Source organism: Lissotriton helveticus, chromosome 9 (genome assembly GCF_964261635.1).
Source record: "Lissotriton helveticus chromosome 9, aLisHel1.1, whole genome shotgun sequence".
NCBI lineage: Eukaryota > Metazoa > Chordata > Amphibia > Caudata > Salamandridae > Lissotriton > Lissotriton helveticus.
In genome coordinates, this window is record NC_136070.1 from 862,851,568 (window position 1) to 862,995,746 (window position 144,179).

The 144,179-nt window shown below is 42.7% G+C and overlaps 1 non-coding gene across 1 annotated transcript; it reads right to left on the reverse strand.

Annotated features, from left to right (window-relative positions):
- Positions 1-110,728: 110,728 nt before the first annotated feature.
- Positions 110,729-110,803, reverse strand: LOC144783543 (small nucleolar RNA SNORD83). The gene has a single exon (XR_013601500.1). It is a non-coding gene; the product is annotated as a small nucleolar RNA SNORD83 (small nucleolar RNA).
- Between the last annotated feature and the right edge of the window lie 33,376 nt (positions 110,804-144,179).

Here is a 144,179-nt window from a genome sequence, read left to right on the forward strand (position 1 = left end):
TATATTTTAAAAAAATGTGGATTGGTGGGCAAGTTAATTTAATGTAATTTCCCAAAAAGTCTAGACTTCTGGGAAATTTCCAGAGAGTTGGAAAGGGGCAATATTCAGACCAATATAAAAGAAGTATGATGCCACACAGCCCAATAATTATTGCCTAATTAGTATATTGGATGTGGGGGAAAAAGTATTTTCAAAAATAGTGTTAGGCACAATGAAGGCCTGGGTAGATCAAAACAACCTAATTACAATAGAGCAAGGAGGCTTTAAGGCTGCCCCCTGAACAATAGAGCATTGCCTTAGTCTTTGGGCAATGGCAAAAAAAGGAAGTGACCTTCGAGGCAGATTGTTTTGCTGGTTTGTTGATTTCCAGGCCACCTTTGATATGGTTTATCGTAAGCTATTGTGGGGGTTGCTGGGGTGGCTAGCAATCAGCAAAGGGTTACTCTCACTAATCCAGGAACTGCATGCGTAGAATTAGGCCCTGGTAACCTCAAATACCCATGGGACCCTGTCAAAGATAGTGCAGATAAAGAATGGTCTACAACAGGGCTGTGTCCTGGCTCCCCTAGTGTTCTCAATATTCCTTTCGGACTTACCCAGTGCATTACATACAACTGATGGTCTATGCCTTAAGCATGTCTGCTATATGCCGATCATCTGGTGATAGTGGACATGATAGAATTGGGTCTACAAAATAAGTGGTTTAAAGAAATGTTTTACGGATAATTGAACAAGACCAAGGGCCAGATGTAGGTCGCCAAATACCGGTCGGTAACGGGCAATTTCGGCCGTTACCGACCGGTATTGGAGATGGAGATGTAGGGGGCCTTAGAATTACCGATTCGGTAAATTTACCGAATCGGTAAATCGAGATGTAGATGGCACTGAAAACAGTGCCACAGGCCCTTAAGGATTCGTTATTTACCACCAAATAATATTTGGTGGTCAATAACGAATTCCTGTGTAAATGCTAATATGTGCATTTACACCTGTGCTGACACAATATTTAAAAAATCACAATACACAACACATTAACTGATTTAAGACATGAACAACTGAAAGTGCACCTTTTACATGTCAAACGTCGAAACTGATGAAAGTGAACGTGTAGTAGAAGTACAGTAAAAGTGTTCTTTAAAATAAAAGATGAATAAACCTATATACAAAACAATGCTACTACTTATAAATGAGTTGCAATAATGTGATTACTTATAAAAAGTTGTTTATTGACATTTACTGATAAAATAACATGCTAATATTAAAATTGCCTAGTGGTTCTAATGCTATAAATAGAATACATTCTGCAGCAAAAGTGGTGCAAAACTGTGAAAATACTAGATATGAACTTGAAATGAACACAATTAAGGTTGGGGTAGAAATAGACCTGCATTTCTCATTCCATTAGGGGGCATACATGCCTCCTAAGGGCATGTATGTGTGCCACATGGCACACAACCACTAATCTGGGGTGCAACAGGGTGTCAAAGTGCCACCCTGCCACCCTTGATTATTCGGTAATTTTACCGAATCGGTATTTACCGATTTGGTAATTGGCATTGATTCCTATGAGCCTCAAGGCCCATGGGAATCAATGGCAATTATAAATACCGATTCGGTATTTACCGAATCATACCGATTCGGTAAAAATTACCGAATAATTACCTACATCTCATTTACCGAATCTAGAATACCGAATCGGTAAAATTCGGTATTTTAGAGTCGGTAAATGATATTTACCTACATCTGGCCCCAAATGATCGTTGCTGGGCAAAGGAAAGGGCTTTTGTAAGTAGCATCTGGGAGAGGTCAAAGTTAAGGTTAAGGCAAATATAAATATTTGGGTATGTGGTTCCATACCAAATTAAAGTGGCGGGACCACATAGAATCATTAAAATCATCAGCACTATCTTCAGAATGGGGCCTAAAATTGTTCAAGCGGAAAGGTGGAGGGCCATCTTTACCCCCCATTTTGTCAGCCTTTAATGCAATGGTCGGCCCACAGTTCCAGTACGGGTGGAGGTATTATCCTCCACTTCCTCCTTCCACTTCCAGCATTAGCCATTTTCCAGGCTGTAAGGACAAAATGCCAACTTACTGCTTGGAGTTACCAGGGGCTGCAAGCCACATTGAATTTTTGGAAGATATTGAGTAAATAAGGGATCCTTAAAATACCACATCTTTGTAAAAAGGAAATAGTGGAAAGTGAATTCAATTGAGCATCCCAAGGTAGACTCATGCTATCTGATATCTGTGTCAAACTATCACTAGTGCCTGAACAGTTGAAGTCAGGGCAGCAGATCCCCAAGCGGGAGCCACATTCTTTTATAAGTAAAAGCGCTAGAGAGGAGGATTTGCTCTATCTTGGGAGTAAAATGTCCACCCAGTTCTTGGTAAAAGGATGGAGCAATGATGATATGTTCCCTTATATTCAGTCCCTGCCAAGCCCTAAGCTTTTGTATGCCGTATTGAAATTTAGGGTTGGACTTAATCCATGTAATGCAGATATGAAGATAAAAGCTGCAATGAGAAATGAACAGGGCTTGTGCACATGTGAGTTGAAATTAAAATGCAGCTGCCCACATATTGTATTAGATTGTTTGTGGTTTCTAGATGAACTGAAGGAGTTCTTAAAACCTGTTTTTATTACTTATAAGATTATTAATAGGGAACAAGTCTTCAGCCTGTTGATAATTATGAGATTTTTCAATGTTGTATGTGCAATAGGTAGATCTTTATTTGCAAAACAGGAGTCATTAAAAGAGCTGCTAATATAACTTGAAAGTGCCCAGGGGGGTGGAATGAGACTGTTTATTACTTGATGTTTCTTTGATGTTCTTGTATGTATGCAGAAATGTGTATTTTACCTTTATTTAATCACTTCAGTCATGATTTTAGAATATCTTTATGGATTGTTTTTATAATAATGTTTATAGACTATGGCCGAACTAATCAAGTTACCATTACTCCCATAGAATTAGGAGAGACTTAAAGGTCTAGGTAAATCTTAAGCGCTGTCAGGGGTTTATTGCAGCTTTTTGCACCATAGATGTATTGTTACACCGCTCGTATATAAATTGTATGTTTTTGCTGGGTTCCACTGTGCTTTTGTCTTATCTTAATGATGCACAATTTGTACTGCTCGCGTTTTGACAGCATGTTTTTACTGTGTTGTTGTCTTTTATGGCTATGTCAGCCAAATAAAGTATACTGAACAAACAAACTTGAAATTTAAACTGTTAATACTAAAGATTCTATAGTTTATAAAAAGATAATAACAATCTTTGTTACATGAATTTAGAAAATGATATACTCATGTGAAAGTTGTGAAGAAATTTTGGTAGTCATTGTTCCCTCAAAATCCATGCGTCTGAGCGCGTGCTCACACTTACATTTCTCTCCGTGCAGAGACCTTCCAACACCGAGCCCCACAAAGAATTACTCTGCACTTGTAAAGTGCCTAATTCAAGCCTTTGAAATGCGGACGTAGTGATTAAGTTGCGCTGCTGAATGCATTTTTAAAGACATGTTTTTGTCTTTAAAAATGCTAATAGAGAAGTTTCAACACCTGCAATGAGGTGCAGTCCAGAAGCAGTAGGAGAGCTGTCACTAAGGGCCATATGTATGAAGCTCAAATGGGTTTGCAAACTTCTACGTTTGCGAACTCATTTTCGCAAAATGGTATGTATGTAGCAAATTTGAGTGCAAAATAAGGAATCGCAAATTTGCGATTCCTTATTTTGCGATTGCATTGAAGGAATCGCAAATTTTGTGATTCCTAAAATGCAATGTATGAAGCACCCAAGTTGTGCGATTTCTCATTAAGAAATCGCAAATTACCACCAACTTGAAGTTGGTGGTATTTTGCGATTTATTTCACAAAAGCACTTTTTTGCATTTGTGAAGGTGCCATATGGCCCACATACATGCCCTCAGGGCATGTATGTGCGCCATATGCCAACACATGTGAATTTCAGGGGTGCATCAGGGTGTCCTTATGACACCCTTGCACCCTTGAAATTATTCTCAACTTGCGATTCTCAGATTGCGAATCGCAAATTGAGAATAACTTCACATTCATTCCTATTGGCCTCCTGGCCCATAGAAATGAATGGGAAATTATTCCTTAATTGCGATTCGCAATTTGCGAATCGCAATTAAGGAATTTTAAGAAATCGCAAAAAAAATCGATTTTCTACATACATACCAATTTGCAAATCTCAAATAGCGATTTCTAAAAAATCGCTATTTGAGATTCGCACATCTCGATGTTGATGGATCTGCCCCCAAGTCTTCAGTGCAGCCCAAGATTTCAATCTGAATCATACATTGGGAATTGTGGAAGTAAGATAATAACATTCTCTGGAAGTTGGGGCACACATTCACCTTTCAGGTGCCAGCCACTAGTACAGCTGAAACTTCATAACTTGTTAACAGCCATCAGTTTTGGATGGTTATAGTTTTAAACCTCACTAGCTGACAGAACTGTGTTTTTTAACTGCTCAAACTTCTCTTGTTTTAAAGAGCAACATTGATAAACATTGTGCAGCAGGTGCAGTGGCGCAGATACCAAGTCTGCAAAGTACCATCTGATAGCTCCTCAGTTATTGTGTGAATTAAAACTCCTCCGATTTTCACTGCTGTAGATTTTCATAGTTTAAAAAATAATCAGTACATTAATCCTCACAGTCCTATTGCTTAGGTAATTCTGTTTTCATGGCCTTCTATCCAAACTAACAAATAGGTAACAGAGAGGAGTACCACATTACTGTTTTCTTATAGTTAGGCCCACTGGAATTGTGGCCAAGGAAGACCAAATGATGTGTCAGGGTTGACTAAATTATGTGGTGATAAAAGGCAAATTACGCTGCACAATGCAGCACATTTCGTGATAGTATTGCTTCCTTATTTTGGCATTTTTGCACAGTTTAACACTGTCTTGAAGAAGGGATCACCTTATCAGTACCAGTTCAACACCCAAATACAGCAATAAACAACAGAAGAGGACCAGTCAACCTTTGCAAAGGTCCCTCTGCTGTGTGACAATGTGAGTAGTCGCATTTTTAGTATCTTATCATCTGTTTGCGCTAGAAACTATTTCTTTTGCTAAACTCTGTGGATTAGGCAGGAGATGATGGATTATGTGGCAAATGCGAAAAGTCCATAAATATTCAGGAAATGCTACAACTGTAAAATCGCATAATTCCAGTGGCCCTGCTTGTAGTCTGCAAATGCTTAGGAAAACTCCAAGTACCAGAATCCTTTGCAGTAGTCTTTCTGATTTCCAATGAAATTAACTACTCTGAGAGAGAATCAGACATTTAAATCATATTTGTAATTCTATAACTTTATGCACACTGGTTATGAGATTTTGTGCACTGTACCGGTTATGGTGTGAAGCCAAGTGAAATGACTATAGACCTGATTCATTTAATGGGAAAAGTTATGTCTAATCTGCTTAGTATAAAAAGATATGAAAAAGGCAGTAAGCCTAGATTGAATATTATGAAAAGCATTTTTTAAAGCCAATAGGCCTATACTGGGGATTTTTATAGTACTTAAATGGAATTTCACAGAATACTGTAGTAGGCAAGGGGGTTGGTATTCATGACTTACTCGAATAAACTGTGGGCATAGAAGATTTGCACTAACATAATGCATGTTGGGCCATTTTAGGGGGGAATTAACAACATTTCTAGACAACTTTAACTTTGCATATATTTTCAATTTGACTGATGTTTGGGTTTGGCTTGTAGTAAATGTCAGGGACAGTACAGTTAGCCTGCCTCATTTAAAGTGATGAGCCAATCACAAATGCTATGGACCTGATTGGTTCAATGGGAAAAGTTATTTCATATGCCATAAGTCTGATCTATCTCTTATGAAAAGTTCTGACATAGATTATAGGCCTGATTTATTTATTATTAAACACACCTGGGAAAGCTAATAGGCCTTTAAGGATGAAATGTTATTGCACCCTGTTAAAGCCTGCAGAAGTAATTTGTTACATAATATCTCCAGATTCATTTGTAGGCAATACTTTATGGGGGATTTTCTCAACAATGTGTGATAATTACCGCAAAATTAGCTTAAAGCAACTCTTCACATTGCAGTCTATTGCAGGAAAATAACTCTATCTTAACGTCGTGTTCTCAACACAGCTGCACCATGTGATAGGCTCACGATAATGCATCAAATGTCAGCGATAAAGTCAACGTGACGCCCCAAAAATGCGAAACACAAACGCAAAAAAATTTGCAATGAGGCCAATCGCGATACAAAATTCATCGATAACCAGCGACAGGCCTGCAATTCCCACGCGTCATGCAGGAAAATGCACCAGAAAAGCAGAGCTGAAAAACGGTGAGATAACAATGTACATGCACAACCCCACACCATTGAACAAATTACCATTGTCCTGCATGAAATAGGCATCTCCTCACTAACAGACACAAAGCACATTGACATGCAGTCTGCGAGGCACAGACATAATATCGACTCCAAAATAACGTTTGGACAGAATATCGAGTTTTAAATATCGTTTGGACAAAATATCGACAGGACAGAATATCGACAGTCAAAATATCGTTTTTAAGGTAAGTGAAGTAATATCGACTGTAAATAATAAAGAAAGTGAAAATATCCAAGTATATAATCTAGATAGTAAAAAATATCGGTTTTTAAATAATATTTAATTATTTATAGAGTTTTTATGTTATAATATGTGTGAAAAGTGTAATTTTAAGTTATAATTATTTTTAATTAATGATTTTTTTTTAATTATTGTGTAATTTTATTCTGTAGCGGGTTGTGGGTTGATAGGGGAATAGGGTGGGAAGTAATTTAATTATAATTAATTAAATATGTAAATTTATTAATTGGTAGTAATAATTGATTAATTGGTAATTAAATAATATTTGTTAATTATTTAAAATGTAATTGGTAATTAATTTAATTTAATTGATTAATTGCTAATTATGTAAATTAAAATAATTTATTTCCTGTAGCGGGTTGTGGGTTTATAGGGGAATAGGGTGGGAAGTAATTTAATTATAATTAATTAAATATGTAAATGTATTAATTGGTAGTAATATTTAATTAATTGGTAATTAAATAATATTTGTTAATTATTTAAAATGTAATTGGTAATTAATTTAATTTAATTGATTAATTGCTAATTATGTTAAATTAAAGGGGTATTTTTAGGGTTCAGGGTCAGTTTTTGGTTTTTGGGTAAAGGGGTATTTTTAGGGTTCAGGGTCAGTTTTTAGTTTTTGGGTAAAGGGGTATTTTTTGGGTTCAGGGTCAGTTTTTAGTTTTTGGGTAAAGGGGTATTTTTAGGGTTGAGGGTCAGTTTTTAGTTTTTGGGTAAAGGGGTATTTTTAGGGTTCAGGGTCAGTTTTTAGTTTTTGGGTAAAGGGGTATTTTTAGGGTTCAGGGTCAGTTTTTAGTTTTTGGGTAAAGGGGTATTTTTAGGGTTCAGGGTCAGTTTTTAGTTTTTGGGTTAAGGGGTATTTTTAGGGTTCAGGGTCAGTTTTGGGTTTTTGGGTAAAGGGGTATTTTTAGGGTTCAGGGTCCGTTTTTAGTTTTTGGGTAAAGGGGTATTTTTAGGGTTCAGGGTCAGTTTTGGGGTTTTGGGTAAAGGGTTTTTTTTAGGGTTCAGGGTCAGTTTGGGGTTTTTGGGGTACAGGGGTACAGCGTAAAAATAAAGTAAAATTAAATTTACATTAATTTAATTTAATGAAATTAAATTAAATTAAATTATATTAAATTAATTTTAAATAATTTAAATTATAAAAAATATTATATACTTACCAATACTTACGTTGTAATTGTAGTGCGTTGTAAAAGTTGCGTTACTATATATATATATATGTTTTAAGAAATATGATTAAAAAAATATTATTGTTTTACTTTCATTAATTATTTAATTATTAAAAGTTATTTTAAGTATTGTTAAGTATATTTTAGTAATTAATTTTTTATATTAATGTAATTAAACATTGTTTTTATTAAAGTCGATATTTTTTACAACTATATTTTTGTAAAAGATATTTTTAACTCGATATTTTTGTACTTACCTCTTTGTAGATAGAAACTCGATATTTTGTCTCTCGATATTTTGTCAACGATATTTTTGTTGGTCGATATTCTGTCCCTCGATATTATTTCAGTGATCCGCAGTCTGCATGCATGTAAACTACTGTCATATAGATATACTTTGCCCTACACACTGTGTTAAGTTAGCATGAGCTTATGAGGAGTTTAAACACCATTTTACCTTTCTGCTGCTTCTGCACACGACACATATTGTTATTGGAGCTCTGGCTTAGTAGAATATTTTGCTTCACATGAGAATAATATGTTTTGCTATTGTATCAGCTTTGCTTGGTAAGCTATGTCTGTACAGTGAGTGCCGAGGCCTTCAAGGTTAATTCAACACAGTGGTTGTTGTGAGGTCTGATCTTCGCACGTTCTAGACATAACATATATGCAGCTGCGGCCAACTCTGGCTTTAGGCGCATTTGATATTGCACTGCACAGTGCATACACACACACTTGATGATGCTTCGCATGCAGAGAGCTGGGGGAATTTGAAGTGATCCCTTACCACTAGGATCAGAGGTATGGGGCCGCCCTGCTAAAACCCAAAGAGACCTTCTTTAGATATAATATAATACACTAGCAAGGGAGGAAAAGATTTAGGTGCTATTTAGCCTTCTTCCCTCTAGCATTTTAACGTGCTTTCTCCTTTTGTATTCTATGGACTAGTAACTATGCTGATTACTTTGTTTCTTATAATATGTTTGCTTGCATTAGCTAAGATACTGCGCTTGAGAACACTGCATTAGAAATAAACATTTCAAACGTGCACGTGTCTTCATTGACTCCTCGTTCTGGATTGGTATGTTAGTATACCGAAAGAGTGTTCATGTGTTCCACGTTACCTGAGGTGTTCTAAGTCCATGTTCTGGGTTGTCTAAACATTGGGAGTTTGTAAGAACCAATGAGAGACTGATTGCTAGTCTGGTAGGGGATTTTGGGTACTAAGGTGAGTTTTGGCACACCCTAATTCACTGAGGTTCCAAGTCTCTATGCACAGTTCTGTGTAGAAGCAGAATCCCTGCAACATGCCGCCCAATCGTTGGTGGTCTTATTACATGACGCTTGAGTAGTGCTATGTTCAGTCCTTAACACCTTCACTATTGTTTCCAGTTAACAGTTGTGTCGGACAAACCTACCTATACTTACATAGGTCTTTTCAAGCTTGATTCTTTCAAAACGGTTTCCTTGAATTACTACCCAGTTGTGCTACAAAGTTTACTTTGTACCTATTCCTTTCTGTGTCACTATGGCCGCGGTTGACATTCCGCAACATAGTCACATTGTGGTGCGCAATCATTTGTAGACTTATAATGTCCCCGTGGATGGCATGGCTGTGATTATGGTTATGAGTGCGGAAGTAGCTTACCCATTTGAGATTTTTTATTCGTGGGTGACCTTCCCAGCTGTGAATGCAAATACTAATGTGTTCGATACGTACACTGCAACTGTCGTGCCACAGGACTACACTCCGTATAGGACACAGGAAGTTCCGATTAACGCTTGGCAGCACTCCGTTTGGTTTATTGGCGTCCTACCCTACTCTTTGACAGCCCAGAGGTTAGGTCCGTTGTCCATTCCAGGCGCAACTTGGCCTGTTTTGGCTGGATTTACACCTCATCCTCAACACGGGGGTTGTCCGATTGCAGATATAAGACTACTACATGTAGTCGCAATTAGGGTAATTAGGTTGTTGGTGCAGTACATTACCCGCAATCTCCCGGGCGGGGCCCCAGGTGGTGCGGTGCTTCCAGCCGGGCAGGGCGGCATGAAACTCAGTCCTGTGATAGTGAACGCTGTAATGGGCAAGGGCCCCAAGAATAGGGATGATTTTCCTTTCTGGCTTGACAAGAAGTTTGACCAGCTGGAAGCAGTATTTCCTAACACGACTCCTGGTGAAAAACACAGGATTCTGACAATTAGCATGCCAAAAGACTTAGTCCCGGAACCTGGTGACTGTGAGACATGGGGTAAGACCTTTGCAGCAGTATACACGAGGTGCTTCGGCACTTCGTCAATGACTGTCCTTCCTACGGTCCTTAAGAGTGTTCAAGATGAGCACGGACCCGAGGCGGCGGTTGAATTGGATATGCGCCTATGCGGTGCTTTTGATTGCTAGTTTCCAATCTCGTACTTGCGAATGTCAAGGGAGATGCTGTGAACTTTCAGGTGTCTAATGCTTTGCAGGCTGTACCCGATATCGACAAACCCCGACAGTTAGCAAGAATTATTGTGGCGGCTTATACCGTAGGCCGTAATAGTTTGGGACTAAAGCCTTTCTCCACTACAGAGACAAAAACAACCCCAAGGGCAGAAGTCAGAAACTGACGAACAGCCCAAAGCTAAGAAGCAAAATTGGCCGAAAAAGCAACAAAAACAGGGTAAACAGCAACAACAAAAACAGGAGTCTCGTCCTGCATCTCCAGTGCCTGCACCTACAGAACGTAATGATGACTTGCGCGATCGTGCAGCAATAAAATCTCCTGATCATTTTCAGGCTTCTGAACAGCGCTCTCCTCGTTCATTTCAGGAATCATCGGCCTCGTCGACCAGTGGTGGAGGAGGCGGCAGAGGTCGGGGCGGCCAGCAGGGACGCGAACAACCCCGCCCGAAACACGGTAAAGGCAAGCAGGAAGATTTAACACCGAAAAGAGCCCAGTTTCAGAAAAAGAAAGTTGCCGCTTTAACCGCGAGATATGCCACAGATAGTGAGAACGCATCTTCGGAATCAGACATGGGCTCTGACCTTGCTGGACAACGCGGCGGAGATTACCATAGTGCGAGAGGCCCTGCTTCCACTACTGAAGGTGACAACTACTGACCGTTATGTTGTTGTGGGGACAGCTGACAATAGAGTAGCTCTCCCTGATAGACTTTATGAAATAGTCCTTTTAGTTGAAGGTGACATACAACGTACCATAAAAGGGGTATTTTGGGAAAATCTTACGAATACCTATGACATTTTGTTGGCGGAGGCTGACTGTCCCACACCTTTTGTGCTCGCAGCTTCGAGAGGGGAGGAGGTAATCCTCCCTAGTTTCGAGCACACTGACTCGAAAGAGCTTGCGCTGAATTTTTCAGAAGAGTGGGCTAAAGCCCCTGCGCCGGCTCTGTACCGTACACACTGTGGTTGGGATACATTTTTTCACACTACGAAATTCCTTTACGGTCTATGCCACAGCCTCAACCTCAATATCCCATTAGACGCGAAGCTAAGGCTTCAGTTGCGGAAATCCTTGAACAATTGGTATATCAAGGTGAATTGAAACAAGTGTGTCACCAATGAATAACCTTCTTTTTACTCTGACCAAGCCTGACAGATCATATCGCTTGGTTTTGGATTACCGGCATTTGAACTCGCATTGCCGTACCTGTGCAGTACAGAATACTCACGGCTCTGCCTTAGTGGATAGTCTTGTGTGTAAGCGGTTTAAAACCACGCTTGACATATCCAACGTTTTTTTTGCCCACCATTGGGATGGTCTAAGTTCCCAATGGACCAGTTTTACAAGCGGCGGCAAATAAAAACAGTTCAAACGTTTACCAATGGGCTATAAGAATAGTCCAGGCGTGTTTGCTGGCCGCATAGTCTCTCTCTTGGAGACAGTAGACCCAGATGTGTGTTCGTATGTGGATGACATTTATCTCACAGACGACGAACTTTGGGCGCATCTATGTCGCGTTGACCGCATAATTTGTAGCTTTGCGGACTTCGGCTACAAATTTAACTTTGCAAAATCTCACATTGCAGAGTACACAGTGTTGTTCCTGGGCTACGAGCTCAATAATGAAGGTCGAGGATTGTCTCCTCACTTCTTGGAGAAATGTGCACAACTGCGCGCTCCGTCAACTCTGAAAAAATTACAGTCCTTGCTGGGATTTTTGAATTTCGGGCGAACATACATTCCTGAATATGCCCAGCGTATCAAGCCTTTGTATGCTTTGATACAACCTACTTTTACCAAATCGTGCTGGCTGCCAGAACACTCAGCTGTTTTGCAATCATTGCAGGGTGATCTTTTAGAATCTAAATTCTTACTGACTCGTGATAACCACACCAACCTGGTGATAAGAATCATCCCTGGGGCGGTGGGTTTCACTTACCTTACTTTTAACGAAGGAGACACAGTACCTATTGTTTACAAGTCACCCTTGTACACATCGGCTGAAATGCGATTTTCCTCTGTGGAAAAGGTTTTAACAGCAGTGCAGATGGCGATTCTTAAGGAACGTGCACTGTCACAGGGAAAACGCATGTTGGTTGTTACCCCGTATCCTGCACTAAAGGCAGTGACGAAAGTCAGTGTACCAAATTCTAAAGCTTTGCACCCTCGGTGGATACAATGGGCGGCATCATTGACATCTTCGGATTTCATTGGCTCCCGAGGTGGCGACGTGTGTGTGGTAGGGCTCTGCCAGCACGGTTGCCTGCCTTTCTCACTAGCGGCAATATTGCTCTCTTCAAATTGATTTTAAAAAGTGAATTACTACTTTTACTGTGTTTACTGTGTTTTTAACATTGCTGGAACAAGAGCAACCCCGCTCCTTCGTTCTACTCACTTGGCCAGGTTCGTCCGTGCGAGCGGACCCGCCATTTTGAAGGTAGCCCTCACTCGCGGTCTAGTGGTTGGGGAGCAGGCTCCATAAAATGACACTGTGGCGAGCGCGCAAGTGATTTCATTGGCTCCCGAGGTGGCGACGTGTGTGTGGTAGGGCTCTGCCAGCACGGTTGCCTGCCTTTCTCACTAGCGGCGATATTGCTCTCTTCAAATTGATTTTAAAAAGTGAATTACTACTTTTACTGTGTTTACTGTGTTTTTAACAATGCTGGAACAAGAGCAACCCCGCTCCTTCGTTCTACTCACTTGGCCAGGTTCGTCCGTGCGGACCCGCCATTTTGAAGGTAGCCCTCACTCGCGGTCTAGTGGTTGGGGAGCAGGCTCCATAAAATGACTCTGTGGCTAGCACGCAAGTGATTTCATTGGCTCCCGAGGTGGCGACGTGTGTGTGGTAGGGCTCTGCCAGCACGGTTGCCTGCCTTTCTCACTAGCGGCGATATTGCTCTCTTCAAATTGATTTTAAAAAGTGAATTACTACTTTTACTGTGTTTACTGTGTTTACTGTGTTTTTAACATTGCTGGAACAAGAGCAACCCCGCTCCTTTGTTCTACTCACTTGGCCAGGTTCGTCCGTGCGAGCGGGCCCGCCATTTTGAAGGTAGCCCTCACTCGTAGTGGTTGGGGAGCAGGCTCCATAAAATGACACTGTGGCGAGCGCGCAAGTGATTTCATTGGCTCCCGAGGTGGCGACGTGTGTGTGGTAGGGCTCTGCCAGCACGGTTGCCTGCCTTTCTCACTAGCGGTGATATTGCTCTCTTCAAATTGATTTTAAAAAGTGAATTACTACTTTTACTGTGTTTACTGTGTTTTTAACATTGCTGGAACAAGAGCAACCCCGCTCCTTCGTTCTACTCACTTGGCCAGGTTCGTCCGTGCGAGCGGACCCGCCATTTTGAAGGTAGCCCTCACTCGCGGTCTAGTGGTTGGGGAGCAGGCTCCATAAAATGACACTGTGGCGAACGCGCAGCGGACGCGCGCAGTGGGCGCGACGATGGCGCGCCGAAGGCGCGCCAAAGGCAAGCCCGTCTGCGCCTGTCCGTGCTAAAGCCGCGCCCAGTGCCAGTTATGCTGCTCTGCACACCCGCGTAAGTACCCCTCTCTCGGGTGCGGCCCCACAATACTCTCTCGAGAGACCCTGCTTAACCTGGGTGATCAAGCGCATGAAGGACAACTCTCTTTCTTGGAATTGGCGCTGCCTCTGAGTGATTTTGTGATTGGGGGTCTTCTATCCTGTGGGCTTCTCAACGTAAGATCTCTGCCTAAGCATGCAGAGGAAATCCAATTACTGGTGGAATTACACCAGTTAGACGCCCTGTTTATCACTGAGACCTAGACTCACCTTGATTGTGAGGTTGAGCTGGGTTGGGCCTGCCCTCAGGATTACAAAATCCTTCACCTTCCCAGACCTAAAGGACGAGGTGGTGGGGGTGATTTACAGGGCTTCCTGGCATATCGAGACCATTGACCTGGATCCGGTCGTTGGTGTTGAGTTGCTCGGCCTTTCTATAAATAGTCGCACCGGGGCTATGTTCACGGGAATCATCTGTTACAGACCGCCCGGGACTTTCAGTATCCAGCAACAGCAGTCATTGCTTACCACCTTTACTAATATGGCTGCCTCCCACAATAAACTGTTAGTCTTCGGAGATTTTAACCTGTGGCTGAATGGTTCCTTAGATACAGGGCTACTTAACCTTCTCCACTCCTGTGAAAGTATTGGTCTCCATCAACATGTTATGGGAGTCACTCACAGGGCTGGACACCGGCTTGACCTGATCTTTTTGGTCCCTCAACTAGCACACATGAGTGAAATTCTGCCCATGACTTGGACTGATCACTTCCTTCTTACATTCTTTGTTAATAGTACTAAGGCCTGTACACAGGCACAAGACACTACCACTGAATTTATGTGCAGGGACTGGAGAGCTCTGGGGAGGTTGAGAACACCTGGTGCAGTATTTAGGGTTGAGGATAGTTTCTCCTCAGACTGTCAAGTCGATGAAAACTATGCTTCTTTGTGTCTCACAATTACAACAAGGGTAGATTCTCTTGCCCCGCTAAAAAAACGCAGCCACAAGGGTAGAGCTTCAGCTCCCTGATTCAATGATTCTCTAAAGGCTTTAAAACTAGCCTGTAAACAGGCTGAAAGGAAATGGAGGCAAGGGTACACAAACGCTAGCAGATTGCTCTGGAAAGCTAAACTTGCCGAATATAAAGCCCTGATTCACAAATCCAAAGCCGACTATTTCTGCTCTACTATCTGTACTGCGGCTAATAGCTCTAAAAGCATTTTTCAGATTTTGAACGGTCTTACTAACCCTGAATGCACTAAAACATCGACTCCCCCTACGCAGACTCTCTGCGATAACCTTGCTCTGTTTTTCAAAGAAAAAATTGACACCATTATCCAAAATCTCAGCACCTCTCCCACTATGACTTGCTCCATTAGTCTAGGGGAAGGTGATGCAGGGGATGGAGAGGGGAACCCTGGCTGGCTGTCTACTGATCTCTTCTCGGAGTTTCCTCCCATTACGGAGGAGGACCTAGGTAGACTGGCTCGGGGGATTTCACCAGGATCACCTCTGGACCCTATCCCTCATAAAATTTGGAAAGACTATGGAGAGGAATTATTTCGTACCCTTTGTAGGATTTGCAATCAATCACTGGCGAGTGGCACTGTCCCGGCATCCTGGAAACAGGCCCTTGTATCCCCGCTGTTAAAAAAACCCTCCCTTAACCCAGAATGTCTACAAAATTATAGACCAATCTCCTTGTTACCGTTCCCTGCAAAAATTACTGAACGTTGGGTGAGCTCGCTCCTTTCTCAACATCTGGAGCAACATCAATTTCTGGATGAAATCCAATTTGGTTTTCGCCCAGCCCATGGGACCGAAACGGCCTTGCTCACTGCCATGGAGGATCTTCGAATGCGTGCAGACAGAGGTCAGGCAGTGGCTCTGATTCTGCTTGACATGTCTGCCGCATTCGATACGGTAAATCATGTGATCCTCCTGGAAAGATTGAGTGAGGCCGGGGTAGGGGGTGTTGCCCTGCGTTGGTTTCGCTCCTTCCTACTCAATAGGAAGCAGGTGGTGTCCCTCCCCCTTTTCAATCTGCGTTCTCCCCGGTGTCCCAAGGGGTGCCTCAGGGTTCGGCAGTTAGTCCGATTTCATTTAACGTGTATCTGAAACCCCTGATCACGTTGATAAAATCTCATCAGATTAATGCTATTAACTACGCAGATGATACCCAAATCATCTTGTCGTGGGAGGGTGAGGAATCGATCCCGCTGGAGACATTTCATGACTGTATGCGAGATACGGCGAGCTGGTTACATAATAACTCACTGCAGTTCAATGCCAGCAAGACTGAGGTGTTGTTCTGTGCTGGAAGTCGGATTCCTCGTCCTTTTCCGGACAATTTCTGGCCTCCGTAAACAGTGACAAAAACTCAACCGATCACCACTGTTCGCAACCTGGGCGTCATGTTGGACAATAAACTGAGCATGGAAGCTCAGGTGGCGAAAACGGTGTCCACCTGCTTTGCTCTCCTTAGGCCTCTTCGAAAGATCCTACCTTTACTTCCCTTACAGGCCTGGGCTTTGGTAGTCAGATGCACCATATTGAGCAGACTCGACTACTGTAATGCTCTCCTGCTTGAGTCACCGGGAATGCTGCTAGATAGACTTCAAAGATTGCAGTCTGCTGCCGCCAAGCTGGCTCTTGGCTGGCCTAGAAGATCCTCTGCATTGGCGGCGCTGGCTGAGCTCCATTGGCTTCCGCTGAGGCAGAGAATATCCTTCAAATCCCTCTGCCTTGTTTTCAAGGCCCTGCATGGACTTGGGCCGAGCTCTCTGCAAGCCAAATTTGTCTGGTATACCCCTACCAGAGCACTCCGCTCAGCAACTGCATGTTTGGTGAAAGTACCCAGGTTTAAGAGGGTCAGAGCTGGGGCAGATCTTTCGGAGTTGCTGCTGCTAAACTCTGGAACAGTCTGCCCTTTGAGCTCCGTCAAACTGAGGAACTTCTCTTCAGGAAACGTGTTAAAACTTGGCTGTTTCCGAAGGTCTAACCTGCTAGACTCCTTCCCCTGCTACATTCTTGTCTGCCAATTTGTGAAGCCTAAGCACCAGGATACCTGTAAGGTGATAGCTGCGCTCTATAAATTCCTTAAATAAATAATAAATAAATAAATAAAAAATGTCACGTTTATTTTTGACGCCTCCTTACAGTCGCAGGAGTTTTTGCAATATGAATTTGTTCATCCTGCACCTTTGGCCATGCGGCCTTTGGAGGATTTCCATTGTATCATTTACACTGATGGTTCAGCGCAGGTTGCGCATGGGCCTAAACATGCATACATTTCCGCTTGCGCCATTGTGGTAGGTGCCATGGTGAATGATGAGTTCAAGTCCAGAATCGTGCACACGCAGACTTGTGGTAAATAAAATATTACCCTGGCATAATTTCTAGGCATTAACAATTAGCATGTATCAAATGAGAGGCAGAGAGTCCGTGGTGTCCAAGTTAAAAAGGCTTTATTCCAATAACTCGAGTTAAGGGAGAATATGTTCCATCACCACTGAGGTTCAGGAAGGGTCTTCTAACATTATTTACAGAGAACAACACATATATACATTTTTCCTTGTACATAGGGAGGAGCGCTCCAGGCAGAGCATGAAAGAAAGAGATAAGAGCATGTGGGCGTGCATGAGGGTGTACACTTGATGAGTCACAGGTGGGTGATAGGTGGGTGGCTACATAGAGGAGGAGTTATATGGCAAGCTGGAACTTTGCCCTACTTGTGCACGCAATTTGAGCATGACGTGCAATTGACGTGTAACTGGGAGGAGAGCTGACTTTCAGTCTAGTAGAGAGATCTTTAGTGTCAAGGCGACCAGCACGTCTGCTCCTAACTGATATCTTAAGTCAGGGGATGTATTATCTGAAGCAAAGGTTGCAAAGGTTGCTCGTCACTAGGAATCAGAAAAAGCATATATTTCTCCGTTCATTGCGTGGGGCTGTGAGCTTTCTATGGATGCAAGCACTGTGATTTACTTCAATGGAGACAGAGAGGCTAGGCCCTATCTTCCGCGGACGTGTTCCGGTTACCTTCCTCACTGGGCAGGAATGTGACTCTGTACAGCAGGCAGATAACTGTTATTCATAATACTATCTTGGCAGCCCTTGCTGGGTCTCTTTCGGCTGTGCTAGAAGTATGCGAGGTCAGAGATACGTAACTGCAGCTTTCAGTGTGTCAGGAGTCATGAAAATCCTAATTCAGAAAGTGGCTCAGACTGAACCACAAAAAGGGTTTATTACGATATTTATTTAAAAGTGCACAATGCAAATACATGGGCCTTCATGTTAGCTTAACGTTTGGGAAACTTGATGACAGGCACCTTAATGCAGGACGTGATTGCAGAGGCCTTGTGATTCAAGCCACTAAGAGAAATATGCATGGGTGACATGCACATACATGTAACATAGGGTACACGTAGGGGGCATCTTGGTCAGGCAAAATTTCATTTTCCTCATTCCCTCCTTGTCCCCTACTTAACCCTTTAGGATACATCTATATTCATGAGACCGTATAGTTGATCATACAGCATAATTTGTTCGTCCTTAACCCTTTGTATACTTGGATGTGGAACACATGCAGTTGCACACAGGCCGCAAATGGCCGGGCCACACTGCAGACAAAGACAGCAACCAAATATCATAAGTAGGACCATTCCTAGGAAGGACAACACTTTCCATCCCCAAGCAGATATCACACCCCAGAGCCAACTGGACCAAGTCCATGTGCCTGGGTCTTGATGTATGACATGAGCAATCTTGTGGAGCCTTGTTATCGCTGCATACACAGATGGCGCGTTATTTTGGATGAAAACGCAACAACTAGATCGGATCACGCTACAAGCTCCGCCCCTATCCGCCAAGATGACGTCTAGAACGAGGCGATGTTGAAGAACAACAAGTCTCATAGCAGACTGTTCCTGGGTCAAGTACGCCAGGGCAGATGCAGTCACATTCACTACTGCCTCAAGAGTCCTTGTTAACTTGCGTATCAGTTTACTGTTTTGGAGGGGACCTATGAAGAAGAAGAATCCTTTGTTGAAATCTGTATATTGCTCCCAAGCTGTTTCAGTCTGATCAATCCCTGAGGCATCTGTCTCTCTCCTTACTCTAACATGTTCTAGTCGTGAATCTCTATGATAATGGGATGGGGCCAAGAATACAGGTGGCAATAAGAATGCTATATAACAAGTCCCACCCCAGTCTAAGGGCAGATGTACATAGGCTGTCTGACCGCAAATGAAATAGGTATGGCGTGATGTTTTGAAAGAAGAAAGTCCTTTATCATTAAACTCTACTACAACTTTACACTCGCTGTGTCCCATATGTACTGAGCCTTTCTTATTAACACATAAATCACCTTTTGCTGGTAGAACTGAAATAAACGGTGGACCTGTATTTTGCTTGGGCTGAACATTTAACATTATAAAATTAACAGATGCATTTCCCTGCTCGTACTCTTCATTCTCTAGATCGGTTCCCTTCCTTTGGGGAAATCCGTCTTTGTCTGGAAAACATGCTTCATTCATTACTTTATTCAGGTTTCCATATATCCAGCCACCTGGATAAGCTATGTACTTTCTATCTATTGAGGTCATTAAGGCAAACCATGCTCCACATGAACCATTGTGTGAGAACGGTAGAGGATAGAAGGGCAGAACTCCCTTCGCCTTTTGATAAGGTGGCAGTTGGCCACATACCCAGCAATCAGTCGCATTGCTGGTCTGATGAGAATGGTGTAACATTCGAATAAAAGTATTGTTACGCAATGCAAGTCGATATGACAATTCATGAGGTGGCAGTTCAATAAATGTATGCTCTATGGTGCTGTTACTGGAAGAGTGTATATGTGAGGAAATAGGAAAGAAAACATGTAGTAATAAACTGACACAGATTATAACAATGCACAGAATAAAAAGAATGATCAAAGTAACTATACATCTACTGTGTACTAACTTGCAGTATTTTGCTTTCATGTTTTTTTTCTTACTATTCTCGTATGTGATCTTATAAATGTCAGAAATCTAGTCTAACCGATTCACCACCGAGTGGACTTAGACAATTAAACTACGTCTGACTTACTAGATCTTAACTTAGATTTAAACTCCTGCTGTGGAGTCTTTTCTAGTAAAGGCGGCGCAAGCGGCGCAAAGTCTGTATTGTCTTTTACTGAAGTACCAGATTGTCCAAAGCGTCTTTTACAATGCTGAGCGTGGATCCATCCTTTGCGTCCCTCGACTTTTATTGCGGTCCTCGTGGTCAGTAGCACCAACTTCGGCGTCTTCCAACGTGGCTCAACGATCAAAATTCCGGACACAAATGTAATCCCCAGGGACAATGGCGTGTTCCTTGACCTGGGTGTTGTCAGGGAAGGCGGCAGCAACCTGTGAACGACAAGAAAGTAGTGCAGACATCAAGGAAGCCAGGTAATCTGTCAGCATGTTACTGTCAACATCAGTTATTCTTTTAGGCATAGGCGTACCCCACATATTTGGCGGTCTACCGAAGACTACTTCATACAGGGATAGGCCTGTTCTGGAATGAGCTACCATATGCATGTAAAAGAGGGCAACCGGTAAAGCTACCATCCAATCCACGCCTTTTTCTGCACATATCTTAGCAAGTTTTGTTTTGATTGTCTGATTATGTCTTTCTACAAGGCCTGCTGCTTCAGGGTGTCTTACACAATGGAATTTCCAAGTATATCCTAACAGAAGAGACACTTGTTTCATTAATTCAGAGGAGAATGGCTGACCGTTATCGGAATATACGACCCGAGGCAATCCATACCTGGGGAAGTACTCGCGCACTAATTGCCTGGCTGTTGTCACAGCAGTATAATATGGAACTGGATATGCTTCTGTCCATCTAGATAGTGCACACACAACTACCAAGACAAACTTGTAACCTCTACATCTGTTCATTTGGATATAATCCATCTGGAGGACCTCAAAAGGGTGGTCAGGAGGATGAAATCCGCCTTGTTCCACCGGAATGCCTTTACCTGGATTGAACTGGCAACAGATCATACATGTTCGTACTTTCTGCTTCGCTGCTGCACGCATGTGCTTGTTAAACCAGATATTCTGTAAGCTGTCTATCATTGCCTTTTCTCCCAAGTGTGCTGGACTATGTGCTGTGTTTATGATTACTTGTACCATAGAATCTGGAAGAAACCATGTACCTTTTCCCTTAGTCATCCAACCTTGTTCAGTCTGGACCCCTCCTTGTTCAGTCCATTTATTTATCTCATCTGCAGTGGCATGTGTCTGTATGTCGAGTACATCTTGAGTGGGATCCCTGACTGTCATACATGTTATCAGTAATGGGACCTCTGTCCTTGTCGTGTCTGTTGGTGTCTGAGCTGTCTGGGCTGTAAGTTTAGCTGTTCGGTCTGCCAGGTCATTACCCTGGGAAATGGTGTCTGTAACTTTGGTGTGAGCTTTGCACTTCAGGATAGAAATGGCTGTAGGTAAATGTATTGCTTCCAACAGGGCATGAATGAGCTGCCCGTGCTGGATCTTGGTCCCATGGGAGGTCAAGAAACCTCTCTCCCTCCAAAGTACCCCGAAATCATGAACTACGCCAAAGGCATATTGTGAATCTGTATAAATGTTCACTCTTAAGTGCTTAGCTCTTATGCAGGCTTGTGTCAGAGCGATGAGCTCTGCTGCTTGTGCTGATAGTGTGTCTATTTTCTGTGTCTCTATGACATTAGTAGCAGTGGTCACAGCATATGCTGCTACTAATTCTCCTGCACTCGTTCCCATGCAGGATCCATCTACATAGAGCGTTAAGTCTGGGTCTGGAAGTGCAATATCTGTCAGGTCTTGTCTTGGTTTCGTCACTATATTCATTACTTCCACACAGTCGTGTGGCGGTGCATTTACTGTACTTGAGGGCAAAAGTGTTGCAGGATTCAGAATATTACAACGTCTGATCTCTATGTGTGGTTGAAATAATGTCAGTTCATATCCTGTCAGTCTTGCTACAGTCAAATGTTGTGTCTGTGTCCTGTTTAAGAGAACCTCCACTGCATGTGGAACCTGTACTGTCAGAGGGTGACCCAACACTATCAAGTCACTTTGTCTTATGGCTAGGGCTGTTGCTGCAACTGACTTCAGGCACGCAGGCAGAGCCTGGGCCACTGGATCTAGTGTACTAGAAATATAAGCGCAAGGCTTGTGTTTTCCTGCTTGATCTTGTGTGAGGACAGATAACGCTGTTCCATCTCGTTCAGTTACGAAAAGCATAAAAGGTTTGCTGTAACATGGAGTCGCTAAAACTGGTGCTTCACATAATGCTCTTTTTAATTCTTCAAATGCCAAGGTATGTTCTTGTGTCCAAGGGAGGACAGTCGAAGTGGCTGCCTCCTGTGTTGTCGATTGTATGAGTGGTTTGGCTAGATAGGCATACTGGGGAATCCATTGCCTACAGTATGAGGTGAGGCCAATAAATGCACGTACTTCTTTCTGTGTCTTGGGCTGTGAAATGTTAGAAATGAGCTGTATGCGTTCTCGTGTTAGTTGTCTGCCCTCCTTGGAAAGTAAGTGTCCAAGGTACACCACTTGCTTTTCACAGAATTGCAACTTGGAAGGGGACACCTTGTGCCCCCTGTCAGCCAGAAAATGTAAAACAGTCAGTGATGCATTCTCGCATTCTGGTTCTGATCGTGCTGTAATTAGGATGTCATCTACGTACTGGAGTAGCGCAGTGTTGGCAGGCATGTGAACACTGTCTAGCTGTCTTTTTAGTGCCTGACTGTAAATACTAGGGCTTTCTGTAAAGCCTTGTGGAGCTCTTGTAAATACAAAGCTACGACCTTTTAATGAAAATCCGAACAGGTACTGGCTGTCGGGATGAATGGGTACACTAAAGAAAGCATTCTTCAAGTCTATGACAGTGAAGAACGTGGCCTCAGAATCAATGGCAGTCAGTAATGAAGAAATGTCTGGAACCACTGGATATTGTGGCTCTACACATTTATTCAATTCTCGTAGGTCAACAACTAGTCGGTACACTGGCAGTACACTAGGGTCAGATCGTTTAAGGATAGGAATGACAGGTGAGTTACATACATTCGAGTCGGTCTCTACCACTACCCCTCGTGAAATGAGCTCGTCAACTATTTTCATTAAGGCTGTTTCGGCGTCAGGTGGTAACTTGTATTGTCTAATACGTGGAAGTACTACTCCTGCTTTGAGTGTGACATGGTGTGGCGTTATGTCCATGTAACCTACGTCAGTTGGTCCTTGTGCCCATAGGTGCTGTGGCACATTCTGGAGTCTGTGGTCAAAATCAGTCAGCACATAATGTCCCTTAAAATCACGTAAGAACAGGCGTACTCCTTCTGGAGAGCAGCAGATAACTGCTCCTAGGTCTTTTAATGTCTTCATACCAAGTAAGTTTTCTGGACATGACTTAGTAAGTAGCAAGTCTGTGGTCCGTGACAGTGGACCAACCCCTAGGGAAACTGGTTTCGATACTTCATTAACAATAGGCTTTCCTGAAAATCCCAGGGAAACATTCTGTGAGCCTGAGAGAGGTGCCCCTGGAACCTCGTCATGACTGATGGTAGTCCTGCTCGCCCCTGTGTCAATCAGAAATTTTCGGTCTTGTCCTAATACACGACTATGTACATACGGACCCTCTTGATCTACAGGAACCTCAATAAGGGGCAAGCCTACTTCCCTCTCAAGGCTGTTTCATGAGAACTGTTGATACTCAGGATAGTCAGACTGTGTGTACTGATACATTTGTGGTGTGCCCTGTACAGGCGGTGGTGGAGGAAAATTCGCTACTGTTTGTTGTGTGTTCTGTTGCGTGCTATTCTGTCTAGGAGTGTACTGTCGTTCTTTTGTCTTGCCTGTAGCTATATTGTGTTTCAGAATAGTGCAGTCCTTTACAAAGTGACCTGGTTGTTTGCAATAATTACAGTTCCCCTTGACAGGTGTCGTGCTATGTTTGTTTGAATTTGCCGGTACCGTCTGGGCAACCAGCACTTTCATTTTTGTCTCTTTCATGCGTCTCTTTTCATGATCCTGCTCTTCTCTAATCCTGTTCTGGTGATACTATAACATCTGTAACATTTGTGAAGGGCTGTTTGCTTGCCAAGTACTCTCAACCTTCAGTACTCTATTCTTGATCTGGGGCAAGGAATTCTCAACTAATTTGCTCACAAAAAGATGTGGAATTGACTCGCTACCTGGCTTAAGGCCACTATTAATAGTAAAGATGTGAAGAAGTACATCCCAAAAGCAATGTAGATAAAAAGGATTTGCTTTATTTAAATCTCAAGAAGGAAAGGATCTCATCCACAGGATACACAGGCTGGCAGCAACTGACTGTTCCAGCATCCTTTGGAATCTTCACATGACTACATCATACATTCTAAGAATAACATTCTTAACTACTCACAACACATTAAAGAAGGATACCACACATCTTCCCCTGAAACATAAACATTACTTTAAAACAAAGTCACTAAGAGCTGCAGGAATACAGGTTCGACGTGTACTTTTCCTGACGGGAACATCAGGCTCGACATTTACCTTTATATTAACTAACTTACAGTTTGATGGAGAGTTGTCAGCAGAAACAGAAACATCACCCCAAACCTTTGAGGGAGTACCTGAACACGAAGCAACACGATTCAGATTCCAAATCCTCCCATCATTTAGCTTAACAGCATTGCGAAAGACTTTAGAAACATAAAAGGGGGAAGAGTATTTCGGTCCCTAGGATCTAAGTGGAAGACGTATCCTCACTCGATCCCCTACACATACATTGGAATGAGCAACAGCATGCCTGCAATCAAAGTTCTTCTTCCTCAACTTGGATTTCATCTCCTGTCTCAATGAACTTAGACCCCTGTTGCGATTTACTGTTTCCACACCTAAATTTCTCATCCAAGTTTGAAATATCGGGGTGTTTGGAGTGCGACCACGGAAGAGTTCGAAAGGAATCTCCCCCGTGGTGGAATGCGGCGTAATTCTATATACCGCAACTCTTTCCATCACGTTATCCTTCCAATCCGAACCCTGATCCTTAGAAATCTGAATAGATTCCTTAAGTACGCGGTTGAACCTCTCCACCATACCGTTACTTTCCGGATGATAAAGAGAACAACGCTTATGTTTGATACTTTTTTTACTAAGAAATCTTCCATCTCTTTTGACACTAGCTGTACACCATTGTCAGTAAGAATCGTCTCTGGGAAACCTTCCCTGGCAAAAATATCACGCAAAAATTTGACCACGTCCTTGGTTTCAATATTTTTGGTGATTTTTATTTCAGGCCAACGTGAGAACATGTCAATAAGGACCAACACATACCTCTGACCAGCCCCAGAAGAAATCGGACCTAGAATGTCCATAGCTACATCCTGCCAACACCGCACGGGTACCTCTCTAATGATCATTGGTTGCGTCCTTGTCTTGCAAACTTTATCAGAAGAGCAACATTCAACGCAATCACGAATCAATCGTTCCACAAAAATATCTATACCTGGCCACCAGAAATGCAAACGTATTCTCTCTTTAGTTTTTGATATGCCTTGGTGACCCTGGTGAGCTAAAAGAAGAATTTTTTCCCTCATCAGGGAAGGCGGGACTAGTCTAGTGCCTCTCCATAACAAGCCATCCTTTAAAGATAACTCGTCCCTAACATTCCAGTATCTTTTGGCAGCAATGCTCACACTCTTAAGACAAGGCCATCCTTTAGTCACTAAATCACCCATTTCTTGCAATTCAGAATCTGTACCCATGGCATCTCTCCAATCACTCTCCTGAACAATTCCTTCCACAATCTCGCATACCTTAAACTCATCTACTTCCCATGAATCCTCTGAAGATAAAGAAGTCTGATCATTCTGTTCCACAACCAATCTAGACAAGCAATCAGCAACTTTGTTATTCACCCCTGGTAAATACCTCACGTCGAATTCAAAGTCTTGGAGTGCAATAACCCATTTGCAAATACGTGAAGAAACAGCATCCAGACCCTTTTTGTGAAAGATTTCCTTCAACGGTTTATGATCAGTGTGAACCACAAACGAATTACCCCAGAGAAACTTCTTCAATTTCCTAATTGCCCAATAAATACAAAGAGCCTCCTTTTCAATTACGGAGTACAATAACTCAGGGCCCACTAAAGATCTAGACAGAAACAAGATAGTGATCTCCTTCCCATCCCTCATCTGCTTGAGCACAGCTCCCAGGCCCTTAGAACTAGCATCAGTGACCAAAATAGAATCATTACATACATCAAAACTCTGTAAGGAAGGAGCTAGACTTAAATCACGTTTGACACTTTCATACTCCTTCTGACACGCCTGAGACCAGGAAAATTTTACTCCCTTCTTTAATAGCTCTCTCATGTTAGATGTCTTGTTAGCAAAATGGGGCACAAACTTGTTATAATATTCCGCCATACCCAAAAAGGTAACCAATTCCTCCCTAGACTTTGGCGTAGGCAAACTGTGTATGGTCTTTACTAATTTGTCCTTTGATTTCACACCGTCAGGAGTCAAGCGGTGACCTAAATAGTCAATCTCAGTCAAGTTAAATCTGCACTTATTTTCCCGCAAAGTCAATCCTCTGCACTCAAAACGTTCCAGAACGGCTCTAACTCTAAAATCATGTTCACCTTGTGATGAGCCAAAAACAAGTACGTCATCCTGATAAATTTTGACTCCAGTAATACCCCTCAAAACATCTTCTATCACTCTCTGAAAAACCGAGGCTGCAGAGACTAGGCCAAAAGGTAGACGAGTAAACTTATAAGTGCCAAAGGGCGTGATAAATGTTGTGAGACCCATGGAAATGTCACTAATCTTGACCTGATGGTACGCAGCCCTAAGGTCCAGTGTGGAAAACAAGCAAGCATCCCCAAGTTGGGTTAACATGGTATTGATATTGGGAAGAGGGTATCTATCTGCTACAACCTCTCTATTGAGACCCCTCAGGTCCACACAGAACCGGATTTCACCTGAGGGTTTGCGTGCTAAAACCACAGGCTAAACTCACTCACTTGCTTCAGATTTGACAATGATCCCATCACTCAAGAGTTTCTCCAATTCCTGTCGCATTGGTTCTTGCATAGCTAATGGAACATTACGTACTTTACATGCTACAGGAACTGCATTTTCCCTTAAAATAATATCATGAACGTACTCAGAAAGGCAACCTAACTTGTCACTAAAAACATTTTTAAATTGACTTCGCCAGTCAGGATGAGATATATCATTTGCATACAAATCAGTGCCTTTTCCCACACTCACGACGTTGCAGTTAGTTGGACAAAGGGACACATCCTTTGAAGCCCCATCAATCCCTCCGGAGTGTGGTACTATGTCCCTTAGGACAATACAGGGGTTCTCACCAGGAACCAAAGCTATATGCAAGTCTGCCTGATGGAACCAACTCAGAATGCTGTCGCTCCTGCAGGAGATGTAGATTTTGCCCGCAGCGAGTCGTCCCTTGTAATCAATTTGACCATTAAAATAACCAACAAGTTTAATGGGTTTCCTCCCATAGGCTAGTGGTCTTATGTCGGGCTTAAACACTTCCACTTTTCCAAAAACCTTTTCTTCAAAGAACACTTCAGGTATTAGAGTGATTTTTGCACCAGAATCAAATAGCATTTTGACTTCGCAATCATCAATGCGTACAATGTCAACAGCACCTTTGCATTTTTTTTTACCGGATAAGGACATTTCTCAAACCTAGAATAGAAATCACTTGTGTCCTCGTCTTGCTTTTGTTTACATGCTGAAATAGCATCCCAGTCTTCCTTTTTAGTAATCAATAATCTCGGTAAAACTTGTATCAGGAGTTCAGGCAGTTCTCTAGCTTTTTCCCCAAGACCAACCCCTGGGAGCCTACCTTTTTCTTCCGTTTCCAGTGCATCCCAGCTTAACTTTTTCTCGCCTACCTCCCAGTCTTTTTCCTTAAGCTTTTCATAAATACCAGCAGGCAACAGTACTTTCAGTAACTTCAGAATGTCATCGTACGTATAATCTCCTATGCGGAGGATGTCTTTTAATTCTCGGTGAAACCCCCCTGGGTCTTTATCATGACAAGGCAACATCTTTTTCATTTCTAGGATTTCTAATTTCGTTAAGGGGGTGTAAACATACACCCATTGTAACTCATTGGCCGCATTCCTGACGGGATGAACCTCTCATAGGGGGTTCTGTCTGTCTATGTGTACGTTATGTCTACCGTGGTGTGAGACTGGGGGCATGCATGTAGTCAGAGAATCTATGTACTTATGTCGTTGATCCAGAATAACATTAATTAATTTGGTACCTAAACCTGTCCATCTGTCTAGTAAAATGTCGTCTAGTAATTTATGCAAGTGACCAGGATCAGAATATTGACTCTCATACAACGTTATCAAGTGTTGGACCATGTAAATACCAGCCAAACGCTGTTCGTTCGGTGGAAGGCTTAAGAAAGTCTGAGCCACTATATCACTGCTATATATATTAGAATTAGACACCCACTGGGTGGCTGACCGGGCCAATTCAATTTCGTGTGAGGTGGGAGGTCTCTCACTCCCTATCCGCTTTTTCAGGGCTTGTTCAGTAGCTTGGAACAGATTTTCGAGGGAATATCTTTCTTTTATAGCTGGCCCTTGTTTACGGTAATCAAGGCACTTGGGTCTGTCAAACTGTCGCGCTTTTCCTACATAATTAATCTTGCCTTTCGGATCCTGATGATCCTCTACCTCTTCCGCTGATGACTCGCCCTTCTCGTCAGACTCTTTTCTGTGTCTTTCTATTATTTCCTTTCGTATTTTCTTGTACGTGGCATCTATCTGTCCCTGTTTATCATGTCTACCGGCATCTATGTGCTCGCTCCATTCTATCAAACCTTGTTTTACATCTCCGTCTCCTTCGTCTTGTTCCCTGATCAGGCAGTTAATAATAAAACGTAGGATATGGTTCTTAACCCCTACCTTTCTTTGTGCCATGGCTTGTGCTATACTATCTGGTCCCTCCCCCGTTCTAATAAAACGGTACATTTTATCTAGGTGTTCTTTCATGTCTGGTAATGTCTCTAGATATGCAACGGCTTGTCTTAGCCTAAGTGAAATCACGATCATTGAACCTTTTCCTGGTTCTGGATCATATACACAAAATGGAATGGCTACATCTACAGTAGGCACCCCTCCCACTGCCCCGGGACCTACGTCATCTTTTACTAGCTGCTGCTGAAGTTGCTGGAGCTGATCTGCTGGTGGGGGTGGAGGGAAACCTGCATTAACGTAGTCCGGAAGGGAATCGTCTAGATACGAGGAAATGAACGCCTCTGATGCTGTCTGCTTTACTCTACGTTCTCTATATGGTACAGGTGGTGGCGTTCGCGACCTACTGGGTCTCTCTGAGGTGGTCACTCTAGCTAGTTCTTCAGCCAGGACGGGATAAATACCAGTAACGACGGCGTTTCTTTCTCTATCAGTCTGTTCTGTTTTGACCCGTTCCCCCTCCTCCCGTAGTTCTTTTTCTTCGGCTTTTTCCTCTGCTTGTTTAGTTCTCTCTGCTTTATTGAATTCTTTCTCTGTTCTCCTGTGTGACTCTTTGCGCCACAATTCAATGGCATCTTTCTGAGAGGGTCTTGATTTCTTTTTCCATAGCGCTTCCTCTACTCTCATAATGCATTCTGAATCCCATGTTCCTGAGATAGGCCATCTATACTTTTCCTCCAGGTCCTTTGTATAGTCTACCCATAAATCTAAAAACAAGATGGCGTCTAATCCATGCTTATTATACATAAAATGACCAGGTGTGTCTCTAGGCGGGATGTTAACTGACTCTTCTAGTATACCTTTTCTGGTCCCTATCTGACGCAATTTTGAAAACAGTGGCATGTTGAAACCAACACAATGGAAATACAATACACAAAAAATAGACTGAAAAAATCAACAATCATTCATACTAAAACATCATAACATTAAAACAAACATGATCTAAACCAATACAGAGAACTAAACATGTACTTGAAAAACTATATGCACTGGAATACAGTACAACCATACCGGTCTCAAAAATGAGACACGTCTTGACCGTGCTCGTGTGAACAAACCCGTCTTTACCGTTTTCACGAATAACGTGAACCCGTCTTTACCGTTTCCACGAATAACGTGGACCCGTCTTGACCGTGTTCATATAAAATGAACCCGTCTTGAAACTTTATGCATTCCCCATAGTGGTACTCACCGAGAAGCAAAACTTGAAACTTGAAGGCCTCGGACTTCTACGCATCTACGTCTACGTCTACGCATGCGCCTCGGAACGGGTGGACCTCTGGAAACCTCGGACCTTGCTCTCTCACAAGTCGGGCTCTGGTTGAGACGATCCGCAATCCTCACCGCCTCGTATGGATGCCTGGTCACAGTCCGTCCTCCTCCTGGGCCTGAGGGAGTAGCGGGAAATCCCGATGGCGTGTACACTTTAAAGTCCGTCACGGCTGTAGAAGGGGGCAAAGCTGGACCTACAACTCCGGCGCGTGGGGAAAAGGATATGTTCCTATTCGGGCGCCAAATTAATGTGGTAAATAAAATATTGCCCTGGCATAATTTCTAGGCATTAACAATTAGCATGTATCAAATGAGAGGCAGAGAGTCCGTGGTGTCCAAGTTAAAAGGGCTTTATACCAATAACTCGAGTTAAGGGAGAATCTGTTCCATCACCACTGAGGTTCAGGAAGGGTCTTCTAACATTATTTACAGAGAACAACACATATATACATTCTTCCTTGTACATAGGGAGGAGCGCTCCAGGCAGAGCATGAAAGAAAGAGATAAGAGCATGTGGGCGTGCATGAGGGTGTACACTTGATGAGTCACAGGTGGGTGATAGGTGGGTGGCTACATAGAGGAGGAGTTATATGGCAAGCTGGAACTTTGCCCTACTTGTGCACGCAATTTGAGCATGACGTGCAATTGACGTGTAACTGGGAGGAGAGCTGACTTTCATTCTAGTAGAGAGATCTTTAGTGTCAAGGCGACCAGCACGTCTGGTACTAACTGATATCTTAAGTCAGGGGATGTATTATCTGAAGCAAAGGTTGCAAAGGTTGCAAAGGTTGCTCGTCACTAGGAATCAGAAAAAGCATATATTTCTCCGTTCATTGCGTGGGGCTGTGAGCTTTCTATGGATGCAAGCACTGTGATTTACTTCAATGGAGACAGAGAGGCTAGGCCCTATCTTCTGCTGACGGGTTCTGTTTACCTTCCTCACTGGGCAGGAATGTGACTTTGTACAGCAGGCAGATAACTGTTATTCATAATACTATCTTGGCAGCCCTTGCTGGGTCTCTTTCGGCTGAGCTAGAAGTATGCGAGGTCAGAGATACGTAACTGCAGCTTTCAGTGTGTCAGGAGTCATGAAAACCCTAATTCAGAAAGTGGCTCAGACTGAACCACAAAAAGGGTTTATTACGATATTTATTTAAAAGTGCACAATGCAAATACATGGGCCTTCATGTTAGCTTAACGTTTGGGAAACTTGATGACAGGCACCTTAATGCAGGACGTGATTGCAGAGGCCTTGTGATTCAAGCCACTAAGAGAAATATGCATGGGTGACATGCACATACATGTAACATAGGGTACACGTAGGGGGCATCTTGGTCAGGCAAAATTTCATTTTCCTCAGACTCTAGGGGACTGCACCGCACAATTGGCAGAGCTTCGTGCTCTGATGCTTGCATTGGAGTACGCTGATCCTAGTATGACGACTCTTATTGTGAGTGGTTCTTACTACTGTGTCCAGTCTTACAATGAAAACCTGTTCTTTTGGATTCAGAATGATTTTCGTGATTCCAAAGGTAGCACAATAAAACATAAAATGATCTGGGTCCGAGTGGCTGAGCTTAAAGAGCAGTTGCCACTCGTGTTTGTAATTCACACTTTAGGTCATCAGCGCGTAGGAGTCCACGCTGTTGGCAATTTGTTCGCAGATGAGGCTGCAAAATCAGCAGTATCGTCATATTTGGTTGCAACAGTTACAAGGTCCAAAAGTAAGGTTGATAATGACAACTTGGCAGCTATTGCTGCGACTGAGAAAAGAAGTAAATATCCTAAGGGGTTCCCTTTGAAGTATTCATACCACTTAAGTCCAGATAAAGTACCTTATGTGAAAATACCTGACGTTGGTGAGAGATTGATTCCCAATGCAGATCACAGACACGCATTGCTCACAGCGGCCCATGAAGGAGTTGCGTCTGCGCATGCGGACGTTTCAACTGCTGTGGCTCAGTTACAACAGTGTTTCTGGTGGCGGGGACTGTACAAACAGACGCGTGAATATGTCCTTCAATGTGACATTTGCCAGCAGATTAAGCTTTCAACTGCTGCGCATCCGCCCCAGACACAGTTGTACATATCTAATAAACCACTTGGTTGTGTTTATTTAGATCACTGCGGTCCTTTTTCTTCTGATTTTGCATATAAGTACATCTTAGTAGCAGTTGATTCATGTACATGCTTTGTGTGGGTATGGCCACACCGCAGCGCTGATTCACGAACTGTCATAAGAGTCTTGCGTGTCTTTGTAGGGATATTTGCCTGTTGTACCTTCCATTCGGATCAGGGTCCGGCTTTCGCCTCTAAGGCGTATAAGGATGCCATGACTTTGTTGGGGGTCCAAGTCAAGTTTTCCTCTCCATACAGACTTGAGGGATAATAGTCTTGTGGAACGAATGAACCGTGATTTAAAGCAGTCTTTGGCAGCTCGAGTTATAGGCACTGGCAGGAACTGGCTAGCCCAACTCAATAGCATGCTGCATGCCCTAAATAATCTCCCTAGAAGGTCTCTGGGTGGGCGGACCCCATACGAAATGCTCTTTGGTATCAAGATGTATGTACTGGTCCTTGACGGTCTAGACTCAGCGGCTGTTGCTGCCTCCTTTGACGTAGATGAGCATTGCAATGTTTTACAGAATCTACAAGAGATGAGAAACAGTCTTGCAAAGGAACATTTGCCCTCCACCTCGGATGATGCGTTGCAGATCCCGATAGTTGGCTGGCTGCCCCAAGTTGGAGAACTGGTTCAGGAGAAGATAAAAAACAAGAAAGAATTTGGTCCCTTTTATCGAGCTCCAGTTCCAGTGCTTGGAGTGAAGGGCACAAGAACAGTAATTTTACCACCACTTCCAGGTCGTAAGGAAAACAGGTATATCTCCATTGACAATGTCAAGATACACAGAGTGACCGATTCTTCTTAGTATGACACCGGCAGTCTCATGTCCTTCGGTTGTGAGAAATTCTGTTTTGGTCCCAGCTTCTTATCCAGTGCCTGAGGTTGCCTTCGAGATGCCTGGAATTTCTAGCCCTTTATTGAGTACACTGCCTGGTACTCAACTTGATGAAACTGACTACACTTACCCAACTGACTTATCGATGCCTGATTTACAAACTCGCTTGGCCACAGAATCCAGATTTTCATTTGACACTGTTTCACACACATCAAGAAAGCCTTCAAGAATTACTGTTTATGCAAGACTGTTTAAAAAAAAATTTTTGATTCCACCTTGGACCTATATTTGGCTGGTGCTTTTTTCAATTTACCTTTTTATGTCAATTGCTTTTGTGTTTTATTTTTTCCGTCTCGTCAATGGACACTATGTCGAGGATAGAACATGCATTCGACATATCAATGGAACATTGGCACCCCATTCCTCATCACACAGATTGAAGAGAGACTTGGCTTTTGTTAACATCACTGCCTATCCTGTCCTGCATGGGATTGAATGGGATGCTGTAAAATTTCAAATCCATGGCCCCGCTGAAGGTATAAATGTCCCTAATGTACTTAGAGTTAACATGGGGGATGTAGTTAAACAAAAAATACGTTCTGATGATTGGGATGTTCAGGCCGTAGAAGCGTTGTTTTCTGATTTGAAGTATTATGCTGCGTTTGATGCTGAAGATTTGTATTTAGAATCTGCTTATTACGGTGATTTATATTGTTACCAACATTTTGGCAATCACTACCTGCATAAAACTAATACCAGGAGGAACACTGTAAATCATACACAATGTGAGCATTGTCCAGCTCCTATACAAGGCAGTTCTGCTTCTTTTTTGAAAAAGTACACTTATTTTACTGATTTTAATCAGTCAAATCCCAATGCATTTTATTTTAAAATGACTGATAAGTCCACATCCAAAGTTAGACTTACCGATACTAAATTATTGTACTCGAAGTCCTTTCTAGACCAGTTAGCTGTTGGAGGCTACGAGTTGTGGAAGGAAACAGTTGACCTTAAATCTGTTTGGGGTTCTAAAAGTTGGCAGGTGCAAGGCACCGAGGCTTTGCACCATGCATGTCTCATCCCGAATCATATGTTGTTTTTGAATTTTACGATTTCACAGACAACATGCTTTTGGATTGGATACCTCTAAAAAATTAAATGCTCCTTCTATCCCTGATTCAGAAGAATATTCAGGTTGGGATAATACTACAACATTTTTGATCAGAGAGTTGCAAACTCTGTTGCAAAATTCTTCTTTTAACATATACAGTTTGGATTCCAATGGCTGGTTGCTCCGGCATAGAAGTGCTAACTCGTGCCAGCATCGTTTTATTGGTTTAGCTCAAGGCTTTAGACAGGTCAGGGTGGATCCCCATTTTGAAAGTGACCATTCTATGACTACCTATTCTGTAGGCAAATTATGTCAGAATTGGCTCAAACATTCTACCTTGGCGTCAGTTAAACAGCATTTATCTAAACTGGCTGACGATGTTGATTTGAATTATTTCATAAAAGGCCAGGCTAATGGTAGATCTAAAAGATGGATATATGCTGTTTATAATGAATTCTGGAAAACATCCCAGATTGAGGCGGCTACCCGCCTTAGGGCTATAGATCAAGCTAATTTAGAAAAAGTGCTAGCAGTTGTAGATAATAGCATTAACACGCTTTCTTCCCGCATATACACATTGGATAATAGTGTGTCATCTGTTGTTGATATTGTGCAAGATGAAGTGTCTGTATTGTACCATGGTCAGAATCAATTGCGTTCTATTATGCAGTTTGCTTGGACCCAGCAGACGCTTAAGGCAGGAAAAGTGCCATGACATTACATGATTACCTCTTCCCTGTTTGCCCCGTTTAATTTGACTGACAAGCAGCGTTTACTTTCAATGAAGGATGCCTCTTTTTCCATGTTACACATTGAGCGGTTAGAGTCCTTACCCTTTTCTGTGGCAGAGGCCACTACTGCAATGTGACTTATCCACAGACTGATAACTCTCCCGTTTCCTCTGTTCGAGTTTAAAAACTGTTTGAAATACTTTGCCATTGGTAGTTACGAGCCTCTTGGTAGTTCCTATCCACATGACGCCTGGTCACTTCCTTTTACATATAGATGCTTTAGGGAGGGCAAGGAAGTTTATTTGAATGGTGAAGAATGCACCGAAACACCGGATCACTCATTAATGTGTAGACATATCCAATTACACGGCTCCTGTAATCAAGACGAGCCGAATTTAGCCTGTGTTTTGAAAGGTATCCCCGTGCCTGCTATCGTTCCCACATTCACATTACTGGCAAATGGGAGTTATTTACTATTAAACAATGAGGATTGCTGTGAGTTAATAAAAGGAATAGCTTATGTCGTTACCGTCAGTGAGCGTGTGGTTTGCTGTAAGAATGTAATGTATCCACCCACGCATGGGAAACTGGATGTTTCCATCTGGCCCAAAATTCCGACCTTGAAAGCAGAGTTCAATAAGATGAGTCGCATAAGAGCTCTATTGTCCCAAAAAGAAGTTGCCCTCACATCTGCTCATGAAACATTTGTCCTTCACGTAGCTAACACCCGCACAGAGGTGCATGCCTTATTAAATACTGACTTGCCATTGCATTTCGGGGAGTTAATTCACAAAATCTTTAATGCATCCTCCACAACTGGGCTGGCGCACTTTTTTAAAGTGGTTAGCAGCGGCCTTGTGACTTCATTCCAAAGTATATTTGGGGTCTTTCCTGCTTTCTTTCATTCGATCTTTTCCAGCCTATTTGGTGGATTTCCCAATCTACTGGCGCTGGCTGCAGGCGTTCTTTTGCTGTTTTGTTTCATTCAAAATGGATGCACGTCCTGTGTTTCAAGACGAGCTGTCACAACTGGCACAGTTTCGCAACAGAATGCTTGAGTACTATGGAGCGCTGCCACTTGCCACCTTAAGTGCAGCTTCTGGATTATCGTTTCGATTTTCCTATTTTACATGTGTCCAGCCTGTCTTTCATTGCCTGAGCTGCGATTTCGACTGGGCCCTGGATTTGTGTCTCTGCAATATGGTGTCTCCTGATGTGGATTATAACCAGCTCATGAGCCCCTTAGTTGCTCGTGAATTGCTTTGTTCTGATGGAGGGATTATGGCCTTTGCAGCGATGCATGGAATACTGGGTCGTTGGAATATATTCGTGGTGGCACAAGATTTCTTGGCACACAGCTTCATTGAGAACCCACAGATTTTCCCTCTGATGGTGCTAGAGGCTCCGGTAATTGAAGAGCATGTATGTTCTTTCCCAGTATTGAATTGGATGGCTGAACTATTTTCGGATGAGAACAGTGACTTCCTATTGGAAGCTGTTGCTGCATATTTTGCATATTCACTGTTGGGATGAAGTATTTCATCACCATTTATTGGGCACTGGACTTTTTTTTGTTGTTGATTATTATTTTTTCTGGCATGTGACAATTTTCTCTGCCCCAGGCCTATTGACTTTACCCACGCCAATGGCTAAACTTTCTTGCTTATGAGATTTTGTTTTTAAGTGAAAAATCTTTTTATTTTTTCACTTGGACAAATTTGAGCTGACTGTGGTTCTTGAACTCTGCATTTCAAAATGTGCCCCTTATCTCATCTTTTCTTATCTTATCCTATCCGTGCTCGGATCAAAGAAGGGTATCATATAGATATGCTTTGCCCTACACACTGTGTTAAGTTAGCATGAGCTTATGAGGAGTTTAAACGCCATTTTACCTTTCTGCTGCTTCTGCACACGGCACATATTGTTATTGGAGCCTTGGCCTAGTAGAATATTTTGCTTCACACGAGAATAATATGTTTTGCTATTGTATCAGCTTTGCTTAGTAAGCTATGTCTGTACAGTGAGTGCCGAGGCCTTCAAGGTTATTTCAACACAGTGGTTGTTGTGAGGTCTGATCTTCACACGTTCTAGACATAACATATATGCAGCTGCGGCCAACTCTGGCTTTAGGCGCGTTTGATGTTGCACTGCACAGAGCATACACACACACTTGATGATGCTTCCCATGCAGAGAGCTGGTGGAAGATGATGTGATCCCCTACCACTGGGATCAGAGGTATGGGGCCGCCCTGCTAAAACCCAAAGAGACCTTCTTTAGATATAATATAATACACTAGCAAGGGATGGAAAGATTTAGGTGCTATTTAGCCTTCTTCCCTCTAGCATTTTAACATGCTTTCTCCTTTTGTATTCTATGGACTAGTAACTATGCTGATTACTTTGTTTCTTAAAATATGTTTGCTTGTATTAGCTAATATACTGTGCTTGAGAACACTGCATTAGAAATAAACATTTCAAAAGTGCACGTGTCTTCATTGACTCCTCGTTCTGGATTGATATGTTGGTATACCGAAAGAGTGTTCATGTGTTCCACGTTGCCTGAGGTGTTCTAAGTCCATGTTCTGGGTTATCTAAACATTGGGAGTTTGTAAGAACCAATGAGACACTGATTGATAGTCTGGTAGGGGATTTTGGGTACTAAGGTGAGTTTTGGCACTCCCTAATTCACTGAGGTTCCAAGTCTCTATGCACAGTTCTGTGTAGGAGCAGAATCCCTGCGACACTGCGGCAATGCGGAAACATATGTGGAACACTCTGTGAATCCGCATCTCGCCTTCACATTGCAGAGGGACAATCAACGGCCCATGCACACAGACGTCTCATGTCCATGACCAATCAATAATGAAAGCATGGATGAATGTAGGGGCAGTGACTCCCACATACGTACATGTTGCTCATGTTGTGGGACTCGAGTCACAGGGTGCATCCCTGCATCATGGTGGGGCATATCTGACCCCAAAAGAAGCCCTGTTGTCACGTGTAGGTCACAAATGACAGCCAAAATGGAATGATTTGGGACACATGTGAAATGCCGAAGAGTGGGATTCTGTACAAACTGTGATACACAGAACTGGCAGGTTGAATATGTGACACCCTAAACAACCTCTCTGCACAGAGGTGACACACCCACCATCCATTAACAAATCATAAAATTGCTAGCACTACATGTCGCACTCACACCTGTCTGAGTGATGTGCTTGTACAGAGGAGTGACATGCACTCAGGGAATGTGTCTTGGAATGCATGTATTTGCACATGCTCTGCCTGTGGTTATTTTGTACTGTCCCATGACTACTAAGGAATGCCACAATGTGACATGCTCATGTGAAGAAATTATCAATGATGGTGTTCCTACAGGCTATTCCTGCTGCGGCTGCAGTGGGGTGTGGTCCACCTGCCTCATCTTCCTTGTCATTGTCCGGTGCATCTGGCACTTGTATCCATGGGGCATTGCTGCATACACATATGTTGTGCAACACACAACATGCAAGGGTCATCTTGCACACAATGTCTGGGCTGTAGAGGAGCCTTCCACCTGTGATGTCCAGGCACCTGAAACAAGACTTCAACATGCCAAATGTGCGTTCCATGATACCCCTGGTGCGTTTGTGGGCTGCAGTGTACTGCCTCTGGGCCTGTGTGTTCGGGGTTAGGAGAGGTGTCATCATCCAAGCGTAAAGTGCATATCCTTGATCACCTGCGACAGTGCAGAGATACATGAGTCAATAGTTGGTTCTGCATGATGTGTTGGCAGGCTCACTGGTACATTGGTCTGTGATATGTGTGACTCAGTGATTCCTGTATGACATGTACTGCTTGTTGCAAATGAGCGGCCTCAATGTGTACTACGTAGCCTCACTGCTGCTCCCCCTCCCCCAAGCCTATTCACTGGTGTGCGCCACGCGGTTGCATCACTTGCACCCCTACGGCACACCATTGTCATGCCTGTCTGCGCATGTCCACAAGCCTGACAACGACACAGTGATGTTGTGCGCTGAAGGTGGGCAGCCTTGTGTGTGCAGGCCTATGGCAAGGACAGGGCGGGCACAGATTTAGACTTCATGCCTGGCTGAACTCACCCTGCAGTTGAGGGTAGACCTTTGGCTTATTGTGCAGCAATAGCGCCACACACAACAGTTGGCATGTATGATCCCTGACCCCGAGCGGGCTTGCGCTCCCTCATTCACCCCTCAGCCGAGCCCGCACTCTGAGGGCATGCTACATGGCAACATTGAATTTAGCGCGACGGGTGGCGCCAACACTACAACAGAGACACACGCATTAGTTACATCCTTGGAAAGGCCTAAACTTAACCACGCCCAGAGCCACGTGTTGAATTACCACACGCCTATGCTGTATTGCTGTACACCCGTCCACTCTGCTCATGCTCACAAGGGGGTATGACACAACTACATGTTCCAGGTCTACCCCACTGGCTGAGGTGACAAGTTTGCGCCCGTTGTACACAGCACACTGTAATGTGGTATGGCCCGGGGCCCTCATGCATACATAATGGCAACACGGACACACTGAGATGATTTGTGGAACTGGCTACGGACACGTAAGCCCGGCACCTTTTATTGCCAAGGTCACAGGTCCAGTGACGCCTGTGCTGGATGGGTGTTGGGTAGTGTAAGCCACCCCTCAGGGCTTGGTTGGTGCTGGCAACAACTACAACAGTGATCAGACAATCAGAAGTTTAAAGTTCAAACAAAAAGGGCCCATGGCTTGAGCTGCACAGAGTTAGTGGCCCCGGATGAACTGCGGCCGGCACAGGCACACCGCTACGAGACGGTGACTTGCGATACACTAAGGTAGGGCCACGAGAGCTGAGTGGGTCCTCGTTTATGTCCAAGAAGAATGTTGCGTAGTGTTACAGGGGACAGTGGAAGCTGTCCATCCAGGGCATGATGCAGAGGGCAGAAGCAAGCAGAAACAGGCAACATGGAGGAGTTGAATGCTACAGTCTCCTGTGTACCACCATGTCAGTATCAGCTACATGATGATGAAGGCAACCCCCAGGCCATAGTCTCAGACGCCACCAAAGTTCAACCACAGGCTCCCATTACTTCTGTGGCACAGAGTCAGTGACACCAGAGCTGGAAGGGGATGTAGACTCTGATGAGGCCTGTACAATGATATGAACTCTGCCATAAAAAGATCAAGACTCAGTTCCAATTATGTGACCTACTCGACCGCAAACTGTGCCAACCAGCAGTGGTCAGCAGTGGCCCACAGCCACCTGTCGTTGGCTTGCGATGCACAGAGTTAGTGGCACCAGTGCAGTTGTTGGTTGTGTTTGATCACCTCCGTAATGGAGATCCTTTTTCCCTCCGGACAGAACAACATCTTCCTCTTATCCTCTCCTTGCATTCTGTGATATAAACTCTGCCATGACGAAATCAAGACCAGTTCCAAATGTGTGACGTACATGACCGCAGTGTAGGCCGGAGGCTGAACTCAGCAAGACCCCACAGACACGTGTGGTTGGAATGCTATGCACAGAGTTGGTGGCACCACATTGAAGGGAGTATAGTGACATAAAATCAGCCATAAATATGTACTCTGCCATTGTGTAATCAAGACTCAGTTCCAAATGTGTGACCAACTTGTCAGCTGTGTATGCCGGTGGAGTATGTCAACGAGAAAGGAGTACTGCAGGCTTTGCTCGCAGAAGCCTTGATGGTCTGAGGAGGCTGCCAAGGTAGCAGGCCTCGGACTTGGAGCTTGCATCGGCACGTGATGGGCCCTCCGTGACACAGCCCGGTGTCGGCAGGTGAGCAGTGAGGCCTGGGTGCATAGGGGCGGGCAAGACGGGTTCGGGGACCTGCAGCCCAGGGTGCAGCAGGTGCACAGGATCGCAGACAACACCGCTCACGGCAAAGGCGACAACGCCGGCCTTGTGGTGGGGTGAGATGCACCACCCTGCCAGAGACGATGGGCATTCTGGAAGAGAACCACACCCAGAGCTACGTGCTTTTTATTCACACCCCTACGCTAGCCTGGCGTACGACGGGCCGACCCACTCCACTCATGCTTACAGGGGGACATGACAAGCTACATTTCCTCGGTCTTCCCCACTGGCTGGGGTGACATGGTTGTGTCCACTGTCCGCTACACTCCATACACCAGCGGTGTATGTCGACATAGATATGCGTGTGGTCTGCATTCTGCAGTCTGTCCAGCACATCTACGCCACACTTGGCATTGTGTACCTTCTCATTCATGGGTCACTTGCCTCCTTCGCACATGCCTGGTTCCCACCTCTATCCATGGTCTGCTATTGTGTGGCTGAGGTGCCATGCCGTTGATGGCTCATGTACATGGCTAGCCCAGGGTACTGCAGTAAGTTGTGCTGTCGTGTCTGGTGTGTGAGCATGTTGTTTGGCATGTTGTATGTGTGTGTTGTAACATGTGCATTCCCAGAGTTGTGAGTTGCATTATTGTGGAGTTGGGGTGTGTGGTGTGTTCATTTGGTACTTACAAAGGAGCAGTGCATTGCCGTAGGTGGCATTCTGGAAGCGCTGTTTGATGATGAACACACAGAAGGTGTAGGAATCATGCACACTGTCTGGGTACTTGGCGATGACGGTGAAGATTCAACGGTGGTCCACTATTGCCTGCACATTGATGGATTGCATGTGCTATCTGTTGTGGTAATTGTGTGCAGTGTAGGCAGGGGGCACAAGTAGGACATGTGGGCAGTCATGCCCCCAAGACGTGCTGGAAGCCAGCTATGGTGTAGAAGCCTTGCTTGGTCTCCAGCTGTTCCTGCGCAGTGTGGGGGAAGTATAGGTACTGGGGTACCAAGCTGATGATGGCATCCAGGACAGGTGTGAGGAACCTGGATAGGGCTGGCTGTGAGACTCCTCCGACCCTGGTGGTTGTTTGTTGGAAGGTACCAGAGGCCAACAGGTACACCACGGCCAGCAGCTTTGTCTGCGGAGGGATGTTGGTTTTGGCCTGTGTTTGTACCGTCGGCCTGTGGGCAATGATTTTCAGGATGCAGAGGGTGGTTGTCCTTTTGAGCCTGTAGTGGGCAATGACATTCTCTTGTGTTAAGTCTGTGAGGCTTGTGCATTTCCTGAAGGTCCGCTGTCTTTGTCTGCACTGCATCTGTGGTGGTGCAGGAGGGGCAGAGGGGTCCGGTGGGGGTGGCTGGCCTGGTGGTGGTAGCGGTCGGTGTTGTGGCCCAGTTGGGGCTCCAAACTGCATGATCAGTAGCTCCATGGCATCTGTTGGCCTTCACTAGATAAGAAGGTGTGTCATGCTCAAATCAAAGGACAGAGAGAAAGCTAAAAATAGAGAGATACAGAGAGAGAGATAGAGAGGGAGAAAGAAAGATGGAAATAGAGGGAGAGAGAGAAAGATGTAACGAGAGGGAGAGAGAGAGAGACGGAAAGAGAGGGAGAGAGAGAAAGACAGAAAGAGAGGTAGAGAGAGAGCGAAAGACGGAAAGAGAGAGAGAGGGAGAGAAACGGAAAGAGAGGGAAAGAGAGGGAGAGAGAGAGAGAGAGAGACGGAAAGAAAGGGAGAGAGGGAGAGAGAGAAAGACGGAAAGAGAGGGAGAGAGAGAAAGACAGAAAGAGAGGTATAGAGAGAGTGAAAGACGAAAAGAGAGGGAAAGAGAGACAAAGTGAAAAGAAGAGAGTTATAGGGAGAGAGAGTGCTGACACTGCTCACCTGCTGGTACCAGTGTGTCTCCAACCACGTGCCGGTATGCACTGCGGTTCACCAGGCCATCATCTGAAACAGATCCCTTATCTGAAACAGAGTCCAGATACATGAATGGCAGAGTACATACAATTGCACACTCAAGCATTGCCTGTCCGCCCCTGCGCACCCAGGCTGCTCCATCCCAGCCCCTCCCCCCGCCCAGTGGTGCATGCCCGGCCCTGCGCACCCAGGCCTCACTGCCCACCTTCTGCCACTGGTGTGTCTCCAAGAAGGCCCACCACATGCTGGTGCAAGCCCCAAGCCTGAAGCCCTCGAACAAGGTGTAGTGCAAGCCTCAGCCGGGCCTACCAGTGCAAGGGATTCGCCCTTCTCTACACAGAGTCCTTAGACCAATAGCAAGAATTTGGCACAGAAACTGGAATAGAAAAGACAAAGTTTATTAAACCTCATGAGGTGGAACTACATTCCCCCAACACCCTTCGGTAGAGTATGAGGAAGCACACTGAATGGAAGGAGCTTGGGGCTCAAATGAAGGCGGTACAAGGTACAGAATGCTGGTTTAAAATACATATAAGGTCATACAGAGAGTGTGCGAGCAACAAGTGGGAGGGACTGACAGTTAGCTAATTCTGGTGGACACATCTTGACAGTTACGAGTTGGGGACAGCTGTATGCTCAACTGAGCATTTGCGAAGCAGAGGAGACTAAATATATCTTGTCTCTAGGCAGATTTCAAGAGCAGTTGACAGGAAGGTAGGACAGAGCACATGTAGAGCACATGGCAAACAAAATGGCCGATAGAAATACAAAATGGAGTCCGTAAATGGACAAGATAGTGTCTAAATACAAGATGTCTTCTGGTAATGTTTAACCTAATCATTGCTAAATTACAACAGTTGACCCTTTCAGCATTAGCTGAAGACATTTGTCTATCTGGGTAATCTAGATCTGCATCCTGTACATTGATGTTCATCATCTCAGTAATTTCATAGTTTAACATTTGTAATATTTCTTTTGGTAGGTGTACAAGCAGTGATGCACATGGAGCAAAACATAGGACCCCATTGTATACAAGTACAGCATGTAAATAGTAACACCAGTATAAAACAGAGAATAGTCAGTAGCTTCCAGCCCCAAGTAACGAAGAGTGTCCATATCCAGTCTGAAAATGTCCATGTACCAGTCTCTGGATGAATGTCTGCAGCAATCTTATGTAGTTTAGAGATTGCATCATAAACTGAAGGTGAGTGTTCAGGTATAAAGACGCAGCAACTGCTACCGAAGATGCGACATGCATCAACTCGATCAGCCAAAATCATGTCTAATACCATCCTATTTTGGAGTGCTACAATTCTTGCAATTTGCAGTTCTTCTGCAATGTTCCCAAGTGCCATGGCTTTCTGATTGGTGACAGCTTCTACAACACGAGTCAATGGTCTGATTTTTCTGCTATTCAATGCAGCACACACAAAGAAGAACAAACCCAAATTGAAATCGACATATTGTTGCAAAGTGGTATCTGTCTGGTCGACCTCATCTGTACTTATTGTTCGTTTGTATCTATTCTTAGAAATATCATTGTACAACTTCAGGTCAAGATGATATGATGCAGGTGCTAAAAACACAGGGGGTAACAAAAATGATATGTAACATACCCCGGACCACCCAACAGGTCATTGATAGAATCCTTTATTACCACACACGAAGTATGTGTTGTGCAACGATGTAAGACTACTGTTAATAGCACCTTCAATATTTAATGTAGGAATACATTCACTTTGTCCTACAGGAATTCTCCCAGCACTGCCAATACATGAATCTGCTTTAGCTCTGGTTACAGAAATCACAAAGGGTCCAGTATTTTTGATGGTTCTCACATTTGTGAAGACAGATGGTGTCGAAATATTGTCCGGTTGGTACTCTTCCCATTCCCATTTAGTCCCTTTAGCTTGAGGATAACCATCTTCATCTTGGTAGCATTCTTTATTCAACCGAAAAATGATTCCACCTACCGAGGGCTTTCCGAAACTAAACAAAAGGGCATTCCAAGCTTGACATGAACCATTACGGGAAAACGGTAGAGGAATAAAAGGCGTTCCTCCTTTCTTTTGGTGTGCAGGTATCATCCCACATAGCCAGCAATTGGTAGTATTTGTAGCATTGTGTGTATGATGCAACATCTGGATGAATGTGTTATTAAGATAGAAATGTCGATGTTTCTGCTCATGATAGGAAAGTGTATAGTAGAGGTGCTCCAGTGGAGCTGGAGTAGTGGCAACAAAAAGCTGTCGAGCAGGAGCTGCTTTCTCAACAAACCAAGTGGTTATTGCCATAATCATCAGGGCAACAACAAACCCTACAGCACAAATGATTATTTTGTTATTCATTTCAATGACAGCGATGATCGATCATTCTAAGAACCTGTTGAAAACAATCGTTGGAGCTCTTCTCCCTGGGTAGCCGTTGATTTCTTCACCACGGGCCAAGACGGGTGTCACTACACTTATGCAAGGCTGATCCCCCCCTTGCCACATTGGCTCTCCGTTTCACAAACCCAGGGCGGTAGCTCAACCAGTCTCGTTCAACACTGGAGATTCTTTCCTCGGTTTCAAGTGGTATCGCGATGCTCCAGGAATCGTGTGGTCCGGGAAGACTTCCGTAGATTCGTCAGGTGAGACAGCTTGACCTTTCTCCATCTCCAGAATTTCTCAATGGTCTGTCAGCGCAGCAGGTTCCACCAAGGCGGGCGACACGCGTTTTCAATGCGTGCTGTGCACCCAATTCTTTTTGTTCGTCACTCGAACTGCTGTCCTTGTAGCCAACAGCACCTGCTCCGGACCTCGCCACCTCGGTTCCAAGCTGTTCAATCTGTCGAAGACCTTGACCATCACATAGTCGCCGGGACGGAGTTTATGGCTCTCACCTGTAGATTTGTCAGGAAGAGCTTCTTGAACCTGTTGATGAATAGAGGTCAAACTGTCGGTTAACTGTGGCAAATAATCATTCGTCAGTCAGAGGGAGATCCCTGGGTAAACACAGTCTTAGAGATTTATTATCATTTCATGCACTATCAGTCCATGCATTCATACGTTCCTACTTATGCTAACCAATCACTCACGGTACCAGTAAGTAGTTAAATTCCACACTAAAAATTGAACTTTCACAATCTTTTAATTGAAGTAAAAAAAATTGTTTTCATAAAGATGACTTAAAAGTTTTCAAAGAATAATCCTTGAAAATGTATCATAAAAACCAACAAATATTCATAAAAATTCATTAAACATTTTCATCATAAACATTAAGACAAATACAAATTCCATTATCTAACTAAATACATGTGAGACAAAAGATATTTTAAAATGAATATCACAATCAAAAATATAACACAAGAAAAACCCCTATCTATGGCATTTGAATTCCTCTGCCACAATCATTAATAGATCCAATGGTCCTCTCTATATAGACAAAGGTACAGTCAATAGTGTCATATATATATGAACATCTACCGCTCCTCAGACCCTGTTTGGATTCTACACAAAAAACATGAGTGCGTCGACGCGTTTCGGTGCTGTTGACATTAGATATTGTAGCACCTTCTTCAGGACTGCCGTTTCATTGGGGTCACCGGCATCAAAGACTATTGTTTGTCACCCTCGCTATTGATAGTTGAATACACGCACACTGATGTTTTCTTTAGGTTATCCCCTAGATACGTTATTTATCACTCGGGTGGAGTTCTTCCTTTTTGTTAGGGTGAGTCATAGGAAATAGTAGTCTTTTCACTTTCCACTTGTCTGTGGTAGTTTTTCGGAGCAATTCCACTATTCTTAATTATTTCTCTATGTAACTTAAAAACAATGAGATAAATTTCAATGGACGGGCATAAATCTGCTTGGTTACATGAGACACCTTGATACGTTCTCGTTTTATCCGTAACCGCGCCTCTGCCTCGTCCTGTTTGAACAAACAGGACGAGGACGAGGCAGAGGCGCGGTTGATACGTTCTCGTTTTATCCGTAACCGCGCCTCTGCCTCGTCCTCGTCCTGTTTGAACAAACAGGACGAGGACGAGGCAGAGGCGCGGTTACGGATAAAACGAGAACGTATCAAGGTGTCTCATGGAACCAAGCAGATTTATGCCCGTCTATTGAAATTTATCTCATTGTTTTTAAGTTACATAGAGAAATAATTAAGAAGAGTGGAATTGCTCCGAAAAACTACCACAGACAAGTGGAAAGTGAAAAGACTACTATTTCCTATGACTCACCCTAACAAAAAGGAAGAACTCCACCCCGAGTGATAAATAACGTATCTAGGGGATACACTAAAGAAAACATCAGTGTGCGTGTATTCAACTATCAATAGCGAGGGTGACAAACAATAGTCTTTGATGCCGGTGACCCCAATGAAACGGCAGTCCTGAAGAAGGTGCTACAATATCTAATGTCAACAGCACCGAAACGCGTCGACGCACTCATGTTTTTTGTGTAGAATCCAAACAGGGTCTGAGGAGCGGTAGATGTTCATATATATATGACACTATTGACTATACCTTTGTCTATATAGAGAGGACCATTGGATCTATTAATGAATGTGGCAGAGGAATTCAAATGCCATAGACAGGGGTTTTTCTTGTGTTATATTTTTGATTGTGATATTCATTTTAAAATATCTTTTGTCTCACATGTATTTAGTTAGATAATGGAATTTGTATTTGTCTTAATGTTTATGATGAAAATGTTTAATGAATTTTTATGAATATTTGTTGGATTTTATGATACATTTTCAAGGATTATTCTTTGAAAACTTTTAAGTCATCTTTATGAAAACAATTTTTTTTACTTCAATTAAAAGATTGTGAACGTTCAATTTTTAGTGTGGAATTTAACTATTTACTGGTACCGTGAGTGATTGGTTAGCATAAGTAGGAACGTATGAATGCATGGACTGATAGTGCATGAAATGATAATAAATCTCTAAGACTGTGTTTACACAGGGATCTCCCTCTGACTGACATCACTGTACCCTGTTCCCTGGAGATAGTGGGGTACTCTCTCTCTTGATATTTGCAAATAATCATTCAACAGAACACAAGGTACATCATGTATAGGGTGTGGCTTAGGAACTCCCCAAATGTTCATCGGTCTCCCAAATACCACCTCGTATGGTGTAAGACCTGATCGTGAGTGTGGCACCGATCGTATGGATAACAGTGCCAAAGGTAGTGCATCTGGCCACTTAAGAGATGTGGAAGCCAGTATTTTTGCCAGCTTCAATTTTAAATTATCATTATACCTTACCACCAATCCTGCTGATTGCGGGTGGAAGACTGTATGGAATTTCTGTTTGATCCCTAACCCTTTCAGGACATACTCTACAACTTGCCCAATAAAATGAGGTCTGTTGTCACTCCACAAAAGCTTACAAACACCATATCTTGGAAAACATTCCTTCAGAAGCACATTTGCTATGGTAAGAGCAGTATTATCCTTTGTAGGGTATGCCTCTATCCATTTACTAAAGGCACATACCACCACTAGGACGTATTTTAGATTATTGCAGCGTTCAAGTTGGATGTAATCCATCTGCAAAACTTCGAAAGGTGAGGTTGGTGTAGCAAACCCTCCTGTAGGAGTTTGTGTCCCTATTCCAGGATTGTACTGCCAACAGATCAAACAGGACTGTACTATTCTTTTAGCTGTGCTGGCAATTTCAGGATGCTCCCAGACTTGTGTAAGCAATTTAGTGATTGCTAGAGGTCTAACATGTGCCAGCCCATGTGCCATTTGAACCATAGGTTGTAAATAGGCTGCAGGCAATTTGCATTTATTCATTTCTTTATTACGCCAACAACCCTCATCATCTAACATTCCTTCTTTGGACCATTGCTCAAGTTCTTCCACAGAGGCAGATCTCTGTATATCCAATACGTCCTCTCTAGCATTATGCCAATACTCAGCTTGTGATTTTACTACGTACATAGATGTAGTGCTTCACTGCATTGCAGTTTCATGGGCTACGCGGTCTGCGAAAGCATTGCCTGTCAATGATTTTCTTGTGTGCGCTACACTTCATAATGGCAACTTTCTTCGGACATGTAAGTGCAGTCAAGAGATTATGTACTAATTCTCCATGCATTATCTGCATCCCATGGGATGTAAGCAAGCCTCTTTCCTTCTAGAGTAGGCCCACATCATGAACCACTCCAAAAGCATAGCGGCTATCCGTGTAAATGTTCACACATAAGTCAGTACTAAGCTCACACGCTCATGTCAAAGCTATTAGATCAGCTGCTTGAGCCGACTTCTGTGGTATACGAGCTGTTTCCACTACTGTCTCGAGTGTGGTGATTGCATATGCAGCAGAGGTTGTGCCATCTGGTAACTTCAAACAGGACCCATCAACCCACAGCTCCCCATCTACATCTGGAAGGGGCGTATCTTGCAAATCGATGCAACCCTTTGTCTATTCCTCAGTAAGGAATATACAATTGTGAGGCTCCTTTGATTGAGACTGAGTCGCAGGATGTGGCAACAAAGTGGCTGGGTTTAGTGTCGCGCATCTCTTCAATGTAATATGAGGTGCTAACAATGTCAATTCGTATCCTGTCAGGCGAGCACTAGTTAAATGCTGTGTCTTGGTCTGAATCAAAAGGGCATCTACTGCATGGGGTACTAGCACCAACAGTTTGTGTGACAAAACTATCCCTTCGCTCTGACGTATAGACACAGCTGTCGTTGCAACTGAACAAAAACATCCAGGCAACGCACGAGCAACAGGATCAAGAACTGCAGAAAAATATGCACAGAGACGCTGCTTGTCACTGTGTGTTTGTACTAAAACTGACAATGCACATCCATCTTTCTTGTGTACATAGAGTATAAAGGCCTTCGTGTAATCTGGTGTGCCTAACACTGGTGCAGAGCAAAGAGCTTGTCTTAACTGGCGAAAAGCATTTTGACATTCATCTGTCCAAGGAAGGGGATCGGAGTGTTCTTAGTCAAAAGTGCTAGCAAAGGTTTAACAATGTGTGAAAAACCCAATATCCATTGCCTACAAAACGAAGTCAAACAAATGAATGCACGGACATCTTTCTGGGTGGAAGGTACTGGGGTAGCTAAAATTGCTTGAATGCGATCTGGTGTCAGTGCAAGGCCCTCCTTAGACAGAAGGTGTCCTAAATAGGTCGGAAAACAAAACATGAAAAAAGGGGTCTAAGGGGAGTCTTTAACGACAAGCTTGCATCCTATCCCCCACTCTAACTATCAAAAAACACATAAGGGATGCTAAGGGTCTCAAAAGAAAACTACAATGAACCAGTATACTCAAAAAGTAGTAAGTGTAGTAGTTTGTATAAGGAGAGAGAATAGATGTGTGAAAAAAAGTGTGTAAAGATACCCATCAGCCCACCCATTGGCGGAGTCTCATCATCTGGGTTTAGTTTAGAACTGGTATCTGCTGGGTACCGCACTGATTATAAGTAGAGGAATACTAGCAACAGATCCACCAGTGATAGAGAGCCAACAGGAAGTATTGGCGGGTTGAAGGGAAGAAAACGTTGCAGTGCTCAGAAAAAGTGTTAGGTAGTGAATAAAGTGTGAAGTGGTAATTAAGATTGCCTAGTGGTATGCCAAAAGAATGTCTTTATTGGGGAGAGGTCATCATACTGGCAAGATTAAAAGCAGAGTGAGGATAGTGTGTAGAGCAAATATCACTATCAGTTGTGGAAATTAAATGGTCAACATGTTTCAGCCTTACAAGGCTTTCGTCAGGACCCGTTGGAATGACACTACTGCAACCATGAAAAAGTGAAAAGTATAAAATAAATAAATTAAATGACCTACCAGTAGTAATTTATTTGAGTGGTGGTCTCACATCATAAGAATAAATTCTCCTATACAAAAAAATATACACGGATGTTGTAAGCACAAGACTATAGTACAAGTATGTCTATGATTGTCTACATTTCATTTCAAATGGGAAAAAAACTCACCCATAATTTTTATGGAGATAGCCTCACCTCGCCTGGCACTCGCTCAACAAAGCAGCGTTGTTTCTGCAAGGGATTTGTTTAGAAACAACGCTGCTTTGTTGCTGTTTATAAACAACTCTTTGAGAGCAACTCTGCTAGACCTTCACGCATGAGGCAGCGAGGTCGCCCCTCACCTGGTGGGATTTTGGTTCTATATCTCTGGTGTATGTGGCAGCGATATCACCGATTTGGGCCACCTTTACAAGTGCTATTTAGAACTTACAAAATTAAAAAAGCATTCCTTTTTCAGAGAGCAGAACTTCTCACTCTGATGTTGCTCTCATCACTCCAGCTATGTTATGGAGAGTTTTTAATCTCATTTAATAATCTTGTTTCTCGTCATTCCTCTTCATTTCTGGGCCATAGAGGTCTTTAAGGTTCACATAATCACCTAGGGTGATTGTTCTTCAGTTATAACTTTAACAGAAGCATACTAATTGAAACAAAAACAACACACCTTTTTTCCCTCTCATCTCTACAGAGCGGGGCCTCCTTTAACCTGAGCGAGTGCCAGGCGAGGTGAGGCTATCTCCATAAAAATTATGGGTGAGTTTTTTTCCCATTTGAAATGAAATGTAGACAATCATAGACATACTTGTACTATAGTCTTGTGCTTACAACATCCATGTATATTTTTTTGTATAGGAGAATTGATTCTTATGATGTGAGACCACCACTCAAATAAATTACTACTGGTAGGTCATTTAATTTATTTATTTTATACTTTTCACTTTTTCATGGTTGCAGTAGTGTCATTCCAACGGGTCCTAGCGAAAGCCTTGTAAGGCTGAAACATGTTGACCATTTAATTTCCACAACTGATAGTGATATTTGCCCTACACACTATCCTCACTCTGCTTTTAATCTTGCCAGTATGATGACCTCTCCCCAATAAAGACGTTCTTTTGGCATCCCACTAGGCAATCTTAATTACCACTTCACACTTTATTCACTACCTAACACTTTTTCTGAGCACTGCAACGTTTTCTTCCCTTCAACCCGCCAATACTTCCTGTTGGCTCTCTATCACTGGTGGATCTGTTGCTTGTATTCTTCTACTTATAATCAGTGAGGTACCCAGCAGATACCAGTTCTAAACTAAACCCAGATGATGAGACTCCGCCAATGGGTGGGCTGATGGGTATCTTTACACACTTTTTTTCACACTTCTATTCTCTCTCCTTATACAAACTACTACACTTACTACTTTTTGAGTATACTGGTTCATTGTAGTTTTCTTTTGAGACCCTTAGCATCCCTGATGTGTTTTTTGTCCTAAATAGGTCACCTTCGGTCTACAATATTGAAATTTCTTCTGTGATACTTTATGGTTGTGTGTAGCAAGAAAGGAAAGTAAGGACAAAGTACATTTTTCACACTGCTCAGGTGTATCAGCTGCCAACAAGATGTCATCGACATATTGTATGAGAGCCACTCCTTCAGACAAAGTAAAGAAATCGAGTTGTCTTTTTAAGGCTTGACTATAAATACTCGGACTCTCGGTGTACCCTTGAGAAACTCTACAAAATCTGTATGATCTGTTATTCAAAGTGAAACCAAACAAATATCGGCTATAAGGATGAATAGGAATCGAGAAGAAAGCGTTCTTCAAATCCACTACTAAAAATGTAGTTGCTGTTGGAGGGACCAAGGTAAGCAATGTCGTTATGTCAGATACTACAGGGTACTTTGGTACTACAATCTTTTTGACTACACTCAAATCGATGATAAATCTATAAATCCTAGTATCAGCATCTTTTTTCAAAATGGGAAGAATCGGTCTATTGAAAACATTATAAGGAACTTCTTCCATAACCCCACCTTAACCAAATCCTGTACAATACGTGTAAGTGCTTCTTCTCCTTCTCGAGAAATTTTTTACTGAGCTAATCTCAGCAGTACAGCACCCTCCTTGACACTAATATGTACTGGTGGAATAACCATTTATCCTACATCGGTGTCTGAAGTAGCCCACAAAGTACTAGGGAGTGAAGCTATTGCAATGTCCTCTTTAACAATACAGGATCTCTCAATCATGAGGTAGTTGTCATTTAAAATAACCCGTACTCCTTCCGGAGAACATCGTATCGTAGCCCTGAAATATTTGAGCATGTCAAGACCCACAATATTGTATGGTGTATTTGGAGAAAGGAAAAACGGACATGGAGCAGTAAACTTATCAACATGGAGTGCAAGTGGCTGTGACAATGGGCTAAGGGAAGATGTTCCATCGAAACCTATCAATGTAATAGTTAAGCCAGACAGGGGAGCCCTTGGAATCAAGTGTTATGCAAGGCGCTACGAGTAGTTCCTGTATCAACCAGAAACTGATCAGTAGAACCCAAAACATGTGCTGTAACATAGGGACCCCTCTGATCTACTGGAACTTCAACTGATTGCTTACCCCATCCTAGGCAATCCTATGCATAAGCAGAATCTTGCAAATCAGACGGCTCATAGTCGGACATTTGATATTGGTTCTGTCTGTCAAAGGTATTAGACCACTCTTGTCCTCGTGTATTAGCAGCAAACCTAGCACGATCATTTGTGTTTCCTCTAAGCCCTGAATATCCTGAACAATTTCTCATTTGTCCCCGACCACGTGAACCCTGCTCAGCACGCAGTACTGGACAGTCAGAAAGCCAATGTCCAAATTTCTTGCAATACCCACACTGATCAACAGACAAATTCGTACGAGTATAGGGAGGAAAGAATGAACCATGAGATCCACGTCCACCTCTACTATTACCTCTAGAAGGTGGGCCATAAGCCTGAGCCATCATAACCTTTGTTTTTAACTCTTTAGATTTTTTATCCTCCTTACTTTATGCTTCTAATTCTTGTTGTTCATAATACTGAGCCATAGTTAAGAGAGAAACCGGAGAGGATGTAGTCCATAAACTTTCACTCGCCTTTAGGCGACTAGCTATTTCTGGCAAAAGGTTTGTGACATATTTATCAACAAACAGATGCCTACCCGTGTCATCTGTCAATGACTGGCCACTAAAATCGTGGAATGCTTCTTCAAAGTGTGTGAAGAAGTCTGAAACTGATTCATCTATTTTTTGCTTACTAGACGCTAACATAGTCCAATCTATCTTTTTAGGGGGAATAATCTCTGTAGGTTTTCTATCTTCATCTAACTGTTCTAAATCTTTCCACGATGCCCCACATGCCACACGATCATCAACTTTACGCAGAGTTCTCCACATATCAGGCGGTAATATTAATCCAAAAATCAAATCAATATCAGACAAAGTCATAGTACAAGAGCTAATGGCACCCTCAATTTCTTCATAAAAGGCTGTTGGATTCTTTCGCGGATCAGGCAATGTATTATTAAGAGCCATGACATCTGCTCTATTCCAAGGAGTGTAAACCCAATTATAAATAAAGTACCCTTTCGCGTCGGTAGAAGTCTTATCATCACTTGTACCTGCTCCTTTAGGAGGAACATATAAAGGCGCAGCTTCCCGCATGGGTTTCACATTAATTACAACATTCTTATCTGTTTCGGGCGTCGAAGCTCGTGCCATGTTGATTCGGGATGTCTGTGCAGCTGCGTCTGCTGCCTTTTTCTCCTCCCGCAAATGGACTGCTTCATCACAGAGTTTAACCAAGCGTCTGATCATGTCAGTCACCTGGGAGAAGACAAAAGAACCTTCATGTAATTGCTTACAATCAGCTGCTATATCATCTGGCTCTACTTCCACCGAATATTTCCTAAATCAATCGTTCAACAACCTCTGCAGCAAATATCTCTGTAAAATATTTTTGTTCCTTTTCCGACCAATTCTTAATAGTATCTAGAAGTTCAGAAGCAGTGATAGTACTACGATCGGCTTTGCGCGCTGCAGATCTAATCTCAGAGGAACGTTTGGTAGTTAACATCAAGTGAGTGTCTCAGGTTTTATCCTGCTCTGTAGGAGAGTCCTCATCTGATTCACAAGGAGCAGAGGGAAGAGTATACGGGGTGGAAAACAATCTAATAAGTGAGAATCATCTTGGGATTTATTAAGAATAGGATAAAGAGGCCTACGAATAGCGTATTGGCCATTTACCTGTAACTGACGCTCCCTATCTTCCCTTTCTTTAATTTCTTTATTTTTCATTTCTAATGCTTTCGCATACACACTCTTACATTGTTCTTTTTCAATCAAGGCCTGCTCACGCTTCATTCGTTCACGCACATCTTTCTCCCACATTCACACACAATCAAACATATCTTGCCTAGCCTTTCGCTTAAACATCCATTGCACCGCATACTGAATCTTTCGTAGATCAAATGACCCATGCATAGGCCAACGCAACTCAGGATCCTTACAGGTGTATTTGTTCCATGACATGCTGTACATTATGTATGAAATACCATACTTAATATACATGTCCCTATTAGGCGCGCCCTCCGGGGGGCTGGTTGTGCTTCGTCAAGTTTCAAAGTGGTACCATTACAAAAGCAACACATCCTACGAAGTGTGCTGGAAACAGGCATGCCAAAAATAGTGCAAAATATGCAGTATTAGAAAAAGTAGCGCTTAAGGTACTCTTCGTACGTTGCGCCGTTCAAACAATTTTAAATAGAGAAAAATCTCCTCATTACCTGCCTATATGTATTGCAACACATATATATATTTATCAAACTAGATTCAATATTGGCCAATTTCACAAACAAAGCCGCAGTAAGTAATATTAATCTACCGTACCAATCAAAGGCACCAAAACCAACAGTAAGTACCAGAGAACAGCTCTTACCAATCAAATGGTGTCCAGGTTCCTACTGCCAAGTTCTCAAATCGACCAAATGGTCACTGCACGGCGAATCAACAGAAGAGATCTCAGTCGAGGACTGGCGCCACCTGGATGGTCAGATCAGAAAGAAAGGGAAAACGCCATAGATGTCAAGACTCGGGTCTCCTCCGGCAGTGATCACGTCCAAAGCGATATTCCAATCCTTCGTCTCGACTACTCCAATTTGTTGTAGCAAGCCTCAGCCAGGCCTACCAGTACAAGGGATTCGCCCTTCTCTACACATAGTCCTTAGACCAATAGCAAGAAGTTGGCACAGAAACTGGAATTGAAAAGACAAAGCTTATTAAACCTCATGAGGTGGAACTACATTCACACAACATCCTTCGGTAGAGTATGAGGTAGCACACTGACTGGAAGGAGCTTGGTCCTTTTATACCCACACAGGGGCTCAAATGAAGGCGGTACAAGGTGCAGAATGCTGGTTTCAAATACATATAAGGTCATACAGAGAGTGTGCTAGCAACAAGTGGAAGAGACTGACAGTTAGCTAATTCTGGTGGACACATCTTGACAGTTACAAGTTGGGGACAGCTGTATGCTCAACTGAGCATGTGCGAAGCAGAGGAGACTAAATATATCCTGTCTCTAGGCAGATTTCAAGAGCAGTTGACAGGAAGGTAGGACAGAGCACATGGAGAGCACATGGCAAACAAAATTGCCGATAGAAATACAAAATGGAGTCCGTAAACGGACAAGTGATCTCTAAATACAAGATGTCTTCTGCTAATGCTTAACCTAATCATTGCTAAATTACAACAAAGGCACCCTCAACATCATGCAGCCCAGCGGGCCACCAGGTCTCACGCTTGATTCTGGGTCTTGATTTCGCTATGGCAGAGGACATATCAGTGCACAGGGCATCATCGCAGGCTGCACACCTGCTCAGCCCTTGAGGTACCACTAACTCTGTGACCTGCAAGGCAATGCCATGTGGCGGTAGGCCCGCACAGCCCACTGGTTCAGGCCTACACTGATGAGGGCTGAAAGCCGGAAACAGGTCCTAGTATGCTTGATTTTGGTCCAGGGAAGACATGGCCTGGCAGTTCGGCCAGGACTGTTCCCATGAGGCACAGGGTCAAGACTAATTTGAATATGGCTATGTCTGAACTGGGGTGGCGTGGTGAGCAAAATAACGATGGATTAAACCCAGATCTGTGACTGGGTGTGAATGTTTGACAATGTTCAACATTCCGTCCATCATCTTTTTGTGTTGCATTTTCACCCCAAGTGGGAAGGGTATGACCAGACTTGGGTCCCGTGCTAACTACGCCACTGGAGTCAAGCTATCCTGGTTAATCATCTTTTTGTGTTGCATTTACACTGCGGTCCAGCAGGGCTCACAACAATCAACACCCGTCCAGGCCGCCAGGATGGGACATCTTTGCAGACTGCACACCCGCTCAGCACTTAAGGTGCCCCTACCTCAGTGCACCGAAAGTCACAGTCCCGTGGCGGTGTCCCTGTGCCGGATGCAGGGTATACGGTGCTACCAAGTCTGTGCCCCGCAAGTCATGGACCCTCTATGATTGAGTATCGTGGTGCGGATACCATCATGTCACCTCCGGCCCGGGGAATGTGATGCTGCATGGCCCTCGGCCCTCATGCATAAATGAGAACCGCACGGGTACACCTAGAGAGACAGTGGAAAAGGAGTGGAGCACGTGCGCCTGGCCCTTTTCATTGGCAGGGTCACATGTCCTGTGACGGGTGTGCTGGATGGGTGTGGTGTGGGTGTAAACCAGCCATGAAGGAGTGGCTGTGACATGCTGACAACTAGACCTGTGATCTGCAGATCAATACAGGGTAGACCTGGGACATGTAGCATTGTCGTCGTCCCCCTGTGAGCGTAAGCGGAGTGGGCTGGCCTGGCGTATGCCAGTCCAGCATAAGCATTTGAACAATGATCCCAGGGCTCTGGGCATGGCCCATACTGGGCTGGACAAGGAAGTAACTAATGCATGTGTCCCTGTTGTTGTGTAGGCGCCATCTGGACCACAATTGGCAATGTGTCACCCTGTGATCCAAGTCCAGCGTCATGAGCAACATGGACATAAGGGGGAATCACTGATGCTACATTCATCCATTTTTCCACACTTGAATGATCATAGACATGACACATCTGTGTGAAAATGAATGTTTAATCAATGCACAGTGTTGCAGCTGGAGCAGTACAGGGCCATGCTAATCCCACTTTACAATGTTGGCCCAAGGAAGGCCAGCCTGAGTACTTCAGGGAATTACAAGTCCAAAGAAGAGGAAGAGTTCAGTCCGCAGTCTGATTGCTGTGTCATTGGCAATCAAACAGAATATGGCAGTCCATGTCGAGGCCCAAGGTGAGTGTCGCTAAGTGTATCGGGGGACAGTGGAAGGTGATGATGCAGAGAGCGGAAACAGGCCCTATGGCAGAGATGAATGCTACTGCATCCATCTTACCACGAAGACAGATTCATCCACATCTTCGTCGTCTGCTGTTTCATGTGCCTCACCTGTGTGTGGTGGTCTTCAGTTCCCAACACTGTGTGGCAGTGACACATCAGTGGCCGGAGGTGGATTGTCTGCCACACTGTGTGGCACTGACACTTATGGGGTCGGAAAGGTGGATGTAGTGGTAGCAGCAGCATGCACCAGCGCCAGGACTTGTGGCAGCAATGCCATGAGGATGGTCCTGAGGTGGTTGAGGAATCCAGCTACCTCTTGGTGGTGTGCAGTTGTGGCAGCTGCTCTTTCCACCTGCGTCCGCTTAATGATCTCCATTAACCTCCGCATGAGTCCCAACTCCTCTGTGACATCTCTAGAGTCACTCTGACTGGACAGTTATTCTAGTCTCTGATTTATGGCTCCAGCGATGTCAGGCATGGTCCGTTGGAGAGCATGGAGCAGACTGTGGGTGTCCATTAGAGACTGTGAGTGTCCCCTAATGGGACTTAGACACCCACATATGGCATCTAGTTTGGCTGCCATTCGGTTGAACCCCACCCGTACCTGTTCAGCCAGATTCTCCTGACAGCCCAACACAAGGCGTTGGAAGGCCATGTGTTCTTCGTGGGGATCCTGGGAGGCAGCCGAGGTGGTAGGTGCTGCCTTCTGCGTGGTCTGTGCAGGTTGTGTGGTCTCCTCGTGGCAGTTGGGCTGCCCTGCTCCTGGAGGTGGGGTATGGAGGCTCTCCACGAGCTGTTGGAGGGCGTCGGAATCGAAGCTGTGGTGGTCCTCTTCGTCATCAGGGAAGAGAAGTTTGGGCTCTGCAAGAGGTGTTCGGGCTCTGCAGTAGGTGTTGGATTTCCCTCTGCAATGTAAAGGGAAGATGCAGTTTAACGTTGTGTTCACATGTATGTTGGCGCATTGTACATGTTTCCATTCACATTGCATGACAGTGTATATTGTGACTGTTTGGGGGAGCTTCCTATTTGATGCTGGATAGTTGACATTTTGACAAAATCACAGATGTGTGTTAGTACTTGTACATTATCAACTTACATTCCCCTGCGATGCCAAAAGTGATTGGCCAGTTTCTACACACATGCTGCACCAGTTGTGTCCTGTGTTCTGTTGTGGACATGTTGCGGTTTGTACCACTTGTCAATGTTGATGTGCACTGCATGTTAAGTGTTCGTGCTGCATTTTGAGGAGTCGCCCCTACAGCTCTGATTTTGCAACCCCTTCTCCCTTACATGCCGTATGCCTTTGACCTATGTGCTTATACGGTGCTTTGATGTTGCATACTGGGGCACATTGGTCTCTTGGTGGGAGTTGGGGATCTAGGGCATGGTTTGTCTGCAGAAATGCTCTACTTAATTGTGCTTGTGTGTGATTGTACCCATCTCCCCACATCCCCCAGTCCCTGGTCATTACTCACCCTGGTGCTGTTGTGTCCGGTCATGTTAAGCAGTGTCTGATCCCCCAACTCCTGCCACCATCTCCCCACTGATGACTGTGGACACCATTTCCTCCATATCGTCCAGCTCCTCCTGTGGCGCAGGACTCCCACCTCCAGGCTGTATTGCTGCCTTCCGGTTGTTCGCGAGTTCCTGCTTGGTTTTGCGCTTCACATCATTCCAGCGCCTCCTGACATCTTCCATTGTCCTCTTCAGCACTCTGACTGCATTCACCTTGTCCACAATGGGACTGCCATATTCCATTTTGTGTTGCCAATGACACAGTGGAGGTGACGAACAGTTGTTAATGGTGTTCTACTACCTCCGTTATCAGGATCCTGTTTTCCTGCGGACTGAAACGCTTCTTCCTACTCTTCTTCTCCTTGCCCTTCCCTCACACCGAGGTCACAGGTTAGTCCTCCGGGGGGGCTTGTGGGGTTCTGATTGTCCTCTGTAGTTGCTCCGGCAACCCCCATTGTGCTTTGCTATTGTTTGGCTTTTGTTTATGTTTTTTTTCTACTTTTATGGTTTTTTTCCCGCCTGACGTGTGTGAATTGCATGCGTCGCTGGTTTTCGCAGATTTATGTATCGCGATTGGTCTCATCGCAACTTTTTTTCCATTCGTGTTTCACATTTTTGTGGCATCACGTTGACTTTATCGCGGACATTTGATGCGTTATCGTGGGCCTATCGCTTGGTACTGCCGTGTTGTGAATACTAAGTTAACATGGCATTATTTTCTCGCGATAGACTGCAATGTGAAGAGTTGCGTTAAGCTAATTTTGAGGTGTTTATCACACGTTCTTGAGAATATCCCCCAGAATGTATAAATTAAAGATCCTGTTAAAGCTACAGTAATTGAGGCTTTAAATACCTAGGAGCATATTGCATATCAAAAAGAGAAATACCAAAGGAGGTATAGGAGAACTATGGACCATTTAACAGAAGCTAGATGGGAGGCTCACCAGTAAAGGTGGAGAGCAGATGTAATACAGGGGACATCCAGGGCTAAAAGTTTGGGATGATGAAACGGCAAGAGAAAAGAGAAAAATAAGCATTTAAACAAGGACAAAATGACTCGGGCAAGAAGGAGAAAAGAGTGAAATAAATGATGAACCTTTGAATGCTTTATTAATAAATCATCCACCACCTTACAATGAGACACAGAGTAGATGAGATTTGACACATACTAGTACAGCAGAGAAACCAACTCCTCCTATAATGCTTGAAGTGCCAAAGGAACCTATTCCTCTTTCTCCTGTGAGTGAAGAGACAGAAACAAGCATTTAAACAAGGACAAAATGACTCGGGCAAGAAGGAGAAAAGAGTGAAATAAATGATGAACCTTTGAATGCTTTATTAGTAAATCATCCGCCACCTTACAATGAGACACAGAGTAGATGAGATTTGACACATACTAGTACAGCAGAGAAACCAACTGCTCCTATAATGCTTGAAGTGCCAAAGGAACCCATTCTTCTTTCTCCTGTGAGTGAAGAGACAGAAAAGCAAGCACCTATGAACCTGATTGTTTCAAGTGCTCCAGACGCTTTGACTGTTCCCATTACTATTGGACCTGTTGTGCGCCTTTACAATTCTGGGTTACAGCCTGGTAAATACTGAAAAGAAAATGCACTCACACACACAATCCTGTAAATGGCAGTACACCTCTTCTCAGTAGAATTGTGTTGCAGAGATCAAATCAAGTTAACAAGAGTCAGATTCTTCCATAGCGTTTTTACTTGACAATACAATTCTCTTATGGTATGAGTCCAAAACACTGCAGCCAACACATGTTTCATCTTCCTGGGCTTTCTCAAGGCTAAAAGTAAAGGTACATTTTGTCTGAAAAATATCCTTCCTGAAAGTTGAGTTGGAGGTGTGTCCAGACACGGCAGAGAGGAGCGTTTATCATGGTCATGCAACATACCTCCCCTGGATCTCCATATATCTGACTGGGGATTCTCATACTTCATCCAATCTACTTTTGGGACAAAAATTCTACTTTCCACACATTGCAGATAAAAGGACTAATAACACTAATCTGAAAATGGGAAGAAAGAGAAAAATGGGAAAGTAGATGGCTGAAAAAGAATGAAATGAAGAGCGTTAGGGTGCAGTCACCATATAATGTTTTTGATGGAAGTGTAGGGGAGATATGGATGCTCCCTATGTGAGAAGTATCTGGAGGAGGTTACATTCTTGTACCTTGGACAAGACCTGACGTTTTGTCATTTACAAATGATTTCCCAAAAGTTAGAGAAAATCTTGTGGAATGGTACAGGCAGATGGAATGATTTGTGAATATTTTGAAGGTTTTGTGGATTGATTTAAAGACATTGTTTGACATTGTAGTACCAGCATATTTGTGGCTGAATGTAAGATTTCTATAGAATGGCTTGAGGCAGAAAAACTGAGAGATCCTAAAACAGGAGCACCATCTCCAGTGGTAGTGAAGAAATACCATCAGGGGATAAATCACCTGAAGACTCAGATTTTCCCTAAAGAGATTGTTTGGCAACAGATTGACAGAACAACCGAAGAGATGGAAGAGTCAGTTCATGCTTATTATGAGAGAGTATAGTGAATTGAATAGTATTGCAGGCAGGGATGTGGGACATTTTGTTCAATTTGAAACCTGAGATTTGCAACATGATTCAACAGCAGTTACTTTGTTGACAAAGTAAGCCATTAGATGAGATTTTGCTTTATGCAAAATACTGTGGCTATGAGATTGAGATGAAGCATAAGAATCTTATGGAATAGCTAATGATTGCCCCTATAAGAGAAATGCAGAAAGATCAAAATCAGAAGGGTTTTGATAATACAGTACAAGTACAGGGCGGTTAGAATCAAGCTCCGACGACGCAGGATGTAATGGCTTTCAGCAGCAGAGTTTCCCATCGCAAGGTAGAGATCACGGAAATCCTGTAGATCCCATAACTGGTGTTGACGTGTTGCTCTTGAAGAAAACAAATCTGTGTCATGCTTGCGGATAATTTGGACATTGGAGACTTGAGTGTAAGTCTGTTATGAATAATGTAGGAAATCAGATGCAGAATGCGGAATATGCACAGTCTCAAGGAAATAACATAGGACAGACTCAACACGTACAAGTACAGCTAATGCAAATGCCCCAAGCTCCAATACCCCAACAGAATGTTCAGGTACAAAGATATAATGTGAATCAAAATCAGCAGATGAGCAAAAATTATTTCTAGAAACAGAAGGATGTACAGCAATATTTAATTCAATTAGACGACATGGACCAGGACCCATCAGTAAGATGATGCCTGAGAGGGGAGGAGGACAGTGTGCTTGGCACAGCCTTAGACGTAGATCAGAGTGATCCCTGTGTGGATGGAGAAGAGGATGAGAATTATATCTCATTCTTTGTCGACACTGGTGCTAGTCGCTCTTCGGCAGAGGTTCCTAACCTACCCCTCTTGTACGAAAGTATCCAAGTTGTCGGAGTTTCAAATAAGAAGTTGTCCAATCCAATTTCAGAACATGTTGCAGTCAAAGTAGGATCCTGTGAGGATCGACATCGATTTATGGTGTGTGAAACAATTCCAGTAAATTTGCTTAGACTTGACTTTTAAATGTAAATTAAACTGTTCAATCTACTGCACACCAAGTGGGAATACATTTCAAACCAATGATGGGGATGTTGTTTAGCCTAACAGAAGTCAAATGTGGGAATGTATCCTCTCATGATGAGTGATGATTTGCCTGCTGAATTAAGACAGTGTTACCTGAAATCTGGGAGTTCACAGGTAAAAATATTGGACTAATTAAAAGTGTTGCCCCAGTCTAAATTACAGTCAAACCAAATGCAGAGTTCCCAAGAATCCCACAATCCAATTTGTCTCCAGATACTATTGCCGGAATTTCTCTTGTGGTCGACTCAATAATTGAGCAGGGCATTTTGAAGGACATAATGGGAAGTCTATGTACTCAGTCATTATGGGCTTGTAGGAATGGAATGGCAAGTATCGCATTGTGCAGGGTTTACGGAGGGTCAGGTTGGCTTGTAGAACTAAATCGTGATCGTGATTTTATTTCAGATTCCATGCGAAGCTGAATGGTTATGTGCGCATCTTTTTGCTTTCCATTTTGGCGATCAAATTTTGGTATGGTGCTGAGTCCCACAATGTTATACGAAGAGCCCATCAATCTTTATTCAGATACGTGAAAATAATCTTGAGTCTCCAGTACTGCCAAATCAATCAGTGCTCGTGCAGTATATTGACTAGGCCTGAGCGGAAAACTACGCTACGCTCACAGAGTGTGCGTAGTTTGCTCAACTACACGCTATGTGAATTGCATGTAGCACAGTGCAAAAACACTTAGAGTAGCGGGCATTTTGTGCTTGCTCGTGGTCCTCAACGTCAAGTTGTCAACCGCGAGCGTGCAAAATCAACATCCCGGCGAGACTTTTTCCTCGTTTGCGATCGGCAACATCAAGTTGCCGATCGCAAGCGTGGAAATAAGCCTCCCGGCGAGATTCTCAACGCGGGGAAGTCAGGTTTCTCATTGCGGGTGGTCGCGTATGCCCGCGACCGCTCACGATGAGAAACTACCAGTCAGCGTTGAGAAAGCTGCCGCTCAAGTACAAATCTACTCAAGCTGCAGAAAACGACCGCTCGCACTGTGCATGATGCCGTTTGCAATGATTGCACAGTGCGGACAAGCATCCGGAACTGTGCAATCATTGCGAACAGCATTATCCCAACCGCACTACGCAGTTCGCCTAGCTACGTGTAGCGTGCGTAGTGCGAAGTGCAGTTTCCGCAGCGACGGGTAACGCAACTATGTGAATTACGCCCAGGGTTAATATTGAAGACCTACTGGTGATACGAAGATAGGCCCAGGGGATGCTGAGGAGGAGCAGGAGCCATTCACGAGCTGTCCCACGAAGGATGTTGAGTGCTGAGGGGTCAGTGTCTGGCGGGTGCACCTACAAGCCTTGGCAAGTGCAACCAATGCAGGAAGTAAAGAATGAGCTCCAGGGGACTCACCACAAGCAATGGAGTCAGGGCAGGTCCAAGCAATCAGGGGAGCCCAAAAGAAACAAGTGTTACCCTGAATTGGACCCACAGGCCAGAAGCACTGGAGTCACAAGAAGACCTCAAGCAGCTCAAAAAAAGTTGCAGGCCATGATACACACAATGTGGTGTGGCTTAATATTCTGGTCACTGGAGGTGCTCAAGGTTGGGGATCCTTGGAGCCTGAAGATCTTCTTGGAAGGAAGCCAACAAGCCTTTGCATCTGCAAGTTAACGTGGTGTATTGGGTTCGGTTATTACAACTCCTCTGAGGGATACTGGCCTCAAACTTGTTGAGAAGGCAGGGCAGGACTCAGGAGCTGTGGAAAAGAACCACCTGTATTGCTGACCCCACAGTGGCCGGAGAAGCTCAGGATCAACAGACCGTTCGACTCTTTTGAGGTGCTTGCGAATGCAGAGGATTGACTCCTCCACTCCAAGGGAGATTCCTTCAGGTGTCTTTGATGCCCACAGGACTTGGAAGGGTCCTGTATGGTGCACAGATGATGCAGTAAACTGGAAGGGAGATGAAGTCGAGCCCAAACGAAGTCCAGCAAAGTCCAGATTGCCCAGATGGTAGAAGAAGAAGTGGTGTCTGATCTGAACCTTGTCCATCGATGAATCTAGGGACCTACACCCAGATAAGCCCTTAAGAACCCTAGGGAAAGGGTTAGGACAATCCAGGGGACCCTCCCAGGGGAGGGTCTGAACAGGGGGGAGGTTACTCCCATGTCCTTTATCCAGTTTCGCACCACATCAATCAATCAGGGAATTATTAAGCATGCTACTCACCTGTGAGGGTCTCAAGGCACTGGGGGGCAGCTCCAGATCAGTCAAAGAGCCAGGTCTTGAGGTCCTTCCTAATTGTGTGCAGGGTCGGGAAGAAAATGATGTTCACGTGGAGCTTGTTCCAGGTTTTGGCTGCGATGTAGGAGAAGGCTCTCCTGCCTGTTCGGTTTCTGTGGATGCGGGGGACCTCTGCCAGCACAAGGTCCGCGGAGCAGAGGTTCCTCTTGGGTACGTGGAAGGATACTCTCTCGTTGAGGTATTTGGGTCCTATGTTGTTGAGGGATTTGTAGGCGTGGGTGAGGAGTTTGAATGAGACCCTCTTCTTGATGGGGAGCCAGTGGAGGTCTCATGTGTTCAATGGCCAATGGCTCCCAGGACTGATTTGCACTGGACTATGCATGGGGGCACCAAATGTGCCCCTAATGCAGACTGAGTGGCACAGGAAAGCGCACCCACCCTACCCCAATACACTAAATCCTGTGTGGGAGGTGGTCACTCCTCCCTGTGACAGGATGCCTATTGTTCTGCCTTCCCCTGTTCGAGCTTGGCTCAGCAGCAGGAGGGCAGAATAGTGTCTCTGGTCGTCAGCAACCATTATTTGCTGCTGGGTCAAGAAGGCTAGTACCGCGAACACTGAGAGCCTAACGGAGGGCTCTGTCAGTGTTTGGAATCATACCTCCCACACCTTTTATGGTGTGGGGATATGATTCTAACATATTTGATAGGATTCATTGCAGCCAGTTTTGAGGTGGTCATCGCGTAATTACGCGGTGGCCCTCTATATCGTATAGAGGAGTGAGCGGAATTTGGGTAATCGCGTTAAGCAAATCTCCGCGAAACGGTAAAAATCTCTGCGAACACGCAGAAATTCCGCAAACACGCGGAATTGCTTGTTTGCGATGCTTTTTTACTGTTCGCGATTGCTGTTTGTGTGCTCGGGGAAAAATATCTTGCGAACACGAATTTTGAGAACGTTAACAAGCAAAAAAGTTTGCGAAGTCGAGGAACGCAGAATTTTGGGCAATTTTGCGTTCTCCGCGGAACGCAAAATTACCCAAATTCCGCAAATTTTGCGAGCAGAGAGGAATTTGCCGCCCTTGCCTAATCGTATATGGCTACTTCACTGACAACCCGGGTGAATGGACTCTGTAGGCTACAGGGGTGTCCTGCTCATACAGGGGCACCCTCTCACTTAGAACCAAGCACCCTCCCTTCAGGATTACAAAGGCCTGCTAGAGGGGTGACTTATAGATTTTAAGCACAGTGACACTAGATATAGGAAACCTATATCTTTAATAAGTGGTGCAAGCACCATCTTACACAGGCTGCAATGGCAGACCTATAGTTTCATTTTGAATGGTCTCTCATGGGTGGCATAATACATTCTTCAGGCCATGGAAGATCTCTGGGGTACCTGTGCCCTGGGAACATGGGTACCATATACTAGGGACTTATAAGGTTACCCCAGTATACAATCTGGGGTGTACCAAAGTACTGAACATAACAATTTAGAGAGAAAGCAGATAGATTGGTGTCCTGATTAGCAGGATCCCAGTCAGACTAGTCAAATACAGCTTTGCACCAGGCAAAAAGTGTGGGTAACCATAGAACTAGATCCTACTTTCCAACAGCCAGAAACAAAACCCAGTAAGAAAATTGCAGGTTGTTATGACTCACATTGGTAAATCTGCAGGTTCTTTCAACCAGATACAAATGGACTTCATTAAGATGCCCCTTTGTAATGGTTTAAGATGCGTTTTGGTCATTGTCTGCATTTTCTCAAAATGGGTTGATGTCTATCCTACTCAAAGGAATCATAGTTTGACTGTGGCAAAGCTACTGTTAAGGGAATTGAATCTGAGGTTTGGATTCTGACGTCTCGTAAGTAAGATCTTGGAACTCATTTTAATAATGAGATCTTAAAAACATTATGTGCAGCACAACAAGTGAAACAGAAGCTCCATTGCAGTTACCAGCCTGAGGCTTCTGGTTTGGTGGAGCAAATAAATGGCTCATTGAAATCCAGAATGATAAAAGTATGTGCTCCCCCATCTCTGAAGTGGCCAGATGCATTGCCTCTTGTGTTGATGAGTTTGAGAAGTACACCAGACAAGAAGACAGGAATTTCGCCCCATGAGGTTATTATGAGACGTGCTAAGGCTGCCAGCTGTTCCTGTAAATGCTTTAGTCAACATAAAAGACTATATGATCTAGGACTTCCGCAAGGGCCTCGCTGATGTTGCTCGTTCCATTTCTCATCAGGTTGGAGAAGCTGCCCTTATAGTCCAACAGTAGCAGTGCCATGACATCAGTCCAAGTGACTGGGTAATGGTGAAGAAACACAGGCGTAAAAGGTGTTTGGAACCTCATTGAACAGCGTCATTCCATGTGATTCCAGTCACCAACTCCGCTGTAAAGTGCGGATGTCTCCCGAATTGGGTACATACAAGCCACACTTGCAGAGTCCCAGGTCCCCTTGGTGATACACCAGCACCTGTTCCTAATGTACCAGTGGTCACAGTGAGATGGAGGGATCAGGTAAGCTCAGCTGTTGGGGTTCAGCAAGCTGCTGGATAAGGACTCGTTTGGACTGCGAGGGTTCTTAGAGAGTCTACTCTAGGTACCGAAGAGTCACAGCCAAGAGAGGTAACTATGAGAGGTAGAGATCCTAATGAACGGCCTAGTGTAAGAAGAAAGTGAGTAGTACCCAGAGACCGTTGCCCCAGACGAGGTGAGATTCTGAGAAGTTGCCCGACAACAGGACGAGTACATACAACTATTCCTGAAAGTTCTGAATAATCTGCTCAAAGTGATACAGATGATGAGCAAACAGCTACGAGGAGTTCAAAAAGCATCTCCCGAATGGACTTATTTGGCTGCCAATGAGTGCAACAGAGACTTCATTGAGCATTGCATTAACAATACAAGCCCACCTGAACCTCCTTGAAACAAATTTTGTTGTTGATTTGAATTTTAATACTGATGTACTAATTGATGGATTGACACAATGTTTTCAGAATATACTCAGCAATGAAGCTGATATGAGAGTTTTCCCATAGCTGAGAAGAATGAGAGCTTTTCTTTAACATTTTTCATGCAAGGTCTTTGTTGAATTGCTCATAACACTGTTGCTATGTATGATTTTTCTTAAGTTGAATAGTCTGAATTTTGAGAAGCTCTGCAGTCCGAACTGGAATCTCTTATAAATGCAAATGTGTATGTACTGTGATCCTTTCTATTATTTTCTTAAACCTGCCACATTATGTTTCTGTGAAAGACTCTAAACTTTCTATTTGTTGTAAAGTGCTCAAATAAATGATTCTGTTTCTATTGATTTGAAATACAACTATTAACACACTAATGCTTTGGAAATAGATTTTAGCTCCAGTGTTTATACTATTCTACTCAGCAAGTATGTTAATACTATTGTGTAGTTCCTACAAATATATATAGTCAAAGTCAAGTCAAAAACCACTTTATTCGATTTAGTTAAAAAATCATAAAAGCATACTACAGTCAATAGAAAAGGACAATTTGATATCATAAAAATTACATACAGAATTATCATTTATGTACACGGTTTAAAAACAATTTAAAAACAGCTAAAAAGAGAAGGTAATTATTAGCCAAAATTGCAGATACAAGGAACATATTTCATCTTCCAAAGAGTACCCCCAAGTTACATTCTCAATCGCCTCCTCCTAGTCCTAACTGCAGCAACAAGATAGCTTGCCACGCTAAACATGACCAAAGGTGAGTCCAACAGTTGGAGATATAGGAGGGCTGGTTTTGCCTGGAGAAAAGCTTTATCCTTCAATAAGGGTACCAGGTACTTCTGTCTGGGCGTGTTATAAAAATAGCAAAACAGCATTAGATGCATGTTATCCTGCCGCGAAAAATTATCACAATTACATACAGGTGCATCTTCCTGCTTAAACCAACCCTGACTGTCGCACAGAACCATGTAAATCTGGTTGAACCGGAATTTTACAAGAAGCCACCTATGAAAAGGGGTATTCACTGTAGCAAGGTACGGCTGCATATCTAAGCAGGTGATAGTTAGGTAATGAGCTCTAACCATGGGCTTAATGAGTTGCTGATCCTCTCTCTCCAGGGTCTTCAATTTCGAGAAATTGAGTTTGACCCAATTTAAATCAGATTTCTTCAGACCCGTGGGAGCAGTAAATATCTCTGGGCGTCCTAATCCCAAAGAGCACCTGTGGATATATGACAGCCAAGCAATGTTATTGGATTTCTCCAATTTTAGACAGTCCAACAGTATTTTATGGTTTAAGCCTAGGTTATTATTAATCCAGGTCCTAATCCATAAGAGAATAGGTGCCATTAAAAGGATATCGGTGATATACCCTAAACCTAACTCCTGGTGAACTGAAAATGTAGCTGTCGATTGAGGGAGTCCTAATAAGGCCCGAAGGAACTTATTTTCCTCCCTTTGAATGATTTCGGTATTCACATAGCCCCACAAACCTGCGCCATACCTGGCTATTGCCAGAGTTTTTGCCCTATACAAGCTTAGTAAAGCACCGCTCGGCTTTCCTCCCAGTCTCCTAGAAAAACTTAAAATAGCATTTGTCGAACTCCTCACCGCTTTAGTCTTGGCTGTAATTTGAGGTAACCAACTACCCTTTGTATCAAAAATCACACCAAGATAAGTAAAAATTTTGACATTAGTGATCACTTCACCATTACAATAAAACGATTTGGAGTTGTTTTTAACAGCCCCAAAAGCCATAACATGGGATTTTGAATTGTTAACCACTAAGTCAAGTGAGGACATGAACTCACTAAATGCATTTAAAAGTCTCTGCAGGCCTAAATGTGTCCGAGCTATTAGTGCAGCATCGTCTGCGTACAGGAGAACGGGGATGCGAGTATCCCCTGCACGCGGTGTATCCAAGGTAGCAGTTAAAAGGTTTTTCTCCAATGAGTTTATATATAGAGTGAACAACATGGGGGCAAGGATGCAGCCCTGCCGTACACCCCTGCTTGATTTGAACCAGCCTGTGCGATTACCTTCTTATCTATATAGGATCTGCGTGTTTAGACAACATAAACTAAGGGATTGGTGTCCAGACTGATTCCAGACACCCCCAAAGGATAAATGAATCTGTAGACTCGCTAGCTCAGAGTGCCACTATAAGCCACACAACCTTACCAAGGAGCAAATAGTTTTTGGCAACTATCGAACATGACTACCCTGACCCCTCAGGGATCGTGGAAACAGTACAATGCATTTTGCTCAGTCACTTGTGCTCACTCAGTTTCAGAGAGATATACAGAATAAACAGAGGGGACGTTTTCAACAATTATGTATTAATCCAGCATCACTCTAGTATAAAATACATGTGCTGCAACAACCATTAGACAGAAACAGATATATACGGTTACAAGCATGAACAGAGTTAATAAAAAGTAGGTTTCTACCATGGTGCTAAAACAATGAATATATGCAGGCATATAGATACATGGCAATAATCATGGGAACTCCTACAATGCAAACCCTAACTACATGTACCTAAGTGTACCAAGCATGTATGTAGGTGCATAGTCAACAATGGATGAGAGGGGTGTAAATTCACACTACAGCTCACATATATTATTTACCTTACACGTCACTGGTGCAGTTCAAGTCCCATCTACCATTCTGTTACTTGAAAATTAAATTACCCAGATGGGTGAAAACAATGTTTAGTAAGTGTTTCAGAGAGGGGAGCACGCAAGCTGTACCACTGTTTCGTGTCAATAAGCAAGCACGACCAGAAAAAAATGTGTCATATTCATGCGGCTGCTATGTTAATTATATAAGCAAAGTAGGATATTACGAGTGTTTTCTGCAGTAGGAAAAGGGACATGTTGCCATCCTTCCACATGTGACCCTGTGTGAAGATTTGGCTGTCTTTTCCTGAAACCAACTCAGCTGAAAAGGCAGAAATTAATGGTAGGTTTGTGAATTTAGCATGAAGTGCAGAGTGCATTGTAAGAAAAAGGCATATGCTTACAATGCAAATCTTTTGGGAGTTTAATAAAGTAGAATGTATACCCTTTCTGAAAAGTCAACTGCACCATGCTTACAACAAATGTGTCGTTAAAAGTCAATAGGATGTTTTCTATTGGGCATAATAATGTTAACCAAAGCTATTTTAAGAATGATTTAAATGAAAAATCCCTTAGTGTCTTTATTTGTATTATTTTCACAAGGTACAATTCTATCTTTTCACAAAACATGTGTAAACATACTACTACAATGCAGGACAAATTAGGCACGTTTTCCAGATCCTGCAATAACTAACAAGAAATAAAGCCCAATTAGTGTGATGGACAAAGCTGAGCACACAAAATTTGAAGAAATATAGTACAGTGACAAATGACAATGTGGATCCTACAATACAGAATATAATTGAGAAAAAACGGAGCTTTGTAAGTCAGAAATTGTGAGATTTGCCAAAGAACTCTTAATGGTCTTGGAATCCACAAAAATGATTGTTTCAATGCATATAAATCTGACTAATTGTTAATCCAGCTGCTACCATCATCACCATAAAACTGTATTCAATTATAACTTTGAAAATCATAAAAATATATGGAGAAGCATATTAAAATTGCTTTAAAACTCTTGGAGGCGTGGTTTGATGTCCAAGGAAGTTGGCAACGTCCGAGTGACTCTCCTTGGGGCAGCACGGGATGGAGGCAGTGTTTAAGAACCCTCTTCGCTGAAGGAGGGGCATTGCCAAGCAGGATTGACTCTTAGGTGTCAGAGGTGCTCCGCTTGAGGCTCTACCTATGCCAAGAAACATGTCTTTTATCAGATGCTTGGTTCTCTTCATGATGACCCCACCATTTTTTATTTATTTATTTTATTTATTTATTTTTTTATTTCAAATTGCTAAATACGTACATGTGAAGATTCATATAAAAAATCCGATGATGGACACCCCACCCCCCTACCACATCAGAAAACAATTAGAGTGTGAAATTGGAAAAAAAAAAGGACACAGCCATGGGATAACAGAGAATGAATGCACATTCCTATATATAACATTTGCCGGGAAATAAACCCCTTGATTCAGAAAAGGGGGTGGTGATGAACAGAGTGCCTGAATTAAGCAGACCACTCTTACCCAGTCCAAAGATCAGGGCTTGATCTATCACCGTTTTTTAGCTCACTGCACCATCCCAGCTCAGAACTTGGCTATATGCAAATTAGTCTGTTCCTGTCCCAGTGCATGATGGGAACAGGGCAAACCAAACTACCAAGCCAATTCTTATACTGGGAAGGAAACAAGCTTCCGGGGACCGGTTTCTGCCATTTCAGGCGTCGTCAGCCCAGCTTGCTTGAATCCTGATGGTGCAATGAGCAAGGGACTCACATCTGAGTATACCCTTCCACGCTTATGGTGGACAAAATGATTCAGAAAAGGGGGTGGTGATGAACAGAGTGCCTGAATTAAGCAGACCACTCTTACCCAGTCCAAAGATCAGGGCTTGATCCATCACCGTTTTTTAGCTCACTGCACCATCCCAGCTCAGAACTTGGCTATATGCAAATTAGGCTGTTCCTGTCCCAGTGCATGATGGGAACAGGGCAAACCAAACTACCAAGCCAATTCTTATACTGGGAAGGAAACAAGCTTCCGGGGACCGGTTTCTGCTATTTCAGGCGTCGTCAGCCCAGCTTGCTTGAATCCTGATGGTGCAATGAGCAAGGGACTCACATCTGAGTATACCCTTCCACGCTTATGGTGGACAAAATGATTCAGAAAAGGGGGTGGTGATGAACAGAGTGCCTGAATTAAGCAGACCACTCTTACCCAGTCCAAAGATCAGGGCTTGATCCATCACCGTTTTTTAGCTCACTGCACCATCCCAGCTCAGAACTTGGCTATATGCAAATTAGTCTGTTCCTGTCCCAGTGCATGATGGGAACAGGGCAAACCAAACTACCAAGCCAATTCTTATACTGGGAAGGAAACAAGCTTCCGGGGACCGGTTTCTGCCATTTCAGGCGTCGTCGGCCCGGCTTGCTTGAATCCTGATGGTGCAATGAGCAAGGGACTCACATCTGAGTATACCCTTCCACGCTTATGGTGGACAAAATGATTCAGAAAAGGGGGTGGTGATGAACAGAGTGCCTGAATTAAGCAGACCACTCTTACCCAGTCCAAAGATCAGGGCTTGATCCATCACCGTTTTTTAGCTCACTGCACCATCCCAGCTCAGAACTTGGCTATATGCAAATTAGTCTGTTCCTGTCCCAGTGCATGATGGGAACAGGGCAAACCAAACTACCAAGCCAATTCTTATACTGGGAAGGAAACAAGCTTCCGGGGACCGGTTTCTGCCATTTGCTGGAGAAAGAGAGAGTTGACACTGCCATTTACTGGGGGTTATGAAGTATTGCCATTTTAAGTTGCTACAATTTGTATTGTCCAGTAGTGAAATCACTACGCTATGTGTCTCCCTTACCCTTGTTTTCCCTTTGTGTATGTTTCTATTATGTTTGAACTATAGGTACATCGTGACCTTGAGAAAAAAAGAAACAGGTTGAAAATTTCCCTTTTCTATACACTTGCTTGCTATAATTTAGTAAACCAGTATCACTTTCACCTTTCACCACGGGTCCTGAAGAAAGCCCTAAAGTCCGATTCCCGGCATAGAGGGCTGAAACATGTCGGCCATTTTAAATCATTTTGAATGCTAGTGCGTCCTGAGAACCTAACCTTTTCAATAGAGCGCACGCCACTTGAGCATTCCCCTAATGGGATCCACCCGAACCCAGACCTAATAAAATTCCTACCACTGGGTCTCCGGGGGATTTTTAATTGTTCTACACTCCCTCCACATCACTGGGTCACTACTGTTTTTACCGAGGGTAAGATCCTCCTGGTGGAGGCTGCATACCGAAACTAACCCGATGATTATGCACACACGTGTTTGAAGAGCGGAGAACCAAGAAATACCGCTTACCACACTACCCAACACGTGCATGAGGGTTTTTATTTGGAGACACCGTTGTACGATCTCCTGCATACCCTGGTTCACGCAGGACAAGTGATCCCTCCCCTTCTGATTATTTGTAACTACCTAAGGAAACTGAGGGATCAGCGTTTTCCTTCTCCCCCATCCATTTGATTAGCATATATGCAAATTAGTCTGTTCCTGTCCCAGTGCATGATGGGAACAGGGCAAACCAAACTACCAAGCCAATTCTTATACTGGGAAGGAAACAAGCTTCTGGGGACCGGTTTCTGCCATTTCAGGCGTCGTCGGCCCGGCTTGCTTGAATCCTGATGGTGCAATGAGCAAGGGACTCACATCTGAGTATACCCTTCCACGCTTATGGTGGACAAAATGATTCAGAAAAGGGGGTGGTGATGAACAGAGTGCCTGAATTAAGCAGAGCACTCTTACCCAGTCCAAAGATCAGGGCTTGATCCATCGCCGTTTTTTAGCTCACTGCACCATCCCAGCTCAGAACTTGGCTATATGCAAATTAGTCTGTTCCTGTCCCAGTGCATGATGGGAACAGGGCAAACCAAACTACCAAGCCAATTCTTATACTGGGAAGGAAACAAGCTTCCGGGGACCGGTTTCTGCCATTTCAGGCGTCGTCGGCCCGGCTTGCTTGAATCCTGATGGTGCAATGAGCAAGGGACACACATCTGAGTATACCCTTCCACGCTTGTGGTGGACAAAATGATTCAGAAATAAACCCCAACTGTTTGGACAGGCATTGAGTGACCAGATGCGATCGTATACAATCTACTCAGGTGGAGTAAGCCAATCGGTCAGTTTGTCCCAAACCTCCAGGCCCTTCTTCTGAGCCCTGCGTCCCTTCTTAGAATAGGCTGCTTTTTCAAGATGGTATGTTGCTAAATATCTAGCAAGCCATTGGGAATACGAGGGAGGCTCTGGGTCTAGGCAAGCTGTAGCAACACAGATTCTCCAAACGGCCATTGCTATGAAGGTTAAGCCCTCCCTTTTCAAGTGTTGAGTTTCTGCTTGTGTTCCAAGCATGATGATGGTGGGATTCAAGGTTATCGGATGAGAGGCAACTTCTCTTAGTAACCCTTGTATTCGTTCAGAGTGGGTAACAGCTGTAAACAAGAAGCGAAAATATGCACAGAATCAGCACCGAATTCGGCGCATCTGGGACAGAGAGTACCTGGTCCGGTCCCCCACTTTGTAAATTTATTGGGAGTGATATACAAGAAGAAAATAGTTTTAAAATGCTGAGCTTGAAGTTTTGATAAAAATAAAATGTTTTGTGACAGCGTGAGTGAATTGAAAAACACATTTCCGAGTATATCAAGTTTGCCATGCCATTTGTCTGCGATGGCTTGTAGATCATCCGGCGTCTGTCTATTTATAATGGTATATAGGAGACCAATTCGAAGGGTCAGTGGTTTTCACAAGATATTAAGAAATTCCACCTCCATGAATCCTGAGGCACCCCCGACTTTTCTAGAGAGAAAATCGTAGATGGACAGATATTTAAAAGCGTCTTCTTTCCTGAGGCTGAATTTGGCCAGAAGGTCAGGAAAGGGAATAACCCCCTCACTAGTGATTAGGTCACCTAACGTTCTAATGCCTGCCCTATACCAGTCAGAAAAGTAGGCCTTTCCAAAGATTTCGGGGAGGTTGGTATTAAGAGTGGGCGAATAATAATTATACCTACCTAAACCAAAACATCTACGGATGCCCCAAAAAACCTTAAATGTGTTAACCAAAGTCTTGAACCTAGCCCGTTTGAAATATCCAAAGGTTGTTTCTCGCAACAGACATCCCCAGGCACTTTCCCCAACCAGTAGTTGAAAGGGAGAGGGCAGTACTGTGGAATGGCTATCGGGTTGTTCCTTGATTAGCTCAGAGCTGTATTGCATGACAGCAGCCCAGTAATACAGAGTGATATTAGGGAAAGCCCAACCTCCTCGTTCTTTTGGAAGACATAGTTGTCTGAGTGCCTTTCTGGGTTGTGAATATGCCCGGATAAATTCTGTATATATTTGCTGAATTTTCATGAGGCGGGCTTTGTTCAATTCTAGAGGGATTGTGCGAAAAAGATATAAATGTTTTGGGAAATACGTAATTTTTATGACATTACACCTACCAGCTAACGTGAGGTGTAGATTAATTAAATTTTTCAACGCTTTTCTAGTTTGTGTGGCGAGTGGCAGCAGGTTATTGGGAACAACTTCGTCCAATTTTGAAGATATATTATTGTGTTTTTATCCAGGAGCCTAAATCGATATTACTATTTTATGCCCTTGTTCGGTTATAATCAATATTATACCTATAACGGCATAGTAATCATATCCATATTCAGTCGTAGCACATGCTGTCACATTAAGCAAGGCTACTTCCCCAGACTCCTAGAAAGCACAACGAGTTCTCTAAACAAACCAAACCTCCAGCAACCTGAGAAATCCCCCTTGCTTTTGTTTTGATTTCGTCCTAGAACTCCTGTAAAGCACTGTAAGAACGGCCAGTTCTTAGTGACATCTTCATTGACGTCTTATGTCCAACCTTACGTCAAACCCGGCACCTTTCAGGTATAAATATACCAACGTTGCCTTAAGCAAACACACAGTCGTGGTTTTGGAGCAGCGCAGCTATCTACTTGCCCGAGAGCCCAGCTGATGCGAGAGCCCACGGACGCTGCCCTTCCCTTTTGACTCACTAAGAGAGACGCTGTCTTTTCTCCTGCCGAGAAATCCAGCTCCGGTGTTTCCAGATACCTTCGCGGGTTACTGGGATATCGAGTCCTGAGAGAGAGATACAAGACCTCCTGCTTTTTAATACCCAGCTACGGAGCTGACTAAAACCTTAGAGAGAATTCTTGACTCAGATTCTTGGCAAAACCAACTTAACTTAAACTGCTACTTACTTACTCCTTCCCACGTATTAGGCTTAGGTCAGGTACACCGGGGTAGGCGTAGTTAGAAGCACCAGTTGAGTACGTTAGTCAATGTATATAAGTATGTATATATTTTAACTATTTTAAAGTATTTTATGGCTAAGAAACCATATCAATGCTTTTACAGTATTATTTCTTAATCCTCCTTTTACTGTACACACTTTACTTTACTATGAGTATTGCAATTGTGGCAATTCATTTCTCTTGTATGAGGAAGAAGACTGCTCAATAAATAAAAACCTTTTATTGAAAACGCCCGTCTTTCTTTTCTCTGCACTCTGGTGAAACTAAGTATGCACACTTGACTGAGTGAAATAGCTGTCTATTGTTTTCACACAACTCTAGAGATACACTCTTATTCTGAGGGAGCAAAGTTGTCATGTTGTATGGTTGTCAGAACATAATCCCTTCTTTTCTATCCAGGGAGGTTAAACTCCTCCTCGTTTATTCGAGAAAGTTTCTAGTGACCTCTGAGCTAGCTGGCAAAAACTTAAGTCTAATATAGTCAGTAGAGATCTAGTCGACCTCAGTCCTACGTCTACACTGCTGAATATATTATTCCAATGCGCAGAGCCTATTGGGAATATAGGAACTACACTACATGGTGCCCAACGTTTGGTAAGGCGATAAATCTAACGCAAGACGTTAGAGTAACTCAGTCGTGCTTTTTCACACAGAACCCCTTTTCCCGTAAATACTCCAAAAGACGTCTGGAGTGGGTAAAAGGTTAAAATCCGCCGGAACTTAGTAGGAAGAGATTCCTATGTATAGTTTTTGGTTTAGTCAACGTTGAAGGATACAGTGTTCCAAAATATTGTGCACCTAATCTTTGTTTCCTTGAAACTTGATCTACAACAAAAACCTTTCTGTCAGTAAAAATGTCAGAAAGGGAAGAAGAAAGGAAGGCAGCTAGAATAGCAGCTCGACTCCTAGCGGATGACACAAGTCTTCAAGAAAATGACCCGAGTGTTATACTCATTCCGGTCAACATAAGGAAAACTATAACTCTTAAACTTATAGAAAACGGACTAACACCGAGAGGTGGAATAGTCGTATTCGTAATTGAGGCCCATGAATATTGGCAGACAGAGGTATTCCATTCATGGATAATTTTTCCAGCAGCAAACGCTGTCACACACGACTTCCACTATTGCAAAATAGAGGAACCTCCGGATGAATACACCCCTTTCGAGGAGGTTGAAATCCCATTAAAATACCAAGAGCACCTGCTCTGGTTTAAAGGCGCCCTAAAACATAACAATCACATCACAAGGCTCGGTCCACTAGGTAGACCAGGAGCAACGTGGCCGGTTCTAGCCAGCTACACACCACATCCAGACATAGAAAAAATGTTAGTACCAGAACTTTTAGCACAGCTAAAACAACTGATTAAAATACATAGACAATTAGTCCAATATGTAATGCGGAGTACAACAGTCCAACCAGCTATTAACATTCCACAGCTGACCCCTCTTCAGGGGAACACAAACAAAATAACACCACAGAATATACAATCCTGTCTTGGTAAAACACCCGCAAAACGGGAACAAATTCCATTCTGGTTAGCACAAAAAATAACTCAAATAGAGGCAGTATTTCCAGATGCTACCCCTACTGAGAAACACAGAATTCTGACTATCTGTCTTCCAATGGGGATCGCACCACATGTGGAGGACTGTGACACTTGGGGCACAGTCTTTGCTTCCATTTACACAAAAACACATGGTGTTCCGTCCATGGCGGTAATACCAGATGTACTAAGACAGATTCAAAATGAATACCGTCCAGAACCTGCTTTAACTCTGGGTATGAAACTACTGAAAGACTTCAAGCAGGTCTCGGCTATATTATTAGCCAACATAAAAGGAGAAGCAGCATCTGTGGCGATCCGCCAGAAATTGAAAGAAACAGATATAGCAGCCCAACCAATTGAACTTGCCAGAATCATAGAAAAATCCTATGAAGAACTAGGAAGAGATAGTTTGGGTGGGAAACCAGTAAAACCCCAACTAACTGAAAATCCTGAAAAGATATTTATTAAAAATAATCTAAAGACTCAAAAAAAGAGCTGGGATGGAAATAAACAATCCACTCCCAAAGAAAAAAGATTCCAGTCCAGAGGAAGGTCTCCTCGGCGGAGAGAAAGATCTCCGGACCAAGGACACAAGTCTCACCAGAGGGAGCCCTCTGAGAAAAGATACAACCTTAGAAATAGGGATAATTTGAAAAAACCTGATAGATATCAAGATATTGATACACGTCCCTCTCGATCTTTTCAGACTTCCTCGCAGAAATCGGAAAGAAGAGGACGGTCAGAACACAGGGAAGAGCACGTCAAGTCCAAAGACAAGGAACCTGCTCAACAAAGTAAAAAGTTACAATTTCCAAGAAAGAAGGTAGCCAGTATTAAAATAATTAAACATGCCGAGGATACTGAGGACACAACTGAAAAACGGAGAGTGGGCCCAGACAATGCTAGACAGCGCAGCAGAAGTGACAATAGCTCGCAAGATCCTAATGAATCTTCTGGAGACAGTGGACACGAATGAATACATTCAAGTGGAAACTGCGGATACCGGAGTTAGCAAAGCTCATAAAATATACGAGATAACATTACGTATAGAGGGAGATAAGACTAGGAAAGTAAGGGGTCTATTTTGGGATAACCTTTCCAAAGGCTATGACATCCTTTTAGCTGAGAAAGACTGGCCACCAGAGTTTGTCAGGGAATGCCCTCATGGCGAAGTAATGATTATGCCTGCCTTCTCAAATCATATTCCGATTCATAAAAAATATACATATGCAAGAAAGTGGGCAGTAGCCCAAGCTCATGCATTATACAAAAATCATGTAGGATGGGATGAGGACTCTCCTCCTCACAAAATCCAGTTAAAATGTCAACCAACTGCAGAAAGGCAGTACCCAATTAAGCAAGAAGCTAAAAAACAAGTCAGGGAGATCTTAGATCAACTTGAATACCAGGGGGTGATTGAAACATGCACCTCTCTAATGAACAATCCTTTGTTTCCTGTCTCCAAGCCAGACGATTCATATTGTCTAGTTTTGGACTACAGACACCTTAATTCATGTTGCAAAACTTTTGCAGTACAAACCTCACACAGTGCAGCACTAATGAATAACATCGAGCGCAAAAAATACAAAACAACATTAGACATCTCTAATGGATTCTTTTGTCAAAACACAGCACCTGAAAGCAGGTATTTGACCGCTTTCTCAATAATGGGGTCACAGTAAATTTCTGTCGACTCCCACAGGGATTCAAGAATAGCCCAGGATTATTCTCAGCAAGAGTAACAGAGTTACTACAAATATATGATGATGAGGCATTACCTTTCGTCACAGATGATGACTTGGACACTCACTTGAAAAGAGTGACCACCATAATACTTGGGTTCGCAGCAGAGGGATGCAAATTCTACTTTAAAAAGTCACGAATTGCCCATCTAACAGTCCTGTTTTTAGGATATGAATTATCAAGTGAAGGCAAAAGCCTAGCGGACAATTTCTTAGAGAAATGCTCTGCACTCCAAGCACCTAAAACGCTGAAGAGCTTACAATCAATACTAGGTTTCCTGAATTTCGGAATAACTTACATTCTAAATTATGCGGAGAGGGTTAAACTTCTCTATGAATTAATAAAACCTGATTTCAAACCAATCAATTGGACTCAAAAACACACAGAAATGTTGAGATCATTGCAAGCAGACATGTTAACTAAAACAAAATTGCAAACTCGCGATAACACACGCAACCTTGTAATCCGAGTCATCCCAGGAAGATACGGATTCACGTACCTGACCTCTAATGAGGGAGAAAAGGTACCAATAGCTTACAAATCACACTTGTACACACAAGCTGAAAAAACATTCAGTATTACAGAAAACATTGTAAATGCGGTTCAAACTGCTGTAGCAAAAGAAAGAGCCCAAGCACAAGGCAAAAGGATAACTGTTTTAACAGCAGAATCGGCCTTTGAGGCATTAACAAGCCCACGGAATTTGACTAACGTGGCATTAGATCCAAAATGGATTGAATGGGAAAATTCTCTTGCTGCAGAAGATGTAAAATACTACTTTGACCCGGAAATGAAAAAATTAAAAAATTTAAAATATGAATTAGAATATCCTCTACCAATCGAGATTCTACCTCTACAACTTTACGCCTGTGTAATATATACAGACGGATCAGCACAACCCGCAGTTGGGGGTAAACACAACTACAGTGCTGCGTGCGCAGTTGTTAAATGCCGGTGGCACAAAGGAAAATTGAGACCATTGGTAACTATGACTCAATCTGTAAAAGATAGTTCGGATCAACGAACTGAACTACTAGCTTTAAAGATGGCGCTCGATATTGCGGATCGCGAATTCCCCGCACTAATAGTGTGCGATTCGCATTACTGCATCAAATCTTACAATAATGACTTGCAGAACTGGGTTCAAAATGGTTTCAAAGATGCAAAAGGTGGCACAATCAAGCATAAAACGCTTTGGGAACAGATAGTTCCTTTGCAGAAGGTACTACAAAAGACTCACGTGATCCATAAACCGAGTCATCAGCGTGATGGCGTTCACGTTGCAGGGAATTCATTGGCTAACAAAGCCACAGCGGACGCAACTAATCCGGCTTCCGTAGCCACAAAAAAGCGTTCAGAAAAATACATAGACGGGGAAACGATGCTGGTGGTAAAAATGTCTTTACAAGGCAACTGTGCAGCACTACCCCTGAACTATCCACTCAATTATACATACGTAATAGATGCAAACTCCGTTCCTTTTGCTCGAATCCCTGGAGTGGGGGATAGAGTGATTCCAAACACGAACAGGAGAATCTTGTTAATAGCAGACGCACACATGGGTGAGGGTCTAAGACACCAGAAGATCAAGGAATCTCTGAAGGAATTACAATCAGAATACTGGTGGCCGGGGATGAGCCTGCATAACTACAAATTTGCAATGGGCTGTCAAAACTGCAACAGAGATTGCAGTGGCGAACCGGCCGGAGTATTGCCAGGACCCTTCCTTTAAAAAGCATAAGGCTATCAATACGCAGAAATCCAGCAGGAAAAATGCGTCACATTAACATTTAAAGACTAAATTCACTTAAAATGTAGACCCCAGCCCTCGGCTGACGCCAGAACTGTTATAAAAGATTTGCGAGTCTTTATCGGCACATACGCAATTGGCATGCTACATTCTGACCAGGGTCCTGCTTTTAGCTCTCGAGCTTATAAGGAGGCCATGACCAGCATGGGTATTGCATTGCGGTACTCTTGTCCCTTCCATCCTGACGGAAATGGGATTGTGGAAAGAAAAAACCGGGACATAAAGCAATCTATAAAAGCGAGGGTATTAGGTTCGGGTGATGGGTGGGTCCAACATTTACCAAGTGTCCAACGTAGTCTTAATAATATGCCAAGAAATTCTCTAAAAGGTTTCAGTCCATACGAACTATTGTTCGGGACTAGAATGCATATTCAGGACTTAGATAGTCAGACTTCAGTGGTAGAAGAAAAATGCTTTGATATCAAAGATCGTTTGGCTATTTTACAGGACTTAAATGAAACAAGAAAAGACCTGAGCAACGTAAAGTTAAAACAGCAGCCAACAGCCACTGAAGATAAACCACCTGTCCCAGCAAGGCCTGTCTGGATTCCAAAAATTGGGGATCTGGTCAGAGAGAAGATCGCGGTGAAGAAGGAATTTGGGCCTTCTTACAGAAAAACAGTACCTGTCTTAGCTGTCAGCGGAACAAGATCAGTTGTACTACCGCCCCTTGCTGGTAAAAAGGAGAAATGAGTTGTATCCATCGACCTGGTAAAACCACAATCATGTGGCCAATAACAAGTAGTAGGCCCAGTGGACTCCCAAGATGTAGCAGAACACCAAAACTCGCTACAATACAAGAGGTTCAAACTGAGAGACTAATCACACTTGATAAACCTGCAGTGAATAAAAAAGGACTATGCAACAATGCCATGGAACTTCTGCCTCTTGAAACCCAAATTGTAACAGTTCGTCAAGAAACACCAGTCTACAACGATGTAGCCTCAGACTATGCTAATGAAACAATAGATGCAAAAGCAAATAAAAATCCTGAAGCGATTCCAACAATTGACAGAACTGCATCCGGCTACTTCATCAATTTCGATGACTTTTCTGAGGATCCAAGCGAGCCTGAAGAACAGCCAACAACAAAAACTTTTCAAGACAAAGTAACAGAACTCTTTCATCAACTCAAAGAAACTTATCTGATTTCTCCATGGATTGAATTTTGGATTGTGTTAGGTGTACTTTTCCTCCTGCTTAGGCTCATCATGGTTCTTTGTTTGGGAAATTTCATTGAGGGAAAATACAGTAAAATGTACACAGCAAGTCAGAACATCAACTTGGTCCTAAAGCCATACAAGTCATCTCACATCGAGAAAAGAGAACTATCATCAGTGAATGTCACAGCCAATCCAATACCCGGTGGGGTAGCTTGGGACAAAACGGATTACGAAATCTATGGCCCGGTCGAGCTGTTGAAATATCCACACCAGTTCAAGGTTTCATTAAGTGACTGTGTAAAACCAAGTACATTCTCTGATGAGTGGGACTTTGAAAGCATTAATGATATGATGTCAGATTTAGTAATGTCAGCAAAATTTACAGAACATGATTACTTACAGGGTTCATCCAATTATGAAGAAATGTATTGCTACAATCACTTTGCACACCACTTTTTGCACAAATCTGCTCAACCTAGAAATGTTTTTAATTATAATCAATGGGAACATTGTGCAACTCCACCAAAAGGTAGTTCAAAAACATTTAACGAGAAATTCCCATACTTCTCAGGGTTTAACACAAGTGAAGCAGAAACTTTTTATTTCAAACTGTTAAATAAGACAGGAATTAAAACAATGCTGACAAACACTAAATTGATCTATTCAGAAACATTTTTTGAAAAATTGACTACATTTGGTTTTGATTTTTGGAAATATAACATTGAAACAAAAACCATCTGGGGTACAAAAGCAGGTCCAATGTTTAGAAGCATTATTTAGAGCCTGCATGATCCCAGAACAAATTATATTCTTGAATGACACAATTCAACAGACAACCTGTCTTGGCCTAGCCAAAATTAAAGACTTAAACAAACTGTCTATTCCAAAGCCAACACCGGACAGTAATAGCACTACAGATGTTGAGATAGACGTATCACATATTTTTAACCAAAACAGAACACATCCTGATTGGAAAAAATGGTTGATCTGGCCCACAGACACAAATAACTGTCAAGATAGATTCCTGAACAAAATACAGGGGTTCAAGTTGACCAGGCCAGACCCTAGATACTCCCAGAGACAACATCCAGGGATAGTCACAACATACAGTGTAGGAAAACTCTGCCTCGAATGGTTACAGAAATCCACACTGGCTGAAATTAAGCAACACTTGACTTTACTTAAAGACAGTGCTGACTTGCGTGATTTCATAATGAGACCACGCAAACAGCGTCAAAATGTTTCATAGCGGCCGGTATATACGCTACTTACAACGAAGCTTGGAAAGTGATGCAAATTAAAACAGGAGAAAAAATACGAGAAATTGATCGTATTAATTTCGAAAAATCATTTTCTGTTGTGGACAATGGGTTAATGACTCTGTCCTCCAGAATATATTCACTGGACAGTATTGTATCCTCTGCTATTGATATCATAGAGCAGGACTTACTAATGTTACAACACGGTCAGTCCCAATTACGTTCTATTGTACAGCTTGGCTGGACGTTGCAAAATCTGCGTTAAGGCTATGTGCCCTGGCGTTTAATCAACACAACTTCATTATTCTCTATCTTTAACCTTACTGATACACAAATCAGTTTGGCACAGAAAGGAGCAGACTATACAATTCTGAGCATTGAAAAACTTGAGAGATTACCGTTGACAATGTCAGAAAGACCTGTCGTTGAATGGATAATACATGGAATAATCACAATTCCGATAACAACTTTCCAATTTAAATACTGTCAAGAGTATATACCAGCGGGCCAGTATAAAAGGTTGGGTAAAGGTTACATTAAGTCATCATGGAAATTACCTTATACACACACATGTTACAGTGAAAAGAAACAGAATGTATTTCTTAGTGGTAAAAATTGTAAACAATCACTAAGCGGTATACTTCTGTGTCAAGGTATTGACCTGCATGGGGCATGTGAGGGGACTTCAAATAATCTTTCATGTCACCAGCACGGCACACCTGCAACGCAAATAGAGCCATTCTTTAGACAACTTTCTAACGGGAGTTACATTCTAATAGTGGACCACAGCTGTTGTGGCATGGTGCCAGGAAAAGCCTATCTCGTGAGCGTGAGTTCCATGGTCACAAGTATTGTATCCAAACAGCACTCCAGATAGGGAGGCAACCATTTGGCCTTCTTTGAATATCTCTTCTATTCGAATTGATACTTTAAGCAGAATAAAGTCTGTCCTTTTACAGACAACTGTACCCTTGACGTCATCAAAAGAAACGTATGATCTGCAAGTTGCAAGGACAACGGCAGAGATACATAGCCTTTTATCAACAAATTGCCCCGTGCATTTCGTAGAAATGCTAAGCCAAATCCTAAATATGTCAGATACCAGTGGTATCCCCCATATATTTAAGACAATTTTTTCGGGACTGTTAACACCCTTCGAAACAGTTCTGGGCATTTTTCCTAATTTGGCCATTCTGTCTTTGCCGCCCTGCGCAGACCTGACAGATGCCAGATGCCTGAACGATGCAGAGAAAAATCCTGACACGGCAAGGTCGGACGCGCGTTCAAACCTCAAAGGCTCCCATCCGAGGGGGGGGGGGCACGCTGACAACGCAGATAAGGAGTCCGGAGAAGCTGGTGGTTCTCAACGCTTTACTGCAGGCGATACTTTTCCTCATAATCGTGACTGCTGGCCCACAGGCACGATCGATCCTGCGCTTTATTTTTACTACTAGCATCCTTTTGGCCTTCAACACCCCCGCAGAACCCTCGGCTGAGATTAAACTTGATAGCAGCCGGACCTTGCGGATTTATGGCCACAGGAACAGCATGAGCATGAGGGAAGCCCAGAGATGCCCCAAAACAAAGACCCTTGCTACTTCCAACGACATGCAGAATTCCAGGGAAGCGGTTATAGCAGCTTCGGGAGGCACAGGCAGATCTGAGGTTAATGGTGGGCCCAAACTGCAGGGGAAATCGACTAAGCTTGGGGGGGGAGAGGGGGGCTAAAGATGTAAAAAATTCTGACATTGCTCCTCAAGATGTATACACTTGATGTCTTTTATCAGATGGTTGGTTCTCTTTATGATGAACACACAATTTTTTAAAAGAAGATGCTTTCCTGTAAACGGAGTGGCCCCTTTGATGCTGTGCGTTCGTTTTCCTTACAATACCAACAGTGCTCTCCTGGATGGCTATTGCTTCTATTGCCCTTTTGGATGGCCTGCATATTTTAAGTTTTTTCATTCTGAGATCACTCTTCAGCACATGCGAATGACTGTGACATAGTGGACTTCTAGTAAACAACACGCTAGTAAATGTGGCTTTTGCTATATTTTGGTGGCGATTCTTGTTCAGATACTTCTGGCTCTGTGTGCATTCACGGATGAATTAATTTTATCTCATTATTTCCCAGCTTTATATGCCTTTACTGCTTAAGCTAATTTAGTGCCTGGGACCATATTTTCAGCCCTTCCTGTTGTTTTCTGGGCACTATGCAGATGCAGATGCTCATGTGATTTCATTTTCTTTTACATGAGTATGAAATATCTGTCATCACAGGAGAATTCATATTTGACGTAAGCATTGGCTTTGGTGTCATTAAGTGTTGTGTTCTCTAAAGAATGACTGAAAAAAACGAATTCCTCCTTGATGTGTTCAACACACAAGTTTATAATTTATTTTTTGCTATTTTTCAAAATGTTCAAAAATGGAAGACTTTACAGCTATTTTTAATAAGCGGAACTCCTCTTCAAACTGTACCTCCTGCTCCATCTGCTTCTGGGAAAGCTTCCACCAAGCGCTTGCAAAAAGATCCTCCCTCACCTATAAAATCTTCTCCTGCTGACTCCACATGTCTCCTGCAAGAGGAGATTTGCGCTCTACGCCCTTACATGCAGGAAACCAATGCTAAACTGCAACAACTTACAGATAGTCTCAGATGGAGGAGAGACTGAATATAGCAGAATATATTTCTTTCTTTGCAATGACTGATAAAAAGGTGAAGGCCCTTCAGTCACAGGTTTCCTCACTTCAGAAACTGGTTGAGAACTTTGAAAACAAAAATAGGAGGTATGATCTTTGCATATCTCGATTACCAGAAGGCACGGAGGGCTCTGAGCCCCTCACCTTTTTTACATCCTTTCTTCCTAAATTAGTGATCATCCCAGAAGGAACTTCCCTTAATATCCAGTGTGCTCATAGATTAGGTCGCCAATCTGCTGTTGCCTCCACCTCAAGATGACCAAGAAGTGTTAGCATATATTTTTGGAGTATACCGACCTCCTTAAAGTTCTTTACTCAATCAAATCAGCAAAAAGCATTTCTTGGCAAGATAACTCTTTGTATGTTTCTCAAGATTATGCCAAGAGCACAGCCAATAATTCCTTAATATGAGTCCAGACATTTGTTCTCTTACAGGTTGTTATGGTCTCTTTCATCTTTGCTTATTTAAAGTTACTTATAAAAACAGGACAACTAAATATTAGGATCCCATCAGATTGAAGAGCTTCATCAACGCTTGCAAGATGGATAACATTGATAGCTCCTGAGCATCTCACTCTCAATCCTATGAAAGTTATGGATCCTCTTTGTTGATTTTGAATACTTTGAAAGCATTTTATATATTATAATGTTGGTTATTAGTTGTGTAATCTTCTACACTTTGAGGTGTCCCCATAGATACTCCCTACTAAGTACCTTTTTACCTCCCTTACAGGTGTTGTTTTCTTGTCTGTGCCTATCCACATCTCATGTCCTGTGTGCTGCAGTCATTCTTATGCCCTTTCCTGAGGAATTTGGACATGTCATCTGTTCCATGTCTTTTTTAGGCATGTTTTGTTTTTTCTTCGATATCCTAATACTGTTCTTTTTTCCACTTTCTTTCTAAGCCTCTTTTCCTAGTTATCACTTCTTGCTCTTCCTTTATCACTGTATTTTCTTACTTCCTTTTCTATTCTTTACTTCCCCTTTGCTTTGTCCTAAAAGTGCTCTTGATTTGAATGGTTGTTAAATGGGGTTTATCTTCTTTCTTATACGATTTTTCTGGTCTATCCTGGTTCTTTTTCTTTCAAATGTTATTATGTCACAGAAAATTGTTTCTTGGAATGTAAGGGGTTTAAATTCCCCCATTAAGAGACAACATCTGTCATAGCTGTAGCTAATATAGTTCTAAATCAGGAATCGCACCTTACAGGAAATTGATCAATAAAACTAAAAAGGGGTTCTGTAGGTTGAGTCTTCTTCTCACTAGGCAATGGTAAAAGAAACTGAGTTATTGTTCTTTGGGCTAATTCATTTCCTGTTAAGTTGCTTTCTCAGAAATCTGATGGTAAGGGTTGATGATGGTTTACCAAACTATTGGTTAGGAAGGTTCCAGTCTCTTTGTTCAATATATTGGCCTCCACCACTGGTCACTGTACCTTTTGGTCTTGCCTCACTCTGCAATTCTTGCAATATCCTGATGATAATTGTATTCTAGCAGGAGACTGTAATCAGATTATTGATTCTGTTATTAACTGCAACTCTACAATCTCTTTCATCCCCAATAAAGCTCACAAACCTTTTGTTCAAACTAGTAACAGCAAAAGATAATAAATGCTTTGAGATTATGTAATCCCACTTTGAAAGAATACACACATTTTTCCCCTGTACACCAGACCCAATCAAGAATAGATAATATTTTCATATCACATAATACATCCCAGTATATACAATCTGGAAATATAGATTCCATCATAATATCTGATCAAGCCCCTGCTTCAATCCAATTATATATTTTTAATAAACCCAATTTGCCTAGACGTTGGTGTTTTAACAACTCACTTCTTAGGGATCCCACCATTATCCCCTCTTTTACTTCTTTTTTTCAATGAATATTTTCATTTTAGCCAAGCAGATAATGTACCTTTTCACATTATTTGTGATGCGTTAAAATAGTCTGTATGTGATTTTATCATTAGTTATGTTTCTAAGACATGGAACAAGTCAAATGCATATGCCATGGGTCTCTTAGCAAAAATAAAGAGTCTGGAACTCTTCTATTTTTTTCTCTAAGCCAAAAGACTGTTTATCAGAGTTAATTACTACCAAGCTGCAATTCAACAAGGAATCTATAGATAACGCTTCACTTTATTAAATAAAGGCAGGTGCAACATTTTATGGGGGCCAGAATAAATCGGGCAAATGGGTAGCAAATTATCTTAAGGTCAGGAATAATAAACTTAACATTGAATTGATAATAGATGCATATCAATTGCTAAAGTATAAAGATTCAGGAATTCTAGAGGAATTTTTCCAGTTTTATCGATTATTGTACACACCGGAAGACCTTTGAATGCTAACATTTCTCAAAACCTTTCTACTATACAAAAGCCTTCTGGCACTCAAATAGAGTTTGAATTGTTAGGGCCAGATGTAGGTAATTCCGATTTACCGACTCTTAAATACCGACTCATACCGAATCGGTATTTAAGAGTCGGTAAATTGGAAGGAGGCAGATGTAGGTAAAAAGTTACCGAATCTGTAAGAGTCGGTATTTACCGATTCTGTAAATACCGATTCTGTATTTCCTATTGATTCCTATGGGCCTTGAAGCCCATAGGAATCAATGGGAAATACAGAATCGGTATTTACAGAATCTGTAAATACCGAATCCTGCAAGGGTGCAGGGGGTGTCACTTTGACACACTCTAGCACCCCAAGTACAGGCTAGTGTGACATGTGGCACACATACATGCCCTAAGGGCATGTCTGTGTGTCACATTGCACAGGTGTGCATGCACAGATGTGCATGCACACCTGAATTCGGTATTTTACCACCCAATAGGATTGGGTGGTAAAATACCGACTCTTTAGGGCCTGTGGCACTCTTAGGAGTGTCACCTACATATGGATTTACAGAATTGGTATTTTTACCGATTCGGTAAAATACCGAAGTGGTAAATTTACTGAATCAGTAAATATACCGATTCTGTAAATAACTACCCACTTACATCTCAAAAGCCAAATACCGGTCGGTAACGTCCGAATTCGGCCGTTACCGACCGGTATTTGGCTACCTACATCTGGCCCTTAGTGTCTAATATTTCACAAACAGAACTTTACATTGCATTGCATACACTTAAAAAAGATAAAAGCCCTGGTCCGTATGGTTTCACAGCTGAATTTTTCATACACTTTGCTCGCTTACTACTCTCAAAAATGCATGCTCTCATAATTTCTTTTTTAAATTCACATGAATCCGGGATCCTTTTTGGAAGCCTTAATTTGCCTCTTTCCAAATGATGGGAAGGATCCAAATAATTGCTAAAATGATAGGCCTATCTCTTTAGTCAATATTGATTATAAGATGTTTTAAAGCTGTAGCTCTATGATAAGAATCATTTCTCCCTAAATTACTCAGTAAAGAACAGCCAGGTTTTGTTAAAGACAATTCATTTCTGACAACACCGATCTATTTTTTGCCATTTTTACCAAAACGTACCATAAGTCGGAACCTTTGGCAGCAATCTCCTTGAATGTGGAAAAGTGTTTGATCGGATCTATTGGCCTTTCATTTTTCAAATGCTTAAATTGTTTGAGTTTGACCCAAAAATGATATCCATTATTTCTCTTCTTTTTGCAAGTCCACCAGCAGCGATTTTTGCCCATGACCTCACCTCTTCATATTTTACTTTAGGTAGAGGTGTTCATTAAGGATGCCCTCTTTCCCCTTTCTTTTCAATTTAGCTTTGGAACCTTTTTTATCAAAAATCCGACAAAATCAAGACATTCATGGATTCGTTTTTAATAATCAAAGGGTTAAATTAGCACCATATGCTGATGGTGTTTTACTATTTCTCTTCCAGCCCCAATCCTCACTTCCCACTTTTTTACAAGAAGTGACCTTTTATGCGTAGGTATCTGTTCATAAATTGAACAATGCTAAATGTGAGAAATTACCTTTAACTAACTATAGTGTCAAAGATGTTTTTGCCATATCCAATTTCATGTGAAGTCCTCAACACATAAAATATTTGAGTTTATGTTTCTCTCAATCCATTAAAATGTCAATTTCCCTAAATATAGACAAATGTATACAAAACTTATCTATGCTAACTGGTAAATGGCATCACTTATACCTTTCTTGGTGGGATTGCCTTGATACTATTAAATGATGTTATCTCCCATCATACTCTATATCAATTCTAATATACCTCTACCTATACCCTTTAAATCCTTTGAACATTTTTAATCCTATGCTTGTTTCTTTGGATTAAGAAAAAACCTTACATGTTGATGTTTAAGCTAATGCATCCAATATCAGAAGGTGGGGTACATTTTCCGGAATATCACATGGCATTTTTATTACGCCAGTCTTCTCACTAGATATCAGACTCTCCAGTAGATTGTGCTTTGCAATTTGAACTTGAAAATGTTTCTCTTTCACCTTTTTCTTTTGAAGAATATCTATCCTTCACACGCAAACCACAAACTCTTTCTACTTCCGTCCTTACACATTCAAACAAATTGTTAGAATCTATTCTTCCCTATAATCCCATAGACCTTGTAACTTTTCTTAATACTACTATTTGTCATAATACATTCATATTGCTTCATGATAAAGCTTTCTATTGGAGATACAAAGGTTTAATTTGGGTTAATCCACTTTTTAATCAAAATACTTCATACCCTGCACACAAGCTTGTCATCTTTCTGCCCTTCCTTCCTCTTCTCAAAATAAATATTGGCTTTTATATCATGCTCCTTGCTCTGCAGATGCTCAATTGCACTTTTCTCATCATTCTGGTTCTGCCTCTACTAGGAGATTGCACACGCTTCTGTTTACTAACCCCAAAGCATCTACTATTTATTCCCATTTACTGTGTTCAACTACTTAAAGAAAAACAAAGGTAGAACTATCTTGGGAACAGGACTTAGGACTGAAATGGTCTATTCCACTAAAATATGAGTCAAAATTAGGAAGTCTTCTAGAGTGGCACATACCACACAAACACTCATCACCTATGGTCCTACTTAATTTTCATTCTGAGATTCCTGACACTTATTGGACATGTTGCTTAGAACATACAGATTCAAAAAACTTACTTTTTAATTGCCCCTTTGTTAACAATTTTTGGGAACACATTTAGACTAAAATTATCTCAATTATTCACTCCAGAGTACCATTTTCCATTGCTAGTATCTTTCTGGGATGTTTATCTGGTGATTGGATAGCGTATTCATCTAAATATATACTTAATATTAGCAGTTGCATTTCAGCAGATTTCCAGAAAATGGAAAGACTTATTTAAATTATCTTTCCAAGCATGGTGGTATGCAATTTGTCGTAATCATAGATTGGTTACAGCATATGTATTCCATCTATCTCCTACATTTGATGTTATGGTCTTATGTTACAATGTTCCTAGATGACAATGCAAAAAGTTATGTTTTCCAGGTACATCTGCTCAACAGGAAATTTGTCAACCTCCTTGACTCCCCTTTCTTGATATTACAAAAGTTTTGATATGTTTATTAATGTTATAATGTTTTGTAAATACATTGTACTTAATCTAGCCATATATAACCGAGACCTTCCTCCTTTTACACCATGTACATACAACCCTCTCTTTCCCCAGTTACTCTCTGTGCTTCCTAATTTCAAGTGTAAGAGTTTCTACTACTGTATTATATTATATACTTCTGTTCAAATTCATTTTTTCATTTTTTTAACAAAAAAACTTCTTTGTATAAGAGTTAATAATAGGAGTAACAGGCTTCATTGAAAGCCTTTTATAAACATCACATCATTCCTAAGAGCAAACTGGATTATATTGCTCTCTGCCTAGTCTTAAAGACAAGCATCAAAATGACTAAGATTAACCTTGATCAGAGAACTCAGGAGGACATTGGAGTTTGACAATTTCCAGGAAGTTGCTCAGGCTATGATGTTTCTCAGAGGCACTATACCTCTTTAATGAGGGAGACAACTAAACTGCAGTCAGGGAGTTATGATTCCATGAGTTCATATTGAGAGTATGACAGAATAATAACGGATTCATGATGCCACTGGAAAGAAAAAAAATGATTCCACTGGTGATTATAAACCACCACCTAAGTAGGTGAAAGTTCAGGGCTCACACGGATCCATTCTTTCAAGAATAGTAAACAAATCATAATTGGGAACATATTTGCCAAGTTCAGCCCTTCTAACACTGTGGTAAAAGGTAGCTACCTCTATAAGTTGTGTTACAGGTGAGCGCGACAATTAAGTAACACCCAATCCAATCTAAGCTTTAAAGTCTCCAAAAATGAACCAATTAGGAGCCAAAAAAGGGACCATAGCATATTGTCAATGAGAGTGAGTAAACTTGTTATAGAATAAACAAGATAACATTTTAACTGATTGCCACACTCAACGTAGAAATCCTAAAATGCCTTAGTTTTTAAGAATAATACTGGAGAAGTTCAAATTGATCGCAATTTATGAGTTCTCCCTTGGCTGTTACTGAAGTGAAGTTACCAGCAGGGACTATCACACTTGTATATCAATCACATGTAATACTGATAACTGACAAAGTCTTCAGTAACACTAAATTGTCATAGGAAGAAATAAATGAAAGCCCCACCATGTCACAAATATTTAACGTTGATACAGCGGTCTATAGACAAACAGAAACTCTCCATCAATATAATAGTACCTTCTGCATGACCACAGTTCGCTTCATCAACCATTGACTTTATACCACTTTTGCTTGTTCAAGGACAAAGAAAACATGAAAAATTATTAGGGTTTCTGTTTTTCCTTTAAAACATGTATGTGATAAAAACACTTCTAAAATGAAATATTTGCATTTCAGTCCAAACTGTAAAACACTTGATTTTACTGCAGTTTTACTGGTTTGGAACCCCCTGGCAGTGCAAATGCAGTCACTGCCTCTAAGAAATATTCTGTGATGGAAGCTCCCACTATGACCCACTTTTACCATGCTAAGCCACCGATAAGATTCCCTTGTGGACATGTGCAGGATACCTGGACTCCTAGGGCCTACTTCCACTCCTGTTTTGGCTTACATTATTATTATTGGGACATTTGTAAAGCGCTGCGTTACGCACACCGGCGTGTCCACGCGCTGAAAGTGAGAGAGGCAGCAACAGGGAGCACAGTAGCTTAATAGTCAATTACTTCGCATAGAGGTGGGTTTTCAATTTCGCTCGAAACCTCGCTTCTTCAGGTTCCAGACGCAAATCCACTGGAAGTTTATTCCAGTAGCTTGCCGCTAGACACCTGAAAGATCTACCTCCCATGCGCGCTTTCTTCACCCTGGGGACCCTAAGCAGACCCACATCGGCGGATCTGAGCGCTCGAGCGGGTATATAAGCTTCAACCAGTATCCTCAGTGGCCGAGGAGCCCTATCATGCAACATACGGTGACACGTGCAGAGGGCTTTATATTCAACTCTGCGCCTCACCGGAAGCCAATGTAGCTTCTGCAGTGCCGCCTTCGAAGGCGCCCTTTTGGGCAGCCTGAGGATCAGACGAGCTGCCGCATTTTGCAGCACTTGGAGGCGAGCCATGCTCTTCTCTGGCACCCCCAGGTAAAGCAAATTCCCGTAATCCATCCTGGCGGTTACCAAAGCATGTACCAGGGTTTGGCGAGCTTCCATCGGCAGTAGGTCCAGGACTTTCCTCAATCTTTTCAGTACCCCAAAACATACGCCAACCACACGGTTGATCTGGGGCCCGAAAGTGAGACCTGCATCAAACCATACCCCAAGATTTTTTGCCTCCTGGCAAGGGGTGGGGGTTGGTCCTAAACAGGGTGGCCACCATGCCGATGACCATGCAGACTGGGCTCTCCCTACTACCAACACCTCTGTCTTGTTGCCATTGAGTTTCAAACAATTGATGGCCATCCAGTCGGCAAGTTCTTTCATATGGCTTTAGCTCATGGTACACTTATTGTTGCTGTACAATGCTCAACAGGTTTGCATGTGAATTCTCTGCAGTGTCCTAGTCGATAGCAATACACACCTCCATGATTCTATTCTCTTTCAATCACTGATGGTGGGTTCTTCAGAGCTTAATGGTCTGAAAACTAAGGTATAAAGATCACTGTGCCTTTCCATGTGCCTTTCCATGTCTCCAGAATCAATGTACTACCATAAAACAATACATTCAACACTCCTACTCTTAGGTTTAAATTATTATTATTTAAAAAAAAATATTTTTATTAAAGTTTTTCCCCCCCTATTTTCCAAAATTTCCATTGCATTTCACAGCGTTAAATTTCCAAAGAAAAAAACAGAAGAAAAAGAAAGAAAGAGCACAATAAAAATCAAAATACTGCCATACAAGCACAAGCTAATTTACCTCATAAACATACATTTTGATAGTGAGCATATCAGTTTTACATGTCATACCCCCCCCCCACCACCTATCTGCTATCTCCCAGGTTCTCTGGACTTAATTTATTTTTCCATTTATCTATTGGTTGCCAAATTCTTCCCCCTAGTGCTCGCGCTCTTCTACCCTTCCTTTCATATATGGCTTTCTCCAAATTATATGTAGATAATAGCCTAGCGATCCAGCTTTGAAATGTTGGGGGCATCCTATCAAGCCAGGCCCTTGCAATTCCAATCCGATATACCGCTGTTACCATAAATAAAAATTCTGTACAGAAGTCCGGTGTTCCTGTAGAAACTCCTAGGATTATTAAATCATTTGTTAATTTGATCTTAATTCCCAATGGATTTTCCAAAAATCCTTCTATAGCTTCTTTTAGCGTATATAATTGTGGACATTGCGCAAACATATGAACAATGTCTGCTTCCCTTGCATCGCATCTTGGGCATGTAATCCCATTGGCACCCCCCCACTGTGCAATTCTTGCCGGCGTATGATAGAGGGAGTACAGTGTTTTGTAGTGTTGTGATTGTAGTGTCGCAGAACATAACACTGTACGTCCTAAGTCTATCGATATCTGTAAGTCCTCTATGGTAGAGCCCACCTTCTCTACCCACTTCTCAGCATATTTCTCTCTATCATCATTTTTTAACACATACATTTCTGCGTATAACTGTCGGATTGTGCAATAATTCTGTATATCAATGTAATCCATTATTCTGCATTGGTTAAATCCTATCAATCCACCTCTTTTTTCATGAGAAAACCTCTTATCTGGAGATACTTAAAAAAACTGTTATTCAATAACTCATATTTCTTTTGCAGTTCCTGAAATAATAATACCCCTCCCTTTGTATCCAATAGGTCCCCTATTCTTCTAATCCCCTTGTTGTCCCAGTCCTTCATAACTTCATCTCGGAAAATTTTGCCTGGGAGTGAGTGATTTGTGTATAAACGAGTATAAAAATTGTATCTCCCTATACCAAGCTTTTTCGCGATCGCCTTCCAGACATTATAAACTGCTCTCAATGTCTTGAACCTGGTATGTTTAAAATAATTATAATCAATTGTGTTTAACAGAGCATTCTCTGTCTCCCCTCCTAGCAATGCTCTGTAAACATTTATACAATTTGTGCCATCACTAAGTTGTACTCCTCCCCCCAGGAGCCCCTGTGCATACTGTAAAACAGCTGCCCAATAATATAGTCTAAAGTCCGGTGCACCCCAACCCCCCTTCTCCCTTGGTAGTGTCATATAGCGATATGCTCGTCTAGTCTTCCCATGAGCCCATATCAGTCTGTTAATTACTTTTTCTATTTTGCTAAACCATATCTGGTCAAAAAATAGCGGTATTGCTCTGAAAATGTAAAGAAATTTCGGAAACGTGATCATTTTGATCACGTTTATCCTACCCATTAGTGTCAAGTGCAAATTATGGATCCTTTCTGTGTTTTTTTTAACCTTAAGTAACAGTGGTTCCATATTGAGCCCTACGAGTTTATCCAAGTCAGCAGTGACTTTTACACCCAGGTATGTAGCTGCTGACACCACTCTAACATCCTGGTATGTCGCATTACTATTCTGCACAATCTGGGTCTTGTTTTTATTAATCGAGTAACCCGCTATTACTCCAAAATTCTTCGCCTCTTGTTCAACTTCCACTATCGCACTCCCTGGGTTCGGTGTTATTATAGCCACATCATCTGCATATGCCAATATCTTATGCTCAGACTCATGTAACCTTACAGGTTGGATATTATTGTTGTTTATAAGTTTTCTCAAGAATGGATCTAAATAAAGAGCAAACAATAATGGTGATGCTGGTCAGCCCTGCCTCGTCCCTCGTTTTATCTGCACTGCCTTTGTATAGCTCCTGTTAATTCTTATTCTTGCTGTTGGGCCTTGATAGAGAGCCTGAACTGCCCTGATATAACTCTCACCTATCCCAAACCACTCCATCACCCTCCACAGGTAGTCCCAGGAGACCCTGTCGAAAGCCTTCTCGGCATCGAGAAATATAGCCGCGACAGGATCTTCTGCAACCCCTGCTGCGTCCAGAATGGTGATCATCTGTCTGGTGTGCTGGGTGGTTCCTTTCCCAGGGATAAAGCCATGCTGGACAGTGCAAACTAGCCCCTCGATCACCTTACTCAGTCTTTGTGCCAATGCTTTTGAAAAGATTTTTGTATCTGCGTTTAGCAGTGTAATTGGCCTATAGGACCCTGGCTCTAGTGGCGACTTATCTTTCTTTAAAATCACAATTATATCTGCCCCTGCCCATGATTGTGGAACTGATCTACCTGTCTGTGCCTGTCTAAGAATTTCCAGCATATTTACCCCCAGTACATCCCAGAATGTTTTATAGAATTCTACTGGTATTTGGTCGGGGCCTGTGGCCTTCCCTGCTGGTAATTGCTTCACAGCCTCCGTTACTTCTTGTAGCGTTAGAGTAAGATCTAGATTCTGTTTTTCCTCATTACTTAATACATCATATGGTATTACTGCCAAGTAGTCAGTAATCTCCTTATCCCTCTTACATGTTTCCTGCCTATAAAGATTTTCATAAAAGCTCCTAAAAGCTTGCTGTATTCCTTCTGGGGTATTAACTATAATTCCTGAATGATCTTTGATTTCCTTTATTTCTCCTGCTGCCATATTTTGACGGGTCCGAATAGCTAAAAGGTGTCCTACTCTTTCATTGAATTCGTAGCACTTTCCCTTTTTCGATAAAAAATTACTCGCCGCTTTCTGTGCCAGCTGTTCACCTGCCTGTGCTTTGTTTAATTCAATATCCAATAATATCCCTTCAATCGTTTCTTGTTTAATTATGGCCTCAATTAATCTATCTTCTAATCTCTCTAGGTCCCTTAATCTATTATCCATTCTATTTTTCTCCAGCTTGCTCCTTCTTATTGTAAAACTTAAAGGTCTCCCCTCTCACCCCAGCCTTGAATGCATCGCAAATCATATTGGCAGCTGCTGAATTCCGATTAGTCTCCCAGAATTGAGGGATCCATTCTTGCATTTGTCTAATGTACCCTGGTTCTCTCAGTAGACTCCTCTCAAATGTGCATGTGCTACCTCTTGCCGTGCCTCTATTAATCAGCGGAAGGCTTAGTACCAATGGGTTATGATCCGACACAAGTCTTGGCCATCTTTCTATTTGTGACCTACTCATAATAACTCTTGAAATAAAAAAGTAATCTAGCCTAGAGACCGTTCTGTGTGGGGCAGAGAAGAACGTACTCCCTGTCCCTATTGGATTTTTTTCCCCCCATACGTCTACCAGAGCATTATGAGACACCATATTATGTATAGCTTTATACGTTCTCCTCTTACGACCTACATACCTTTCTTTTCCCGTGAAATCAGATACAGACAGACCGTTAAAGTTAAAATCACCGCAGCATATTAATGTCTCTGGCCACAATGCCAACTCTGTATCTAAATACTCATAAATTCCTGGTTCATCTTCATTTGAACCGTATACTGATACAATTGTAAAGCATCCAGCTAGTGTCTCTATCTCTACTATAGCCCATCTTCCATCCTGGTCCGCTTTTTTTCTCTTAAGTTGGACTATACCTTTTTTAGCTAATATGGCAACTCCTTTAGTTCTAGTTTCTTGATTTGTATGCACAAGTACTTCAAACCCCATCTGTTCCAACAAAAAAATTTCTTTACCGGGGATGTGCGTCTCTTGCAGACACATTATTTCTAGTTTAGACATTCTTAAAAATGCTGCCACTTTCTGTCTTTTATCTCCATTATTCAGCCCACATATATTTAGAGAGATAACCCTTAATGCCATTTACAATTTCTGTCCTTTCCTATTCTTATACCCAACCAAGATAACCTGATCTCATTATTATATACTCTTGTCCAAGCTCCTTCCTTTCTGTTTTTTCTTGTACTTTTGTTCAGTTGTGCTGTTTTTCCCTGTATATCATCATTCCCCCTCCCCCCCACCTCTCCCTCCCTTCTAGCAGCTCCCCCCCTTTCCCACCCCCCCTGTTACCGGCAAATAGGTCATACATGACCTATATGTGACTGCTGTGTTTTGTAGAGTCGCTTCCCTCTCCCCCCATGTGCTCATCTCCCTTTCCTTTACCTTGAACCCCTATTCCAATGACAACTATGTTTTTCTGCGTCTTTTCCTCTTCGTCCTACCTAGTTCTTTCCTTTCTTTTTATTCAGTTCTGTGAGCTCTGCCAAATATTCTCCTGCTTTTATTTCCGAGAACATCATCCTGGTAACCCCTCCTGTGATAATTTTTAACTTTGCCGGGTACATTAAATAAGCCTCTGCCCCTTGTTGCTGAAAGGGCACAATTAACTGCCTAAGTCGCCACCTCCTCTCCACAGTGACGTGGCAGAAGTCTGGTCGAGCAAAGAAAGTTACTCCCTGAACTGTTTTTTTCGAGTCAGGTCTAGCTTTTTCTATAATCTCCTGCCTGGCCAGAATATTTCCGCAGAAAACCAACATGGCTCTTGGTAAATTACCCTGGCTATCCTTTCGTTTTCTGTTTATCAGTGGGAACCTATGTGCTCTTTGCAGCTCTATCTCCCACTGCCATTGAGCCTCAGGGAAAGCTTCTTTCAACAACTTGATAACAAAGCCTCTTGGATCCTGGCCCTCGACTCCTTCCTCCAGTCCCAAAAGTCTCACATTATTACGCCTCTGGCGATTTTCGAAATCCTCCATTTTCCAATTCAAGTCCTCCGTTATCTTCGTCTGTTCCATCTTAAATGTTTGCCAGTCTGAAACCTCAATCTCCAGTCTGCCCGTCCTTTCTTCAACCTGCATGACTCTCTCTTCCACATCCTCATATTTTTTAATCCTTTTTCTAATTGCCTCTTGTAGTTTTTTAGTGTCGTGCCTGGCCCTGCGGCTCTCTATTCTGGCTTCAGCTTGCATTGTTTTTAATGTGTTATACAGCACATCCATTGTTACCTGCTGCTGATTCCCACCTTTTGCGTCTCCTGTATGTACAACCTCTCCTTGCGTATCCTCCTCCTGATATATATTGGATGTTGCTGAATAGTCCCACAAAAGTTTTTTATTCGTTTTATTCGAATACCCAGAAGCGCCTTCTCTTCTATCTCCTCTCCTTAACTGTGGTTTCCTCCTTTTCTGTGTATCTTTACCCTCTGGCCCGCTACTCCCTTCTGTATCAGTGCTGATATCTGTGGTTATTCCTCCTTCCTCCTCGCTCGTGGAGGAGTCTGTGCCTTCATTTACTGAGAAAAACTCCCCTTCCCGATCTTTTTGAGAATCTAGGCTCACCAAACTCCCCCATTTTGCACCCTGCGCTTTAGTCATTTCTTTTGCCATTTCCTCCTCAACCTGTAGTAGTGCATTCATCATTGGGTCATTAATCTGCCCTGCTGCTTCCTCCAGAGTGTTGCTTACAGGTGCCATAGATGTCATAGCCCCCCCGCTCACCGGCTGTAACTGCTTGCTGCTTACGTCTTCTGTCTCTCCTCTCTCTGTAACTCGAGCCGAGCGTGCACCAGCAGAGCTTCCTGGTTGCCCAGCAACCACACCGCTTGCGTCCTCGAGGCCGGCGTCTGCGTCTCCCTCGGCATCTGTTTCTTGGGTTTCCTGGGTTTCAGCTGTTTGTTTTCCAGAGCTTACAATTGTTCTGGATGTTCCAGGTTTTGACCTAAATGCTTCCGATACAGTAGGTTGCCTGTAATTTGATTCCTTGTCTTTAACGCCGCTTGTCTTACTGCTCCGCGTAAATGAATTATGCTCTTTGTTTGATCCTGGGGCCGGAGTCGGGGGCTCGCTTCGCTGTGCTGATTTATCCTCCAGCTTTTTTTCCGCCTTCTCCCCTTTCCTCTGTTGTGTTCTGGGAGGGCCAGTAGTTGCTCTTTTCGTCGATGCTTCGGTATTGTGCCTGTGCCTGACGGTTTAGGTGCACCCGCTAGCACCATCTTTTCCTTCTCTGATTTGCCCCTTTGCGCCATCTTCCAGAAACTAAACCACGCTGCTTCCCAGTGCTCTCTTGCAGCGCTCGTAGCTCTAAACACAGTCCGGGCGTGACTCCTCCAAATTATGCTAGCAGCACCTCGCAGCCCAATTCTCCGAGCGTCTCTCAACCAGAAAACCGCCTGCATACCAAGCACTAGAATTCTCAGTTTTTTTTCCGCAGTTTACAATTATCACGGCATAGGGAGTTCATCCTTCCCCATCAGGTTATGAGAGGAGAGGGGTAATGGTGTGACTGTGTTCTACAAACCACTGGCGGCCATCTTGCCTCTTCTACCTAGGTTTAAATTATTTTTATGGTTTATGGGAGCTGCATCCCTTTTTACAGAAGGATCAGGCGCCATATCAGGAACAAGTCCAGTACCCATGTACTATTCAAAGTGGTCCATTAGCTGGTTTTAGTGAAAGTGCACTGCTTTGTTTGTCCTAAGTTGGCAGGGTATGCCCAGACGTGGATTCCTTGCTCACTTTGCCACTGGATTCGAGCTAGCCTGCCTGATGACGGCTGATTAGCCAGAAACCGGTCCCAGGAGGCTTTTTTTCGGTCCAGGGAAGATGTGACTTGGCAGTTCAGGCTGGACTGTTCCCATGAGGCACAGGGTCAGACTGATTTGCATATGGCCATGTCTGAACTGGGGTGGCGGAGTGAGCCAAATAATGATGATGGATTAAGCCCAGATCAGTTGAATGGGGTGAGTGCTTGCAATGTTAAACACTCTGTCCATCATCCCCTTTGGTTTTGCTTTGTTCCCCCTAAGTTGGCAGGGTATGCCCAGACGTGGGTCCCTTGCTCACTTTGCCACTGGATTCAAGCTAGCCTGGCTGATGACGGCTGATTAGCCAGAAACCGGTCCCAGGATGCTTGTTTCTGGTCCAGGGAAGACATGGCTTGGCAGTTCACGCTGGACTGTTTCCATGAGGCACAGGGTCAGACTGATTTGCATATGCCCATGTCTGAACTGGGGTGGCAGAGTGAACTAAAGAATGATGATGGATTAAACCCAGATCAGTTGACTGGGGGTGAGTGCTTGCAACGTTCAACACTCCGTCCATCATCCTCTTTGATTTTGCTTTGTTTGCCCTAAGCTGGCAGGGTATGCCCAGACGTGGGTCCCTTGCTCACTTTGCCACTGGATTCAAGCTAGCCTGGCTGATGACAGCTGATTAGCCAGAAACCGGTCCCAGGATGCTTGTTTCTGGTCCAGGGAAGTATTGGCTTTGTAGTTCAGGCTGGACTGTTTCCATGAGGCACAGGGTCGGACTGATTTGCATATGGCCATGTCTGAACTGGGGTGGGAGAGTGAGCTAAAGAATGATGAAGGATTAAACCCAGATCACTTGACTGGGGGTGAGTGCTTGCAATGTTCAACACTCCGTCCATCATCCCCTTTGTTTTTGCTCTGCTTTAAGCACAAACAGTTAGTGTTTGATCTGTTGTTGTTGGAGCAGCGTAATTTTGGCGCTACCCTTTCTTGTCATAAATATGCCATATATATGTGCAGGTAGTACTAAATATATGTGTGCATTAATATCATTAACGTAAAGTGGTGCACTTGAACGAAATACAGAAGGTGCATTGGCTGTATCATACAGACATTTACATGAGTGCATTCTTCTGTTTTTTTTGTATAGTAATAGCAAACTGCAGCTTTCATATATAGCTGCAATTGTGTAGTTTCAGTAATATTGCTAACTCTATATATACTCATGTATTAATTTGAATAGTACCATGTATTTATTGTAGTACTGTATATGTGTCCATAACCAAGCATTTAAAATGTGTATTGAAGAGAGTTGCTACATTAAGTTAACATAAGGCTTAAAGCATTTGGAGACAGATGTACGACCCATTCAATTTGTGAATTGCAAATTGGAAAAGTGTCTCAGACATGTTTTCGATTCATAATGGGGTCGCAAATTACCTGCCTCATTAATATTCTTGAGGCAGGTGCAATTTGCGACTCCATTGGGTATAGATAGCACTCCCAGGGATTGCGTCCTGCTGAAGTGAGCAGATCACCATGTATGTGACTGCTTTTTCAATAAAGCAGTGTTTTTGTCTTTAATGCAGCCTGTTTTCCTTAAGGAAAATGACATGCATTTAAAAAATAAAAAAAAGTTACCATTTCACCACTGCCTGCTCTTAAAAAATTATTATAATGCCTGTCACAAAGGGGAAGTGGTCCCCAGGGGACCCCTTCCCATTTGCGAGTGGCTTACTACCAAAATGGTAAGTTGCGAGTGTTTTAAGGTCACAATCACCTCTTTTGCGAGTCGGTAATAGGTAACTGACTCGCAAAATAGGGTTTATAAATAGGGCAGACCTAATTTGTGGTCGCAAATGGGCCGATTTCCCATTTGCAACCGCAAATAAGGGTTGTACATTTGGCCCTTGCACTCTAATGTTTAACCTTCAAGGTGAAAGTTTGCTTGGTTGCAATGTTTTCACTTCTTTGCAGGTGTGTTCACGTGGTCTCATAGTTATTGAAAAGCACATTGCGTATGAGAGATAATGAGGTTAGGGAGAATACCTTTTGGCAAGGATGAGAGGTGCTAAAGAACAAAGGGAGTATCCCATTCATGAAGATTGGAGGAATTCAAGGATGATCTGATGTTCAGACCAAGAGAAGGGAGTATTGAATGAAACAGTCAAATTTTACTTTGAGACGGTGGAAAAGAACTTGGTCACATGATGTGGGATTCTCAACGGTTCTGTGAGGTTTTAATTTGTAGTCACAATTTAGCTTTGGGCAGATACCCTTCAGACTCAGAGGGGTACAGACGTCTTTGCCATATCTCTGTTATGTGGCTTTGTGCTATGCAATTCTTCTGATCTTGGAGAACTTCTACAGAGGTTTTTGCAATACTGACACATTCCTGCTTTTACATGATCATATTGGGGTATCCCCAATTAGTGACACTTAGCTTAGATTTAGTTTAGGAAAATCTAGATTTTTACTTATGTGTCGGCAAGAGAATCAGAACTCTTATACGGATCTCAAGATTTTTTTCCCTATTTTCTGCATTGCTGTTACTTAATTCCTTGTATGCTTTATTCTACTGAGGTTAAACTTTATCTGATGATTTAGTCTACCAGTACTGGTTGTGTATTTTTACAATATTGTCTTGAGACTTGCATACATCAGTTTGGCTTTGAATTTGGAATAAACCTACATTTAATCCAAGCTCCAGACTTTTGGGTCCTTACTCCGTAGCAAAATAGGTTATACCGTAAACTATACTTCTGGATGATGCTTACTCCTCTTTATTTAAAATCCTATTGAAGGAAAATTCAGATATTCGGCTCAGCGCTCTGGCAATAATATTATTCAAGGCAGCTCACATTCATGCTTGACACATCGAGAAAACTCTCAATATTAATAAGCAGGGGAGAATATGAGTACGGGGGAGTAGTTGTAAAATAGATTGGGATGGGAAAACAATAAGTAAAAGCATTTGCCCTCACTTATAGTCTTTGGGACATCGTTTGTTTGTGACAAGGAGGGGGACCAGACCTACATAAATTCTATCAGTCCCCGGGAAAAGACTTCCAGTACCACTTCCACTATCGCTATTCCCAGCACTCAGCACCCAGCACCGAACTTCAACGGCTGCTGAAGTGGGCGGGCTGCCCACCATCAATGTGCTTAAGGTGGGCCCTGGCACCCCACAGAGTACACGTATGGGCCAAGGGCAGGCCCATCTGTGCCCGTCCGTGGCCAAATGAGGCTTGGTTGGGCTCCCTCTCTTGACTTTATGCTCCACCAGTGGTCATATACAATGGGAACCTTAAACTACCTCCAACCATGGCACAAGGTAAACCCAGCTTCTCAATTACAAATTACTTGGCCAATATAATGGGCGTACTTGACAAAGAGACAAACTAAGTTATACAGAGGCTAGTTACCTGTGGTAGTCCAGAAAAGATTGTCTCTTCCTGTACGACTACAGTCGCCTCCGACATAACAGACCCTACAGGTGGAAGTGATATCCCTAATAAGGGAGTGAACAGATGCGTTCAACATATTGATAACTTAGTCCCAACTGTCTCCACCCTCTGAATCATTCTCGGACCCACCACTAAAGCGCTACAAAATTCCTGAACCTTCTCTGGATATCTCAGGGGAAACACACAGACCTGCCCAGATCTAACTCAGGAAGGGCCCTCGCAGGTCCTCAAAAGTGGTGGCAAAACAAACTTGTCTCTTTTTAACAAGGGTAAAACATCTACATACAAGAAACCAATGAAATCTTTACCTCCCAATTCTGATGCCCTTAATCAGGTATATTCCCCTATTCAGTCGCCAGAAGCTTCAGTTAAATTCGCTTTGGACTCTTTGTCCTCTAGATTGGCACTGATCGAGAAACCTTCTGCTAGTTGTCTTGAACTTTTACTCAACTTGGCAAAGGTACATCCCATCCACAATTTTAACGCTTTGGTTGAGGGACAACATTCCACCTCTCTGCAAGCTAGTGCTACCACCAGCCTTTCTCACCCCGCAAATCGGCATACCACTGAATCCACAACCACTCCTTGTTCTACCAATCATATTACTTCCTAATTGTCTAGCAACCATGCTCGGCCTGCCCTGAGTTCCAACAATCGACCTGCTAAATCCAGGGATATATCGCATGACACTGCAACTCAGGGTTCGCTGGGTATTTTTGATCTTCCTCCAGAAGCTATGACTTTCGTGGTGGTTCTTGGTAATGTCACACAATTTAATTTTCTGACTCTGACTTAGAATCCTGTGAGAGTCTGAGAAAAAAATCCATCCAATGAGTTAGCAAGAAAATAGGTTTGATGGGTGGCTTTTGAGGACCGAAAAATGGTCAGAATGGTTAACTGGGTTGACAGAGGTGCTAAAACCTTGTCTGCCCTCTGCATTGTTATGTATTTTAAGCCCCACCTTTGGTGCAATGGATCCTCCACAAAGCATGGTCCAATTTGATAAACTCTTCATCACAAGTAATTGCCTTCCCATTGGGAAATTTATATTGTCCATTTACTCTGAAGGCAGGGTTCTATTTTACCCGGGAGTACAACTTCCATGATTCTTTGGTTCATCACCCAGCCACTGCCGCACAGAACAGTTATTCCCTGCTGTTAGATTTAGAGGGTATTGATTGACTTAACTTTGAGTGAGAGAAGCTCCCTCAACTTGTGGTCCATCCATCCTCTAGCCCAAGTGTTAATCCTGACATATCAATCCTGGATTTTCCCTTATCAATGGTGACCAGTAATATAACTATAGCTTCGAACCCCAGAACACCCGACTTTGAGAAATTTGTTTTGGTTTCTCTGCTTACAGGAGACATGATCCTTGTACCCTATTCTTATCAGTGGGTTTAAGACTTTCCATATAGCTACAGTACCTTCTCATGTTAGCAGTCCAAAGGGGGGTTCTGTCTTTTTATGTTTCTAACCAGTTGCCTTACCATAATATTAGAATTGATTTATCTTCTCTATAATTTTGTATTATTGTTTGTGTTCTTACCCCCAATTTAAATCTCATTGCGAACGTGTATAACATCCCCCTTCACTATATCAACTCAGCATTGTCCCAGCTCAAACAGGAAATTGATAATAATTGCCGTTGTGAGGCAAGCGAATTTCTTTTAGTTTTGGGTGGTGACTTTAATATTAGATTATGCCCTTTTCCACCCAAGCACATTTGTGGTATGGTAGATCTGAATAATAATGGTCAAACCCTTTTTCCCCACAATGGCTATTGTAGGTTATTGAACAACTTAATGTTAAAATGTAACCTTGGGTTTTCCAAATGAGTTGTTTTCAGCCTCCGTACCTTTTACACCTACTTATTTTGGGGGTGGGCAACATTCTGACATTGATTATATCTTATGTTCTGTAAATTGTAAGTTTGTTTTAGCTGACTTCACGGACTGTTATATTCCATATAGGTACCCCAATTTATGCTCAGTTAACATCACCTATATCCTCCCTATATTACACACATAAAGGTTCTTGGGGACTGACCTTTTACCTAGATACGACACTGCACACAGAACATGGTATTTCCCTAGTAGCAGCCACATATATTATGCATGAGGATTCTTGGAAACTCGGCAGGGCTCATCTCATGCATAAAAACTGTGTATAAAGTTCATTCCCGATGTCATCCTAAGTTTGACACTGGCACAGCAAGGTAGAACTACCGGAGAGACCTCTGAGTATAAAAAAAATCACATCTTGTTGAGACAGAGAGAGGAAATCAGGACTTCCATGCCGACACACTGATGCGACATACTGAAGTACCCTGCATGCAGATACTCCAGCTCGCAGTGTTCTGATATCCCTTGCGGGGTTTCCAACCCGAGACCAGGACAGGGTCCATCAGTCTCTTACTTCAGGTAATGGGGGTTGACTTTATCCTAGAGGGATTCTTGTCTTAGCACCTGCATACATGCAAGGTACACCTAGGTACATCTAGTTAGGGTGCATCGTAGGAGTACGCATTTTATGCTCATTTTATTGTCATGTATTTTATATACTTGCCTGTATTCATGATTATATCAGCATGGTAGAAATCTACCATCCTTTTACTTTCTTAGTGCTTTTAGTCATTATATTTATTTATTTATTTATTGATTGATGTATTTATTTATTTATTTATTTTAGGAGTTTTATATAGCGCTGGCCGGACCCGAGGGTATCGGAGCACTTTACCACAAATTTTAAATACAAGAGTCACATAGTACAACGGAGGTATATATACTGGTTCGAAAGTCCCAGCATGCTGTGCCACATTGAGGAAGGGAGTCCTGCGATAACCTCGATGGCTGCACATCATCATTGGGCTGAACCACCTTCAGGGTGAGGGGCGAGGACAAACGGGGAGCGGGAAGTGGTAGGTCTTAACAACACAGTGTCAGGGTGCTGTATAGTGCATGCTGGTTTGCTTTGACATCCGTTCACGGTTCGGGAAGGCAGGGTTGAGGAAGAGGACTTTTAGGAGTTTCTTGAATTTTATAAAGGAAGGGACAGTCCTGCTATTGTCTCATGATCCTTACAGCACATCTATTCTACACTAGAATAACGACTGGTAAATAAATACTTATTGAAAATGTCCCTTCCATTTATTCTGTGTATCTCTCCGAGACTAAGTGTGCATGAGCGACTGAGTGAAAAGTAGTACACTGTTTCCACGGTCCTGAGGAATCAGAGTTGTCATGTTCAATAGTTGTCAAGAACTATTCTCTCCTTGGTAAGAGGAATTTCTAGTGGTACTGTGAGCTAGCTGGTATAAAAAGACCAACATACCCAGTGGGGGTGTCTGGAATCAGTCTGGACACCAAGCCCGCAGTGAATGTTGTCTAACTGCGCAGATCCTATATAGGTTTAATAGGAACTACATGACAGGCCCCTCAGACCTGTGAGATTGTTCATTTTTCTCCATCGATTTTGCTTAGGTTCGAATTCAGTCATATAAACATCCTAGCGGAGCACATTCTTGATAATTCTGCCCTTACAGTTTGTAATGGTATTACTTTGTGATAGTCCAATGTGGATCCAAGTGTTTTTCTCGAAAAATTGGTTTCTGCTCAGAGGAGACAACTTTAACATATTCTTGAATATCTGATCTAGTGATGCTGATACCAAGTCTGGTTTTTTGTTAACTGATGGGTCTATTAAAGCTACTTTAACAAGATCTTCCCTTCAGATTAATTCCCAAGGCGCATGAACATCTTTTGTCAGCTCTCCATACGTCACCCTGTTGCCTTCAGGAAATGAGGAGCTGTAGCTCAGCTTATCATTTAGCACTAAAAATACAGGAAGAAGGAGCTGAAAACCTTGACCTGGGTCTGCCTAATTGAAGCCAGCTTCTCCAAAGACACATGTGTCTTTTGGCAGGGTATTAACTTTCCCCTCCTAAAGGATGAACCGCCCCTAGCCTTGAGGTGGCAATTAGTAAGTCTGAATGGGTCACCCATTATTCCAAACTGTACTCCAATTCATCTCAATTGTGCCAGGGCTCAGATAGGACCTCCTTGGATCTTACAACCTATGACTCCTCTAGTTTATGTTTTTCTTTGGACAAAGTCAATTAGGCATTGGCAGGTAGTAGGGACAATAAAGCCCCTATCCTGTATGGAATCCCCATTGACCTGTTTAAGGTAAACATTCCTTTGTGTTGTCCCATCATTACCAGGGTTCTACGGGCTTGATACCCTTCTGGTATTCTTAGACCCTAGTCTGAGTCAGGTAAGGTATGACCTCAACATGTGCTGTCACCGGTGGAGCTTTAATGCACGTGTTGTGAGGTCTCGGGCCATACCCCACTGTCCCTCTGTTCCCCTCATTGGTGTGTAGCTTTTGTTATTTTACCCTTAGGGAGAGGATTGAACTGCCCTTGTTTTTCCTTCTGGGCCCAGTCTTGTAGTTGCTCCATCCCTCTTTTTTATCTACCTTGCACGCCGGCTCTGGCACTCGCGGAGGTATTGAAGCCTGTGGTTGTCTCAAACAGCCGCCATTTTGAGGTCAGGTAGGTCGCTAGGGGGTTTCATATTTGTTCAGATACCGCTGGGGAGCCCTGGTCCTGTAGTCCCCTATGCTCTCCGTGGCAATACTCACCAGTTGGCTCCTCTCCGTTGTTGTTCTCCGTTCTACGAGGCTCAACCCACGGGGCACTCAGGTCGTTATTGTGAAACGATTCCTTCTCTCTAACACATCACAAAATTGGCCCCTTATCGGTGGATTGCTGCCGTTGCCGTGCTGTGGTCCCGATCGGTTGCTTTCCTGCAGCTTCTCTGCCGCACTGGTGGCTGCAGGCTGCGTACTGCCCGCCGGCACCCTTCCCCCTCCAGCCGCACCCGTAACTCAGTGGCAGTGTGGGAAAACGAGAGATTCACCTCTGGCTCAGTAATGCACAAGTGGAGACTTTTGGAGAGAGTGCTCATTTCCGGCTGGCTCATTTACGGCTGGCCAGGGAGAGGCAGCATTCAACCTGAAATGACTGTCGGCACATGCAGACAGAGCCATCAGCCATGGGTGATAGATTCACGTCTTCTTCACACAAGTGTTCATGGTATCTGCTTCTCATCATGTGGCTCTGCGCACCGCCAGTGCCCACCCAGGCCTTCGAAGCACTCACAGCGCTGTCCTTCATGACCAGCCACTTGTAGGAGTGATTTTACTACTTTAATGTGTATGATTCTGATTGATGATTTAAATCCAATTTAGTCTGGCTCCTTTTCTTGGCTCAAGTCTGTCAAATTGTTTTGTATGAATCTGAACCATGAGCAACTTTGATTCACCCAATGCCTTATCTAAAGTGAGTAGAAGAGACCTAAAAAGCCACTGTTCGTTCTTTCTCAAAGACCAAAGATTCTTTAAGGAAATGGCCAAACCCAGTGTTATTAAGGACCAGATGACACTTGTTGCTGATATGACTCAGTAATACCTTAGTGCTGCTCATATTCAATGAAGAAACACTAAAGGGTCTTGACTCTACTCACTAAGGCTGAGTCACAATAACAACAAAACGGAACAATTGCCAATACTGAGAAACACTTCAAAACTTCATTCCATAGCAAAAACCTATGAATAAAACATATAGGTCCGCACTTTTTACTACGCCATCAATTATTTTATTTAGCATATATTTTGCACATTACTGTACCAACAACACTTTATAAACATGTGCTTCAACAATGAATACAAAAGAAGGGAAATTATATACACAAGGATAATATTTCATCAAACTAGAGAGACACAGAGACACCAACACAAACTCAATGAAAACCTTCAAACATTCCAAACAGATTCAGCCAAACACTTAAACCAGGCACTAACACCATCCAACCATCACACCAGGGCGGGAATACAATTACTTTTACGTGGCCCCAAACCTTTTGGAGCAGACTCAAAATCACAAGGACAAACAACCAAATAAATCCTATCTGTTTCAAATAGCATACAGAAATGATTCTAAATTATCACCAATTTCTACATCCAAGACCTAATTCATCACATCAGTGAGTCAAATACATAACATGGTTTGCTTGACAAAGGTAAAGATGGTTGACGCGTTTCGAACCCAACTGTTTGTCGGGTTCTCAACAGGACCAAGAAGTTCTTATTCCATTCGCAGACCAAATCTGTTGTCTCAAAACCAAAATGGTGTCAATGTTCAGGCAAAGGACTTGTGTATATAATCCCTTGTTATTTGGTGCCAATACCAGGGTGACCTAGATGGCACGTTGGGATGTGTGTACAGACTTTATTCCATGTCTCCGATATCACGAATAAATCTTGACAAAACACTCTTCTGTCTTCAAACAATGCCGTCGTCCTCTCAGTCTGGCGTGTGACGCCCGCTCACGCATTGAATGCGTGATGCGTGGCTGAATCTGTTTGGAATGTTTGAAGGTTTGCATTGAGTGTGTGTTGGTGTCTCTGTGTCTCTCTAGCTTGATGAAATATTATCCTTGTGTATGTAGTTTCCCTTCCTATGAATTCATTGTTGAAGCACATGTTTATAAAGTGTTGTTGGTACAGTAATGTGCAAAATATATGCTAAAAAAATAATTGATGGCGTAGTAAAAAGTGCAGACCTATATGTTTTATTCATAGGTTTTGGCAATGGAATAAAGTTTTGGAGTGTTGCTCAGTATTGGCAACTGTTCCGTTTTGTTGCTCATATTCAATGGCATCGGTACCTTCTGACATGCTTTAGGATGGACATTTTTCACTGTTTTCCTGCCACTAACAATTGGTCATCAGCCTTGATAAACTGCCCCTGCAATGGACTCTCGACTGCATGTTTTTTCTACCCTTATTATGCTGTAACATATAAAAGTTACATTTTACCTATTCTCTGTGATGACCGTTTTAAGCAATGTTGGCCTGCTTTGTTTCTTCTACGACAACTGAATTCCCTGGCGATTTTTAGTCAGGCATCTGGCTTTTTAGGGTCTATGATATGGTTAAAAAAACATATTACTATTTCTCAATGATGTTTATGTCCTTTTTTCCAGTATTTATCATTTATCTTATGTCAACTGCTTTGGGAAGACATATTTTGTATTTTATTTGCTTGTTTGCTTTTATGGTTTTTAAAAGAAAATCAAATAAAGCTGAGATGACTGACTGACTGACTTCAATATATACTTGTATAGTTTTATACTGAAGGAATTCTTAAATGAATTTTGTCCGGTAAGATGTGGGGTATCCTTTGAAGATGTGGTTAGCAGTGATCACTCTTTTAAAGGAATTATAGGTTAATCCTTTCAGTACCATGGAAAAACAAACAAACGACGATACAGATTAAAACACCTTATAAGTTTTTTCCTAGATATATTTTTTAGATGTGCTAGACTTGATTCTCCACTTTCATGAGATCTGGATGGATAACCGTTTGAGTTAATAAAAGAACAAAAAAGGAGCATCAACCCAATACAGTAGATGAGAGGTGAGCAATAAACTAATCTCCATACTCCTGTGATAAAATTGGAAAATATTAACATATTTATTGTATAGCATGTGGGATTACTTGCTATCTTTCCATGCCCAGATCATAGGTGTGATGTTGTCCTTAAGTTGAAGGTTTGTCTCAGAAGTCAAGGCAAAGCCATAATTTGTAGGCTTTTATTAACAGAAAATGTCCTGTGGTGTATTTAACATTACTCTTTTAGAAATGCCACTTTTAGAAAGTAGACATTTCTATGCACTTTCTGCCCTGTGTGCCTGACAGCTTCTATCCAATACACGTCTCGGTGGGTGATAGCTACACTTTGTGTACTCCCTCTAGACAGCCACTAAACAGAAATGATAGGTGTGTCTGAGTATCCATCTACATACATCTGCATTCTTATGGCCTTGCCTGGACAGGATGGAAGGGCTAACACTTCACTTGAATTGGCTGTGTCTTGTTCCCACACAAAGGACTTATTACAATCAACAGATAGCCTTTCAGACAGGACTGGGTTGGAAGTGATCTTTGTGAACTTCAGAGAGCTGCTTTGACATCAACTACTACATCAAAGGCACATTTGGGGTTACAAACTGGGTCTCTGACCCCCTAAAATCAGACACTTCTGGATCCTGAACTGAACCTCTGTCAGAAGGACCGCTGCGCTGCTTAAATCACTCATCTTTGGACTGCAGACTTTGAAAGTCTGCTTTTCTCTTGTGTTTCCCTGCTGCTTCCTGACTCTGCTGAAGGACAGCTAGACTCTGCCTTCCCTCCTAGTGCTCTCCAAGGGCTTGCAGGCTTGCCTGATGTTTTCTGATGTCTCAAGGATACAAAAGGAATCTTGGAATTCTGCTGGTGCTGCTGGATTCTGCCATCTGTGAGTCCTACCATTGCCTGAGGTGCCCTTTCCAGTTCTGGGCTCAAAAGTGGGTTCTCACCACTGCGCCGATTGTAACTGATGCAGTGCCTTTTGATGCTGACGCAGTGCAGATCCAGAAACATCCCAGTGTGGTCCAGACAACGCAGCTTCGATTCGAGGTCTCAAGAACGAGACTCGAATTTGACGCATCGACCTGACTGCGTGAATCGAAACCAATGCATCGCCTTCGCTGCATGGAGAAGATAGTCGAATCTCGTTGCTTGAGATAAGGAAAGGTACGTTGTTTACCGGGGCCTGTGTGGTTCCTATAGCCGGTCTGTGCTGTCATAAGGTCAGCCCAAACTTTGACATTGCCTCGGCAAAGCTTGACACAAAGAAACCTTTTTAGCACTACTTGCGTTTGATGGAGCAAGGTTTCGCACGTAAAGTGACTTGCTTGGACTCTACCCTCTCAAAATGATAAGTAATGTATTAACCCACATGTTTTTTCTTACTAAACAATGCAACACACGACATTTGAGGCATCTAGGGGAAGCTTGTCTATGTGCTTTTACTAAACAGTAACGCAAATGCATTAAAATGGCCACCGCAACGCGGGAACTTTTCTGCGCATGCGTCTGTCACACTCAAGGACATGACGTATTCTTAAGCTTGGTGGGAAATCTTTGCTTCTGCGCACTGGAACTAAAGATGACTGTTCTATGTTCTCATGAGCTAACGCTTGCATTGCTGCTTTTACTAAATTGTTCGTTCTACCGAATCCCTAATGCTGTAGTTAAAATAGTAATGGGAATAGAGTAGAGATAAGTGGTATACAGTGCATTCATTTATTCTTTGTTCTAAAACTGTTCTTCTTTGACTTTTCTATTAGCTCGTGTTTGGACCAATCAAGTACAATGTTGCTCCATCTTGGGTCCCGCGACTGCACATGCTCTACGTTCTCAAGAGTCCACAAGTCAACTCCTGACTTGCTAGAAGGACCTCATGGGAACCTTACCTTCTGACCCTTTGGAAGGAATCTGAACAAATTGTTATATTATATTGTAATTCTTATTGATACATTCACCGCCGGGTGGAAGAAAAGGGCATGGGAATATAAAATTATGGGAGGGAACATTAATTTTATTATTTGAATGAAATGACTTCATTCTGGTATGGTGTGATGACCTCTCCTCGTCTTTTGACAAATCAAATTGAGGGAATACACACATTTGCAACATTGGGGGGTGGTACACTGCCCTGGAAAATGGTATAACTAAGGTAGGCTTAGCTAGTTAGATTGTCCAAGTAGCTGACCTGTCACTGACCCAACGCACTCAATAGACGATCGGGAACAGAGGTGCTGGCGGAGCACTCTGTCAGAAGATTCGGGAGCAGAGGTGCTGGCGGAGCACTCTGTCAGAAGATTCGATAACCCAATCGAGGTTCTGGGAAGGAGTTCGATAACCCAATCGGGGTTCTGTAGGAGAAGGTTCGATAACCCAATCGGGGTCCGACTGTTAGCTGCAGTGAGGGGTGTGACGCTTGTGTTGCACTTTAGCTGTTGGTGCCGGTCCTGACCTGCGGTGGTCCTGTCCTGATCCAATTTGGTACGTACTTATCCTGATTGTGGTCTGCACCTGTGGCACCTGAACTATCGGGGGTCCTGTCCTTTATCCCAGCCCGTGGCCAGGATTGGTCTTCACACCATTCTAGGTAAATATAAAGTTGTGTGGGTATGTCATTGTGCTGTTTCCCTCTTCTTACCCTTCCTATGTTTCAATGCTTGAAGAACGTTTCATAGTATTTCCACATCATCTTGCTTTTATTATATTCTTTCTAATTGAATGCGATTTAATCAAATTGGTTTGGACTCTGACATTTAAGAATTTACATAGATAAAGTGTTTAAATCTTTATAAATTATTTTTACCCTACTAGTAGCGTGTTTTTTAAAGAATAAATGGTCTTTCTAAGAAATTGGGTAATTAGTTGAGAGGGATGATATCTCCACTCAAATAATAAACACAATCCTTGTCAAGGTTAACCATAAAAAGTCACTAAATTAACCTGTGCTTAACCTATGATAGGTTGCCACAAATCAGTCAGGAATACCTTAGAGGCATTGTGAAATTATTTATGCAGCACAAAAACAGTAATAAAGTGACAACACAAGAAAAGTCCCAAACCAATTTAGACAAATAGAACAAATTAAAAAATAAATGACACCAAAATAACAAAAATCTAATAAATAAACCTGAGTTATGATTTATTTTTAGTTGTATGGAAACAATAGTGTCAAGAAGCACAATGTTCAGGCTGACCATGATGAAGCTCTGGGCGGATATAAGGACCAGGTTTGGTGGAAAGTTTACATTCTAGCTGAGTCCAATTCCATACAAGGCAATTCAGTCAGAGCTTCACAATCAAGGTGGCTGCAAAGAGATTGTTGTTGACTCAAAAAGCTAGTCACCAGTCAGAGCTTTGCACTTTAGTGATGCAAAGAGCACCAGGCAGGTGGAGTCCGGAGTCCATAGCCGGGAAGGTTGTGCCTGCAGTAGGATGCGGTTGCAAGATGACGTGAGGCAATACTTTTTTAACACGAAGAGGCCAGAACTTCTAGATCTTCACCTGGTTCTTACAGTTTTTAGACTGGAGGACTACACTCTGACACCAAACAAGGGTTCAGGACCTGTGGAGGCACCTCTTGAGGGTCACGACTCACTCCAGCAGAGGCCAGCAGCAAAGTCCAGGCAGGTCAAAATGGTGCTGCTCAACTGAACAATTGCAGGGATGACCTCTGGAAGCTTGTGGCATTTCTGTAACTCAAATTGGAGGTCAACCAACTGGCCCTTGGTGTCATTCATTCAGGGTTCAAGGCAAGCAGGATCAGTCTTCCTTATGCACGCAGCAGGGCAGTTCTACTTCTGAATATTCTCAGGTCTCATGAGAGTTTCTGAGGGTGACACTTTGATCCCCATTGTGAACTTGTTGGGGGATTGGGGTGCCCCCTTTGTACTATCCTAACTGGTTGGCGTCAGTTATTCCCCATTCCCTGGGATTGGCTTCTATCTGTCTAAGGTAACAAAAGGTAGTCAGGCCCAAGTGTGAGTTGTATTTACCAGTGACAGGACCGGCACCTTCAGAAGTCAGAAAGGGGATGGGTGCAGCCCTCAAGCTATCCTTTAAAGCTCAGGAAGTGTGGAGTGCAACCCCCTCCCCGGGACATCCTGCTCAGGAGAAGAAAGTTCTTCTCCACATCCAAGGCCTTTTTTTCCTGTGTGAAGGAAACCACATAAAACCACAGGCGAAGTATAAACAGTCAGGCTACCCTGGACAGTGGCAGAAAGGCACATTTGATTTAGGCAGCCAACTTTCTGAAAAATCCATTTTCAAAATAGTAATTTAAAATCCATCCGACTATTAAAGAGGATTACAATTGCAATGAGTGAAAGAAGAATGTTTATATCTGCTCCCTAACTGAACTTATCACCTATTATGTGTAAGAAGGTAAGAATGGAGAGCTAGCATTGCTTCAGTGAAAAATCAACTTTGGGAGTTTTTCACTGACATGTAAAACTTAAGTGAACATCCTATCTTTTCAAAACCATGCATCCTGCCATATGAACCATAAGGGTCAACTTTAGCGATACTGTATATGTATTAAAACTGGCAGTTTAGGCCTGGCAAAATTTTGCCAGGTCAAAATGACAGTTTAAAAACTGCATTACAGGTTACTAAGGCAGGCATGAGACATTTTTTACAGTGATTCTTTAGTGGTTGACACAATGCATGCTGCAGCCACTTGCAATATATAACTTACAGATTTAATCTACCATTTACTAGGGACTGATAAGTATATTAAAGGTGCAAATTGGCTGTATACCTGGTTTATGATGTTTGAATAGGAGAGCCAAGCATTTTACCACTGGTTAGCAGAAGTAAAGAGTGCAGAATCTAATGCCAACAAAAATGGGTTCAGCAAAAAAACAAATAGGGTATTAAAGACAAACATTTAGAGGAATCCCAAACAAAAGATGGTACTTTTCAACAGTGATGTATGGGTATACATTGTTATTTGTTTATTGATGTGGACAATGTATAACCTAGGATATTCTGCAAACAGGTTCTGTATGGTCTCTTTAATAACATAGATTTTGTTCTGAATAAAGTTGCCTTTGTCAGTATGCATTGCTGAATATCACATTTACCTACCTGATAATTAATGACAGTGCTAACACTGCCCCCTACCCATCAACCTAATCATTTGACACCCACACAGCTTACAACAGTGTAAAATCTGTGGCACTTTGTACTGCAAGTTACGCTGCCCCCCAAATCCCAATAAATGTGCTACATTGTCCTCTTTTCTCCAGAGCCCACAAGAGACCAATACTTCGTCTGCCCCCTTAAACTCCCCACCTTACCAGAAGCACTTAATTTGTGCAAGTGTTTGTCCGTACTTTGCCTAGCATTTCAGTGTTTATTAAATCAATGTACTAAAAGTATGATAAAACTAGCATTTCTACACCATCCCTACAGCTTGGAGTGAATTAAACTAGTCCAGTTTGTCACACCTGTTTAAGTGACTTGGCAAGAAATTGTAAGACATTCCAAGGATCAACCATAATTCTTCTCAGAGTGAAGTCACAAGCAAACCCTAAAGAAACCTGTGCTCAAACATCGGGTAGCTTGGCACCGAGCAGTCAGAATGAACTCAGAGGCAATGTGTAAAGTATGTATGCAGCACTTCAAACAGTAACCCATTGAATACACAAACCAAAAGGAGCCCACAACAGAGTTAGAAATACAGAGTAATTTTCATTAAATAAAACAAAACCAAAATGACAAAAATCCAATCCGTCAAATCAGAGATTTAAAAGATTTTAATGGAAACGGTGCCAAAAGGCGTAAAGCACCATTGGTGGATATTTGGTTGAGTTGGGCAGTGACAAAGTCAAATGTTGAGACAGACCGCAATGGAGCTGGGGTCTCAGTTGGGCAAGCTGAACAATTCACCTTAAATCTAGATTTGCAGAGAGTTGTGATGATCCACACCAAAAGTAATGAGTCGGTTTCAAGATGCAACAAGGCTGCAATGCAAGGTCATCGTCAGGATTTCCCATTGACCAACGTGTGCAATGCGAAGTTCGGAGTCAACGATGTGCTGGGAAGTGGGGCGCCTTGGTTCCTGGGAGCTGTGAGGCTGCGATGTGGATTCCTGCATCTCCCTCGAGGCTGTGGTTGATGAGAGATATGAGGGTCTGTGCCGAGGATGCGGCACATAGTGGCAGTTCTGATGTGGCAATGTCCTGATTAGCAATGTGGGTCTGTGCAGCAGTTCTGATCCATGCAGTGTCGGCGATGTGTGGGTTCTGCTTGAGGTTGCGCCATGAAGCAGAGGAGATGCATCAGTTCTGCTGGATCCACAAAGGTTGGCAGAACACCTTAGGCCCATTTCCCAGGTTCCAGGACTGCGGCAGCACCACTTGGCAGAGTAGAGTCACAGATGACAGAGCCCAGGTGCTGAGTAAAGAATGTTGTGGCCTTCTGGCCCTGAGGCTCAAGTCTGGAGGCCAGCCAAACAGCCTTTGAAGTCTCTTTGGGGTTTGGGGACCAAGAGATGCAGGTCCAGTCCTTCTCCCTAGGCAGAAGGGCAGAGATCATCACAGAAAGGTAGCAGCACAGCAAGGCAGTAGTCCAGCAGAGCAGCAGTCAAGCAGACTGGCTGTCTGAGGTCCAGTATTCATACCCAGTTGTGCCTTTGAAGTGGCTTAACGCTGCGTTGTGCATAAGGCCCCCTTTCACGCTATGGTTAGCATGAAAGGGGTGGGCAGTGGGTGTTGCAGTGGGCGTTCCACCACAACACCAATTCATTTTGACACTGTACCCTTTGTACAAGGGTGTCAAACATAGGAGGCAGTGCCAAAATTATGACCAGGTAAAAACTGGTCTTAAGATGGCGCACCGAGGAGAAATGCATTATTTCTCCTCGTTTTTGCTTTTTCTATATGTGTTGGATTGAGCAGCACGCATCTAAAAAGCAAAATACCATTGTTTATTTATGTGCATGAAGGTGTCCCTTCCTGTACATTAACAAACTTTTTTTTTTTAATGCCATTTTGTCACTTTCATGTGTGCTGCATGAAGCAGCACTCATGATAGTGACAGAATGGCATTTCTAGGATTGTTTATGTGGAGTAAGGGACACCTTCCTACACATAAACAATCCTCCCCTGCATGCAGACACCCTTGCATTCTGGTGCAAGGGTGCCTGCGTTGGCACTAAATTGGTAAACTAAGCGCCATCGCAGGGGGAAATGCAAGGCTGCACCACATTCTTGTAAATATGGTGCAGCCTTGCGTTTCACAAGTGGCGAAGAGAGGCATGCCAGGAAGGCTAACGCCTCTCTCCTCCACTTCCTTGCACATATCCCCCACAGTTCTTCGTGACACGTTCACATGTGGTGGAAAGAGTTAACAGAGAAAGAACGGCAGTGTTTGTGCACTATCCCCTGTGGTCTTGATGACAAAACCTAGCCTCCTAAAGTAAAATCACTGAGTGAAAAACTGGCATCAATCCAATGCCCTATTTTCCATTTCTCAAAAGGCTGCTCTTATCTTGCCAAGTCCACTTCTATGCAAGTTTCTTAGAAGCTCTGTACAAATAGCTAGTTAAAGATTCATAACCTATTCTATTTGTAGTCAATTGCATGACGAACTATCTAGAGGGATAAGAGAACTGCAAATTCACCTAAAACTTAACTCCAAAGCACTTTCAGGTTTTCGGCTCAACAATGAATTAGGGTGTCGGTTCGTTGCTAATATGAGCAGCTTTGGTAAAAATACGAGCTCAATCAAGGTTGACGCTCACAAAATGATGACAATTTACAACCAGCACAGCCACATAATGCATAACGAAAATATAAAGGAATGAATCACGTTTATAACAATTATGGAAGCCAAGATGTACTTACTACACACTGGAAATGTAATCGAACACTACTGCCCTTTGACATTAATTTTCTGAGATGAAGACGAAATATAAATTCGTTTGAATATATAACATTCTGATGCAGAGTTCGGCCTTAGAAATGTAAACTGATTGTTTTCTTCCTCTGAGGCTGTGTGTCCACCTGAGGCTTTGAGACTGTGCTGCCTTCTGAACTACCTACTACGTGAGCGGCTGGAGAGTTTAATGTTTGGATCCAGCTAAGGTAAACCTCGTTTTTGCAGTATCGTCGCCAGTCACAGTAGCCACCCACCCACCAGTGTTTCTTATAAAGAGCTGATAAGTTAAATAAAGTACCTGAACATATTCTATGTGCCACCTCTCCACAGACAGGGCTGGTGCTTTGCATGGGCAATGTGGGCTGCTGCCCAGGGCCCATCAGTCAGCCCTCCAGCTTGGGGACTCGCACTAATGCGATACTGTCAGGCCATGGCATGAAAGGTGCCACCTTGCATGTGTGCCATCTTAGGAGCCCCCCTCCCCTGGCCTCTTTGCTATGGTGTAGCACTCGCAATTAGCAACATATTTGTAATCCCGTTTTAAGGGCGAATGGGAGACTGCACCCACACGGGCTGTGTGGACTAGCTGTGATCAGTGACAGGCACTTTTTATGAGTGAGCAGGATCATTCATAGGGGCTTCTTCAGTTCATGGGTTGTATTTCGTCTAAGCAGTCATAGTGCATATTCCACGTGGAGGGAATCTAGGGTGGTTTGTCTGCGGTGGTACTTAGCATAATAAACTCTGTGACAGGCCATTATGCAACAGGTGCCTGTCTCTCCATGAAAATTAAGGGCCTCATTTACAAGAAAGTGCCGCAGGGCAGCACCACAAGCCCTTTGGCTCAGGGCAGCACCACAAGCCCTTTGGCTGCCCCATGCTGCGGCACTTTCAACGCACAGGGATTTTTCATATCTACAGGGATATGATGGATCCCTTTGCTTTCCCCTGAACTAGCGCACAATTAGCTGCCATGTGCCAATGCAGGTATCGTTGCACCATAGGGCAAGGATGCCTGCATCCTAGGGATGATTGTTGATATGCAGGAAGGGACATATTCTGCACATAAATAATCATTAGAGGTGATTTCCTCATTCTAAATGCACTGCAGAATGCAGCACTTATAGAAAGAGGAAAAGAAAAAGGTGAAATTAATACATTTATCCTCGTTGCGTCTCCCTACGCCTACCCTGGGGAGGCGTATCATTCAGACAAATTTCCAGGATTACGGTTTCTCGTAAATCTGGAAATGTGTCAAGGTCCATTGGTGTAGCATGAGAACACCCACAGCAACACCCATGGAACGCCCCCTTCACGCAAAGTTCTGCGTGCAAAGGTGCTGTATTTCCAAGGACAGGAAAAGCCATGCAAGGTGGCTTTTCGTGTCTTTGTAAATATGAGGCAGCAAAATGCGCCGCTGGTGCATCACAAAAAGTGATGCACTGGCTGTGCAAGGGTCTTGTAAATAAGCCACCAAATGTTATGCATTGAAAAGAGAGGGCAGTTGCCCTAAGTGAATTAAGTGCGGGTGACGATGTGCTCAGTGAAGTAATGTTGCAACACCGACAAATATTGTAGAAACAATACTTCCATAACTGAAATTTTGGCTCCTGAGAAAATGACAAATATATATTTTTCAGGATGAAGACCTTAAACAGCATCCCAAATATGTCCCTCTGAAATATGATGGCCACTTATAATTAGTTGACGTTTTGACGTTTTGAGTCGACCCATGAGAGTGAACCTCCAGGACAGGACAACAATTTTAAGAGATCTGAGGCAAAGATAATGGAGGATCATTGAGATCCAAATATATTTTGCCAAATGCACAATACTGTATTTGAGGGTGCAAGTGAAAGCTGCTCCCTTGGAATATTCACTTATTTAGAACTATGGTAGACAGGGCTGGCTTTAGGACGATGCAACCGGTGTGGCCGCACTGGGCTCTGACCTGGAGGGGGGCACTGACCTCAGTTGGGGGGGAACGGTGTTTAGCAATAACGTAGGTTTTAAACTCACCTTTTGCAGAGTTCCTTATGCGTCCATCTTTCAGGCAGCAATACAAATTGCATGATTACTTGTGATGTTCCTGCTAGAGAGCGACAAATCAAAGTTGTGTCCATGGGCAGTTTTGACTGGCCATAAAGTTGTGCAGAGGGTTAATGTGTCTACTGCAAAGAACAGATCTGTATTTTATTCGTATAGCTGACTGGATTAGTAAAGTTAGCCTTTACCAGTGCTTTAAACCAAGTATCATGTATTCGAGAGAGGAGCTAGGGAGAGACACTTTTGCAGGGTGGTTCTGAAGGAATCAAGGATGGGGCCATATATTCGGGGGGGTGCCAAAAAAGACTGTTGCACGGGTGGCCACCAGCACTAAAGCCAACCCTGATGGTAGGCCTGCTGATAAAGAAGAAGAAGGCCCAAAGGGTGGCAAAACATCTGCTACATGCACAAATATGCTTGCTGTAGGCTGAGCAAGTAATGCAGCTCATTACATGGCCCCCCATGCTGGTCCACCTCCCCCTCCAGAGCTACTGATAACTGGGTATCCATTAATTCCACAGGGCACAGTTAGCAGGGAATCTATGTGAAACCCTGAGGTTACATGTTAAATGAAGAATTAGAGGAGAAATTGTTAATTCAATGCGTAACTCCCTTGGTAATTCATCATTCCATGCAAAATAATTCCACTCAGAGACTTTGTCTGCCTTCAGCAGCTAGAGTCACTGTGTGAAATGACCTGTGGGTAATTCCCATAGAGACCCCCATCTCTGTTGCTGACCACGTCGTTAATTTAGGAACCTTGTATTCAGCCCATAGTTTAGGGAAAATTTAAATGAGCAAAGGACTGTTTATCATTTGCTAACTGCCCAGAGACTAGGGCACAGTTTCACTCTGGCCAGAGACAATCTAGCAAGGCAAAACAAAAGTTGTCGAAATCCAGAGGATCATGTAAAAAAGAAGGCTGTCCTATATCATCTAATTTCTATCTACCTCACTGTCTACTCCCTAGCTTTCAATGTCCATCCATGCTTCCAGCACTCACATCTGGGGCAAAAAGAAAAAGGCTGAGACGAATCCATGAACAACTGAAGACCAGGGAGACATGTTTAGTTTTAAAGTGAACCTTGTTCTTGCAAATATATCTAATGCTAACATTATGCATTGTAAAAGGGAGGACACCATATTACAAATGTAAGAATTTAACATGGGCTAAAGTGCCATTTTATAAGTCAAACGCCCACTTATTTGAAATTGTGATTATGAATCTCAGCATAAAGCCAATTATTGAAAAGATCATCGGTCAAAAGATTTTTTATGTGCAATAAGAATAGGTTTTATGTATAGTTGCCGTATTTCTACCATGCCTAGGTTCCATGTTACATGTCAGTTATTAGCATCTCTCACGTCTTCCTTGTGCTCTTAGGTGGTGTGAATCTGCTGCAGATCTGTCGCTAGAGTAAAAAGCCCCATAGGCTCCATTCACTTTCCGAAGATAGTTGTCTATCAAAGGTATCTGATCAAAGACATACTCACACTAAGGGCTGCCTGCTTGCCATACTTTTTCATGGTCTGGCTTGACAACACAGCTGTCACCAGACATTTATATGAGAATCCCCAGGAAAATGACTTTGACTCCGCCCATATGTTGGGAGCCAGGAGTACATGTTTTGATTAGACAGAAGGGGTGATTATGCTGATAGATGTATATGCATATTGGGAAACGTCATTTATACATGACATAGATACTATTGTTAATGATCAGTCTCATGTAAATTCTATTTTTCGCTGCATTGTTCCTACCTACAGGTATAACTGCTGAGTTACAGTAGACAGGTATGAGAGCCGTATGCCTCATATTTTTGCATTGGATGTAGGGACTATGCAGACAGTGAGTTTCTGAGACCTGAAGAAGACCACAGACCTGTAGAGGCTTACTAATTGGTCAAAACATGGTGACAGTTGTATGTGGTTAGGTGAACCATTATTCCTCACTGGGTTCCATAGTTTTGTTTTTAAGACATACCAAAGATAGCTAAAAATAAAAGGAATTATTTTCAGTTTACCTTTAGGTATTTTGTATATAACATCTGGACCCCCTGCAAATGAAAAAAAATATTATCTAATAAATCCTACCTTTGTTTAAGTCCACAAATGTGGTATCATCCTACTTTAATGTGGGGAGTCGCTGATGATGGAGCATGGTACAATAAGTTGTTGGTAAAGTGACCTCTCAGATATCTTTTTTTAATCCTGTAGGCTAAGACCTGCTGAACTTGATAGTTTCTTCATCTGTATCGACTTATTACTCAAGCCTGTTTGTGTGATTTTTTTGTTGAATTAGGAGGACGTGCTTGTGTTTTCATTATCTACCTCTCCTTGTGTGATTGCGTGACTGAGGAGCAGCCCAGCTATGAGAGTTGTTAGGGCTAATAGCCACTCATCCAGTCAGAATTCTCTTCATGGGAGAGTAGGACAGAAATGGGATGGCAGAAGGAATTTCCTTTGACGATGAAGTAGTTTCCTCAATACTCTCAGCACCACCCCTTATCAATGACACTGCAATTAATCAGACCATTCCCAAAGCTAATGATAGGGAAATGTAGTACTTGGCCTTTTTTGCTAAAGTTTCCCTAAACTTTTTGCTTTCCTCCTAGACCGTTCTCCTGACTTAGAGTTGTCAATTTAGATGCTGTGGGTACTTTGCCACTGCTGATGTGTGTCAAAGTACAAGTGTTCCCTATGTAAAATTTAATGGTGATTGGTTGGCCATGATTGGTATGTTTGCCTCACTAGTAAAGTCCCTAGTGATGTGCACTGTATGTGCCAGGGCTAGTAATGCAAAGGCCTGCGGAGAAGGGAACTCAGGCCTGCAGTGTAGTGCCTGCGCACAGGGTGCTAATTTATCATGTTGTCCTGACAAGTGCATATAATGTAAATAACAGGTACCCTCTGATTGGAATCAATGATTCCTCGGACAGGGAAACAAACAGTGTGTATATAACTAAAAATAATCCTAACAAGGAGAAGGGTGACTGCTAAAAAGAAGAAACCTGTCGGTATATTTCAGTATAAAATTCTGTTCATTTTAATAAATTTGTAAGTTAAAAACAAACATAATATCATGGTTGTAAAAAAAAAACCCATAATATACAGATTACATCAAATTAACACATAAAAACCAATTTATACATAATTCATAAAATATTATCACATAATGTTAAAGGGGAGAGGCAGAAATTGCAATCAATACTTTCATCAAATTGACACCCAAAATAAATTTACACAAAAATCATAAAATATCACATAACATTAGAACAAATTTTCCGCCTTAATGGCTACTGATAGTTCTTTAGATGTTGCAACAATCAAAATCATTAGATCGTGCGAGCATCTATTAGCTATTAGGCTACATTTCTCTAGAAAAGGTCTGTGGTGTACAAAAAGGCCAGGTACATTACGTACTCGCAGCCCATTTGGAATAATACCTGTTCTTAAATAGGACAACATGAACTCACCATGAGCTTCCATCCGAATGAGTTTCTTTTTTAGTTCTATGAGTTTCTTACCTTCGTCATTACCTCTAGTACTAGAAAATGTATTACTAGAGGAGGCTGTGATGCCAACCAAGGTGGCAAATTCATCATCAGTAAAGCCAAATGTTTTTAACTGGGCCATGACTTGAGGAAACAGAGGAGAGATAAATAGGTGAATATAAATTTGTCCCTGGACACAACTGCTCAAATATTGTGACAATATAATCAAAACAACAACAACAATAGAGAACAGCCCTGAACAGACAAGCTGTGGGAAATATAATGTAAATAACAAGGACCCCCTGATTGGAATCAATGATTCCTCGGACAGGAAAACAAACTGTGTGTATATAACTAAAAATCATCCTAACAAGGAGAAGGGTGACTGCTAAAAAGAAGAAACCTGTCGGTATATTTCAGTATAAAATTCTGTTCATTTTAATAAATTTGTAAGTTAAAAACAAACATAATATACAGATTACATCAAATTAACACATAAAAACCAATTTATACATAATTCATAAAATATTATCACATAATGTTAAAGGGGAGAGGCAGAAATTGCAATCAATACTTTCATCAAATTGACACCCAAAATAAATGTACACGAAAATCATAAAATATCACATAACATTAGAACAAGAGACAAAAAGTGGCAATCAATACTTGAAAAACACCTTCTTAAGGAGGCACAAATATATCTGGGAAATATAATTAATTAATATAAACATACAAACACTAATATCTAATAAAAATCTCTTACAGTTAAAAAATAAAACATCATATAAAATTGACAGATTCACAGCATTCTATTTACGCAGCAAACCTTCCCTACTAGTCGCAGCACAGTAATATATGCTATTCAAGTTACAAAGTTAATACTACTATATTTGAGCAGTTGTTTATCCATCATCTTCAAGGATAGATCAGGGACCATTAAAGTGACCATCCAAATTATTGGAGAAAATTCAGAGATACCAAATATTAGAGGTGCATACCCAAGACATATAGTCAATGAATAATAGTAGGCCCCATTGTAGATAATATAGAGTATCATGGGCCAATGTGTAATACAAAGTGGAAAGTACTTACTTCTAAAAAAAAATTTCTTTTCTTCCTCTTACAGTGGCTAGTATCCACTTCTAATTCCTTCGCAATCGATCGATAGCTGTGGCAAAGGACCTGACACTAAGCTGATACAGATAAAGGAAGACATGTATAAGGTATCTTCGATGCCTATATACACCTAAATTGCAACTTAATCACATGATGTCAAACGTGGCATAATTGGCTCACCTAAACTATTACTTGAGACCACATATACCAAAAATTAAATCGTACGTTAAGGATACCGGACATATGGTCAACATAGTTGAGAATTTGGAATTTGTGCCTAATAGAGATATATTGGTTACAATGGACATCGAGTCCTTATATAGCAATATTCCTTTGGGTGAGGCTATTAAAGCAACGGACTGGTTCATTGATAAGCACAATATAATCTGCCCTAGGAAGTTTCTTATTGATTGCTTGTTCATTGTTCTAACCGAGAATATTTTTGAATTCGGAGAACTTCTCTATCGTCAACTTAAGGGAGTGAGCATGGGCGCTTCGGTTGCCCCTTCAATAGCTAACATCTATATGTCCTCGTTTGAGGACAAATTCATTGACAACAAAGTAGCGCCCTTCTTTAAATCCATCTCCCATTGGTCCAGATATATAGATGACATCTTTTTTATCTGGACCAATGGGAGGGACTCCCTCTTGGAGTTTTTAGAGTGGATCAATTTAACTGATGAGAATCTGAAGATTACTGCCCAATACAGTGTAGATCAAGTTGAATTCTTAGATCTATTAATACGAGAGAACAATAACAAATTAGAAGTGGATTTGTTTGTAAAGCCCACGGCTCGTAATACATTGCTACACTTTAGCAGTTTCCACCCGAAGAGCCAACGTGAAAGTATTCCTTTTTCCCAATTCTTAAGAGTACGCAGAAATTGCACCAACCTAATAGATTATGATAGGCAAGCGGCAATTATGCGAAAAAATTTTTAGATCGTGGATATCCACATAGATTGGTGAGAAGTTCATACAAAAGAGCGCGTTTCTATGACCGCGATGCCCTACTAAGACCGAAGGAACTGTCCGTTAAAGATCAACTTGTCTGTGTGACTACTCACTCCACACTAAATGAACGTGTGAGACAAGTGATCAATGCAAACTGGCACATTCTTAATTGCAACCCCACATCAAAAAATGTCTTAATGAAACCCCTCTTTGCACATAAGAGGAATAGAAATTTGAAGGACGAGATTGTCCATTCCTGATTTAAAACAAACCAAACTAATGTTGGTTTTTGCCAGAGATCATTGACAAATAACTTTCCAGTACGCGGAACTGTCAAATGTTCATCATGCAAATCTTGCAATAACATTCTTGGTGGGGAAGAGTTTACCCACAATGGTTTTAGGGCCCGAGCGAACGACATGTGGAATTGTAAAACAGCAAATGTAGTTTATTTTATTCTATGTGCCTGTGGCTTGGGCTATGTCGGTGAAACGTGCAGATCTATTCAAGTGCGCTTGACCGAACATAGATCAGCTATTAGGACAGGCAAGCTGACAGCACCATTGGTGAAGCACTTTATTGAGAAGAATGATGGACCAGATGACTTCCAATGGCGCATTTTAGAGAAAATAAGGACACCCGACAACATAGGTGGCTGCGCCATTAGAAAGAAAAAGGAAGTCTATTGGATATTTGTCTTCAATACTTTTAAACAAGGACTGAACAGCGATATTCCGTGGGAGAATGTGATACTGTAAACTCCTTATAATGTACATTACTTGCTGTAGCCAGCAGAAGATGAGAGTCTTGGATTAGGGTCCAGTTTATGAAAGATTTTTATATCTAGTCAAGTTCCCATTATATTGGTCTGAACTGACTGTGTAGACACCGACTAAGTGATAGAGAATATTTTACATATAAACAATTGTCATCTCTAGGAAAGGGCATGCCATTATTGACATGCTCTTGCTATTGATTGAGGAGGTTATATGTTACTTCAGAATGGAGAATATCCTTTTAGATAATTCCGGTATAGTTCTATTATACATAAAAGTTTTTTTTTTAATGGAATCGATGTATCTGCTTACTTACTTCACTGCCCTTGTTTACAATATATAGGCACCTTTCTTTATGGAATAGTCAAGTTAAGTTGACTGTGGCTTTAAGGCACTCGGAGCACATCAATCACGTGATCCCTTGATGTCTGTATTTTAAGCCCATTCGAAATCACGTCAGGTGATACCATTTCTAACGGCCGAGTAACGCTGGCAGCTATCCTCTGCGGCGCTGTTTTTCCCTTCATACACAACCTCTTACGGTAAGAATAACTGTGCAGCATTGACCGCTCGGTTCATACTGCTTTAATAATAATGCACGTTGTGTTTTTAATTACAAACACTTTGTTTGTCTTTGTAAACCCAGAATTAGGCGGAGTGAAGGACCGGTTAACTAATGCCCGGACTCCTACGTTTGAATCGCTTACGGACACGATTAGAATCTTGATATCTTGATACCTTCATACACAACCTCTGACGGTAGGAATAACTGTGCAGCATTGACCGTTCAGTTCATGCTGCTTTAATAATAACGCACGTTGTGTTTTTTAATTATAAATACATTGTTTGTTTTTGTAACCCCAGAATTACGCGGAGTGAAGGACTAATGTCCGGACTCCTACGTTTGAATCGCTTACGGACACGATTAGAATCTGTTCGGCCATCTGGTTTATTTGCCACATATTAAAGTTATGCGTAAGTTACGCTTCTTTTTTCTAAACAAGAAATGTTATATTTTGCTGAGGAAGTTTATGATAATTTTAACACTATTGTGGGATTTATTAAGCTTCCCCTCTCTCCCCCCCATTTTTTCTTGACCCTGCTTCAATTTCACATTAGAGGCCAGATGTGAGGTATTGGATAAAAGGGAATTTTTTAACTGAACCATGTAGATCGTCGGATCTCTGCTTTTATCTAGAGGTAAGCGTAGATATACAAGCTATGTTCTTACTTAATAGAGTGTTGAACATTACTAGTAAAAACTAGATGATGACGAGCAAATGACCTCACAGTCTATAGATTAAAATACTCAATGCATGTGGGTATTTATTTCTGTTTAGGGGAACAAAAACACCGCTTATGACGACATAAGGTCTGTTCAGGATATAGAACGAAGGAATTGAGCCTTTTTACCTTATTCGCAACGAGAAGACTACATCTAGAATCATTTAGGTAAACATATGATGGTGGTAAGAGCTGATTCATGGACGTATTAATACGTCACTCATCTATATACAAATATATAAGTATTTATAGTTGACTCTCGATTCATTTTGTAGATACTATGCGATCTCTTATGAAACGACACATTTTGAACTACACAGGTGGTCGAGTGGAATTTATCTGTGACGCCTAGAACCAGCTAACCATTAATCATAGGCAGCGACTCGACCCTTTAGGTGAGCCAATTATGCCACGTTTGACATCATGTGATTAAGTTGCAATTTAGGTGTATATCGGCATCGAAGATACCTTATACATGTCTTCCTCTATCTGTGTCAGCTTAGTGTCAGGTCCTTTGCAACAGCTATCGATCGATTGCGAAGGAATTAGAAGTGGATACTAGCCACTGTAAGAGGAAATAAAGAAACATTTTTTTAGAAGTAAGTACTTTCCACTTTGTATTACACATTGGCCCATGATATGCTATATTATCTACAATGGGGCCTACTATTATTCATTGACTATATGTCTTGGGTATGCACCTCTAATATTTGGAATCTCTGAATATACTCCAATAATTTGGATGGCTACTTTAATGGTCCCTGATCTATCCTTGAAGATGATGAATAAACAACTGCTCAAATATAGTAGTATTAACTTTGTAACTTGAATAGCATATATTACTGTGCTGTGACTAGTAGGGAAGGTGTGCTGCGTAAATAGAATGCTGTAAATCTGTCAATTTTATATGATGTTTTATTTTTTAACTGTAAGAGGTTTTTATTAGATATTAGTGTTTGTATGTTTATGTTTATTAATTATATTTTCCAGATATATTTGTGGCTCCTGAAGAAGGCGTTTTTCTGAAACGCTGAAACGCGCGTCGAAAGTATTGATTGCCACTTTTTGTCTCTTGTTCTAATGTTATGTGATATTTTATGATTTTTGTGTAAATTTATTTTGGGTGTCAATTTGATGAAAGTATTGATTGCAATTTCTGCCTCTCCCCTTTAACATTATGTGATAATATTTTATGAATTATGTATAGTTTGGTTCTTATGTGTTAATTTGATGTAATCTGTATATTATGTTTGTTTTTAACTTACACATTTATTAAAATGAACAGAATTTTATACTGAAATATACCGACAGGTTTCTTCTTTTTAGCAGTCACCCTTCTACTTGTTAGGATTATTTTTAGTTATATACACACCGCCCTGACAAGTGCAACCACATGTCAGGCCTGACTTTCCCTTTTACGGACACATTGGACACCCATGTGGAAGGTCCCGGGTAATCCCTGGGCAGGGTGCAGTGTAAGTAAAAGGCAGGACATATACTAAGGTGTGTTATGTCCTGACAGTGAAAAACACTCCATTTCGTTTTTCACTGCTGAAAGGCCATCCTGCCCCTAGGACAGAATGGGGGAGGCTGGGTGTTGTGTTTGTTCTCCTAGTTCCCTGTAAGTTTAAAATGAAGAGGTGAAGTTTAGAATGAATGAACTCACAGTGTCATAACACATCTTTCTGTGAAGGTGGTTTTGTCATTGTGAGTTCAGAAAGCACTCTTTTAGAAAGTGGCTGAATTTTGTGCTCCTCACCAACCTCTTGGCCTGCACCTTGACACACACCCAGCGCGTCTGAGACTCAGCTTACTCCTACGTGCCCACGATTACAAGGCACAACTTCTGAGGGTCTGAAGCTGAAAAAGCAAGAGCACACGGCGTTGCTTGGGGCTTCTCCAGGAACATTTATGAACCTGTACTTCCAAACCGGGAGCCAGCTCACTTCAACCACTCCCCTGAGTAGCGCCTGGTTGTTGTGTGCACAAGGAGACAAAGTGAGACTCGGACACTCAGGGTGCATGTCATAGTGCAGGCCAGGTATTTAGAGAGGAGCACTTGGTCGTTGTGTGCACTAAAAGAAGAAGTGAGTCTCTGACACGCAGAGTGCGTGTTATGGTGCAGCCAGGGCATTGGTGAAGAGCGCCTGGACATCGTGTGCACTGTAAGAAGAGGAGAGACTTGGATGCTCAGGGTGCATGTCAGAGCCATTGGCGAAGAGTGCTGGGTCAAAGTGAGCACCAGAGAATAGGCGAGTCTTTGACGCGCAGTGTGTGGGTGTCAAGGTGCAACTTGAGGTGCTGGTGAGGCGTGCCTGGGTAGGGTGTGCACAGAATTTGAAGTAAAGTTTCCACAGTGCTGAGGGCAGGTCTCGGTGTTCATTTAGACCACCAGAAGGAGGGACAAGTCATTGGGCCCTCGGAGTAAAATAGCAGCAGCGCAGGCCAGCAGCCCCTGAGTAGCTGAGCCACCAGCCCAAGCTCGACGCACCCCTTGACTAAGTTCTGGATCAAGGCCAAAGTCGCTGAAGTCAGAGAGGAGAGTGGGGTCGCACCCCCCCAGGTAATGTGGATCACCACCTAGGGTGGGGTGCGGGCCTGGAGGGACACTCTCTCGGCATCTCGCCTCTGCCAGCTGCACGAGACTGTTGCTTTGGCTCGGATCTTGGCCCGTGCTGGCCCAAGGAGGGGCAGTACTGGGGCCAGAGTGGAGAGCAGTGCTTTTGTGTTATCATTGATCCATATTGGGGGCACTGTTAACTGAGCACCTAAACTGTCTTATTACACTTTGCATTATTTCTGCTAATGTACTATCAAACTGTCGTATGATGCCTGATCTCATTGGTGCCCAACGAACTACATGCTTGGTGCGCTATGCACTGCGTTATTTTCCCCTCACAGATTACCTGATTGTAACGTGGCGCATTGCAGTATTTCTTCATTGCACTGTATCTGATTATAACGTGTTGCAGTGCATTATTTCTTCATTGCACCGTACAGGATTGTAACATGACGCATTGTTTTGTTTCTTCCTGGTACAGGGCATGCTGGTAGTGATAAGCATGGCATTATTCCTTCTATTGCAAAGTACATGACTGTGGTGCTGCATATGGCATTAGTTCTATGTTGCACAGTACAAGAGAATATTGTTACACATTGCAGTATTTGTTTTCCTTTGCAACGTGTGTGATTCTAGCAATACGACTGGCCTAACCTTTTGGAAACGGTTAGAAGTGAGCTTAACTGTTGGTTAGAAGCGGTGGTTGGGATTTGAACCTACCCACCCACCGGAAAGAATACTACCCATTCCTATATGTTGATTTTGTATCATGTGGTCATATCGAATAACTTCTTATATAACGATTATACTAATTTTATAAAAACTCATGTGGAGTCTATTTGCGGTGACATCATTGTGTTGCTGTGAGCGTGGTTGCACATAGAATACACTTGTGCCTCGGAGATAAGCCTGGCTGCTCGAGGCAAGCTACTAAGGGGGTGAGCAGGGATATCTCAGAAGATGTCCTTGATTAGCCTAACGTTGAAGCAAGGGGTCGGGGACTCCTGTCTCCAGCATTTGGTGGCAGCGGTAAGCGATAAGGACCCCCACTTCAACAGGAAACATTAACAGAACATAACGTAAGGGTAAATACAGCACCCAAAGGACTTATAGTGCCTGTTGGACTTGGCCCTTTTGGCAGGTTCACCCCTAAACTTTTTTGCTTTTAAATGTGATCTGGTTTTAGTTGTTTTAAGCTTCTGCAAAATGTAACACTGTGTCCCAGTGTAAAGTGCGTGCGCAGCCTGAGTGCATGTGGTGAGATTGGCCTGCCCTCCCATAGGAATGCTTGGGGAAATGTTTGTCCATGGTAATTCCTGGTGTGAGAGAAGTGCAGGGGCGAGTTTGGTGTGTGCGAACTCGTGAGATTAAATGTTGCGTGATGGTGTGCTCAGATTAATTGTGTCTAGTGGAGAAGTACCACTTCTAGAAGTTGGCATGTCTGTGTGCAGTGAATGTGAATTGAATTTCTGGCTTGTGAGTGACAGGGGCTGGCTGGTGTGCTTGGCTCCAGGAGTCAGGATGGGTCTGCCCGGTGGTGAATGGGGGGATCTGCATGTAGATGGGAGGGAGGAGTGCATCTGTGACCTGAATAGGGCTGTGCCTTCCCTCCACAATGCTGGCTCCGCCCCCTGTGGTGCGTCTGATGTCCCTGGCCTGTCCTGTGAATAGGGAGAGGGGCTGCTATGTTTATGATGATAATTGCCTAATGTGAGTTATGCGTAATGTGCAATGCCTTTATGCCTGTGATACCTCTAACTGTGTTTTTATGATTAGGAGGTTGTTTTGCCTAGTGTAGTTTATGCTAGTGAGTTTATGTTTGCCTGCGTGATCTATGCCTATGGTAATTAGTATTGTGTGGGGTGTACCTACCTTTTACCAGTGGTTACTGGTTGTGTTCTACAATTATTATTTTGTGCTACAGTTCTACTAAGTTCTATTTCTACTAAGTGCTGATTCTGACAGTGGCCCACGTGGCCCTGTCATGTGTACATAATCCCCTGTAAATACTGCCCGGTGCCAGTAGGCTCAGTGTATCTGTGTGATTATGATCTAAAGTGTTTATGGTAATACAAAGACAATTTTTATATATAACGTTGTGTGGAGTTCCTTTTTGTGGTGTGACTAGTGCATCGCTGTGTGTGTGTGTATTGCACAAACGCTTTACACATTGCCTCCGGGATAAGCCTGACTGCTCGTGCCAAGCTACCAAGGGGGTGAGCAGGGGTTATCTTGGCATGTAACTCCCTTGCCATGACTAGAGAGGTGGTCTCTGCCTGGCTTTGGTGCAAGCCTTAGCCAAATTGAGATCCCATGTCTAACAGTGACTAATTTTAGAAAGAACTGGTTGCTTGAAAGTGTTTTCCAGAGGATGGTTAGTGCTAATTATCCAAATATAAAACAGTTTATCAGACACATGAAAGGTAAAGATCAAAATCAGTGAAGCAGCCATTAAGACACAATGTTATGCTTTTCCTACAAATATAGCCAGACTGTGAATTAGACCAACATGAGCTTCATAGTATAGACACTTAGTCTACATATACCATCAGTAAGTGTTGGTTGGTTTCGGCAAGCCACATCCAACTCACAGTGCCACATTCAACCCCATAACCAACCGGAGTACCAGATGTTATTAGCAACCTCAAACCTTACAGTGTTTTCCAGAGGATGGTTAGTGCTAATTATCCAAATATAAAGAAAGTTTATCAGACACATGAAAGGTAAAGATCAAAATCAGCGAAGCAGCCATTAAGACACAATGTTATGCTGTTCCTACAAATATAGCCAGACTGTGAATCAGACCAACATGAGCTTCATAGTATAGACACTTAGTCTACATATACCATCAGTAAGTGTTGGTTGGTTTCGGCAAGCCACATCCAACTCACAGTGCCACATTCAACCCCATAACCAACTGGAGTACCAGATGTTATTAGCAACCTCAAACCTTACAGTCTGATTTTCCAGGAATCGGTGTAAACAGATCTAAATGTTTCATTTGGTTACTCTTGCAGGCCCAAAGTAAACACACGAAGGATATGACAATGCAATTTCAAATATTTATTGAAATGATTGTATTCTTGTAAAGAAAGCATGAGCTGAGATTATTGAAAAGACGAGACATATTAATCAATAAAGCAATCAATCAGAGTTTTCGTAAATTGTAACTAATCACCTATTGGGACTCAAGACGCTGGAGGGGGAGGGAGGGGAGTTCTGCAGTTCAGTCAAAGAGCCAGGTCTTGAAGTCTTTCCTGAATTGAGGCAGTGACAGTGATTGCCTGAGATGCAGAGTCAGGGAGTTCCAGGTCTTTACGGCGAGGGAGAAGAAGGATCTTCCTCCAACCAACATCCTGAGGAATGGTGGGACAGTGGCCAGTGCCAGTTGGTCATAACGGGGATGTCTAGTGGGTGTGTAGAATAAGAGTTGGTGGTTGAGGTATACAGGTCCGGTGTTGTGGAGAGCTTTGTGAGCATGCATGGGGAGATGAAGGTGCTTCTTTAGTTGATCAGGAGTCAGTAAAGGTGTGGTGACTGTGGGGGGATGTCCAGGATAAGTCTTTGCGGAGTCGTTCTGGATCCTCTGCAGTTTCTTTTGGAGTTTTTGGGTGGTGTCGACATAGAGTGTGTTTCCGTAGTCGTGCTTGATGCTGACAAGCTCCTGGGTGACCATTCTCCTGGATTCAGTGCGTATCTACTTGAAGATCATCTGAAGCATGGAGAGCATGTGGAAGCAGGAGGATGAGACAACGTTGAGTTAGCGGTTCATGGAGAGCGATGAGGATGCTGAGGTTACAAGCGGTGTCAGTTAATGTGGGGAGGGTCTGAGTGCAGCCCGCCACCAGGAGGCAACACAGGGGCAGGGGCTGGTGCCCAGGATGAGGCTACAGTTTTGTTGGAGTTAAGGGCTGCTCTCCTTCATCCAGGTGGCAACTGCCTTTATCCCGTTGTAAAAGTTGCTCTTAGAGGCTGTAGGTTCATTGGTGAGGAAGAGAATCAGTTGGGTGTCATTGGCATAAGAAGCGATAATGAGTCTATGGTTTCATACGATGGCTGCAAGCGGGGCCATGTAGATGTTGAAGAGGATGTGGCTCAGTGAGGAGCCCTGGGAACTCCACAGCTGCTCCCAATAGGTTCAGAATGGTGGGAGCTTAACTCTTTGGGATTGTCTAGTGAGGAAGGAGCAAGCCCACTCTAAAACGTTGCTGCAGATGATGGAATGGTGAAGTTTTGTGCAGAGGGTGTGGTGTGAGATGGTGTCGAAGGTGGCAGTGAGGTCAAGTAGGATGAGTGTTGCAGTTTGCCTCAGATGAGGAGAGTTTGGGATGTTGTCAGTTGCGGCAAGGGGTGCAGTCCCTGTGCTGTTGTTGCTTCTGAAGCCTGATTGGGAGGGGACTGGGGTGTGTTTTTTTTAGATGAATTTGGTAAGTTGGAAATCAATGGCCTTCTTGATATATTTGGCTGGGAAGGGGAGCAGAGAGATGGGTTCGTAATTCTGGAGGTCTGTCGGTCAGCAGAGGGTTTCTTCAGCAGGGGGTTGATCTCTGCATGTTTCCAGTCTTCAGGGAAGGTGGCAGACCTGATGGAGCAGTTGATGGTGTGGCAGAGTTTGGGACAATGGTGGTGCTGGCTCAGTTGGAGATGCGATGGAGGCAGGGCTCTGAGGGGCTCCAGAGTGGATGGTTTTCATGATCCTTAGGGTTTCTTCCGCAGTGAGGGTGGTCCAGTTGAGCAGGGTCAGATGGGATCTGGAACATTTTGGTGCAGTGGTTGTGGGTGGGATGGGTGATTCCTTGGTTGAGAAGCTGTAATCAGCATTATTAGAATGGCAAACAATATGATCAATTTAACCATGTTAACTGTTGCTAATGTTTGCTTACCTGCATCTAGTACTGTGCTATATTGTACGTTAGCTGGAGTATTCTCTGCCAGATCATTTGGAATAGTCCAACCCCCATACCTCGGTCTTAGGTGTCAGGAAGCCGGTCGCAGTGCACAGGTTATCTCCCTTAGCAGGATGGAGGTCGGAGTCAGCAGGGTTGCATCTAAGTCACAGCCATTCAGTGATAATCACAGCATGGAAATGCTCCTCTCCAAAAGCTCCAGCAAGGCCGCTGTTTGTTTAATAAAGTACTGTTCTTATCAAACTGAGGCAAAGGCACAGAGCTGCTCATTTGATTGATTTTGTCTTGCTAAAATGAAGGGTCTCCTAATGACCACAGAAAGAAAAGAAAACCATGGCATTGCATTCTTCATGTAAGACCCTGGAACTGTCTGTCCAGACTACAAGGTGTCAGTTCCTATCAGAAATGCATGTATAGCCCATTCGTGCATTGGCAGAAAGTGTGGCAAAAGGCATCTTGAGAAAGAGATGTCAACCTAAGGAGGATGAATCTAAAATGGAGACCACATGTAGTCAGGCAACAACAGCTCTTGTTTACTATATTTTAATAAAAGTGGATAAGACAAATATAATGATTGCAGAGTTCAAGGACTTATTGAATATTTTTAAGAAATAAAAAATTCAGGAAAATCTCAAATAAATTCTCACTTGCAAGTACAGTTCCATTTTCTAAGTCAGAGTATCAACCCAAGCAGACGGAAAGATCAGACTGTTCCTTGAACAACTCCTTCTCCTTAGAGTCTGATCACAGTGACATATTATACTGCACCTAGGCCTAGAGACAAACAGTACAGATAGAAACAATGGCTCTAACGCCACATTTGCCCACCACCATACTAACAATTATTTTTTTTATGGAATTTATACTCTAGACATCTACTACCACTACTTCGTTTTGGGAATTTCCCTTGATTCCAAGCCTCTACTCCTATTTAGGTAGAGGCAGTGGATGTGGAAAAATAAAGGAAAAGAGATCAACGAGTTAATTCATATGTTGACTTCCGCGACCTCCACCCTGCCTGCCCCTGCCCAGCTCCACCGCTCTTATCTATGCCAACTGCCGCTGCTATACCCCTTTTGGCTATCGGACGGCAACGTGACCTCAGAGGGCAAAATGTCTTCATTTGTTGTTCCCTGAACTTTTTTGCAACAAGGAATAAAGCTCCACAGAACATTGTGAATAAGTTATCCTATTTTGTGGAGTCCTGTAAGTCAGAAGATTCAAACCTTGCTCTGCTGACCTATTCTGACCTCCAGAAAATGAAGGTAAACCACTACAGTAGGATCAGATGCCAAAGGATTGCTGAAGACAACACCACATTGGCAGCAACAATTTCCTTGTGGCAAGGAACATTTCTAATATTTGTATAACTGATCCCTCATTCCAATATTGGCATTTTGATTTTTTCAATTATTAAATTGTGCTATTTATAAGTGGCTTAGGAATCTTACTGCTCATGTTCCACATGCACTTGTCTCAGAGGAATTTTTTTCTGCTTCTGCTAAGCTACAATAGGTAAGTCAGGAATTCTGCACACAAACATACTTTCATTTTAGGTGTCAAATTTATTTGACTGTGTGAGAGGTCAGACTCCGCTCATATCAAGAATAAGGCATCTTTCACCCATACTTTATTAATTTGATTTCTTACAAAGAAAGATAGAAGGGATAGAGGAGAGATAGATAGACAGGTAGGTGAACAAATGAACGGTCAGATGGGAGGACAAGTGGGTAAATGGACTGATGGATTTTTAATAGGGCCTGACAGACATAGAGAGATTCACAGAGATATAGAGGCAGGGCAACAGAAAAATTGACAGATAGGTATGAACTTAGCAAAGTGACAATGAGCACAAAATAGCTTTACTGTGGCTGTGGGTAAGCTTTTCCGTCTGTGACAATTGACGGAATAGCTCTGCTGATGTTACTTGGTGAGAGATAAACTGCTTTCAAGGAGAGCTCTACTGCCTGGGACAAATGATAGCTACCTCTGCTCTGTTATCTGAGTGAGGGTAAAGTGATCACCTCCCTTGTAGGCCAGAATGAAGTTTAAATTACGCCGGCATAACTTTTGTAACACCGGGAATTTCGCATCATAGTTGTTACTACAAATTGCCAAAATTACGCCATTGAGCCACTTTGTTTAAATATGAGCCATTTGCAATTCATATGTTTCACAAACATGCAATTTGTGGTAAAGAAAATTGTCCACAAGCCTCTAAGAACAATAGTTGAAAGTGTGTATTCACATCAGAAAATGATTCAAATTCAATTCATGGACAAGTGTTTGATAAAAACTCCACATATTTCCAACAGGACTCGCAACAGGGAAACTTCAAGCCCCGAGAGACCTGTGCTGCAGGAAGGAGGAGGCACAGGTGGTAGGGGTTTCCAGGAAGCGCACGCTATACAGACCTGTCATCATTTCTGCTGTTTGGGAAGTTCATGATCAGTGCCTAGGAGAAACCATGCCAAGGGTAGGCTCATTTTGAGGTTGGGCCATCTCCCTGGCCTTGACGCTGGTAATAAGTAAGACGTTATGCAATGAGATGTTTGTTATTGGATTTTAAATGCTTTGTGCATTTTGTGGTTGATGTTATTTTTTCAGTTTTTACAACACCTGTAAACTTACGTATGAAACCCTGTGCCCACCCTGTAGATTGTGGCATTTGCTAAACTTATCAAAATGGCCTTATACTCGGACTTGGGGTAACATGCAAAGAATGATATCTATATCACAGATGCAACACAGTCAAAATTGAATTGTCGTCTAGCTCCATTAAACGTGTGACTAGCATCAATCTAGGGGAAGATAATGGAAAGGGGAAAGTCTATTGGGATTGTGTAAATCCAAGAAGGTTCCAAGAAATGTGACTGAGAATGGTACTTTGTAGGATATAGGATATGGAAGTTGTTAGACCTGGCACCATTGGCGTTGGTCTCCCTTCCATTTTTTTGCTACTGCCTACTGTATTTTTGCTATGTGTCTTGCTGGTCTAGATGCTTTTGGCACTTTGCCACTGCTTTTCAGTGCCAAAGTGCAAGTGCTCCCTATTGTAAATTGTTGTAATGGATTAGTGACTCCATGATTGGCTATTTGGTTTACTTGTCAGACCCTAGTACAATGCACCATGTGTGCCCAGGGCCTGTAAATCAAATGCTACGGGTGGGCTAGCAGCACTGGTTGTGCCACCCACAGAAGCAGCTTGTAAAATGTGACTCAGGCCTGCCATTGCAGAGCCTGTGTGCAGCCTGGGGCTGCCATGTCGACTTGGCAAGTGCACGCACTTGCCAGTCCCTAAACCTTCCCTTTTCTACATGTTAGTCACCTCTAAGGTAGGCCCAAGGTACCCCTATGGGTAGATTACTTTGTATGTAAAAGGTAGGAGATTCCCTGATGTGTGTGGTATGTCCTGATAGTGAAGTACAGCCAATTGCGTGTTTCACTATTGCAAGGCTACCTGTTCCCATAGGGCAGAATGGGCAGTTTGATTATAACATCTTATAATCCTAACTGACCCACAGGAACATGGTAGAAAAACAAATGTGGTATGCCTGATCTCAGAATATAAAATACATCTTTTAGTGGAGTTGGTTTTCATATTCAGTGTTTAAAAATACCACTTTTAGAAAGTAGGTATTTTATTGCCTAACCATCCAGCCTGCCTCTGCTAGGTTGTGTATTCCATGTCTGGTTTATGAGTGAGAGGGGCTGGGGTGGCTCCAGGAGGTAGGGTTAGTCAGCACTAGGCTAAATAGACCTATCTGCATTGGGAGTGGTGGGAGGAGTAGCACCTGGGCTTGAATAGGGCTGTGCCTGCCTCCCACAATGCTGGCTCCAACACCTGTGGTGTGTCTGATGACCCTGGCTCACACTGACAATTGAAGAAGTTGTGCACTGGCAGAATGCACCCAGAACTGGTTTGGACTAGGTACAGCCTTCTCCACTATCAAAGACAAAGGATTTGTGTGTATAAAAAGTGGGACCCAGACCCCAGAACTTTAGATCACTTCAAGGATCAAGACAACCCCTTGCCAAGGAGAAAAACCAAGGAAGCTGAAGGAGGAGACTGCCCCAGTGCTGTGCTGTTGGGATTGGCCTGCAGTGGTTAATTTATTGCCAAGGAAAGGAGAAAAGGAACTTTGTGTGTACTTTTGCAATCTTGAAGAAGAATCTCCAAGGGCTTGAATTGTGTTTGCCTCCTGTCTGAAGTCTCAGGGATACAAGACTTCACCACCAGCTCCCCTGAATTCCCTTGCTGGGAATTCTGCCTGCAGAAAGGTGCCTACTGTTGTTTGGGCCCCCTGAGAAGACTGCATGTCGCTGGGAGCTGGAAGTGCAACGCAACGAGGAGAAGCGTTTCACTGCCGCAGCAGTTGCCGTCGCATCGCCGAAGAAGTGTGCCGCTGTTGCAGCTGTTCGCCATCGCATTATCGTCGAATCGTGTTACATCCCCGGAGAAGCATGCTGCTGCCTCAGACGTTGCCGTTGCATCACCAGAGAAGCGTGCCGCAGGGCCTGTTGTGGTTCAGAAGTTACTGAGTTTGTCGCACGACCGTCGGGCATGCACACATCACATCCAACGTTATAAGCAAGACACCATTTTGACTCATCTCACCAGATTGTCCCATCGCATCAAGGCGCCAACTTGTTGCATCGTCACCGGGAAGTAGCGAGTGTTAGGAACGGCACATCAACCTCCATGCGACCCTTTTGTTTATTTTGCGCAACACATTTAAGGTACTTTGAGAGTAAAGTGTCGCATTTACCATCTACATTGAACTAAGCTATTTTCTACCATTTTAAAGTCTATTTTGGATTACAGTTTTGTGGATTTTTGTAGTTTGGTCTTGTGTTAAGTCTAGTAAAGATTACTTATTTTTCTAAAGTGGTGTGGCACTGGTGTCCATTTGTAGTGTTTTCACTGTATTACTGTATGTGTTCACACTGCCTCTGAGACAAGCATGCCTGCTCATGCCAAGCTACCAAGGGGGTGAGCAGGGGTTATTTTAGAATGTAGCCCCCTTACCCTGACTAGAAGGTACCTACCTCTGCCAACTAACAGAAATACAGAGATTTCCTTATCAAAGAAGTAGAATCTATTCTGAATACAAACTTTCTAGAAGGAGTTCAAATTGTGCCTTAAAAGTTGCCAAGCCCTTTGTAAAAAAAAGGCCAAAATGTATGCAAGACTGTATAGTCACAATGTTGAGACTAATATTTCTCGTACAAAAAGGGAGACTGTTTAAATGAAGATAACATTGCAGTCTCCCCAGTTGAGGGAGCGGGGATGATGTTGCTGTCTCAGCGCATCATCTTAAGTCCTGTCCGCCTCTTTGCTGCTCTAGCCACACCCATTGTGTTTTCAGCAGCAGGTGATGTGGGTTGATGGGGTATTTGTGGGCTGCCCCGTAGAGGGTCTCAGCGGCGCATTTAAGCTATCTGTATCTTTGTGTGCCCTGCGCCCTGGAATACCTCTCATGGTAAAGAGAAGGCTACCACTCTGCAAGAGAGGGGGTAGTATTGTCGTAATCTAATCTTGGACCTAGAAAATATGGCTGGGCACTACTGGCGAGGAAAGCTGCATCCTCAGGTGATAAAGCTGACATATCACTACTGCAAAATCATATTGGAGCCAGGTAGAGAGCAATCTCTTTTCTTTGAACTATTGACTGTTGAGTCCCTGAAGAATGGGGGCAAGTGTTGGGGTGGAAATGCTTCCCCTGGGAATTGGCAACTGAACGGTGATCATAATTGCTGAGTAGGCAAAAGAGCCTCCCATTATGCGACCTGTACACCCCTGGTACCAAGGACAAGGCAGCCTCACGATAATGCCAACCAAACTAGCGAAGTCGTTAAAGACAGTAAAGCATTCCAATGAGAAAAGGAAAACCTCTCTGGGTGAATCTGTGAGCATGCAGAAAGTTTCTCTGGGGTTTGCTGAAGCAGCTGTGGCTTCATTAGCAGGGCGAACAAAGAAAAACCAAAGGTGGTGATGGACGGAG